The 121896-nt window shown below is 38.5% G+C and overlaps 4 protein-coding genes across 11 annotated transcripts; 3 read left to right on the forward strand and 1 right to left on the reverse strand.

Annotated features, from left to right (window-relative positions):
* Positions 1-4768: 4768 nt before the first annotated feature.
* LOC122838998 (E3 ubiquitin-protein ligase RNF126-like) lies at positions 4769-11248 on the forward strand. Of its 3 annotated transcripts, none has more exons than XM_044130096.1 (9): positions 4769-4886; positions 6963-7021; positions 7637-7697; positions 7978-8213; positions 8312-8374; positions 8457-8526; positions 8639-8732; positions 9120-9235; positions 9356-11248. In XM_044130096.1, the coding sequence occupies exons 1-9, from the start codon at positions 4812-4814 to the stop codon at positions 9542-9544; spliced, it is 963 nt and encodes a 320-aa protein (XP_043986031.1). In that variant the 5' UTR covers positions 4769-4811; the 3' UTR covers positions 9545-11248. The 3 variants fall into 3 exon arrangements, with proteins under 3 accessions (XP_043986031.1, XP_043986032.1, XP_043986033.1); XM_044130097.1 differs by having other exon boundaries at positions 8023-8213; XM_044130098.1 differs by lacking the exon at positions 4769-4886 and adding an exon at positions 4934-5856.
* Positions 11249-13802: 2554 nt separating this feature from the next.
* Positions 13803-23813, forward strand: bsg (basigin). 2 transcript variants are annotated; one of them, XM_044130099.1, is made up of 8 exons: positions 13803-14017; positions 18551-18716; positions 19318-19406; positions 19510-19646; positions 19748-20021; positions 22036-22060; positions 22142-22215; positions 22640-23813. In XM_044130099.1, exons 1-7 carry the CDS (start codon positions 13954-13956, stop codon positions 22200-22202), a joined length of 816 nt encoding a protein of 271 aa, XP_043986034.1. In that variant the 5' UTR covers positions 13803-13953; the 3' UTR covers positions 22203-22215; positions 22640-23813. The 2 variants fall into 2 exon arrangements, with proteins under 2 accessions (XP_043986034.1, XP_043986035.1); XM_044130100.1 differs by having other exon boundaries at positions 13817-14017; positions 22048-22060.
* A 4207-nt stretch (positions 23814-28020) lies between these two features.
* Positions 28021-73542, forward strand: hcn2b (hyperpolarization activated cyclic nucleotide-gated potassium channel 2b). The gene is made up of 8 exons (XM_044130101.1): positions 28021-28874; positions 31586-32009; positions 37577-37738; positions 45528-45746; positions 57385-57531; positions 58672-58912; positions 63841-64005; positions 67653-73542. The coding sequence occupies exons 1-8, from the start codon at positions 28021-28023 to the stop codon at positions 68606-68608; spliced, it is 3168 nt and encodes a 1055-aa protein (XP_043986036.1). The 3' UTR covers positions 68609-73542.
* A 4707-nt stretch (positions 73543-78249) lies between these two features.
* On the reverse strand, positions 78250-121534 carry polrmt (polymerase (RNA) mitochondrial (DNA directed)). 5 transcript variants are annotated; one of them, XM_044130102.1, is made up of 21 exons: positions 121332-121534; positions 120475-120573; positions 119430-120247; positions 118463-118596; positions 114036-114222; positions 110116-110265; positions 108659-108826; positions 108213-108383; positions 106777-107016; positions 104530-105315; positions 103589-103711; positions 103100-103222; positions 101367-101546; positions 99477-99563; positions 97459-97572; positions 91287-91339; positions 85720-85818; positions 85380-85452; positions 83111-83202; positions 81621-81694; positions 78250-78936 (listed from the first exon to the last, which is right to left on the reverse strand). In XM_044130102.1, the coding sequence occupies exons 1-21, from the start codon at positions 121462-121464 to the stop codon at positions 78887-78889; spliced, it is 3954 nt and encodes a 1317-aa protein (XP_043986037.1). In that variant the 5' UTR covers positions 121465-121534; the 3' UTR covers positions 78250-78886. The 5 variants fall into 5 exon arrangements, 4 of the variants coding, with proteins under 4 accessions (XP_043986037.1, XP_043986038.1, XP_043986039.1 ...); XM_044130103.1 differs by lacking the exon at positions 120475-120573; XM_044130104.1 differs by lacking the exon at positions 97459-97572.
* Positions 121535-121896: the final 362 nt, after the last annotated feature.

The raw sequence follows: 121896 nt of genomic DNA on the forward strand, positions 1-121896 counted from the left end.
TCCTAAGAATCTTAAGCAAACTGGGTGAGTTGAACAAGTTTCTACTGAGAAACATGTTCTCAGTCGAAACATGTTTCAGTGTTTCAATATTAACATTGAAACATGTGAAGATGTTTCAACATGCTGCCCGTGCTACAATTATGCTGTCAGTGCATAGTTGTAGCACTGACAGCATAACAAACAGAGTCAATCATATGGTTTACTATAAGTCAATGAAACAAAGGGTCAGTGAAAGCAGATTAGGTCAAGCGCTGCAGAAACATCTGCAGTGAGTAACCACAAACGCTCCACCACAACAAAGGATACTCAACCCAAGTATATAATTGTACACTGATGTTCCTCCAGCAACATCTATATTTTGTTAGGTGCTCTGTGATGTAATCCAAAACATTCAGAGACCAGTGCCATGCCGTTGAATTTAGATCTGGGGAAACAAGTAGAGTAGAAAAACATCTTGCAGGGGAGGATACCTGCTGGGATTCCGGTATGAGGATATACATCTCCATAGATGTGAATAGTTTATTTTCTTAAAAACAGCTTTGACCTTCACCGTGTTGATCTTTCCATGCTTTCTTGCTGTTTGAGCTGGGATCTTACTCATGTGTGTGAATGCGTGTGTGCGTGATGCACAGGTCTTGTGACACATGGCTTCAGACAGAAAGTGTCTGAAGGGAGAGAGAGTCTTCCATGGGTTGGACTCAAAACAAGTGACGCAAGACTGAAGAGGCCCAGGAAGTTCCAGGAGGCGGCTGTTATTGATTGTGCATGTCTGTGTGTGAGTGGGTGTCTGTGGGTGTTTGTGTAAGTGTAAGTCGGGGCCCACAGGGGACAGCATGGGGCAACACAGGCTGGAGTGTCTGGGAAAAGTCTGCAGTGACAAAAGCAGCAGTGTCGCTTGCAGCATATCTGTCTGCGACACTTTACTCCCCTCGGAGTGTAGCAGAATGTGATCTATGACAACTAGGTTGCAAACATTTTTTACTATTTTTTCTTTTTTTGCATAAATCTAAGGGAGTGGGAACACAGTTTCGGAACTCGTTTGTAAAATGTTTGTTACTTACATCCAGAATCCAGTTTAAAAGTCTCTCAAACTGCAGACAGATCAAATTATTTGCTGCTTCTCATATCTTCTCTCCCGGACCAACAGCCAATCTCTCCCCAGACTGCATTGCTACAATGAGCATTCGACAGGAGTGGCTGTGACGCACTGGCCGCAGGGAAACAAAAGCTTACAGACACAGCAGACTTCAGGGCTATCAGCCGCGCTCTAATCTCGGCCCCCTGGGACAGACGCAGCCTTGTTGCTCTCACATGGCCAAATCAGACACAACACCGGGACAGAGCACATTAAAGCCCTAACTAGGTTACGCCGTGAGTTCTGTCGCACAGACATTATTGTATTCTATCAGAAGGATATTATGTGCTCCAAGATAGCAATCCAACAGATGATTATCCTCCAGACAATATTTTGCTTCCATGAGGACAGATTTTGCTTTATTTTGTTTATTTTGTTTTTCTTAAAAATGGCAATCCACTCATACCAGACTATTTCTCAATGGAAAGTGTGTTTATTTAATGGACCCAATGTCTCTGCACTCGAAAACATGATTGGACTTCAGGTCAAATTTGTACAGTTTGAATCTTTAGAGGAGAAAGTTATATTAAACAGAGATGTTGAAAGCTAGACTTTGTAAAGCCTTCTCATCAGGTCACGTCAAAAATTTCCCCAGCAATAGATGTTGAAACTATGGCTTAGTTTGATTGTTTAATCAATTCTAGTAACTTTTCAGACACATTTGAAGAGGCTTGCATTTTTGAATGGTTTCTCAATAACCAAATGGAAAGTTGAGTGGAAGAAAAAAAGTGCCATTACTATTTTTCAGGACATGGCACTGACATTTTTATGTGGACAGCACTTTACCTTTTAACATTTAAATCAAATTTGCAAGTTGTTTAGACAGTGGGTAAAGTTTGAAATTTTATTTCAGTATGAATGCGACTGCATTGGATGTTTACACAAGCAAACAATATCATGAAGATAGGGGACAGCAAGGGACAGGTAAGAGAGTGCGCTGCTGGCCATTTTAAAGCAAGATTATGTTAAAAAAAAAAAAAACATTCCAAGCTTCAAACATGTCATCATCAAAGCAAGCTCAACTTATCAACCAAAACTACAAAGAGCCTCGCACAACAATCCTTCTAAGGCAATCCTTAGCCTGAGCAAAAAGATGATCATTCATAGAAGCTACCAAGACATCTTTGTGACCAGACCTGCCAAGATCCGTGGCTCAGGTGTGAGAATATGTTGGCAGGACAAGTATAGGTTATTTATATGCCCTCCACAAATCTAGCCTTCTGGAAGAGCCGCCAGAAGAAAGTGATAAAAGACAGTCATAAGAAATCATATTTGTACTTTTCCACTTGCATGCAGAGAACAAAACAAACCTGTGAAATAAGATGGTGGACAGCAATTCTAAACCTTCATCAAGCTCTACAATGGAATTGTTTAAAAAAGTGACTTTTATGGATTAGAATGGTCAAGTCAAAGTACACATGGATCCAACCAAGGAGGATCTGTGTCAAGATGTGAAAAGTGATGTTCCCAAAATCTCACTGCATTTGCAGAGAAGAAGGGGAAACATTTCAGTCTCTGGATGTGCAAAAAATATGTCCAAGAAGCTAACAAATGTGATTTCATATTCTTATTTCATCACCTTCCTAAAATAATGGCCTGTCATTTTTTTTTTTGCCAAAATTTATTTATTTTTTCTCCAAAATCACTTTTGGCAAAAATGACTTAGGTCATTATTTTAGGAGGCTGACACTTTGTAAAATGGGTTTGGCAAAACCACGTAATTTCCTTCATTTTCACAGTTTTGAACTAATTTGTGTTGGTCTGTCATATAAAAATTGCAATAAACAGATTGAAGTGCATTATTAAAACATGCCAAAAATGTTATGGATAGTTTTTCAAGACACTGTGTATATCAACTTTATGGCTCCAGTTTTTCAAACAAAATTCTGTGGAATGTGAACATGTACAAAATTTCCATTTTTGTACATGTTCCGAAAGAAATATTAATAAATCTTGTTATAATAATAATGTAAAAGTTACAATAGAAATTTGCTCTATGTGTCATGCTACACATTTTTTACGTTTTAAAGAGACTGAGGTCTGGGTTAATGGCCAAACAAAAGGTAGGTACATAATGTGGAGAGAAAATGCATTAAATTAGCAAAAAATATAGGTGAATATATGCACAAACTGTGACAGCGTTAATAAAAAAAACTATTAAAAAATAAAAGGTGCATCATGGAGAAATGACCTGTGGACAGAGGAATCAGGCTGAGAGGCTCTTGAGACTTGAATGGCTGGAAAGAGGACTGATGACAATTCCAATGTTCTTTCAAGCTGTTCTGCCAAAAACTCACTAGATTTGTGAGACATGTTTCTGGATGTCAGCCCACAGTTATAGAATAGTTTAATTTTAAGATATATTGGTGACAGCTTTCATTTACAAAAGTTAAAAATAACTCCAAACCCCAAACTGAAATAAAACTGAATAACTTCATCATGCACGTCTTATGTAACCAAGTGATCTTTGAACTCTTCATTGCTATCTCCCTGCCATCAGACAGATGCCAAAAAGAACCTGGCTCCCTCAGAAACGGTGAAGGATATAACCCGTGTGCAAAGCTTCTTGTTTGCTATTGGCTCAGGTTTGACTCTTGATAAAAATTAATTTGAATACCTCCTGTCAAATACTCAAGCACAACATACAAATCCATTTCTGACTAGGTGTATTGTTCCAAAACAGATGCTGCACAACTTTCAAAAGATTGATGGATGCTCTTTGGGCTCTGGGAGAGGTGGACAGGAATCCAATGGAAAAGTATCTTGTCAAAATAAATCTTGTGTGGTGCCAAATTGCATAAGCACACCTATGGGCTTCAAGCGAGACTATGCAGCAGAGAGAACCTGCAGGAAGAAAACCTAAAATCACTAATAGCACACTGTGGTGATGATGCATGTTTGTTGAGGGGCTACTACATTTACCACTCCTAATTTCTGTGAGACACATGTCTTTATTATTGTGATTTGTTGAAAAACTGACACGGTATTTTGATTGGGATTTCCTATCGTTCCACCCATGAAACAAGTTAAAAGAAACATTATAGAGATGTAGTGTATCTTCAGAAACTGGCTATCAAAACAACCTTGCAACCCCACATCGAATGCACAACACCACCACCATGTGGTCACACTGAGCATGCACACTGTGTAGTTTGCTGCATTAAACTATTATGTTTTTTGTTTTTTTTTATATGGCAAACGTGAAATTAATTTTAGTTAGAGTTACAGTGGAGTAGTCTAGCTCAACTACGACTGTTTGCGCAAGTGTTTGCACAACACGGCAAAGGTCCATGTCTAAATTCTATCGAAAATTTGCTGAAAGACTTCAAAATCCTTTTTAAAAGACAACATCAATACATTCTTACGAAGTTTCAGCGATTGTAGAGGGGCATGGGAGGACATTTTCAGTGTATAAACGTGCAAACTCCGTTTTTCAGATTGGCGTTAGTATGATTTCTAAAAATTACGGTGAAATGTATTTTTATTTTTTTTTTTGCCTTTTATAAAAAGAAATAAAAAAAACCATAGGTAGAAATCACTGACGGTCTAAAAAATATGTTTAGCAGCTTCGTATACATTCACACATTTTAGCTAGGTCGTCTTTTCCACGGGTTAGCATTGTCCTTCATGTCACTCCGTAGTTCTTCCTTTTTTTCTAACTGTGTAGAAACTAAAGATGGCTGAAGCTCCTCCATGCACAAGCCGGTTCTTCTGTCACAGATGCTCACTGGAGATTAGTCCTCGGCTTCCCGTGAGTATTGGTAATAAACAAAGACATTGAAGACGAAAACTCTGTCAAGGAAAACATCACGGGGTTGTTTTTGCTTTCATACACTTCGGTGTAGCGACATGTCAGTCGTTAGCATGCTAACACTGCTAACAGCCTCTTGAGATGTTCCGCTTATCATTCACTTCAACCTACTTAGCTGATTATCTTTGTTATAATCAAAACATAAACTGCGTACTTGCTATTCTCGCTTATATGCTACTCGTGTTACACAACTTGCAACAGAGTTTAATTAATTTCTTATGCATCCAAATGGCTGTGTTGAGGCTAACTGCTAGCTGTTTTGATCAGTGGTGTTATATTTAACGTCCAGAAAGGAACTGCGCGGATTCTTTGATTAAAACATATATGTATGTTTTGTATTTAGGCACAGCTCACATTTGTTTCATATATTTTTAACGCATCGTATGATTTATTTATCCGGTTTAAAAATTTAGTTTGGTTAGCCGCTCAGGTAAACAGCAGAGTTGTGCTTGCTTTTCTCTGGCAGTCTAGAATGATCTGTCACTCTGTAGCCATGCTCTTTAAAACATTAGCCGTCGATCTCCGCAGCCACTGCTAATACAACTACGCAACACACACGGCAGATAAGACGTTAAGATGATTTTGCTTTTACTGTAAATAAGGCCATAAAATGCAATCCCCTAACTTTACCAGTGGCATAAAAATGTGACAGGAGCATAAGTGTACTTATAATATGTGGTTAGACCTTATTTAAACGTCTGCTTAACGTCTGTAAAACTGGAGGAGGGTTACTATGGAGCTAACAGCAGAAGGAACGGTTAGCTGCTGGATTTTCTATTTTAACCATGTAACCATAAACCTGATCTAGTATTTCATTGATTTCAATGCTACGATTTTGCTAATTACAACCTAACTACACCAGAATTGTAATGTCCCTCCTTACCGATGTATAAGATAAACACCGACGTAGGTGTGTTTGTATATTTTTGTGGTATGTCAAAACAATGATGTTTAAATTATATCAACTTAAAAACTAAAAATTAGAGCAAACACTGATGTAATTGGATTGTAATCTGTGGAAAGTTGTGACTGAAATATCACTAAAGAGTAGCTCAGAAATAAACAAATAATAATAATAATTTTGTTCAAATTATTTGTAGATATTTCCATGTCTAGTAAGGAACCTATAATTACATTTTCATAGTTAGGACTAGGATGGGAAATGATTGTACTGTGTGTTGTTATTGTGAATAGCTTTTTAATCTTTGTAATACTTAGAATGTATTATAACAATGATAAACCTAACAGTATAATGTTTGCAAAGTTCAAAAATCAAAATCTAGTGTTGAGATTGTGATTTTCATTTAATTTCTCCACTGTTTCTTGTATGAGGGCAACAATAAATATCAGTATCTCTAAACTTATATTTACACTCGCTGATAGGACATGCACATTATAATGTTTTAAGCGTTTTTTTATTTTCTGTTGCATTGATCAACAGGTTGCTTTAACTTTTGTGTTATCTCTTTTAAGGTTAAAATGAGTGCAGTTCAGAGCTAGATGAAGTTCCATGTCAAATGTCATCTTGATCTAAAGCTATGGTTGGCCCTGTTTATACACAAAAAGTTGACAGGAAATTTTAAAATATCACATGATAATTATGTGTAATTGGAAGATTAATATCTGAACACCAACTACAAATTCTTAAAAAGGCAAACATTTAACAAAAACTTAAATAAATAGGCAATCCTAAGTGTGGTGGGGGCAAAAGTAAAGCCTTGTGGCCCGCCAGGCTTATAATACACACTGGGTGAAACCCTGGGCTGGGAAATAAAATGCACTCTGTGCTCTTATGCAAAAATTTGTAAACATGAAATTGTGAGAGAATCGTTTTGAGGGTTTTTTTGCTTCAGAGATTTCATGTTGGTAATTTAAAGTTTGACATTCAGCATTACACTGCATTGCAACCACACAATTTATTACAGCTGTTCATAAAATTATAGTACACAGTGACAGGTCTGATGCTGAACTTTTTTTTTTTTTTTTTTTTTTTATCTATCCTTTTTTTCTTCACAGGAATATATGTGTCCACAATGTGAGTCTGGATTTATTGAGGAGCTGCTGGAAGAGAGAAGGTGCATGTGAAGTAGTAACTAAGCACAATGTACCAGATATCCTGAATTGTTTAAATGAATAGGTGTGATTAGACCACTGTTTGTTGCTAGACATATTCATCCATATATCTTTGTCCTTACCAAAAAGAAGCTTCATTTACCTTGGTGACAAACAATTACTGACATTAGAATGTGAAGCCACCTCTGAAATCCATCATGTAGTTGATTTTAATCAGATTTTCAGGACATAGCTTTTAAATACTTAGATTCAGGTAAGTTCACAACATTTAGGTTTTATGTTGTGCATAACAGAGTCCCTAACGTTTGTTTGGGTGAGTCTTCCAGATAGAAAATTGACTGTGGGTGTTAAATATCAACTGGTCTTGATATTTTTGCTTTAATATTATATTTTACCTAGTATTATTATCATGTTACTGGAATGGGCAAATATTTGGGGAGACATGCTCTATTATTTACATCCAAATCAGAACTGGAAGGAGTGATAAAATGGGCAAGAAGTGACAGCAAAACCTGCAAATGTAGATATTTTAAATCATTCTGGTTTGAAAAAGTGGAAAAACAATGTTCCTATTAGGCTCCCTTGTAACTTTGTCAAAAATCTGCTTCCCTGTCTAGTGCTGACAATGGGTCCATGTCCACCATGTCCAGCGGACCCCAGAACCAACAACCATTGGAGGTTTTTAACCTAATCTTTACTCAGATTGTTGTCGTTAACAAGGAGCTGCCTGTGCCTTTTGACTCCTGTGACTCTGTTATGCACACTGTTGTGTAACAGAGTCAGCAGTTCTTAAATCTGCTTTAGCTGACATTTTTGTTGAACCTATAGTTGACACGATAGGACTTGTCATAGCTTTCAGTTCTGCTTTTGCACATTATTTTTGTCTTTTGTGAAGTTTACCTTATAAATAAGGCATTAATTTGTTCATTTCTTTTATTATGCTGTTTTTTTTCCCCAGAATCTTGACCAGCATTTATCTATGTTCCCCTCCGGCTTTGGTCAGTTTTCCGTTAGCGTCTTTGATGACACCTTTGACCTTGGGCCTGGACTAAGGACAGAGGACAATCGGGATGCTGAAAACCAGTCAGAAAGGGACATGTCATCTCGGCAGCGATATAGTGCCAGGCAGAGTAGAAGTCGTCATGGTTCAAGACGGCAAGCAGGAAGGCACGACGGAGCTCCTACTTTAGAAGGGTGAGACATTTAGATATTTCTGCTTTCCTAATAGCACCACCCTATTTTTCTAAATGTTCTTTTTCTCTCATTCTTTGACGTTTGTTTTTTTTTCATAGTATCATCCAACAACTTGTGAATGGAATAATTGGACCTCCTGCAAATATTGGTGTTGGGGCCTGGTGAGTCTGTGGCACTGACATTTGACAAGCAAAAAAATAAACTTGCAGCAGTTTCTTTACTTCAGTATCTCTTATTTTAAAGGGGGGTTCTCCACTCCAATCCAATGGACTATGCTTGGGGTGCTAATGGACTTGATGCTATCATAACACAGGTAAAAAATAAAAATGAATAAGTAAACCAAAAATAAAATGTAAGTTATGTTTTTTGCAAGACTGAAGTATAAATCAGATAATTCAATCATGAATGTTTTCTTTGTTGTTTAGTTATTAAACCAGTTTGAGAACTCGGGTCCACCGCCTGCTGACAGTGACAAAATAAAAAGTCTTCCTACAGTGGAAATTACCGATGAGCATGTTGGTAAGTAAAAAGGACTAAAAGCAACAAACTTTTAGCAGCAAAAACCCTAGACATTCAGATCACTGCATTATCTTTGCACAGTGGGTAAACGAATTTCCTGGACTCTTTTGTCCACACAATTACCTTGACAAGATGGTGTAAACATGCCAGCATGAGGCTAGCGCTTTGAGAAAGTTTCCCATTTGCAACAGGAGCAAGATTTTGAGGGTTTTTTTTCCAAGAGTGTAGCTGTCTGTTTGTGGCACTGACATTTTATCAATAATGAATATGGTAATTGCCCAACAGAGCATCCAGAAGTTCACAATACTGTCTTTCTGTGGGCAAATCTGGTAAAGGGCCATGTTCACATACTCTGTGTACCTGACGTTTTCACACACTTCTTTTCAGCTTCAGGACTGGAATGTCCAGTGTGTAAAGAAGATTACAGTGTTGGAGAAAACGTGCGACAGCTCCCGTGCAATCACATGTTTCACAATGATTGCATAGTCCCCTGGCTGGAACAGGTATTTCACTTATCCTACCCCATTTTCCCTTCTGTTTACTGTAAGCATTCACCGGTTGGTGTTTGAAACAGGGTCATGAAGGGTAAACATCCATAACCCCGCTGTGTTTGTTTTCTGCAGCACGACACTTGTCCAGTATGCAGGACGAGCTTGACTGGACTGAACACGGCAACAAACCCTCCAGAACTCTCAGAGATGAACTTTACATCCTCCCCTTCCTCCTCATCCTCATCCTCCTCCTCCTCCACCTCTTCTTCCCCTCCGTCCTCGGATTCCACCAGCAACGAGAGCTCCGCTGATAACTCGTAGGCAGGGTATTTGTGTCCGTCACTTCATGAGCCGGTTTCTGCTCCTCGGCTGAGCAGTGACCTCCTGTCCCTCCCTGCTGAAGGGCAGAGGCCTGAGTGCATATCACCAGGATCACTCAGGCCTGTTTCAGGGGTAAGTGATACATGTGTTTATGTATTTCTGCCCGCTGTGTCCCCTCCCTGCCCCCCCACCACCGCCACCTTCATCAGGAATGTGAACAATGGAAGGGCAGACGCCTCCGGTGCAGCTTGTGACTGGGAGGAAGTGGAAAAGCGTGAAAACGTCAAGAGATTCGTGGAGTTCAAAGCACCTCTTAAAAGAGGAGAATCCAAAGGTAGAAGACCAGGAGAGCCAAGACGATTACCAGTGTTTTTGTAAACCTCCAGCCTTGGTTGATGTAATATGACCCACTTTTGCGATAGGCAAAACGTATGGGATTCCTTTTTGTAATAAGTCGCGTACAAATCTTTGAGTGTGCAGCTTCAGTGTGCATTCAAATGTATTTATGGTGTGAATGAATATTACACTTCAATATATTTCCAATTAAAATTTACAATAGTTTGTAGGATTGTTTATTTTGAACGAGTGATCTTATCTGATGAATTGCAGTGATTGTTTGAATAAAACTAGTCTTTTTTTTTTTTTTATGTCCAGTACGTGCTAACCTAAGTATTTTTAAAATTGAGATTTCTTTTAATCTCAGTTGCTGCAGTTTTTGGTGACAAAATCTAAGCATTATACAAAAAAAAAAAAAAAAAAACAATAACAAAAAACAGTTTGAGATGTAAACGTGCACGCTCGATGTATAGAGGTTTTTAATGCTAACACAGGGGCCCACTTTGCACATGCCCAATTTGCCTTTTTTTTTCGTTTTTTTTTTTGCAAAAGCACATATGCAGTGAGGCAGTTAAAAAAATCTTTTCCTCATCTGCCTTTTGTCCTCACTTCGTTTCCATGTAGCGTCAAACTAAAGCTGCTGTAGGTATTTTTGCTGCGTTCATGTTGTCTTGGAAGTCGAAACAACTCTGATTGAGAGGGTGCCTGTTGCAAGTCAGAAAACACTGGGATTTGCTAATAGCTTTTGTGCTAACATTCTTTTAGTAATACACACCTGTTATACATTTCTCATGATATTCAAACTCAAAAGGAACTTAGATTCTTTAGAGCACTAAAGGGAATACAAGCCATGGGAATTGTTTAGTAATGTCATTATCTTCCATCTGCATCTGCCCATGCAGGACACTGAATCGAGAGCTGCTCTACGAGCTCCTTCTTTATCAGCTGGAATACTGAGGGGATAATTTGCGAATTTGAATTGGCAAATTGTTTTGCTGACTGAGAACTCTAAAAATCTGACTTCAGAGAACAAAGAAGCACTACTTAAAAAGAGTAAAATGTATGTTAGAGAACAGAAACTAGAGCTGAATCTTTAGCCCCAGCTCTGCTCTTGCAGATTTATGGATCTTTGGAGTAGTATGTCAGCATAGCAAAATGTCAACATTTTGCTACTTGCTGGCAAACATAGGTCTTAAACATTTTTTTTTTTTATTAGAATATGAAGATTCAGAGATAAAGTATCAGTTAAAATAGCTGGGGTGTAAAAATCTCATTAGGATTTGTGGGAATCATGTCTAATTCTTGCAAAGTATTTTTTTTTTAAATAAAGTTATTTACTAATGTCTTCAGTTGAAAAAATTTCAATCGCAAACACGACTATGTAAGGAAAGAAAATGAACACTATGGATTTTAATACATGTATGCATATGTTGAAACCAAGTCAAGCATGCTTAATTGCTATATTCTAAAATAACAAGCAGCAGTACTAGAAGAACACTGATGTTGACAGATTTACAGTTTTCTTTGAGGTTTAATTTGGTCCAATTTTAGTCATTTTTTTTCCCCCTCTTAATATCTTTAACACATAAAATAGGGAAAAGTTTGGGTTTTAAGTTCTTTCACTAAAGCTAGTGATTTAAAGCCAGCAGAAACTAAGAAACCACAAGGATGTCGATATTTGCTCATCAAAGCAGAGCCCCCCTCTAAGCCTCATCTAGTTTTACTTTTGATTACCGGTAATCTCAAAGTGCATAATTGTGCAATCTATTTTTCGATGCATCTCTGAACAGTTCATGCAAATAAATGTAAGCCTCTCATAAACTGATGTGTTTTAACTGCTGTTTGATTGGATTTGATTAGACTGATTTGTGGCATTGTGAGTAGAAACCTTCTGTTTATTTAGCATTTCTAAGGTTTGTAAGATGTGGGATGGATGGAATTTAATAAAAAAACAAAAAAAGGATACTGTGATGATTTTTAAAAATATATTTAAACATGCTGAGGTCTTTGGTTTGCATTCTTAATTTATCTGTTCCTTTCATTGTTCTGTGCATTCTCCGAACAATTGAGGAAAAATAACCCCCATTAGCAAAGCTTTTGAATCTATTTTCAATGCATAATAAGGCTTTGACACAATTTTGTACTTTCAAAGTGATGACTGGTCCGGTGGGATGCAAACTGCAAACAAACTCTGTATGAAATCCTTTACTTCTGCACTTGCCTGATAAATATCATCAATAAGCAAACTACATTCTGCTTCCTTTTATTGTTTAGCTGTACGTGTGCATTTCCTCTACTTTGTACCCCCCGTTCTCCTCGGGGACGTTAGGTTCTAAGGCTTTAATCGGAAGGGTTTGTTTTGGTGGACAGAACACTTGTGCATACTCACAAATGAGCACATTTGAATTATAGCTTTGAGATTGATTTTACAATGTGAAAATTAATCTGTGTTCAACTTCTCATTATTGTGGATGCGAAGTGTTTGTGCCAGAGATTGCACCCTGTGGAGGCTAATTCAATGTACAATTACATCAGGTTCAGTGCTGCAAGTCAGACTCTACCAACTGTATTATTGTATTGGGTTTGTTGAAGCTTGCAGATTCTTTTTATATAAGCGAAGGTTGTTGGAATTCAGTTTTTTTGCAGAAAATTGGGAATTCTGTGACAGCACCTATTTGGCAGTCTTAAATAAAACTATGTCTAAATTAATTTATTTTTAACTAATCACTTTAAATATGTCATGAGATTTTCTTCCTGAAAGTTGAAATTGCATTTAAAGTGCCTGCTCTTAATTATTTACCGCCGTGGTAAAGATGTTTAAAACCCTTTACATTTATCTTATTGCGATAGCAAAAAGATGCCCTGAAGATGTTGGAAAAATCCAAAACAAAATGTTGACATAAATGTTTTTTTTACAAATTCACTTAGTGGTGCAGTTGTTGATATGTAACGACTCCTTTAGGCATCTGATGGATTTTCTTACCTTGGATATTTGGGAAACGTTTTAGTAATTCGTTTGTTTCGGTTTCTTGTTGTGTATACAGCTAAATTGAATGAGGACCCATATTTATCTTTCTCCTCAGTAAAGTGAATGTTAAGAGGTAGGGATGGGTCACAAAAGATTGCCATGACAGAATTGCATCAATGAAGTTTCTATAGCACCCATTAGACACCATTTACATACCTACCTATTGTGATTCTAGAGAAAAGTACTATGGATGATATATCGATCTGTCAAAATTTATTTATGAAGCACTTTTCAAAAGGCCAGGTTTAGCACAAGCTTTTTAAAGAGGTTAAAAACAAAATGCAAAACTAATAACACCCATTTGAAATGATTAACAAGTAACAGATAAAAACAATTGTATCCTAAATTATGAATTAGGAAAGGGAGATGAGTCAATTACTGGGGAATGAGTAAATGTAGAAATTCAATCATGTACAAAGGTTGTGCAATAAGAAATGGTCAAACTTATTTGAACTGGCTTTCTCAAGATAAATGTCTTGAGAAAGCCCATGGCACTCCTTGAAATTGGAAATTAAAATCCTGTTGATGAGAAACATGGCTGCTTCTATAAAACCATCTTTTAAAAGGGACACAGTTATCATTAAGCGTGGCAATTGATTCAATTTTGAGTTGTACGCCCACATTTTTGGCCTGCAACTAATTTTTAGTGCTGTTTGTAAATGCCAGAATTACAAAAAATAAAAATCAGGCATATTTTCTTTATAATTATATTACAAAGGAAATATAAGTCGCCCTAGCAAATTTGTTGACTTATGTCCATTTAGTATATCTCTAAAATGGTGTCGATTATAAGTCAGGCCTTTAGTTACAGTAAATGGTTAAAAATAATGGAACACGTTTCCATCGCCACGCCCATTTGTTTTACGTCATGCGTACGTGCTGATAAGGGCGTGTGCGTAGAGGACGACCAAGTACATCAGTTCATTGTCGGCATTGAAGATTCGGCTTCGGGACCAAGGAGGCTCGCGGGAAAAAGTAGACTTTTCCCCGCAAACAACCTCGCATCGTGTTTATTCGTTGTGAAAATCGTTAATATTCATCAGCTATGAAGTTGTTGTGGGCTCTCGCTGCTCTACTTTTATGCTGTTGGCGAGGCGACGCGTCCACAGGTAAGAATTGTGTCAGCCATGTTGTTCCAGTGTAGACTTTGCCCTGACTACGAACATTTTGTTTTGCTCGCTATACTCAAACGGTTTTCATAGTAAAACGTACTATGGCTATTACAAAACAAAACTAACAAACAACACAAAAGGACTATTAGAACGTTTGAAATCTTCTTTGGTTTGGGAGGTTTGAACGGGTGTGTCTTGTTGATGTACCGTTGAAACGTTTAGCTAATTTGCGGTAGAGAAGGCTAAAGAGCGTTTTATGTAAACCGTCTCAATGACGCAGCGTGATGCTTGAAAATCTGCGTTTTGTCGCTTTAAAGACACGTCTTAAACTAACAAACGTATGAATAATCAAGGAAGCAGATGTTTTTTAAAAGGGGGAAATTAACAGCGTCCTCCCAGTAACGTGCGCCCTTTGAGCTGTGCTAAAATTAACCTCAGATTGCGTAACGTTTCAGATGATTACTTGCGTTACTAACCAGATTATCTGTCCTTTTTTTAATTTAATGGATTGCATTGGGCTCCATCTTGTGTGTTAAAAGATCATGGTCCTTAACGAGTCTATCGCTGTAAGCTTTACGGTGCGACTCGATTCTTTGACACGAAGCTGACTTAGGTTTACAATCAGTACAGGAAAAAAAATATATACAAAATGACACAAACATGTGCTATAGATTATTAGTTACTGATGTAATTAGATTCGCAGTTTATCTCTCTAAACGTCACTTTGACTTCCATGATAACGTTGAATCCAAAAAGACACTTTAATTGCCCTAAATAGCTCCCCGAAACTGCTAAAAGCAGTAGCATTTTCTTGCATTCAAAATAGTTAGAACTTTTTCTTCAAGGTAATCATTGAAAAGGCTTGATTATGCTGCGGTAATCATTTTGACACAGTAATAGTTGACTTTGTCTTGGGGCAGCACTGATTGACTTTCAGTTACTTAATCAAAATAATCTTTAATCTTTTGTGTCATATTGGTTGGGAATTCTTCAAAATTCATTTACATAATCTTTGAGCTTCTAAAAGATTTTACATTTTTCAGTGTCTATGTCAGCACATACTGCTGGCTACCCTTTAAAAAAAAAACTTGCTTTAAAAGGGTTTAACTTTGCATCAGTCCTTGTAACAAGAGGGCTACAGATTTTAGTTTTTAAGTGTTTTCTATGGATTTAAAAAGGTGAAAAATACATTTGGCTGTTTAAAAAAAAGTGTACATATATGTTTTAGTCCATTGTTTTATTTATATATATTATTTGCCCCTCTTAAAAAGTAATCTTTTAAAATAACTTGTGTATTTCAGACTTTAGCGTAACCTTTTTAAGGTACATTGTCTTTGCTGCCCTCATTCAAATGTCAAATACTAATTTTGGAAATCTGAACTTTCAAAAGAACTTCAAGCACTAAATCCTTAATCTAATGTTACAATACATATGGTTAAAATAGAAAATTACATGCAAACAAACTTTACTGTAGACTTCTGCTTAATTTGAACAGCCATGCTGCACAAGCTCTGAAGGTGACCTTTGGTAATGGTGGAAAGTTGCAAGATATGCACAGCGCCTAAAGCTTTTTGTTGACAACCAGAGATCCCTCTTGTGACCTGCTGACATTTTGTCAAAGGTTATGAAGTCTGCTTCAGTCCAATGTTTGTACACAGTGCTTTAATATTAATAGATAGTGTGGTTCGTCAATAGCATATTCTATTTGGGAATATGCTTTTTGTTCTGCTTGTGTGTTGAGCAACCATACAGCTCCGCTCTGTAAGGGTACATGGAGGTCAGCAATACTTGTGGAAAGGACAGGAATCCTAAATCTCTCCAGCAGGCCTTTATTACTTTGGAGCCCTAATTGTCATACTTGCTTGACTACCTGGCATAATCCTTGTGAGTAATTAAAACCTGATTTACTGGACATCACACAATGGCCAAAAATATTTTCTTGCTTCTCCAACCGTTTGTTCGGATGAGCAATTTGAATGTGCAGTAAATAAAATAAAATAGATATGAAGATCTATGCACGATTCTTCAAAACGTTTGCTAATGCAGTAAATCTGGTTTGTGATATTTGCCATTCCTTTGTTCTGTAATGATGTGTGCAAAGCCTCCATTAAATCAATGGCATGATGGCCTAAAAATATCTAGTGTTAACCTAGATTGACAGTTACTGTTGTTGAGCAAACCTGGCACGGCAATCAACAAACGCTATTGGCTCTAAATGTCTTTCGTACATTTTCACTTTTTTTTTTATTAATTTTTTTTTAATGTTGATTTCATCTGCATTTTCCACCCTCATCTGCTTTTCGATTTGTTTTCTCACATTATACATTGTGTTTTAGTGCAAATGCTTTTTTTTTTTTGGTGTCTTTGGATGACCAAGGTTATTTTGGTGAGCAAGCCTATTTGGTATAACATTTGTTTCATAGTTCTGTTTTAATAAGAAATATCCATGTGATCTAATACTACTAAAGAGAAAAGCCCTCAAATCAGTTTTTTTTTTTCCCCCATCTGGCTCTTAATAATTAAGAGGATTAAAAATTTACCAGTAACAGATTAAGTTTCAATCCTGCTACTTGTCCAGTGTAAGATAATTTAGTGAAGTTAGCGCTTTTTGAAAAATTTCTTAAATCTTAAACTAAATTCTTTTCCCTGTAAAAGCTGTGCTGTAAATTCCAACTTAACTTGTCATCAACACTGAGATGGGTTTTACTACCAAATATATTGACCTATGAGCTGACTTTAAACCAAAATGCCTTGTTCCTTTTAAAAAAAAAATTACCTGGATGTGAGCAAGTATTTTTGTATAAAAGAGCCTAAAAGGCAGTTGGCTTTGTGTCTGGTTAAGGCAAGTTTATCTACATAGCGCAATTCATACTCGAGTGCATTATTTGACATCAACATTAAAATACATTGAAGTACGAGTTGTAAACCATTAGAGCTCATCTGTAATATTCAATCTTCTTATACCACAAGGTTTTTAGCCAAAATGTTACTGCCAATTGAGCTTTGGTCATCTACGGCTGCCTTTTATGTTGCATTTATTTTAATTGATTGGTGTTCTACGTGTGATCAAAAATATTCCTAAGAATGGGCTGTAAATGTTATGGGCTTGCTGTCATATTTTCATTTCCCTGGTTTTTATTAACTTTTTGTCTCTTTTCTGTATGCTTTTTGTTCCCTCCATCTTTATCAATCATCCATTCATCTTCTTTGCTTCTAACACACTTATTACATTTCTTGCAATTCGCTGGGCTGGCTGCTAATTGCACTCAGCGGGCTTTATAAAATCGCCCCTCTCTCAGATCAAACTAATCAACGACAGTGCGGAGCTGCACTGCGAGGTAGTAGGGAACCCCATTCCTGAGGTGCAGTGGTGGTTTGTAGAAGGCGAGGAGTCCAATGAGACGCTCACCCAGCTGTTCGATGGGGCACGAAATGAGCGCGTCAGAATAAATGCCACATACATAGCTCACGCCGCCAGCACCATTCACCTCCTCAGCCTCACTCTTGACGACACGGGCACATACGAGTGCCGCGCTTCCAACGACCCCGACCGCAATGATCTGAAGAAGACGCCCAAAATCAAGTGGATCCGCTCGCAGGCAAACATTATTGCGATTGAAAGTGAGTGGAAGAGGAGGGAAAGAAATGAGGAGACGCTCATCGAAGTAGCTGTTAGCTCCTCATTAGTGAAATCCTGGGCGTCTACTTCCTGTCCTGTTTTCCTGGTTCAGTATCCTCTCAGTCCTGCTCCATCTAGTACATGCTCTCCCTTTCTCTCCTAAGAAACTCCAAGGTTGCCCTGTAGTTGACTGAACCTGGTTTCAGAGCATAGCCCAACTGCTCCTTTAATCCTGTATCACCTGATTGCAAAGTATGAATTTAATCTGATACCCCTTTCACCCCCTCCTCTTTCAAGACTTGGTCAAGTGCAATTATAATCTTGCTCATAATACTGGTCATAAGGCTTGAAATTTGCAAATGGCCTCAATAGGACAATGACTGTGGTTAACTGGGATAACATGGTTTAGAAAAAGAATGGAAAAAAAAAATCTTTACTCCATTTCTAAAGGGTGTCAGATTACTTCATTAGTTCTGCTTCTCTGTAGATTTGGCATTATCCTTAAATGATACTAACATTGTAAATGCCTCTTAATGCTTGTAGACATTCTTGTTGCTTATAGCCCACTGTACTATAAGCACATAAGATGGCAACGAGTTATTAAACAGGCTCTCAGCCATTGGGCAGTGTTCTGCCTTGAGGCCCAGTATTATGTCTTGCAATTGAAACAAAGTGATACAAGTATTATATGAATAACCACACATTTGGCAGTGAAACTTATTCTCCCAAATGTTGCTTCTTCTGCATGTATTTACCAAAAACCTTTCTCCCCTTGTGACCTTTTTGTAGTTTCACTAAATGAAATGAAATATTTCTTGGTGGTTGATGCTTTAACCTCCTAATAGTGGTTTTTATATTTGTTAGGAAATAAGCTGAAGGATTTGTCTTATTCCCTTCTCTTTACCTTGCAGGCCCACAAATCAATGTTGAACCTTCTGAGGTCAGCAACCGAACGTCTGCCATTCTCACCTGCAACTTAACGGATCCCACCCTTCCCAGTAAGGGTTCCTACTGGACACACAATGATAAAGTCATTGAAAAGTCAAAGTCCTCTTCTTCTAACTTTGCTTCATACAAGTAAGTAACTCTTCCTAAGATTACAGAAGTAGATGTGTCCAACTGTAGTTTTTGATTGACAGTGAAACATTTTACAATACATTTCACTGTCAATTACTTTTGCTTGTTTGTTTTTTTTTTTCCACCTCCCTCCCTCTGAAGGGCCTCCTGTATTAGCGGCAGTGTTATGGGTTTCAGTCAGCCGTTCACGTCTCTTGATTAGTGGGGAGGTGGACCGTGCAGACATGCAGCTTTGCTGGCGCTCTTGGCAGCAGGGATGAGAGCCACTAGCACTGTACTCTCTTGCTCTGACCTTAATTCTCCTTTTTAGAGGGAAGTCAGGACAGTAGCGCCAAACAAAGCGGAACTTTGATTAACTGGAAATTTGAAATATTTAAGCAGACAAGCGGCTTCAGATTCTCACCCAGTTATTGAGCATAAACTGCACTCTGTGTGTTTTTTTTTTTTTTTTTTTTTTTTTCTACTTGGCTGAGTGGAAAAGCTAATCATCATGAAAGTAGCCACAGCTTTAGTCAGTTTTTGCTTTGATTCCCAGTGCTGGAAAAGAAAATGCATATGCATTTCCATGTTTAACAATCAGTTGGTGTATTTGGTCTCTTAGTTTGGAGAAGATCACCTATCAGCAGTCTGGACGCTATGAATGTGTGTTTGAGACTGACCCACAAGTGAAGCAGGTCATTGAGGTGAAAAGTAAGTGAAAGTAAATTCATCAGAATTGGTTCAAATGTTGCTAAGTTGATCTACATAATCAGGGGTTGACTATATTTAATATGCTTTTGTTTTTTTTAAACAGCACCTCCTCATGTTGGAGCCTATAAGCACTCGGAGCATGGTAATGAGAATGACAAAAGTGTGCTCACTTGTGTTGCTCATGGTTACCCTCTTCCCACTGATTGGATGTGGTATAAAGAGGAGGGCAACGAACTAAAGGTGGGAATACGGTGTTTTTAAAGACTCGATGTAGAAAGAAAATTATTCCTTTAGATTAAGATGGTCTTGACAAACATTTGTTCTCTCAATATGGTCAACAGGCTATTGTTAATGGCACTCAGAGATATGAGATCAAGAGCACCCCTAACAAGACCATGCTGACCATTGAAGACCTGAACATCGAGACCGACGGTGGATACTACTTTTGCTCTGGAGACAATAATTATGGCCAAAACAAGGACAAGATCTATCTCCGTGTCCGGAGTCGCCTGGCTGCCCTCTGGCCCTTCCTTGGCATTGTGGCCGAGGTCATCATCCTCGTGACGGTCATCTTCATCTATGAAAAGAGGAGAAAGCCCGATGATGTCACTGATGGTATGTACTCGACTTTTTCTACAAGCTCCCAGAAATTGAAATTAAAATGTCTGAAATCCAACTTGCAAGGAACAGAAGTATGAGGCTCCGAGTCTGCTATGGTTTTACTGCAAAGCGTTAAAATACTTTTTGTTGTTTTTTTATTTTTTCCCCACAAGAATTTTTCTTTTTTTATGAATGCATTTTGTTCTCAAACAAGTTCAAATAGAACCACTTTCAATGTTTTATATTTTCTAACAATTTAGAAGAGAGATGGTTTATGATTTTTCCCAGTTAAATAGCCCTTCAAGTTATGTCTAGTAATTTCTCACTCATTTTTAAAATTTTTGTTTGTTTTTTTTAATAATGACACTAAACGTGTATCCCATCCTTTAGGTTTATGCAAAGATGTTCTACTGATTTTTATTTTTATTTTGACAGTCTACTTTTTAAGAAATATTCATTTGTTACTTGTAGGTATAGTTATACCTTAACTTAAAACTACTCTGTGTTTAAATCATCTTGCCTTTCCATATTAATTGAGCACTAGGAATATCTGGGGTTAACTTTATGTATATAAAAAAAAAAAAAAAAAGTTTATATGCCAATTTCAGATGTTTTGTGTAGCTAACACGGTAGTAGGATTTCTCAGTTTTAAATATTATTAAACCTATAAGTTACTGTCTCTTGTGATTCTCTGGGCTTTCCCAGTCCGTACAGATGGTTTAGATGGTGTTAAGTTCAACATTCAAGACAAATTTTCAGTAAGAGGGAAGAAGAACATGCTTTTTAATTTGTGACAATGCTGTCTTTAGTTTTGTCATTATTTACCATTTTAATATAGCTCAGGAATTGGCTTCTACTGCTGTGTAAACAATCTGTTATAGAACCTTCTTTTATTTTCATTTTTTTTTTTTTTTTTTTTTTTTACATTTTTGACTTCTCTGTTCGCTGCTGATTTTGCATTTTGGTAAGTGAACAAAAACTGCATGTCAGACTGAAGTGGTTGAGCTGAGATGGCCGCGTGGGGGACAAAAAAAATAAAAAATCTATGGGAGTCTGAGTGAACTGCTTTCATAGTAACCACTTCTAAGAGGAATGTGCTCAAGGATTTGGTCACTCTTTCACTGGCGCTGAATGTTGTACAGAGCAAGCTTCAAATATTCACTCTCACTTTTTTTGGTTTTGCCTAAACTCTATTGTTTTGGGGGTTTTTGAGCCAATGAAAGAGTCAGATGAGACCGTTGAAGTAGTGTATTGGTTTGATATGACGCCGTGTTGGTTTAAAAGTAAAGGAACCAGCGACTTGTTTGCATGTGTTCTGCATCTTGTACTTAATGCATGTCGACTGCGAGGCAACTCTTGTAAGAACCGGTCTATGCCGTTCGTCTCATTCACCGCTCGGCCACAGAGGAACCTTACTCTCTTTATTTAATTTAATATATTTTTTTTTTTTTTTTATCTTGTCAATACACGGTGTTGCTCAGGTGTGAAACCTCACTATACATTGCCGGGATGTGTGTCAAGCTGTTTCAGCTGAAGAATAAAACTGTTGCAGTGTGTTATCTCTTGCTTGTATTGCATGAGCGTCTGTGATGTTTAGGGTTGCATTGGGACGGTGCATTACAAGATGAGTGCCAAATGATATGTTTAAATGTTATTGGAGATTGGCCGAAGCAACAGAATTGTCAAAATTACATTTGATAAATAATGTTTTGTTTGTTTTTTTGTTTTTTCTTCTCCAACACAAATTATTCTAGTTGAACTGGTTAATTGATCTCCATTGTATGATTATAGTTGCATCATCCATTGTCAGAAATGCTCCAGATGGACATGTCTATTCATGTGTAATTGAATCCGGTCATGCCATTGCAGTCATGTTGGAGGTTGTCATTAATACCATTTGCTACAGTCATTGGTTAAAATGGTGTAGACATGTCTCACACTATCCAGCTGTAAGCTGCCATTAACTTTTTTTTCTTTCTTCTTCTTCTTCCCTTCTCTCTCCTCAATGACTAACACGTTGCTTGTTCAGACGATGACTCAGGAGCTGCTCCTCTGTAAGTACAGTCACAGGTTGCTGTATTTTTGTTGCTTCAGCCTTTTTTCTAGAAGAGAGCTCATGCTTGTCTGTCTTCCAGGAAGAGCAATTCTTCTGCAAACCACAAGGAGAAGAATGTGAGGCAAAGAAACGCAAATTAAGAAAATGAAGGAGGTATGTGGAATTATGTTTTAAGACACTTAATCTGCAGAGTTTTGTTTTGTTTTTGTTTTTTTTTTTAAATGGGGAAATATACACCATCTTGCTAAAGCACTAATACATAGCTGTGAAATAGAAGTGCATGTGTTAAGTGTTTCACCAGGTCCTACCAGGACTTTGCTATTTACAATGCACTAATCATGGTGCCTTATTAAGTTGCACAGAATTTTATTTTGGGGTATCAGAGTCACTGTTGGCCTGCTTCATGGTTATGTGCTGTTTTCTGTTGAGTTAATTTGCATTAACTCGATGGAAGGTTGCAGTGCTGACATCAGAAGTCGTACAAAAGTTTACTAGGTTTGCAAAAGCATTAAGTGGAAATTTCAATAAAATGTTTATTTATTTATTTATTTATTTTTTTGTCCCCTCTTATTTCTAGATGGATGTCAAGTTGGCACTCCAGGATTCAACTGTTGTGTGGCACATTATATTGTGCAATACAATTTTTAAAGTACCTTTTTGTGCTTGAGTGTTAATGTTTTAGAAGAATAATTTTCAGGTTTTTTTTTTTGTTTTTTTTTTTTGTTTTTTTTTTTCTTTCCTTTTTTATGCTTAATTTTTAACATTGTGCAGCCAGGATGTAGTGTGAAACAGCCCTTTCTGCTTGAGGCCATATGACAAATATTGCATGAGTTTTAAAGCTGTTCTAGCCAAGCGTGTGGTGTAAAGAATTACATGAGAATGCATAGTTTTGTGATCTTCAAGTTTTTTTTTTGTTTTTTTTTTATGCTCAAGCTTCCTGCATGGGCCTATCATAAAGCCACATTTCATTCTCTGATTTGGAACACTCGCTTGTGAAGAAGCACAATGTTTCTCTTGTACTTTTGATCCAGATCCTTGCCATCCATGGTTTAAAACATACAAGTTTACTGGAATTCATGTTTGATTTGTTGCAACCCTTCTAACGTTGCTTTGCAAAGTTTATTACTTTGCCTTAAACTTCTTTTCATGTGGGTTTTATTTATTTTATTTTTTTTTCTTCCCTTCATTCTTTTAAAACCTGAAAACATTGGGTTAGATTTGAGGCTTTAAATTTATCATTCAATGTGTGACATTTTTTTTTTTTATTTGTATGTTTTTTTTAAAAAAAAAAAAAGAACAGCATTTAGTAATGTTGTTTTGTTTTTCCCTCAGATTAAAATTGGGGCACATGTTGTTGCTCAGTTAACCACCCCAGTATAAGAGGATTATTTTGGACCAAGTGCAAAATATTTTAAGTGTTGCACCAGTGCAAGGCAACATCAGTAATGTGCACGCATTTTTCTTTTTTAAAAAAAAAAAAAAAGAAGAAATACTACTGAATTTCTTTTCCTCTTTGCTTCTTGTGATCTGAAACAGTTATCTGATTGTTGAATGGTTTTCTGTCCTCTTCACTGTGTAGATAATTCAGAAGCCATATATTCCATTTAACCTGAACAACGTGGTGATTGAATGTTACACTAGAGTTTCAAGATTTAGCCAGAATTGTGTATAGTGCTGTACCTTCCATCAACATGGAATACCATCCTTTGTACAACTTGCACAAACTGAAATAAAGATATTGAAATTTAAAACTGTCTGTTACTCTGAAAGGTTTAATTGAGCTCCTATTATAAGCCGCTTCCTTTAGATCTGTCGTTGCTATTTTAGTTCAAAAGGTATATTTTTGACATCTCACAATTTGCCATTACTGGTAAATTTTAAAGTGCTGCTTTTATGTTAATGCTGGACAGTAAGTTGTCGATTTCTGCACTGTTGACTGGCGCTTCCCTCAAGACTTGCCACAAGCATGCGCATTTTACACATTCCAGTCTTTACTGAATGGTCAGCTGCTGTCATGACGACCGAGGCTCAGAAGACCAGCTCTGTCCACACCTCTAGACGGACTGGATAAGATTCATGGGAAGCCTGGAGCCGCTCTGCCTTCTGAGAGGGGCTAAAGCAAAGGTAGGTCGAAGGGAGACTCTGTGTTGGCAGACAAAGGTCAAGCTTGATTGAGTCAGTGGCATGGAGACTAAATTATGATGTGAATCAAAATGCAAAGTTGACCAATTCTGATGAAATTGAAGAGTTGTCCAATCCACTTGTAAAGTAAGCCCTTGGGGGGGGAAAAAAAGTGTGATGTGCATGTTAAAATGATTGCATGGCTAAAATGATTAACTCTGAGGGAGGGGTATAAACATTTTTCCAGGCCTGTAGAGCCATTTGATGGCAATCAAATAATTGTTGCCTACCGTCTACCAAATGCTGCATATATTTAAAAAAATTAGAGACTAGGTGCTCTATATATTTTGGGATCTTTGGAGCTTCCACCTGATCAGACCTGCCTATTTTGAGTTCCTTTCAGAATGAGGATCTTTCGTGGCCTTAAATCCAAATAAACTTGGGGTGTGGCCCAAGTTTTACAATCTCGCGTACCTGTCTGTTTGCACCTGAAAAGGGTGCAAACAGACGCATTAATGTTCAACAGTCCATCTTTGGTCCTGAGTCAGACCCAGAAGTGGACCCTCCCACACAATTTAAGAACACAGCCAGTGATTTCTGAATATTAAGTCAAGAATAAAACACTTGCTATTTCCAGATGCCATTGTACAGCTTGTGCTGCACGTAGTTATGTGAATCAAAACATAGTTATGTATTGGCTCATATCTGTGCCAATACATAACTATGTATATTGATATTGGCATCAATATACACTATTGATGCCAAGGTGTATATATGATCAATACTTGCATGATGAGATCAGTACTTCTGTTTGCAGTTTCTCTACATAATGTCTACTTGAATTTCATGCCAGCAAGTATGCAGGAAAACATTCAATATCAGAAGCTTACATTTTGAATTTGAGAGCAGGATTTTCTACATTTGGTAAAGTTTGCACTGAACTTCTGCTTTCTTTCAAATACAGTTTAGTTCCCCCACAAGCACAGCTTCACAAACATTGTGCAAATGGCTCAGCTCTCTCACTGAGCAATCTGTGATCAGAGGTGCAGTTGTAGCATACCAACTAAACTGTCCATTCAGACACCTGAAAAGATAACTCAAAATTATATACTTCTGTAAAGATGCATATACCTCAAACCTGACATATTGACATGGCTGAGTATAATGGCATGTTTGTGTTAACTATTAAAGGGGAAATTGTATTCCTATATAGGCCACCTGCAGATTATAATTACAGATTCAGTCATCTTAATAAATTATCCAGATATTAGCAAATACCTGGTGGAACCGCAAGTCTCTTGGGCTCATCATACAAAGTACTCAGAACGTCTGTAAACGGCATAATGAGAAGCATTGTTGTGATGATGTGCAGAAGGTGGAGTCTCACTAAGAGCAGGAGCTTCTTAAAGACACAGGCCAGTTTCAAAGAGTCAAAATAAAAAGTCAATTTTAAGTTACGCTTGATATGCAATTCATTTTTATAACTGAAGGTAGCACACTGCCTCAGACCAGAAAATACATAATGCTGCCCCTTTAATAATCAGGAGGTTTTTGAAATGTCTGCTTTTATAGATACTGAAAAACATTATTGATAGCAAAAATACAACTTTTTGCTTTTTTTAAGCGCTTGAACTGTTAGAGGTGGGAGACATCTAAGTGGAAGTACAAAAATTTGCAAAAAGTGAACTTTGCAAAATAGGTCCCCATTAAGAAGCTCTTAGTCTTTTCTACAGTCATCCTCCTGTACGTCATCCCAACAATGCTCCTTCGTTATTCTGCTTAGAGTTTTTCCGGAGCATTGAACTGAGAAGTACTTTGCATGATGAGCTCAACAGCTTCACAGCTGACTATTCATTGTGAGCTTGAACTCTATTAACCACCGTAGCTTACGAGAAGTCTCACGTCTGTTTTGCAAACAGACCTCTGAAGTCTCTTGTGCATCAACACAGCAGTTGTCTCTCTCATGTCCACCTTGATTTAGCCCTAATTCATCAAAGGTAGGTTGTTGAATGAATGGCAGCCAAGAAAGCATGGCAGGAACCTTCTTTGATCTCATGCACCTTGTCGTGCTTCAGGGAGCTCTTTGTTTGGCTGCTGTCTGTGGTGGGACATTTTAGAGGTAAATTTCAAATCTGATGAAATACATAAAGATCTGTTGTTTGAGAAGAAGACAGAAGAAATTTATGCTGCTGAATGTTTTTTATTTTCAATGGAGCTTTACAGTAATAGTTCTCGGGACGCTCTTGTCGGCATAACCCCCAGCTTCTGGTGGCGTTCACTTTCAGAAATTAAATATTAAAATCAACCTTTGGATTTCTGCATTCTCGTCTTGGCATTTGCTGCGCATCAGCACCTCCTTTTTTAAGGACCTTGCCCGTTGGATGCTGACCACCCGAAGGTCTCCATCTCACTGTACAGACAAAAACATTAATTGTTGCACATTGCTGAATCCATTTTATTATACAGGTTCTTTCTTGACTTCCTTATGCTCCTTGAAGCAGCTAAATGTCTGATAATCTGTAGGTTTGATCTTTTTTTTCTTTTCACTTTTCTTTTTTGTCAAAGTAATTTATCAAAGTCTCCTTATATATGTTGGCCATATAGATGTATGGAAGCTTGTGTCGCTCTTATTAGAATTATTTTACCAATTTTACTTTCTCTTTCAAAAAGAGTAGAAATACAATCTAAATAAAATGCCAAAACATGATAAAGATTAACTAATAAAATAGACTTTGATCTTCACGACTTTCACTAATCACCATTTATGCAAATGCGTTTCCTATCACACTACTGTTGCTATTGGATCTCTGTATTTTCTTGTTGGTAAAATAATTTTAAATTGTTTCCAACCCAGTGGAGATGGTTTTTCCTGTAGTTTATATCTATTGACGTTCAGCTAATGTTGTTTTTGTTCAACATTAATGTTTCTCCCAGGTTTTGTCACGCGCAGACTTTAACATTGAAGGGGTTAAATATTCAAATACGTCACAAATATCAGTTTTGTAAGAAATAGATTTAAGCTTTATGGATAGCATGGATAGCTGAAAATTGGGGGTAAAAATATGTTTATGCATAAAATTTCTAAGGTAATGTTTAAAATAGCTTTTTACTGTCCAAGAAAGAAAGGCAGTGAAGTTTCGCCCCACCTGAAATTCACTGGGGTTTCAATTGTGCAATTTCCAGGTTTAACCACACGGTGGAGCCATTGAACCGCTGCAGCATCTCTGCTTGGCGAAGTCTTTGGTCAGCCTGGAAACCGCAACAGGCAGACGTGGTTGTTGCTCTCCTTCTGGTTAACTGTGTAGTTTAGACAGCCTGGATGAGAATGACTGGCATTGTTATCTGTGGTTACATGATCTATTGATCGAATGTCGTAGTTTCTCAAATTAACAGTAAAATAAGCAGAACTTTGTTTTTGAGCCCATTTTTTGTCACCTTTATCCTGCTTTACCAAAACTAACATAGAAGATAACTTGGCATTTAATCATGCTAAGTTACTACTGATTTTTCTTTATTATTTTTGGAGTTGCTCTCTCTTCTTTCGGTGTGATGGCGCCTGTGTGTGATTAGTTTTTTTTTTTTTTGTTTTTTTTGTTTTTTTTTTGTAGTAGCAGAAGCTACCTGCGTGTGTTTGCTTCCCAAGGCTGACCGTCATGTCATCATCTTTCGGTCTTTATTGCAGCCATACAATAAAACAGCTGACAGTGTGCAGCCATAGTAACGCCACGCCGCTCCTCTCCCTGAAGTGATGTGAATGGAAAGTGGAGAGCTGCTGCTCCTCCTCCTCCTCCTCTCTCCAGGTTCAAGGTATAAAGGGAGTCTCCTCCTGCCGGTGTGATGGACGAGGAGGAGCCCAGATTCCAGCAGCCTCTGGCGCCTCCGGTATCTGCCAGATTGAGCGGATGCGCGGATGATGGGAGCGGCTGGGGGACCGAGATGAAGAGATTCACGCTTGGAGGCGGGGCTGCGCGCAAAAGCTCCAGCAACTACAACGAGCTGTGGCTCCTGCAGGACGAGGACTCCTTTAAGGAACCTCTGGGCACCGCTGACAGCGCCGACTCTGCTTTGTTATGCCCCGGGGAGGCTGCTGGTGGCCGGGGCGGCTCAGCGTCAGAGCACCACAGAGGGGACACAGTTTCGGAGGCAAGCGTGAGAGGAGTGGGGCCCGTCGGAATGATATGCAACAAGAACGGAGACTGTAGAAGGGACCCGACCAGTTCAGGGAGCCTGTCTTCTCTCATCTCCAGACAAGAGAAGCAGGCGGATGGAGCCGTAGGGAGTGAGGACGGAAAGGGGCAGGCCGGGGGGATGGACGCCTCTGTCACTTCCGCGGGGTCTTTAATTCAGGGGCCCGTCGGGACTGAGGTCAAGACCAGCGCAGCGACGGAGAAGAAGGACTCCAGAGTTTCCTTCTCCAACGCCCCTACTAGTAAAGGTCAGATGCCGCCGGGCGTTCAGCCAAGAAACTCTGTCACTTTCACTAAAGCGGAGGACAGTTCTCAGATAGTTCCGGACGATGGGGACTCAAGGGGGAACCAGACGTACATGCAGCGGCAGTTCAGCTCCATGCTCCAGCCTGGAGTTAACAAATTCTCCCTGCGCATGTTCGGGAGCCAGAAGGCGGTGGAGAAGGAGCAGGAGCGCGTAAAGTCTGCGGGGAACTGGATTATCCACCCTTACAGCGACTTCAGGTACGAGACGGTCTGCAAGGGGTTCACGAATAGTTCATGCTGTTAAAGTTTTGTGTGAATGGAAGTAAAAGAAAAGAAAAAACAAAATAACAGTACCCTCAAAAATAAATATTTATCATTAAGCATACTTAAATCAAATCAAATCAAATCAAACTTTATTTGTATAGCACATTTCAGCAGCAAGGCATTTCAAAGTGCTTTACATCAAATCAAACACAAAAATACAATGCAACATAGAATCAACAATAAACACAATATCAAGTCAGATTCCGTCAATAAATTTGCAATTGATTACGTTTCGAATACAACTCTAAACAAGTGGGTTTTTAGTTGAGATTTAAAGGAAGCCAGTGTTTCAGCTGTTTCAACTTAGTTCTTTTTATCTTTCTCATTTTAATGAGAACCTAATCTTGAGATTTATTGAGGCCGCTGGTCAATGTTTTTCATTGTCCATTTGATAAAAGGCTGCGTTCACAGCAGTACTTTTTAATCGTCTGGGCTCAGGCAAGACATGTCAGTTTTGCACAAGTTTCTTCGGAATGTGCGGAAAAAGTAGATTTCAGCACCATGGATAGTTCAAGCTATCGTCCATTTCCTTTTTCTAAACGCCCTTTTCTCATACAGGAATGCATCAATAAACTAGAATACCACTAAAAAGTTCATTTATTTCAGTAATTCAGAAAAAAAACCTGCACACAGGGATGTCCCAAGATATTATTTGTATTTATTTAATTGTTAGAACGTAGGCATAGTTCTTGGCATTGATTAAGTGATTTTTGCTTAATATAAAGAAGTTTTGTTATAGTCCGGTTATGTGTCACCATCAGGGTGGAGAATAAAGACTTCTCACTTGTCCAGGAAACAGTCATTGACAGCTTTAGCCATAAAAGCTACCTCCTAATTAAGCTAACTGCTAACAGGTAGGTAGCTTAAATACTAAGCTATCTGTTAGCTTAGTAACAGGTATTTACCATGTTGAAGACGACATAAGCAAGCACAATACAGTAATACAAAAAGAGCCACAGTTGAGTATTGAGTTGATAGTTTAATTGACATACTCTTCAGTAGGCCTGTGTTAAAAAATAATTTTATGCAACATTAAAATGCTCTGCGATCTGAAATATTGAGTTTTCACCAGCAATAAGCTATAGCTATCCATCGAAACTGATAGAAATACATGCGTAAAGGTTGTCACTCTGCATGTAAGGAAACCACAAAATAAATAAGTTCCACTTTTTGAATTTATCTAGTAAAATAAAACTAACTTTTCAATGAGTTCTGATTCAAAAGTTGGTGGTGAAAGTGCTGAAAAATGAACAAAGTGAGAAAATTAAAGTAATCTCTACCAGTTTATATCTCTGTTGTAAATGTCAGCACTTTTTTTTCCTAGGTATGTCCCTATCAAGGGTGATGTGCATCATGCTGTTCCAGTAAAAGTTATGAATGCAGCTGGAGCCTGAACAGCATCTTTGCAGGCGTGTGATATCTGCAGCTAATAGCAGCTCTGTGTTGAGACAGTTCAGATTAATTCTTAATTCTTTTTGACTGCCATGATAAACATGTGTAAATATCCTTGAAAAAAAACACTGAAGCTTTTAGAAATGGCGGACTTGTCATTTGAATACCTTCCGAACATATAAGAAAGTCCACTTTATGAGTTTTTTTTGTTTGTTTTGTTTTACAAAATCTCTGTCACTGCATGTTTTATATCATTTATTTATCCATTATTTTACCAGGAAGTTCCATGAGATATCCCCAGTATTTTTGGGGATACCTGGCCAAGTGGCACAGCAGTGTGTATTATACAAAACTTTATCTGCAGCTGTAACTATATTAACACTGAATGAGATTTTCAAAGAAAAAGTCCCCGTTTTCCGATGAGTTCATGATGCAATCCCCAGCATTCGCTGGGACTTTGAGAAATAATCCTAAGATTATCCATAGTTCTATCTGATGGAAGCACACTATGCCAGTTACAGTCCCAGAGGTTTTTTGGCAACTTCCAATTATTTATCGCAATGCCTTGACAGAAAAAGCTTTTCAATTTCATGTTTCTCAAAAAAGGTCTGCCGTGTTACATCTACCAGTTTTTATGGCCATTTTGTGTTCCCAAGATGCCACTTTTTTGCAGCAGTAACAATGAACTTTGAAGGTTTCTTTCACTTCCGTTACCTTCCTGCTCACTGTTCACTATTGTTTTTGCTCCCAACTACCCTTATTTCTCACACCTGATGTAATGGCAAAGTAACAAGACTTTTTTTAAAAAAGCTGAGTTAATCGGAATCAATATCACCAACTTAAATTGTCATATAAATTTTATCTCTTCCCTTTTTAAGGGATCTTGCAGAAACAGGCCTCTGTGTCTCATGCTGTAATAAGTCAAGTGTCTTATTGGAGCAAAAAAAAAAACAAAAAAACCTCCTCAAACATATTCTTCAGTTGCATATATTTTATTGGGAGGCCAAACAAAGACAGTTATTTCTAAATATTGATTTTATTTTCCCCACAGAATAAATATACTGAAATCAAAGAAACATCTAACAGATGTTTAAGCTACTGCAATTAAGGATGAATATATTAGAAGGATTTTTACCACTAATTCTGGTAGCTGCTCTAGATGGCCCCAATCAGAGCAAACACAGAAATACATTTTTATAACGTATCCTGTTGAAAGCTTCAGCAAATCTTTGCTTTAATCATCTTCTGCTCAGGTTCTATTGGGACTTTACCATGCTGATGTTCATGGTCGGCAACCTGATCATCATCCCGGTTGGCATCACCTTCTTCAAAGACGAGACAACAACGCCCTGGATCATCTTCAACGTGGTCTCGGACACCTTCTTCCTCATGGACCTGGTGCTCAACTTCAGGACGGGCATCGTGTTCGAAGACAACACCGAGATCATCCTGGATCCCAAGAAGATCAAGAAGACGTACCTGAAGAGCTGGTTTATCGTGGACTTTGTTTCCTCCATACCCGTGGATTATATCTTCCTCATTGTGGAGAAGGGCATCGACTCGGAGGTGTACAAAACGGCCCGGGCGTTGCGCATCGTTCGGTTCACGAAGATCCTCAGCCTGCTGCGCCTCCTCAGGCTGTCCAGACTCATCCGTTACATCCACCAGTGGGAGGAGGTACGCTAATATTCATGTTTTGTCCTTAACTACAGGAAAAGGAAGATAGTTTGGTACTAATCACCAGTGAGGAAACAGTCACTGATGAAAGCATCGAGGTTTTGTTTCACTTTTGTATCTAACTGCAGCAGCACGCAGATTTCAGCTAGAAAAGTGCTTTATTTGTTTAAGTGTTATAATTAAAATGATAAAGCAAGTATAGTTTTTCAGTTGTAGGAGTAAACAACTTTGAAATTGAAACTTTTTTCCCCAAAAAACACTGGGAATAAGCAAACAAGTTCTGATTTCAGAAATATATCAAAATTCAACAAATTTTTTCTTGTAAGCTTTTTAACAAATGAATAGTTCAATTAAATAACTCACAGGAACAAAAGGTTTTCACACCAAAATCCAAACAGAACGAGTGACTTGACTTCTGCTTTTTTGATCCCACGTGCCGCTTGTGCAGACAACGTCAAAATGTGCAGGATGTAGCAAAGTTTTCACATAATCAGACATTTTTCAACCCCCATTCCTCCACCACCTACGCTTTACAGTACAGGTGCTCATCGCTCTTACATCGGAAGCCGCGAGAAATGTTCAGTTTAATCAACATAATCATAATAAAGAGGTATCGGCCTCTCCCAACATCGAATGCATTCTGACCGTGCTTTAGCTAATGATGAAAAATTGGATTTCTCTGTAGTAGCTCATGCGATTATAAACACGTAATTGTGTTTTGCATATCTCAACCGTGCATCCGTTCATAATGGCTCTCCAACAGGTGGATAAATGAGGTTTTACAATGCGGTATCGCAATAAACCCGGTGGCTGGATTATAGGTCACTGTAACCCAGTTTACTGATGCAGTTAATTAAAGCGTAGTGTGTGCTTGTCGGTAAGAAAGTGAAAAGGCTGTGTCATGGGAATGTGAACAAACATTTCAGTGAAATTAACTGCATTTTTTTTTTCTCTCTTAAGACAGATTTTATCTTTACAGTTTTATGAGACAGGACAGACAAACAGGGCACGAAGAGGAGCTGAAAGACTAACTGAACGACTAACTAAACAAGCAAGCAAGCAGCCTAGATGCATCTAATAATGCCCAGAATTATTCGTTCCCCTGTATTAGCTTGGTTTAAAACAGATTTTACCAACATGTTGGGTCTGAGTGGAAGTGATGTTAATGTTTTGAAATGGCCTAAAGTTCAATCCTATTGGAATGTGTGAAAAGAGCTAAAGATTAGCATGATGGCTAAAGAATAGAACAATGATTTATCACCAAGGAAACATGCAAAAAGCTGGTTACTGTTTGTAAGAAAGGGTTAGATTTTTCCATTTAAATGTATATATAATATTAGTCAGTCACTTACTCTTTACAGCATTAAATGGGGCTCTGGTAAAAGGTAAAGAAGATCAGTGTTATTTTTGACTAGGACGTGTCTATTAAGTCCTACATTAAACAGGTTTCCAGGACTTTCATGTTTCATCTCAGGAATATTGCCAAAATTAGAACTATTGTTATTTTAAGGGTAAGCTCTTAAAATAACAATCAGAAAATCCAAAAAGTATTAGTGAACATCCTCCAGCTGACCCAAAACCTTGCAGCAAGAGTTCTGCTGAAAATAAATAAATAATAAAAAAAATCATACCATACTGCTTCTCTTCATTTGTTCCCTGTTAAATCAAGTTGCTTAAGTTTCTCTTCAGTTCTTTCATTTGTTCTTATTTATTAAACACTTAGCATATTTCTATTTCTTGTGAAACTTGTCCTTAGTAATCAGTTAAGTTGGATAAGGGGAGGACAAATAGAAATGAGTCAGGCCTGTAATCAAAGTTCAAGCAGATTAACAGCATCTAACACAAGACCTACAAGATCCATTAACCTTCAGTTGCCCCGTCTATGCTAACATTTTTTTTTGAGACGTTATTTTATTTCGATTTAACACTGGTTTAACCTTTGAGATTTTTACATTCAGCTTAAAAATGACCAAGAAAAAAAAGAAAAGAAAAGAAAAATGAATAAGACATCTGAAAAGTCACAGGAAATCTTAAAATAATACGAGAAAGCAAAAATAAAAACAACTTACGGATGACTCATCATTTTGCAGAGAAAATAAGCTTCATGCATTATCATCCGTAATATGCCCCATCCTGGCTGCACAAACAACAGTTACTGCCTGGTTTACCGGCCACATGTGCTTTTATTAAGTCACAAACAGACCAGCCTGACAAACCAAACATCTACCATCCGACGTGTGTGTGTGCTCTCGCTCTGAAGAAGCCGCTGCTCCTCTGGTTAGAGAGTGGTAATTTAAGTTCAGTGAGAGGCACAATTACCGATTCAAACGCACCAGCAAAAAATAATGGCTCTGGCCTGAACTGCTTAGTTCAGCCGAGCTCTGCTCTGCTCAGCTCCATCCAGACTTGGACCCACCCCCAGTGCTCAGCTTACTTCTCTGCAGGTGGGTTCTCTAGAAGATCACCTGGGCGTTGTAATGATTTTAATAACCTTTTCCAGGTGAGGACTCAAACAGATGGCTTTTTTTTTTTTTACATGGTCAGAAATTTGAACCAGCACTAAGGAAGTCATGACCATCATGAGCATCAAGGAAGTAAATTGCGTAGGGGGTAATTTCCTGACGCAGGAACCACATGATGTCATTAACCTGTTTTGCTTTCAGGTTAATGACAGTCTGAGTCTACGGCCAGCATTCACACAGCATGAAGGAATGGATTATTTTTTATAGACCTCCTTCCAGTTGTGGTCATGGAGAAGTGCTATGACCCAGATTGTGGTGTGACAGTGACACATACCCAGGCGCTGTTATGATGTCAGGAGGAGTATTAGTCCTGGAGACTCATTAATCACAATGTGAATGGCACCTAATCAAAGGTTGAGCTCCACATCTGGTCCATCTTGCTTTTCCTTAACCAACCCAAGTCATCAAGTCATTGCGCATTTTTCCATCACAGATGCTAAACAACAAAACAAAAGGGAGAAAAAGCACCGGCTGTGGTGGTTTGGTGGTGAATCATGCAGTATTTGTTCATTGGAGATCTTTGCAGAATCTAACAGCGTTTCTTTTTTAAATCATTTATTCTGCTGAGTGTCATAAAAGTTAAAAGTGCCATATTGATCCCTACAAACAAAGTCTTCACAAGAAATAGCCTCAGTATTTGCCAATTTTAGTTTTTCTGATTAAAATTGGAATTAGCTAACATTAGGGATGTTAGCTAATCCCTAACATGTAAATTAGGCCCAGTGGCACTTTAAGAATTATCTTAAAGTTAATGGCTAAGATATAGGAAGTGTCCAGTTTGCTTTTGAACATCTTAAAAAAATCCTTCTGGGGCTGACAGTTTAGGTTGTTAGCTGAACCCAAACACGCATCAAAAACTGGTCTCAGTTTTGATAAAGTAGGCTTGCATAAAATTTCTGGTATGTCCTAAATTGAACTCTACTGAAATTTTATGAACTATGTTTAAAAGTTGCCTCTCTTTCAGCAAACCAACCAGCTGTAAATCAACTTAACCATTTCTACGTATTTATGAATAAGGAAACCAGAATTATTCCTGTTGGCTGTTGATGGAGACACAAAGCATGTGGTTTTAGTGCAGGTTCCTGAGGGCCATTTATTAAAAAACCAGCGGATTTTATGTATATATATGAGCCTGTGAGTATAATTTCCAGCCTTTGTGGATAGGAGTAAATTCACAATAAAATCTAACTTGTGCACTTATTTTTAGTTGTTACAGAGAATGTGTTTTACATTATTGTTCCTTCCTGGAAAAAAAAATAAAAAATGACTCCAGTGCATCATTAGCAGCTAAGATCATTCCCAAGATAGGTCTGTGTAAACCTCTGACCATCACATCATGCACATCGTGAGTGGAGTATAATATGATTTTCGGTTTTAATGTTCCAGCGACTTCCCACTTGCTGTCGGCAGGGTTTCTGATGTGTCTGGAGGAATCACAGAATATCCCAACCTCGCTGCTCCCAAGCTGTAAAATTCTTGACAGTGCCTGATCCTTTACATGTCCAGACACTTTCGGCCTAGTTCACGTGTATCGTGCAAAAAAAATTAGCACGCTCTGGAATAAGAAGCCATCAGCTGGGCTCTCAGCCACACATAAATATATAAACTTATAAAGCAGACATGCACTGTCTGGCCTACTTCGCCTGCCTGTTGGACACTTCTCCTGTCCCTTTTGAGGAAATACACTTTTACTTATGATTTAGTGAAGCCTCCAGTTGACCCAGTTAAATAAGGATTTCACACCATGTAATATTACCCCCCACCACACCTCTCCTTGCACACACACACGCACACACACAGTGGCAACCCAACCTGGCTGACTGCCAAGGAGACTGCAGTGATTAGTGTTTACCAGGCTGAGACCAGACTCTTACCTTAAGCAGAGAAACAACACCAGCAAATCGCCCAGATGTTCATTTTATCAGAATTTCTTATTTCAGCGTTCATAACATTTCACCTGCGACTTTACTCTAAACCTGTCGTATTAGACCTTTGAATGTACTGAAGCTACTCTCCCTACTCGCAGATGAGTGTGCCATGTTAAAAGTGACATGTAGAAAAAAGTACTAGATACAAATTTGTTTGTTTAAAGCACATTTTTATAAGCCTGGATCTAATTTCCTGCACCAATCCTGATTGATTTTTAGAAGGTGTGAATGTCTGGTAATGTGTAAAATCAACTCGGAATTGATGCAACTGTATTGGAGCCCAATATTTTTATCTGGTTTCCGACAAATAATTGTTTGCTTTTATTTTTCTCTGTTATTACACATCTTTGAATGGATAGTCCTCCACTGATGAGGGATGGATGGATGGATGGATGGAAGGAAGAAAGTAAAAAATGGGAGAAAGAGTGAAAGAAAGAATAAATACAGATATTTCATCTTGTTTATTCAGACATGTTTATTCAGACAAGATACCTCAATCAAACTTTTCCAGACATTGTTGGTACTCTGTTAGAAAGTCCACTGTTATTTATAATTGTACCTTTGGTTGACTAAATCTACAAACAAGACAGAATTAATAGATTTTGCATCTTATTTTTGTATCAGTAGCCCATATTAGTTGAACTCCGGTGGTCTAAGTCATCAGCTACAGATTTTTGAATGTGATTTGTTTGACATGAAGAGTATTGAAAACTTTTCTGAGTCAAAGACAATAATGATAATGTACCTCACCTTATATTTCATTTGTCCCCCCTCACCCCCACAAAAAAAAAAAAAAATCCACCTTATGGCTTCGTAATAAGCTGCTGTCGTGAAAAGCTTTCCGGTTAATGAAGACCTAGTCTGTAGAGTAGATTGGTCAAAAAAAAAAAAAGCCACATCTTCCAAAACAAAGCTTGAAAATCTGTTGCCGATGAATGTGTTACACCCTTCTGGATGGGCAGTGAAAACAGATCTGACTGTGTTTGCCATTCGCCGAGCTGTGACTGTGCTTGTTTAAACAATGATTGTTAATTCAAATCACACGTATAGCGCCGCTTTATCCCTCCCAACTCTCCGGTTGTGTAACCTCTCTTCCCATCTCTGCTCCTACTGACAGATCTTCCACATGACCTATGACCTGGCCAGTGCTGTGATGAGAATATTCAACCTGATCGGGATGATGCTGCTGCTGTGCCACTGGGACGGCTGTCTGCAGTTTCTCGTTCCCATGCTGCAGGACTTCCCGTCTGACTGCTGGGTGTCACTTAACAAGATGGTGGTGAGCAGTGCGCCTTGTTTCTATGGTGCTTCTTAATGAGCTCGTGCCGGAAATTGCAGACGACAAACGTTGGGCAACAAATCAGCGACAATCAAAACATGGAAGACATTCTCCTCCTGGAACAAAGTGGAGAGTTAAAGGCAGTCAAATTAGGGAAATGAGCTTCACCCAAAGAGGAGCTTTCGCACACATGTGTGTGCAGGACGGCTCTCGCTGAAAACGTGGAGAAAAGGAGATGCTGAGGAAGAGCTTTTCGTGAAACTGTCTGTTTGGCCATGTCCCCACAAGGCTTTTCTTCAGAAGTATTACACAGAGATAGATAGATAAACCTTTTAGTTACTTGAAAAGCTATTAGCTAAAGCTGTAACTGATGAAAAACCTTATTAAAAACATTAATGTGAGAGTTAGTGGCACTAATTGATCTCTTAAACAGGCATTTTCTCAGTTAACATTTCTGCTTTGCAGAAATTAACTATGATGCAGAATTAACTGAAGCTTAACTAATGTAGTTAAGCTTCAGTTAACCAGTAGAATGTCACCATAGACTCCCAACATGTCCTACTTCACCTTACAAGCCACTGGACACATAAAAACACACAAATTGCAAAGGTTGACACAAATGCAAATGAGAGTGCAAAAACTACAAAGCCTCCGGAGTTTGTTTTTTGACTTTAACATTTGTGACTTAAACAGAACTCAATCAGATTTGACATCCTGCCTTGGAGGTAACAGATTGGAAGCTGACGTCAGCTGGAGGCCACGTCAGCCGGCCAGCTTCACATCGGGACGTGTGAACCGCACACACCTGCAAGGCGTGCCGATGGGTTTGAAGCATTAAGAGTTTATTATGGAACAAAAAAGCTACGCGGGCAGAAAATAGAAATCATTATACCTTTAGAGCCGAGAGAGTACAAACCGAATATTTCTTGGTAAAATCCAGTCCACCTCCCTAATTAATAACTGGATTCAATTGTTTCATTATCACCATGAATACTGGCAATGCCAGCATTATGCTGTGGGAATTATTTTTTTTGTTTCTACAAGGGACAGGGAATCGGTCAGGAGTGATGACTTGACACAGGGAAAACCTTGGAAAAACTTTAGTTAAGATAATATTAACGACAGAGAGCTGGAAATAAATTATCAATAGAGAAATCTCAGGGCTTTAATTGGGAATGGTTACTTTGAGCATCATCTAGAATACAATAATGGCTCTTCTCTGTTCATTTCTGCAACTAGAATCCTCCTATAATTGAAGTGAATCAGACAGGATAATCCCTCCTCTGTAGCGTTTGTCAAATCCAGGCTCTTTTCACAGCTGCCTGACTGTTATACCAACAGCCTATTTGCTAAGGCACAGCCTCTTTATTTTGGCACACCGAATCAACACAATTAGGTTGCTTAATCCTGACATAAAAATGCTTAAATGGATAGATGTGTTGCCACAGTTTGTGCAAAAGAAAATGAGAGACTTCTTGTGACGAACCACATGTCTGCACCCTCGCTGACCTTGAAGAATATCATCATTGTATTTCTGTCGACCCATCTGTTTTTTTCTCTCCTCCATATGTGTGGCAAAACAGAGTACATCGCTTCCAACTCTGTACAATACCTTTGTCAGATTATAGACTTTGGCTCTTGGTTTGTCTGGAAAACCGAATTTAGAATAGATTCCATGCCACTTTCTTTGACCCTGTGTTGTCCTTTCACAAGCCTCGTGCTTTAGAATCTGACGATGTTGTCTCTGTTCATGTGGCTGTGTTCGTATTTGATTTCGATTGGTATTCAACTCCACTTTCAGTATTATGTTTTGCTGATGTGGCGGTTTCCCAGGATCAGAGAAGGGTCAGCTTCCACGTGGCTGGGTGACATTTGCGTGCCAAATGTCACTAAATGGTGCAAACACTTTATCTGCAACAGCGCATATACAGTACCGACCACACCTTCTAATTGAGTGCAATTAGAAGGTGTGTCCAAACTTTTGGTCTGTACTGTAGATCCTTACAAAAATACTTATAACCATTGAAATTTTTTTCTACATTTTATGATTTCAAACATCAAGGTTTGTATTGGGATTTTATGTAACAGACCCACAGAATTCAGTGTAGGAAAAAAAATCGCCAACGGTTTTCTACCTCTTTTTCCTGTCTCCCTGTGGTCCTCATGGTTCAACTCAAGCCGATCGTCTGTCTGCGTCTGCTGGACATTTGCTGGACTTAAACCTGTGTCTCCTGTGTTAAGCTCTCTCCGCAGTGCCATGGTGGCTTGCTTGGCATGTCTTTTCTGCTACGTGCAATGTGTGTAAAGTGTGAACATCGGCCTCTTCACACTTTAGGAAGCAACTGTTGACTTGTAAACAGTATATGAACATGCAGGATTCAACAGCTCAGTCATCACCACAAAGCAGATCTCCATGGTCTGTTACGTAAGTGACTCTGTATTATGTGCATGATGACAGGTGGGATTTTTTCCCCCTCCCAACATTACCTCAGGCTTATTGGCTGCTCAGTCAGTGACATTAGAATAAAGCTGCTGTCTCCCTCCTCCCCCTATCTGTACGCTCCACTTAGAATTCAACTTATTTCACTGCGTTGGAAGAAAAGTTGTTCTAACAGCTAATTTGTTTATGCATTAATGTTTTATTCAGTCACCCAGAGATGCACTTTAAAAACACTGTCAGGCTTTCAAAGTTAGCAAGAATGTCCTCGTTTCATCCAGTTACTGAGGTGATCTGACGGCCTGGGAGGCCTGTCAGGGTTTGTGTGAACAAGTAGAAAGTGTAAGATCCGTTTGTGAAGGTGTTGCTGTGCAGATGACCACCGTAGTTATCTGGCAAGGATCCACCAGATAACAATGACACTCTAGTAAATGTGTTTAGATAAGTCATGAATTATATAAATGATAATTAATTAGGAGCTTATCTGCTGTTCTGTAGGGACTGATTGAGACTGTATCTATTTATTTATTTATCACTAAGGACACCACTCCAAGTTTGTTGTGCTCTAGAAACTGAAATGCCTGTTGTTGCCTATAGAAACTAAATTTTATGTTCAGGCTGTGACATGTCCTTTAAGATATTCTGAATCTACAGAGAACACAGGAGAAGGCAATGATCTGTTCAGCAGAACTGACGATTCAATGAAACGTTTTTCCATCTGGTCAACATCCTGCATGCCACATGGTATAACAGATTATGTTTGACTGCAATGGTAAAAAAAGAAAAAAGGTTATTATTTTTTCGGATCAGATACTTTATTGTCCCACTGTGAAATTTGTCTCTCAGTTTATCGACCTTTTAATCTCTGGAGAGACTTTCCATAGTTGAAAATGAAAGGTCTTCTTCATTCTTGGCACAACCAGATTTGAAAAGACGCTTTGAGCTTATACCATATGGTTGCAGCTTACGTCATCAAAAAAACAAACAAAAAAAATGGACATGGTTGCACTTCCGCTATTTATTTTCCACTTCTGTGTTTGGTATTTAACCCTTTATAAGGCAGAAGTTACGGCCAATAGAACCTGAGGACCCATATTAACCAGTTTACTTTATAGAAAAACGTCTCTTTGTGCAAGATTAAATCTTTGAAGCAGTTTTTTTTTATTTATTTATCTGGACTACAAATAGTCCTACTTGCATGAGTGGAACTACATTTTGCTGAAAGTTCACAAAATGACAGCTGTGATGTGCCCTGTTGGGTTATTTCCCGGTCTTGAACCCTTTAGGGCTTAAACAGATGTGAAGCTATAAAATGCAGCAATATAAAAAGTCTGTTTTTTAACTGTGATCAAACCTCACCAAGCACAATAAATGTGAGTAGGTATATCAGATCATTTCAATTTAGGCTGTTACCATTTTGGTGTCTATACAATAAGAATTTAATGCTTCACAACATTTAGAATCTTTTAGGTTGAATTTTTTTGTTGTTGTTTGTTTGTATTACTTGTTACACGTATTACCACATTTCCAACAGAAAATACTTTTCTCACGGTTTGTTAAAGAACATTAGTGAACAATCAGTATTATGAGGAACCAGGAAAACAGCAGAAAGGCAGACAATGGTGACGTTATAATCACGGTTAAGTTGTAAAACAATATGCATCTCACATAACACTGGATTTCAAGCCTCCTGCTCTAAATGCATCATTCAGACATCATTAAATGCGTCCTGAGTGGATCCTTGATTAAAAGAACTATTCTGCTGCCATATTGTTTACTGCATGTAGGCATGTTGCACCCTGGCGACATGTTGATACTGAAATCTGATTGGACAGCACACCAATAATCCACATGCCCTTCAACCGCTTATACAAAGTAATGACACAAGTTAGAACAGGTGTATGCAGTGGATTTCAGCTTTCATATTCACAAAATTGGTAATGAAAATTATGTATACCATTCCTTCCACGCCACAATTAAGCACAACATTGTGTTGGTTTATTTACAAAATATGCATGCATATACAAAATGTATTAAAAGTCAAGGCTTATAAATACTTTTAAAATGCACTATATTACAATATCATTGTGTTTTTCTCATTAATTTAATATTTGGGTTTGACACTGAAAGTGACACCAAGTTATTACTGTGATGCTTAAATCAAAGTCTTTTTTTTTGTTTTGTGCAACCTTGTTAATTTCCAACACACTCCAGCCGACAGCAAGCTATCCAAAGATGCTGTTCCCATTTAGTTCTGAATAATAAACTCAAACATGGACCAAGTGGCTCTAAATTATGAATCTAAACAAGTTATTTTTATGGATGTTTGCATATTAAAATGCTAAATGTGTGTCCTTTGAAGTAAAACAAACTCCCCGTGTCGGTTTTAGGGTGAAAAACTGCCCACCCTAACTCGGAGCAAGCACACAGTCGCCTACCGACATAAGCAGATGGATCCAGAGAGTCGGAGAGCTGCCACCCAGACGAGTGTGCTGGCGTGCACGTACAGTCACTACCCGACTGCACCATGCATTATCCATGTCCCAAAGTCCCTTTGTGTTCCTCCCTAAATGTATTATGTACAATTAGCTATCATCTGTGCAGCTCAGTGAAGACTGATAGCAAATAAAATGGAACACAAGAACTAATTTCATTTGTTTTTTTCTGCCTCCTCACTCCCCCTCCACCCCCCCGCCTTCACACAAGGTAGAATCTCTGCAGAATTAGTTTATTGTGTTACTCTGAAGATTGTAATTTCCTACAGTAAGAGACAGCTGTGCAATCTGTCGGTTTTAATCAGCTGTTAACTCAAACCTAGACACTAAGGGACTCTTCAGCTGTTTTTTTTCTGCTAGGAGAGTTTCTCCTGTATAGAGTTTTATAATCAAACTGTTACAGGTAAATGAAGACTTCAGTAAAATCTACATATGCATATTTGTTGTGCTGCTGAGAATTAATAAGGTACTGCTTTCCAGAAGGCAAATCATCAGACATCAATTAAATTGTTCACAATTGCGACTCTAGTGCCTGGCAGTGAAAAAAATTTCAAACGATCTAATCCTTGCTGTGTTTTCAACGAGGTAACCTTGGAAGTAAGGCCACATCGGAGTGCATTTTTGTGTTCATGTGTTCATTAACTGCATTAATTTATAGGAGAAAAAGTTTTTAAAAAAATCCCTGCTGGGGTGTAAAGATTTACGGTAGTCGTTCACCATCCTCCCCAATTAGCAGTACTGCTTCCAAAAATGTGCAAAAGTGTATTTATTATCACAGCAGCATAATCACACAGTGGAACATTTAATTGTAATCTTTCACTCTGCAATGGTGAGCTTTGTGGATATTTTTGCCTCCCTAGTAAGCTCTATGCAAAAATAAACTCAGTTCCTCCTCTAGATGTTTTAAGCTTCTTTGACTTTAGGCATACCAAATTTAGCCCAGAAGTTATTTTCAAGGAGCTATTTTCCCAGTGTTGAAGATCATTTACTTTGTTTACAGGTTCTCAGCCTTTCCAATTTTGAACAATAACTCAGAAAAATGGGCCTCAGTGTCATTCAGGTTGCATTTAGCAAGTATTTAATAAGCAATTGTTTTTTTTTTTAATTTATTTATTTATTTGTTTTTTTTTAGAAAAGTGAAGTAGCTCATAATTGTAAATTGGAAGCACATTTTGTGGCTCTGAAATTTTTTTTCAACCAAATCTCTGAAAAGTTGTGCAATTTTATTCAGTTCCAGGGCCAATACCTTGTAGAACTCTACTCTGGACGTATCTCTCTACCAGCTTTGTATCCATTTTACAACATTTATTTTTTTTTCGGCGTCTCGACTTTGTCTGAGCCAGGTGTAACAAATGAATAAACTTTGCTTTACATTATTCCACTGTAACTCTGGCTGTGTGTCTAAGATTGCTCTGGAACCTGATCCTCGGCCTCCAACTCTGACAAACTTTTAATTACTTTCAAAACAACAACACAAGAAAATTCCTACAAGTTGATGCTGCCTCCAACATGGGTCACTTTGAAGATGGTGTTTTAAAGTGTTGGATTTTATCCACATATGGCATTCCTGCTACTTTGTGTTGGTTTGCCACTTTAAGTTTGTGGTTGACACGAGACACGGTATGAAAAAGCTCCAAGAGGAGAAGAATGTTTTGCTAAAAGTTGCATCATTCTGCAACACTCTCTTTCACTTATGTTGCGTGTCATGTTTGGTAAACTTAAATCAGATCCCAGTGGAACATAAACGTTCATTAAATTATTGTGCACTTATTTGTGCCTGAAATTTTGCTCTTAAATCCAGTGCTGGACAGTAAAATCACAAAGTCAGAAACAGAGACAAACAGATTTGGCCGATTGAATCAGGAAGCAAATTTCTATGACTTCTCTATGTGTGAAAGGTTCCCAATCCTGACATTTATCCACCTGCAGTGTTACAGCATGCTGATAGCAGTTTTACATTTTTTCCCAACCTGTGTTAATCTAAGTGAGCCTCAGTCTGGTGCAGGGTGCCCAAATGTGTTTTATTATGCTTTTAATTCTAACTTTCTATTTTCCAATAACAGGATGAGCCCCTCTCTGGCTCAGCTTCAAGGCACAAAACATACCACTGTATTTTTTTGTTTTGTTTTACAGAAATCTAAATTGCTTCTTTTATTTCCTCACTTCATCCGAGCTCACTTTACTAAATGGTAATTTTCAACCATTTGCACTTCTGCAAACATATTTTCCCCCTCCCTCTTCAAAACCGAGCCTATTTGAATTTCAAATTCAATGCAAATTAGGCTGGAGAAACACAAATCAGATAAGAATCTACCCGATCAGATAGTGGCTTCAGGGCTTGTGAGTTTTTGAGGAAGCACCCTTCATGCACATAGGTAACCTTCAGGCGGTTTGCCCACAGCAGCTGTTTAAGGAGGGAAAGTGGGGTGCCAGTGAAGGGCTGTCTAATGAGTCCAACATGAGAGAATTAGGGCCAGCTGAGTGTCTGAGCACCAATCAAAGGAGAAACGGAGAAGGCAGCGCAGACTCCTCATTAACAACTCTCTTTTTACGTCCTCTTTCTCGGCTGGGACGAGGCAATTCTGCTTAGTGACGATGATTAGACCCTCTACGGAACCAGAACCACTCGGCAGACACAGAGCTGCAGACTTCGCCAGGAATTTCTCACCCATAAAACCTCTCATTTCCTAATACAGCCTCTTTCAACCACTTCAGTCACACTTGTACATGCTGCTGCTGCTGCTGCTTCCTCGCTAGAGAATTAAAAGTATGATGCTTCACCAGGTTGGCTCTCTTGACATAAAACCAAAAAAACGCACCTACTTACCTCTAACCAGCTTCTTCCGCTCTCCAACAGAACGACTCATGGAGCGAGCTCTACTCCTTCGCCCTCTTCAAGGCCATGAGCCACATGCTGTGCATTGGATACGGCAGGCAAGCCCCAGAGAGCATGTCGGACATCTGGCTGACCATGCTCAGTATGATCGTGGGAGCGACCTGCTATGCCATGTTTATTGGCCATGCAACCGCCCTCATCCAGTCTCTAGATTCATCGAGGCGGCAGTACCAGGAAAAGGTAGGGATGCTGTTGCACATCAGTTAACTAGCATCTCAAACAACCCATGTGTTTGTGTTTAGGTTAACACTTAGGAGCAAAGATTCAGCACAGAGCCTCACTATTTGAAAGTGAAAGAGATATTACTATATATATATATTAAAAAAAACACCAGCTCTTGCCTAGGTTGCTTTGATATTGGTAAGTAAAGCAGATGTAACTTTGTCGTCTAGTTTCCCATTTGTCTGTCAAATCAAGAAAGCAGGAAGCCAACTATATCAGGGTATTCTGGGTAAACATAGCTTTTCTACTAAAGACTAAAGAGAAATTCTACAACCAGTAAAATCTGACAACACTCCAATTTTTATTTTTTTTTTTACATTTACCAAAGAAGGGGGTTGTGCTCGTGTCTTCTTCGGAGGTTTTTGTGTTGCTTCCTTCTGTAGTTCTTGGTCTCATCTCACCACGAGCACTGAAGTAGGCAGGTATTTCAAAGAGTCTGACACAGTGCACCGTGATAGAAAATGTTGCAATTTTGTTCCCCAATCGAACCGAGTCTATCGAACTATCAAAGGTGAAAACTCCCTTTGTGTATCATGGCATTATCGCTGCCTGTTGTTCTCTGACTGATCAATAACAACTAAAACATTCTTAATATCAGGGTCTGTTAATTTTTTCCCCTTCTGCATTTCACATATATGTACCATTTGTCGTCTCTAGCTGTCTTTGACATTGTATATCAACTCGGTGGAACATTTTGTTCCTGCTTGGACAATTTAAAGCAATTTTTCTGTTTTCTCATAGTTTTCTGTAAGAAATGTGACTAAATAACTCCATCAAGGAAGGTCTTTTGGCTTGGTCAGACATCATGATCTGTCTTATAAGAGCATTTTGACCCAAACAGGGATTAGTGTGAACAAAAAATTGAAAAAGGGACTCGTATACCAAGAAATTAAGAATGTTATTCTCCAGCCATTTGCTGTTGGGATTGTTTTTTCAAATTATTCATTCACTCATGGTGAACATATTTCTCAAAACCGGCCAATGTCGGAGCTAATATTGTTTTCTTTGTGAGAAATAAAAACAACTTTTTACTGCAGTCTGTGTGTAAATGACTTAGGTTGCAGATCAGGCTGAAAGCCCCCAGTACTGCCCCCGTTTGCCTCTATAAAAACATTACTTTCTGTTTATTTGCCCAACAGTCTAAATAAAGTTATGGCATTTGATATGAATAGAAAGAATCGTTTATATGATACCAATGGACTTAGATGGAAACAGCATCTGCTCTATTAGTCCAATATTCATGGCTGTATCGTGCTGGACCGGCGCACATCTGGGCTCTTTGTACAACAGAAGATCAAAGCTTTTGCCGTGCTTTTGCTTTATAACCCCGCTGTGTCTGGGGTGTCCTGTGACTTGTTAGCTCCCTCAGATCCTGGGTGATGCGGACATCGTTCAGTCCGTCCCTCCTGCACGTCACTGTAGGGTCCCAAGTAAACACATCAGAACAACAGGTCCTTTCCTCTGAACCCTAAAAAACTCAATTATATCTTTTCTCTCTGAATTGCAATCATGTTGTAGATTTATTCTCCTCATTTTGTTGTTCTTGAATGATGGTGCATCATGTTCAAGATGGTTTGCGGCGATCCCGTTTTGCTTTTTAAGGTTATGATATCACCCCGCATCCGCAGCAGCGTTTAAATACAGTGCTGACTCTAGTGGCTGGACCGGCTTTCAAAATGAAACAGATAACCAATGCTTACATTATATAACATTTACAAGCATAATATAGTTGTGATCCGAGTTCTTACAATACTCACCATAAGGAGGGATGGCATGAAATTTATGCTCATCAACTCTTAAAATCAAGAATCATATATTTATTCAAATATTTATATACAGCTCCAGTTTTTTCTGGTTAAATTGCTGAAGTCAGCTGTGTAAAACTGGCTCTTTTTGTAGCTATGAATGTTACAATTCTGGACGAACGTTTGAAGTCCTGGCAAAAAATAAACGACACAGTTGATCTTAATTAGCTGTTTTCCTGGCGTGGATCCATCTTTTAAACACAACTCACCATATTTCAACAGGACTGAGGCCAAGGCTTTTCCGAAAGGTTAATGTTAGCCTGATTTTCAGTTTCAAAGGTATTTTTGATGTTTATTTTTCCGACTGCGTCCAAGTTACAATTATCTACTTACTGATTTGAAGTGAAGTCTAATACTGTGAATGTAGCCATCCACTGTCATCATTCCATCAACAGCACCTCCACCAAATAATCCCGCAGCATGCCACTTCCACCACCGTGCTTGACAGCTGATACAGTGTAGCCTCATCTTTAAAAATGTCTTCCCAAGTCTTGTTTTGAGATAATAAACCTCAACATACCTCACTCTTTTTTTCTTCTGACCACTCCAGAAGTAACTTGTCTTTTTCACTCGCAATTCCTGAATACCGTACCTTGTTTCCTTTCATCTGTGGCAGGAATAGGGAAGGGGTAGGGGACGTTAATAAATTTTATACAGTCTAAGAGGACATAAAAAAAAATAAAAAAATCAACTGGTTTTGGAATGAAAAATAGACAAACTAAGCACTTCTCCAACCCTCTTCCTACTTTAACCCTGTTGAAAATGTAAGGACTACGTATGATTAAAAGCTGAGTAAACATGGGAATCAACCTATTTAACAGATCCTGTTCATGTATAAGAGAGGTGAAATACCATTTTATGTCAAATAAATTTCAACTGATTCACTGAATTCTTCTCCATGTTTCTACATTAAGAATAATAATTAAAAAAAATGAATAAGAGAACCGTTCCCAGGATGAGTGTATGTAAACTTCTGAGCAGAACTCTAGATGACGCAGGTCAAAAGCAAAGCACATTTATAAAAACTTAATTAACAATTATCACTAATTGTCCCCAATCCTCCTTTCAGTCTGAGTCAAAGACAAACATTAAATTCCCACAGTCCAATTCACAGAAAAGCATAAAATAAAATCATTAAAAAAAAAGATGCCACCTGCAAACCTGGAGGCAGTTTTTGGTTTGTTTACCGCCAGCTTCTCGACTGCGACATTCAGGAAAGAAATACGAGCCACAGATTCATCATGACTTCTCGAAACAGTCTCAGTCCCTGCTTTTTACCTTACTATGCTTGATTGCGCAATTTTTTAACCACATTTTTCTCTCCAGTCTAACTTTCCCTTTCATCTTGCCCTTTGTTTTTACATCTTACCCACTTGTAATATAGGATTGTATATATTACATATTTATTAGAACTAATTAGCTCTATAAACTTTGTGTGGTCAAGGGTTATTTTAAAAGTTCCTCACTTTATTTTTCATATTCTCTTTGTACATCGCACACAGTATTTCTAAACGGCAGATTTGTTTTAGATTTAGCATCACAGTACCGAAAACTGCTCTTGATGAATGCTTACTGTTTCTTTAATTTTATAGCTTTTCTGTCACTATGCCAGTTAATCCATTTTTGAAACCTATCCTTGGCTTTATTGTGTGAGCGAGGACAAAAAAAAAAAAAAAAAAACAATCTTACTGTACAATAGCAGTATAATTGCTTTCCACTTGAACACTTTGACATTAGGGCTGAGAGCCTAATAGGAGGTCCTCCTGCTGTAGGCAGAGTTCTGTGTTTAATAAAGACTCAAGAGAAAATGGAAAGGAAAGGCGAGAGAGCTGCTGACTCCGAGCTGGTGTCTGTTTTCTGTCAGTTTCTCGAGGCTCTCCTCTGTCAGCGCTGTGACATACACAGCCGTCGGTTCCTGCCGTCCATCCTGTTTCCTGTTCTCTTGTGATGGGCCGCAGAAAAATAATGAACAGAGATGCAACACCCTGCAAGGATGAACCGGCACAAGTCATCTCGAACCCAATGATCCCCGATGCCCCACGGCTGCTTTCGTCCGTCGTTAACCGACGAGGAACAGCACGCCGAACGGATCTGGATTGGAACCGTTTCCTTTCTGTTTCCTTTGTGGGGAAACAGATTAACTATATAATGTAGTGTAAATGCTAGTGCGGCCGTGTGTTGACCCAACATACAGTAAACAGTCGGCATTGTGAGCCATGTTAAGACAGAAATGTAATAGCTGTGATAGTTACCATCATCTCGGGCTCAGAGCCTCCGGATGAAAGAATGAGAGAATTTCTGAGGTTTCCTGCAGAGCTGCTTTAGACAAACAAGCTCATAAGTTTCCTGCTTTTTCAGAGTCAGACGCCCGATTTACATGCTTAGTTTGTGAACAGAAAGAGGAACAGTGACAGGGAGAGTATTACTAACAAGGTCGAAGATTTCCAACCAATATGTATTCATTTTTTTGTTCTTTGAAGACTTCCACAACTTTTTTTATCAGTAGCTGCCATATTGGATTCCTTGGGTTTCTGATGTGATGGAGACATTTCATTAGTTTTAAACTAAATGTCTTTATTTGTTTATTTATTTTATGAAACCTAGCTTTAATGCTTCTCTTCCTAACTTTTGTAACTGTTAAAACTATTAACAACTCATTTCAGTAACTTCCTCTGATTCCTTAAGATTTTGGTCTGAATCAAAAACTAATCTCTTAAGTTTATTACATAATTTAGAGCACTGGTTTTCTGTCACTCTTTTCACTTTTACTTTTTCCTTGATATTGAGGTTTAAGTTTTGGGTTCTGTGCTCGGTTTAGGTATGAGCTAGTTTCCATAACCATATTATCAAAGTTTTCAATTATTTAGTTTTTGCTCAAATTTTGTTTAACAGAAAAGATAGCCCTATTAAATAACCACTAAATATCAGGTCTAGTAGTAAAAATGACTCTTAACTTTTCATAATTTATCTTATGGCCTTTGTTCACTGCCTTTCCTTCAGTGATGGTTTCCCAGCTGGATTTCACCCATGAAGCACTAATTAGTTCATTTTGCTGCATATGATGTGAACTGAAAGCACAACTCCAGATGGTCAGGATCTTCCTTGAGTTCTGTAAATATGTTATTTTGTGAATTTGATTATTATTATTATTATTTTTTTTTTTTTTTTGTCTCAGAGCTTTACCTTTTAACAATTTTCACAATAAAACCTTGACTGGGAAAATTATTTATAAAAATTCTACTTAATAACAGGTTCTGTTGATTCTTGTCCGCTGTCTTATATAAAGACCTTTTTGGATTTGTATATTGTCCTGGTGTTTTTTGTTGAGCTGACAATATGGGATTGATTATTTCTTTTTTTATAATTTTTTTTTTTTTTGACAAAGTAAAGATTTATTTTTGTTCAGTGACAATTATGGGACACATGCTGCAAGGGTTGTTATAAAGTTTGCAGCTAATAGTACTTTTTTTTTACCCCCTTGTATTTGTTTATGTTAAAGTAACATTCTGAAGTAGTGCTACAGGAAGAATGGTGCTACAATTAGCACACCTTATTGTGCCTCTGTCATCCCCTCCTTCTTGTACTGGAGACCAGTTTCCTCTCTGATAAATTTCTGCACAACCCTTGTTCCATCTCCAAGCCACCAGCCCTTTCCCATTTCATCTGTCACTTTGCCCTTTGCGCTGTTGGGCAGTACACCAGCTGCCAGGGACACCACATGTGTACATGGGGCATTAGCCATTACATAACTGCACTCCTGCTTCCACTCCTCCATCACACTCTCTCCCCTTCATAGTTGAGAGACGGGAGACTCGGGTCCCCCGGGGCCTTCCTTGATGAAGATGAACACTGTTTCACTTTTCCTGGACGCTTAAAATTTTAATTTAGAAATGGTATCTTTCTTTTTTCCAGAAGGCCAAAACCTCAAAGGGACCTGGGTTAGGTTTTATTGATTGCTTTGTCATCTCCCCTTTTGATCAAAGGTTCACTGATTTTAGCTTGCAACTGAACTCTTCACTGAAAACAGCTCCAAAACAATTATTTGGAAGTCGTTCAAATGTTTACTTTCCGCTGAGTTTAAGTGAAGGATGTTCTAAATAGTCAATAAGAGTACAATTTTAAAAACTGAATCGCATAACATTTACAAAAATAGCATTTTCTTGTGACAGAAGCAGTGATTTTGAAAAATAAGTTCTACTTCAGTTCAGAAAAAAAAATGTTTTTACTATTTTTAGTCTTCACCAATCCCAACTTATACTTAAGCAAAATGTATTATTGTCTCAAGAACCTTAAAATTAATTTGTGCAAAACTATTTTAAAATATGTCAGAATTGTATTGGAGAAATAAAAATAAGATCACTTTATATATGAAGGTTTTAAAACTGTGACTTACCTTGACACTAATAATCGGCTAATAACGCTTGGGTTGTGCTTAAGGGAGGAGAGGAGGCGTCAGACTCATCAGGACGGTCAAAAACTCACAACCACACTGGTACTGGGAATTCCACAGTGTTGTCCTTTAATAAACACAACAACCTTACAAAGCCCGGTTGAATGGCTGCTATATTATCAAACATGAAAATGAGCAGAGTCCAAACGACCCGTAACGTTACTAAAAAGTTAGGGAGCTGACGTGTCCATCTCAGTCCATGTGTCCATCTGTAGCACGTTTCTCCCACGCTCTCTACAGAGAAGCAGTGGCGCATACTTGTGACATCATTAGTGATACTAGTGTATTAATGAGGCACTACACAATTACGGCTGTTACACTCCGTCTAGAAAAACGCACTTAAAGCAAATGTTTCTCTCTTGCAGCATTTATTACACCATACTCTGTATAAAATCTCCAAATCTTTCTGACAGTTACACCTTTTTATCACGTATTTGATCATGTTTTCTTCCCAGAGTTATTTTCATGGGAAAACAATTCCCACGGGATCACACTTCTACCGTCATGCTTCGGTAGGGGTAGTATTTTTCCAATCACATAAACCTCAACCCCATAAAGTCTGTTACTAAATCATCATAATATTACCTTGAAAACATAATATGAATAGGAATTTCCTGTCAAAGCTGAAGAAGAGAAAACTGGTGCATGCTTTCGTTTTCAATAGGTTGGCTTAATGTAACTGTGTCTTCGCTGGCCTCAGTAAAAAATAAATCAGGCAGTTGCAGCTCGTCCAGGGAAGTGGATCCTCCCACAGCAGTGTTTGTGTAGATTTCTTTGAAAGAAACTCTGTTTTGTGTGCATTTATCAATATGGTTCATCCTAAATTATTCAGTCAGACAATTCAGTTAAAATTCCAGGAAATTTTCTCACAAACAAACATATATATATATATATATATATATATATCACATCCTGAGTCATGATGCTCAGAAGCATGGACCATTAATAAAATTCCCAATTCAATTTATACTTCTCCCCTCTGTCGCAGCTCACACTGACAGCCATGCATCATACTTACAATCCACCGACTCAGGGGTGTATGTCCCATAAAAAACCCTCTTTGCTGCATCTGCCTCCTGCTAAGCCCACAGGCTGAGAGGATCTGATTTAATTTCCCAAATATATTAAATTGTTTGGTTTCATACAGCGACTGCGGAAAGCTTCGAGTTCACTTCATGTTCATTTTGGGCCTCAAAGTTATATTTCATAAGACGTAAACTGTGTTGATCATAATAATCTCCTGGATGATTTGAACTCTGGCATTTACTATATTTATAAAAATGCTTAAAATGTGAGGTCATATGAGTCTCAGCCTCATCCCCTTTGCTTTGAGTGACATGGTCACTAATCTGAGCCTCACGCTGAGAAACCCAGCGGATTGCCTCTTCTCCACCAGCCACTGAGATGTCAGTCCAGTTTAATTGAGACTGTCACACTCTGAATCCTGTGGCCGGAAACACTTAATAGAAGTCTTCCAGCTTATCCCCATTTTTAGCTAAATGAGGTGGATGCTCTGCAAACTTGGCCACATCATTATTGTTACTGACACATATCAAGTAGGCGGACTTTGTTCAATAACTGGACTTTTAAGGTCCTTGTAAATTCAGTGTCCCCAAACATAGCAGACTGACAGAGGTGCAGCTAAACAAGATCCAGCTCTCAGTGTAGCAAAATGTCAGGTGTGCTTTCAAATGTGACACAGTTGAGTTTATCAAATGTACCAGCAAAGCCAAATAAATGAAGCCCATTTGAAAATCATAATAAACGGAAAATCTGCAAAGCTTTTAAAAGTTCATGGCAGACCCAGTTACATTTTCAGCATGTGGTTAAAAAAAGTCTTTGAAGTAAAAGGAAAATTATAGGAAATATTTTTTAAGCGGTTCAAAACACTTCATTAACTTTATTTTTACATCTGCACTTTGAATGTGCAAGTCATTTTTGTGCACGATAAGTAAAACTCAAATTATGATCAAATCTTGCAGTTAATGCATGTGAAAAATGGCGGTTATGAAAACTTCCTTCTGCCTTGTCTACAGTTTTTGCCTGAAAATACTGTAAATGATATAAATAATTCAAACCCATATCTAATCAGGTATGTTTTGGACATTTTGGGTAACAAGAGTAATTAAAGTATTTAATTGCCCTTGCAAAATAATTGCATTGTCTAAAGTTACATGGCTTTAGCTATTGGTGGATAAAATGTAATATTATCCATTATCCAAGGCTTCAGAGTTAAATATATGTGACCCAGAACTAGATACTCAAATCAAATTTGATTTTTTTTTTTTAACTTCAGACTCTATATGAAGTAAAAAAAAAAAAAAGCCACTGAATGATCAACCAAATTTTGCACAAGTTGTGTAATAGAAATATTAACATATATTTCTATTAAACAAGATATTTCACATTTTTCTGTTACACAAGACATCTTTTGTATGTCTCCTCTGTCAAACATAAAGAGACAACAATTAGAGTAACAGACCAAAATTTGGCAAAGTAAATCATACTTTATTCTATATATAAAATATATATATTTTATATATATTGTGTATATATATATATACAATATATATACAATTATATATATATAATTCCAGAGAAATTATATATATATATACATATATATATATATATATATATATATATATATATATATATATATATATATATATATATATATATATATATATATATATATATATATATATATATATATATATATATATATATATATATATATATATATATATATATATATATATATTCTTTTCATTTTTAAATTGCAAAAAATATTCCATGGTAAGTGGAGCTGGTCCTACAGAGAAAGAAAATCAATGTCTTTCTGAGTCGGTGCTATAATAAGGATATTGTGATTTGAACACAGGCATCAAGTCTCCATTTGATTCTCTAAATCGTATGTCACCTTGTAGTGTGGATAAATTAAATTTTCTAGACAGGGAAGGTTCAAGACTGAGTGCATGTGTTGATGACTGTTGCATTTAAGGGGAAAGGACCCCACCACCACCTCATACACAAACACACACTCACACACTGAGACTGCTGTAATTCTCCTCTGTTTTTATAATGTTATCTTTACTAAAAATAAAAAAAAATAAAAATTAAAAAAGCTAAGATTTAAAAAAAAAAAAATCTTGTTTTTTTTTTGGCAAATCTGGTGGACTCATATTGCTTCACACACCAGACACACAGAGAGAGATCAACTTTATGTAACATTTGAAACAACTCACACTTTAGGGTCATATGAATCTGTTGTACAGATTGTCATCTCATTTCAGCTAATAGTTTCTTTAATATTCTCGAAGAGAGTTTCTGGCAAGAGGAATGTACTGTAAATCTTGACTTTTGCTTCTGTGTGTGAGCCATTTTTTTATATTCAGCTAGTGAGTTTTGTGTAGAGCACTGTAAAAAAAAAAAAAGTCTCTAACTTATGGTAAAATACCTGCAGCAGATTTTTACCATATAAATGTGGATTTTACTGTATTTATATGGTAACATTTCTGCTGATATTCTACCATAAATTAGAGATGTTTATTTTTTTCTTTACAGTGCAGCACAGCTGAACAATATGTTCCAGCTAGCTTCAGTTGTTGCTGTTGTATATCATGCAGGCACATTTCATAAACACACATTTTTGTGATATGTCAACCACCATAATCTTTCATGCTTTCTTGCATTTACTAGAAGGTGGAACACATAAAACCACAAGGACAATACACACACACACACCCACACACACACACCTGCTATAAATAAAGCACATCTTGGAGCCATTTGTGTGCCAAGAACAAGCAGGAATGGCACAATTCCTCCCCCCAAATGACACCAAGCAGTTTTCCCCTGATGTAGGAAGCCTCAGAGTAGATTAAGCAGCACGCCGTTTCCAGAAAGTATTCAGCCTTGAAATGTGATATGGTCAGTTAGGAGAGCTAGACATTAAGGTACCGTTTGATGCGGATGAGAGTAACTGTGGTCAGTGTGTGATCCATTGGGTTTAATTTGACCCTCCACTGAGATTTGTTCACTGGAGGGTCCTGGAGCCAGCTGCTGAGTTCAAGTGAAATTAATACTTTTGCAAGACTGCATATATATATATATATATATATATATATATATATATATATATATATATATATATATATATATATATATATATATATATATATATATATATATATATATATATATATATATATAGCAGCCATTGGGCGAGGGCGGGGGCCACCCTTGTGACACACACAGGAAAAACAACCTTATCAAATAACGATTTAAATAAATCCCATCATAGATTGTTTGCATGTATGAAAAGAAGGATTGTCATTATATTCTTATGTGCATTTGTTCTGTAAAAAAGAAGAAGAACTCGTGCATCTCACTGCCATCCAGAGAAATTGTGAGGTTGTCTGTGATTACCATGTACAGTCACAGCTCACAGTTGATTGCTCTAAACACAAGCAAGCAGAATAAATTCTCACGGGCCTCACATCGCTGTCGTGATTCCTTAACACTTTTATTATAGCTTCTCTCCATAACACATCTGGGTCATGCAGTCCTCATGTGAGCAGGGAATTGTACTCATTAATAAGGGAAAAGTATTTACAGTTTTTTTTTTTTTTTTTTTTTTAAGGGGAGAAGAATCTATTTCATGATCTACTCAATTTTCAGTAAATGTCTGTGACATACTTTTGGTAAAATGCCCCAAACTGATCATACGGTGATGATGGTTCAATCCATTGGAATCAGAAAATAAAACATAACATTAGGACATTTCTATTTTGTGCTCAAAACATTATGTCATTTCTGATGCTGACATTGGTAAACACAGAGCAAGAGCTGATGAGTGTAGATGTATAATGTTGTGTTTCAGCGCAGGCTGCAAGGTTTGAAGCTGAAGTTGTGAAGAGATAATTGCATAAAGGCTAATTAGCTAATTAACCAACTCGACCATGAATGGCCAAGGTTTATTTACTTATTTATTTTCATGCATTTGTTTACATCATTCATTTTCAGCTTAAAGTGATCATATTAACATAAACAAAAGTACTGTATTAAAATAAGTAGTTTGGAAAAAAAAAATACTCCTTTTTATTTAGTTTAATTGGTTGGTAGTCAACAGAACCCATATTTATTCTTCCAAACACCACAAACAATAATAAGTAATCTTTAAGCAAATGAAGGTAATGAGTCCTCAGACTTATTGAGGCAAGATGTCCGTAATGCCAGATAAACCTCTCAAACTGTTGTGTCTCTAATTCCTGTTCACATTGATCCAACCATCTGCTTTTCCTCTTTTCAATCTCCCCCGACTCTCACCATCTTCTAGTACAAGCAAGTGGAGCAGTACATGTCATTCCACAAACTGCCGGCTGACTTCCGACAGAAAATCCATGATTACTACGAGCACAGATACCAAGGGAAGATGTTCGATGAGGAGAGCATCCTGGAGGAGCTAAATGAGCCTCTGAGAGAAGTATGAGAACACTCTACAATTATTACACACCTTCCTCCTTTCTGATCACTGGACTACTGGGATTGTTTTATTTGTAGCCTTCTGTCACATGTGAATGAATTTCCACAGTTACTAATCTTTAAATGAATACCTGTCAGTAACTTAATCATGCATACATATTTCTCTGGATAGGTTGATGGCTGTTTAGATGTCTGTTCCCAGATATCCCCAAAAAAATTAAAAAGTTCCTCAGCCACAAGACCAGAATAGCTCAAACAAACAAACTTCAAATTGCTATTAATGAAAGATAATAAGCTGAATATTGTCGTAGAAGGTAATGAAACCAAAAGTGTTTGGATTTCAGCTGCTATTTGGCTGCAGTTTCCAGGCATTTAATCAAATCAAAATCAGATTAACTTTTTTCACCCCAGGAGAAGTTTGTATAACTTGCCTCACACTGGCATAATGTTTAGCATGAAATATTTAAGGTTTACAGAAGGAGTTGGAAAAATGCCCGACGTCAACCCTAGTCAACCAGAAATGGCCTAATTATGATTCCTGGTATAAACTTTGATAAATGTGGACCTAATACAGGTTGTTTTTAGCTGGGAAACAATCTCTCTCTTTTTTTTTTTTTTTTTTTTTTCAAAACCTCATTCAAAGATCAAGTTGATCTGAAACAAAATAAAAATGCAGAATAGGACGTGATTTCTTTCATTTCAAAATAAAAGCTTGTAAGCAGCTTCTGGGTCTTTTAAGCCAGCTTCTGGGTCTGGTAAGCAGTGCACAGCAACAGGTAGAGCACCATGCAGCTAAAGAAAGCTGCTCACTTCTCTGGCATCTTCATTAAAAAGACTCTAAGCCAAGATATATTTTTTCTGTTTGTGTAATTCTGCAAATATTCCTCTTTTTGTGTATACTAAGGCATGCAGAAGGCATGTGTGACTTGAATTTTCATTTTAAAAAATATGTTGCGGTTTTTTTCTGCTTAGCTGAAATGAATGTTGGAGGCAGCTGAAATGTACCAGGTAGATCTAGTTTGGATCAATTGTGGTTTAACGTATTAGAGAATTAATTGTTATTCCATAAAGGCACCGTTTAAGTTTCATTGCATTTTTACACATGCCTTGTGGTCTCCGTTTCTCCGTCTTCACCTTTTAGGAAATTGTCAACTTCAATTGCCGTAAGCTGGTGGCCTCCATGCCGCTGTTTGCCAACGCCGACCCGAACTTTGTGACAGCCATGCTGACCAAGCTGAGGTTTGAAGTCTTCCAGCCAGGAGACTACATCATCAGAGAAGGCACCATTGGCAAGAAGATGTACTTCATTCAGCACGGGGTGGTGAGCGTCCTGACCAAAGGAAGCATCGGCATGAAGCTCATGGACGGCTCCTACTTTGGCGGTACGTCACTTTATTGCATCGTTATTGCTGTGACATGCTTTCTGAATTCACTGCATGCAAAATTGATACTTCCATACTTTGTTAGGAAACAAAACAATACCCTGTAATTTTGAAATGCTGATACATTAGCCTTCTCCAGCTGATTTCTCACTAAATAATTTTTCCCTAACATTACCCAACATGCACATGCTCTAAACCGATAGTCACATGTCCTTCTTTTAACACCCTGTAGTTAAACTCTGTGTGCTGAATTGTTAACATTGTGTCCTTACTGCTGCAGATCAGAGGTCACTGATGTGAAAGATGCCCTTAGCACTGTTGCATTAACCCAAGTGCACAGCATGCTCTTGTGCACGCATATCTAATTAATAATAACTAATTAGCTTAGAGGAACTGTGTCTATGGAGCCATGAATAATGTCTGATTAAAGGAGTTTAAGTTGTGCCAGTCAACAAAGAAGATGTCACAGTTATCCTTGGATTGGAGGGACAGCAGGATCACCATGTACTATGTAGGGTAAAATCACTAAATCACTTTGTGGAAGTGTGCAGAAATGGTTTAATAGTTTAATAAATTAGTTTAATGCTACAATGTAACCTCTATTACCAGTAGATACCAGTAGATTATGGAAAGTAGGTGGGAGAATTAGATTCCCACCTAGTCAGAGTTAAATTCAGTCAAATCTCCAGATTTAGATTTAAGTAATTTTATAAGCTTACTAAGAAGTTTCTTATGACAAAATATTACTTACTAATATTGATGTTTTAGAGTTGCCGCCTTTTAATCCAAGTCTTTTGCCAAGTACTGAATTTTTTGCAGAAACACCTTAGCAAAATGACTGAAGCTCAACCAGATTGGATGTAGAGTATCTGTACAGCTCCATCTTTAAATCTTAGCAGATTCTAGATTTTGACTTTGACTTGGGCATAGTGCACAGTGGAGCAGTAGGTAGCACTGCTGCCTTGCAGCAAGAAGGTCATGGGTTCGATTCCCGGCCTGGGGTCTTTCTGGCATGCATGGGTTCTCTCCAGGTACTCTGGCTTCCTCCCAAAGTCCAAAAACATGACTGTCAGGTTAATTGGTCTCTCTAAATTTTCCCTAGGTGTGAGTGTGTATGCGTGGTTGTTTGTCCTGTCTGTCTCTGTGTTGCCCTGCGACAGACAGGCCACTTGTCTTGGTCATCCTAACAATAAGATTGGATCAAGGAAGTTTCTCTGTTCTGGACAGAACGAGCCACAACAAACAATACCTTCGTATTAACAACTCTTCAAACTCTATACATACCAAAAAGCAATAGAAAATTTGTGCAGGTGAAGTTGTATTAGTTTGTACCACCCATCCCACCATCACCCTTTGTTTCTAATGCCTCCCTGTTCAACGGCCCATATGGGCCATATCAAAATCTGCAACCACTAATTGGACATCTCCCTATGCTACAAATAACTTCACCTATAAACCCTTTACACCAAAAGGTCAGAGAACACCTGCTGCAATTGTTCTGCAAAATATCAGAACTACCCATTAACTCTGGGTTCAAGTATTTTTAATAGAACCTTTGCTTTCTTAGTTCCTAGTATGCTATATATTATGTTTACCTGTGATGACTACATAAAGATAATGCATTGGGGTTAGGCTTTAATGTATATATATATATATATATATATATATATATATATATATATATATGCTTTGGTCTTGCACAAGAAAACAAAACAAAACATAGAGCCTCTGGTAAAGGTAATGGGTCCAAGATGTGCTCATGAAAATTCATGTTCCTGCTAACGTCCACTCTGAATTTCCAGTATCATCTTTAAGGATGGCACCATGAACTACAACTGGACACCTGGTGGCATGAACAATTTATTCAGCCCTCGTGGTTTCATTAGCGTTATTATGCTTTCAATGCCCAGCCCACTGGCCACTAATGATGCTGGTAATATGCAAATGTGTGCGTTATGAGAAACCACAAAGATCCCAGGTGAGGGTTTATAAAATGATGTCTTGGCCAGTTTGCGAACAGTGGCTCGCACAGAAAGTGGAGCGCCAAAATATTCTCACTATTGTGTCCCTGAAATCTTCAAAAGGTTCTTATTAGCGCATGTCATGCAAAATATAGTAAATGCGGTAAATCAGCAAACTAAATGAAAATATGCTGAGATTCATCTGTAGCTATTGGGCTACAATATAACCTGAGTAACATGCAAAGTGATCGTTCTGCATCTTTATTGAGTAAATTGTACACATTTATTCCCACTAAATATGGCTCAATTTAAATCACATGTTTAGAACATTGTTACTCTGCATTTTGGAGGTGGTTTGCCTAGCTCAATCTTCAGACATTCAGTTTGGTTTGCTATGGTGAGATTGAAAAAGCTCTCTGTGGCCCTTGGGCAGCAGATTTCAGCAGCTTGTGAGAGTGGGATAGATTTTAAAGAGCTCTCAAGAGAGTATTTGGGAAAAAAAATGTTCCACAAATGGATGGCATTCAAATCAATTGCCAACACACCTGGATGTGGCCGTCCAAGCAAGTTCAGAGGCAGGTAGATTGTCACAGGAAGCGTATCACTAAAGTAATTTCAACCAAAGCTCTAGCACATTATCAAGTAAGGGGCAGGGTGCCCTATTTTTTCTCATTTGACAAACTTGTATAAGTCCATTTTGTTTCACATCAAAACACTGTTAAATTTTGGTATTTAAGTGCAGAAAATTCACTTTTGTTTCAAAAGACAAAAAAGGAGATTAGGTACCTGACCATTTCTTAAAAATACAAAATATTTAAATAAGGTGTCCTGTTTTTTTTTGTTTTGTTTGTTTTAATGATAGTAAATGAGAACCGACACTTGTGTAAACTCTATCACATAATAAAAAGTGTATTTATTTGCATTAAAAATGTAATTTGTGTGAAAATTCACTCTTTTAAGACAATCTAAGATGAACCATTTTTGATTGCAATGTTAAATTAACTTTTTTATCATTTTATCAGTTGAATGAAATGAGCCATAACGATTGTGTTTTTAATTACAGGTGCTTTCTGTGGATAGAAAAATTCGAAACTATTTTGAATAGTTAACTGAGCTTTCTGTACTGATTGATAACTAAGATAAGTTGGAATTTATGTATGACTGCACTGAAATCATTTCTTGTAAAGTGTCTCGAGGCGATATTCGTGGTGGATTGGTACTATATAAACAAACTGAATTAAATTTATTTTTTTACATTTCGCATAACAACCTAAGATTAAATGACTGTGAACTTACTAATTGTTGTCAGGTTGAATTGGGCTGATATTTTTTCCAAGGTTATCAGTCCAGTTTTTTCTGGTAGATCAAAAGGTTTGAGCTCCTTGAAGCAAAGGACTGAACGCTTATAGCAAGCAAATGTTCTCAAATTTTAATTTAACTTTGATTTAACCAACCAAACACATGAGCTAACTGTGGGAATAAAAATAGCAATAGGTATTTTGTTCCATATAACACAGTAGGAGTGTAACAGGTAAACCTTTTATGGATGCAAACTCGACTTAAAACCAACCTGTTTATGATTGTATTTAATAGGTAATCAATTACAAATTTATTGATGGAACTTGACTTGATGTCGTGTTTTTATTGTTGATTCTATGTTGCATTGTGTTCCTGTGTTTGATTTGATGTAAAGCACTTTGAAATGCCTTGCTGCTGAAATGTGCTATGCAAATAAAATTTAATTGATGGATTGATTGATCTGACTCATTTTCTCCCATCAGAGAAATGCGTCACCTTGTGTGCAATGATTTGTAAAGTTTGATCAGTTGGTCGGTCTGCAGAGAATTTATCTTATTTATTCAGCAATAAGTGGATCTAAAATGTAGTTCTCTGAGCAGAAGATGGAAGAATTACGCACAAATAAATAATATTAGATTATTATATTAGTGTTTGAAAGCTGTGGGTTTGATTCCAGCTTGCTCCTGAGTCCTGCCACATGTCAACGTGTCCCACTAGGCAAAGTACTGAACCTCAAGTTTCCTAATGGCCTGTGTATTGGTTCATAAATATGCAGGCATGTTTGTAAGTGTGATTAATTTAGTTAAAAGCTGGATCAGTGAGAGACATTTTTAAACGTGGCCGACATTTGTCAGTCAACCTCTCAGCGTCTCAGAGCGGCGGCCATGTTGGTATGAATTTGGTGCTGTTTTTTTTCAAACATAGTTATTGATAAATGTTTTACTAAAACACTTTACTGTAATATGACACTTTCTCAAACTCCTCATCTGTTGAGAGACAACATACGTTTTCCAAAAGAACAAACAAACCTCTAAGAGACAGATTGCTGTTTGAATAATCTTCCGATTGCTAATGGTGAGTAGGGTTGTGTTTATAAAATGATGTCAAAAAACCTCAGGCACTCACTGTTAATTTTAGTGCAGAACCTTTATTTAGTTTCTTAATGGAGTATTCTTCTGATTTGTTATTCTCTCCCTTTTCCACTGAGAGTCAGAGGAGGTCGACCTTTAAAGGCGAGGGAAAAGGAGGGCATGTGGTTGTCAAGACAACAGTCAGCCCCAGCCCTCAAAAAAAGTAGAGCTACGGGTAAAAAAAAAAAAAAAATACTGAAGGAAAGGAGGAGGAACAAGTGAAGTAATGAAGCTTAGCTGCACATGTCTAAATATAGTGCATCCTTAACACAGCTGTCAGTGCAGTGCAAACACACGTTTTTGTTAGTTGGTCAAACTAATTATGCACAATTCCTGCAACGGAAAATCACTGCAATTTGGATCACATATTTGCTCACTCCCTTCATTCTTCTTCAGCAGGGAAAAAAAGGTTAGGATTTGTTTCAATGTGGTGCTTCACTTTCGGAGCCCTTCTCACTTCCTGACGGCCTAAAATCTGTCAGTCTGCAATTTTCTGGTTTCTAGTCATGCCTTTATATTCCCTTTTTCTCCCCTCCAGAGATCTGTCTGCTGACCCGAGGCAGGAGGACAGCCAGTGTTCGAGCTGACACCTACTGCCGCCTGTACTCTCTCTCGGTGGACAATTTCAATGAAGTGCTGGAAGAGTATCCCATGATGAGGAGGGCCTTTGAGACAGTTGCCATCGACCGACTGGACAGGATAGGTAAGACCATCATGGTGATGGACGAACAGAAGCAGTGAAAGACTTTAGCATTCATTTTTGTCAGCAGTAATTACAATGCGTAAGGTTGTTTAGTAAAGAAGTGTGAGTTCAAGGCTTTAAAACTATTTTTAAAAAAATGATTATGTACCTCATAGTGACAATGCTAAAACGTATGTAAGGAAAAAACAACTCTACAATAGTCTAATGGGAAAATAAAAGCGAGTAGCAGTTTTTCTGTCTCTTCCTTTGACAAGAAATATTTTACTTTGGAAGCAATTTTAAAATTATACCAGGCTGATTTGGTGAGTTTACATTAATATTTAGATCTGGGTCCTTAACACCAGCTATTTTTCATTCATAAAATGCAGTGATGGAAAAAAAGGTACTTTTTTTATTTATGAGATGTCTTATCTCATAAATAAAAAAGATATTTATGAGATGTCTGTTTCAAAACAACTGTGACAGCGTTGCGAGAAGTGACACTTAAACATTCTTTGTTTATGTTGTCATGTCTCTTTCAGGGAACATTGCCCTCAAAAGTTAAAACACACACACGCCCACACACACATGCACTCTCTGTTGTTATTTTTCCTCTCAAAGTGAACAACGTCTGCTCACTGCCTTCTGGAGGTCAGCTGTGCTGCTGTTTGTTGCATGACCACATTTGACATGTGTACCAAAAGCTCCGCAGCCACCACCTGTCAGGTGTTGCCATAGCAGCCAAATTTTGTGCATGAGTACCCCATCAGTTTGACAGCTCACTTATTTGGGGAAAGACTTTTTCAAGGCATAACCAGCAGCCAAACAGCTCTTCTAGGCTCCACACATGCATTTTGCGAGTTAGTCAGTAGTCACACATGCATTTCTTTTTCTGTTTCATCAACAGTATCTTTAAATAAAGACAAATTAAGGGTTTGTCTAAAGGGGTGACTGTCTGATATATTGGTGATGCAATATGTGTCCTTCTATTTTAACGGTTACCAGATGTGTACCAGAAACGCTCACTCATAAGCTGCAGGCTGAGCCAAAGAAACTATTTTACAGTGGAGGAAAACGTGAGGAGAAAGTGTTGTTGTGAAAGCAGTGATTCAAAGAATGCGTTTTACTGTAGGTTTCCATTAAATTCTAGAAATGAGGCAGCTTTGTCGAACCAACTCATTCAAAAGAGTCATAATCCTGGTTTTAATCAATTGTGGCATGAAAGAGTGCTTTATTTATAGAGCACTTTTCACAGTCACACTCACAAAGCACTGTGTATCTAACTATTTCATCAGTCCTCACCAGAGGGCCTTTGCAGGCAAAGGACTACATTTTCTTTTTAATTTTAGTTTTCTAGGGTGTATGAAAAGACATACTATCACAATAGCCTGGAGAAAAGTTCATCACACCTTTGCACATCAACCTTGCATTTCAATGGCATATAGTGATACACAAGTAATACTTCAGCATAACCTCTTCATCTTTTACTATAGCTCACATAATTTGACCTCCAGCTGCCAGAAACCTTTTAAAATATATATAAAAAATGTGGCATGAGTGTTGTTACTCAGATGCAACATATATATTTCACATATGATTTGCATATTTTACTCAAGTTCAACAGAATTGTCACAGTGATGGCCTAATGATGAGCTTACACAATTAAACAGGGATATTACCACAAAAGTACCTCACTATGTCCTCATGCAGTAGCACCTGAACATTTACATGACGGTATGGTGTAAGATTAAAAACGTATTAGTCTGACAGCAGGATTCCCACTGTAGCCAATTTTCTATAGGAGACAGTAAGTCTAGCTGATGTATGTTCTTATAGTACCAAAAATATGACAAATTTTAAATCACTGGGATGCAGCTAAGAAGGCTAACAAGTCAAAATGTACAAATTCCACCTTTTGTCCCAGCCATTCATCCCTCCCTGCTTCTTCCCACATTTTACAAGAAAGAAACGGATGAGGAAAAGACGGGGATGGGAATTGTTAGATGGATTAGTGTGGTGTCTGCAGTTATGCAAGCACTGTACAGTCCTGCTGTGGTAAAGAGAGAGCTAAGCCAAAAGGTGAAGCACTCAATTCACAGGCCAATCTACATCCCCACCTTCATCTATGGTCACAAGTTCTGGGTAGTGACGGAAAGAGCGAGACCGTGGATACAAGCGGTGTACTCCGCATGGTGTCCAGGCTCTCCCTTAAAGACAGGGTGGGGACCTTGGATATTCGAAGGGGACTCAGGGTAGAGTCACCAAGAAGAGCCAGTAGAGGCAGCTCAGGTATCTGGTCAGAATGCATCCTGGACGCCCCCCTGGTGAGGGGCTCCAGCCACCTCCCACCAGAAGGACATCCACAGGAAGACCTAGGGTACTCTGGAGGGACTATGTTTCTCGACTGACCTGGGAAGGCCTTTGGGTTTTCCTGGAGGAGCTGCCCCAAATTACTGGGAACAGTGAAGTTTGGACTTCCCTGCTTGGGCTGCTGCCCCTCGGACCCAATCCTGGATTAAGTGAAACATAATAAATGGATGCATAGAAAATCTTCTTTTCATCTGAGCCTGATTCTCCTTCATAAGCAGCCAGCATTTAGTTTGGCTGCTTTGTTTCACCATGTTTCCTCAGTTCTAAAAGCATCATTTTCACTAAGCACCTGTTCCACAAATGTCAGTAGAAAATACTAGTTACCCCCACTCTTTGTTGACTTTGTAATTAGTAGGTAAATGGTACAATTTCCATATAAAAAAGCATTAACAGTAACCATTTTAGTTCAAAATATAATCTGCAGACAAGTTAACAATTTACCAATGACTATTTTTTTTATGTAATTTATTGTAATTTCTGAATAGGATCTCTAGATACCATTCTTATTAATTTGTGACCCCAAGCTTTGCATGCCTAGGTTGCTTCAAGATAAACGACTTCTTGCTGTCTTTTGTTTTGAGTTTTCTCCACCTCCTTTATGAATACTTCCTGCTTTGTTTATTTATTACTGCTTCAGAGGACATTTTTAACATCCCCCTGTTGGCAATGCTACTGTACCTATCTGTTACAGAGCATCACATGTCTTGAATTTTATAGTGATGTTATAAATATCTGCTGTTAGGCCATCTACTATAACAGTTGCCAAAGGTTGACTTCAGGAATGAAATCTGCTGTACATCTGCCTCAAAATTCATGCCTTTGCACACAACTGTACTTTGTATGACTAACTTTGTATCTGTTGCCCTGTGCATAGTTATCTTAGTCCTTTAAATGTGTTAGTTAGCATTAACTAACACCCAGGTTGTTAATACTAACTGGGTGCAACGCTGTACATCTACCTCAGGAATCTAGGAGCTGATCAACACCATGTCCAAAGGGTTGCACTTAGTTTCCATTTCAGTCGGCCCCAGTTTGCATAGAAATGTGAAAACAGGCTTTAGATATGAAGGTTTCAAGGTTAAATTCACATACCTTCACATCCTGGCCCTATAAAAATACTTTTAGAATGACAACTACTGGAAAGCTCTTTGTATCATGGACTTTACTTTGGTGTTGCACCTTTATGACACTCCTACAATGTATTTCCATGCTACAATGATGTAGGTTAATGTTTTCTTCTGTTGCAACACAGAATAAATTTAAACTACACATACAAATTCTGTGTTCATGTCTTGTAGGCAAGAAGAACTCAATCCTGATGCACAAAGTTCAGCATGATCTCAACTCTGGTGTTTTCAACAACCATGAGAATGAGATGATTCAGGAGATTGTCAAATATGATCGGGAGATGGTTCAGCAAGTGGATGTACCACGGCCACGGGCAATGTCCATGACCCCTCCGCTCCCCGGCGGGATCTTTTCTCCTCCTGGTTCCTCCACTCAGCCTCGAGACTCGGCAATCGCCACCCTGCAGCAAGCTGTGGCGATGAATTTTTGTAACCCCATGCAAGGAAACTCAGTGGGAACAGGGCCCATGCAGTCTCCTAGGATGGTGAGGAGATTCCAGGTGATGCAGAGTGTATCCAGCCCGGTCTCTGCTTCTCCACTCCAGTCGCAACTCCTTGCCACCGGTGCCTTTGCTCCAGTCTTGGCCAGTCCCCCTGTTCAGAGTCCACTGGCTGCTGGAGGACGATCATTCCAGTATGGATCCAGTGCGCTGACTGGTCCGATATCAGGCTCCCAGCTATCTCTAGTTCAGCAGCACATATCCAGTCCTGCACACCGGCCCAGCATGCATAAGAGCACCCATTCTTTGCACCTGGGCAGCCTGAGCCAAGATGTCAGGGCCCTGTCAGCATCTCAGCCCTCACTGCCTCATGAGGGAGTGCAACCAGCTGTCCCCAGTCCACCCCAGTCAATACAAGTTTCTTCCACTTCTATTGGACCCCCTCAGACGCCAATGGGCCCCTCGAGCATTCGAAGTGCAGTACCTCATAGGGTGGTACTCCCCCACCAAATGTCAGTGGGGGCCTTCCCTGTAGCATCTTTGCCTGGTTCTGTGCATGGTTTTGCAGCAGGGCTGGCAGTGGGAACAAGTCAGGGGGACACGCTACCACCTAAAAAGAACTCAATAACGAGCCTTCCAGAGACAGACCACATGAAGGTGAGATCTAGGCTGTCCTCAAACTTGTGATCTTAATCAAACTGTTCTGGGGGGAGTGACTGAACGAGGAACACAATCAAAGGAACATGTTCCTCTTCTTTTTCCAAGTTTGACTATCTGAATGTATGAATGTTGAGCGAGCAGGCAGCATCCAAAATATATGAGTCTAATGACATTTGAGTCTACAACACTGAGATGTTTCTACTCACAGCTGTAGTTGCACAGATAAGTAAAAGTAAAGTAGCATATTTCACAACATAGCTAACAATATATTCTTCAGTGTCCTCCCATTCTCCTCATACAATATAAACCTGAGGTCAGATGGTTTAAAACTGTTATTCAGGGAACTGCTTTAGATATCTGACGTTGGAACTTAATTTGTGATTATTTACTGTAACTACATAATGTGCCAGAGCTCCTTTTAAACTGTTAAACGTTTTTTGCTTCATTGTCCCTTTCAAGATATCTTATTGACTTATTGGGAAGCAAAAATAGCAAAAAAGGAGACAGTTTTTGACTACCTTACGACAATGATAAAAGCCATATTTCAGATAAAATATTATGATTGGACTGCTGACAGTATTAAGAAAATTAGAATTTCACCGGCATTTGTACTAGGAGTGAAAATATAATACACAAACCCCCCAAGATTCTTAAAAGGATAGTTTGGTTTTCAGTAGATGGCTATCAGAGAAAATTTAGATTGAAGAAGTAACCATACGCAGGAAGAACTGTTCCTTAGGCTCCATTCACACCAGAATGAGACTGGCTTATGGCCTCCAGACCCTCCATGACTGTTAGAAGGTTGCTGAGTTGGGTAAAATCTCAATTTCATTAGGCAGTGATAATCCTGGTGTGCTTTTAGTACTCATCAATAATTCTCGTCAAATATGATTTTTGCTTTCTTGCAAACCTACAGCCACAAGTGTCACATCTTCTCTATGGAGTTTCTTATCAGTCTATAAAATCAGTGCATAAATATTGGACACCATCAGTTTCAATCTTACTATGGTTTTCTGAATCTTTTGTATTGCTGGCATCGCGAGTAATAATACTAACTGGGTGCAACGCTGTACATACTGGTAAGTCTCTTTAATGTTATGGTGTGGGCTTAGTCTGGAGTGATATGATGTCATCATATCAATTATCACATAATTGATATGATGACAGTGGGAACAGGGCCCATGCATAATTGTTCTGTATAATTGTTTTGATAAGGTAAAGACTACTCTTAAACTCTTCATGTAACCCCACTATGAAAGAACCAAACTACTCGGTTAAGATCACGGGGGATGTTATAATCCATGCTGAAACTACAGTGGTGGGATGAATGTGTTTTTTTTTTTTTTTTTTATCTAAATAATTGATTTGTGCTCTAGTTATCCCCATGTTTGTTTACTTTATAGTTCATAAATCTGAAGAGGGTGAGTTTTCAACCCTACATCACTATGCACCTTTCTGTTTTGTTTTTAAAGAAACATTTAATAACAACACCTTTTACACCACATGGAAATTCCTCCTAGCAGCCAAAAATGTTACAGTAAATTCTGCAAAGCTCAATAACTGGCTGATCTTTTTAAGCCCTCAATATATATATATATATATATATATATATATATATATATATATATATATATAACTGTAACTTACTAACTAGCTATAGTGAGAAAAAGGTTATTGACAACAAAGAAACATGCTTATATGTGCTGGATGTAGCCAAAAAGTTAAAGAAACAAAGTTTGCTTTGGGCCTCTGCACCGACTAATCAGACTCAAATGCATCCCAGGAAGCAGTTCTTATTGCCCAGACTTGAACTGTGATTCACTGCCAGTTACAAACTAGAAACTTATTACAAGTTCAATTGTAAACTCGGGCCCCTATCATTGCAATGTAAATTCATTCTTTTCTAATGCTGAGTTTTCACTTGCCTTTAGTGGCCGTTTAGGCGATGCATTGCTATGCCAAAGTCAATTCTGACAAATAATGAACCTCCTGTTACCGCCACAATTTAGATAAACAGCCAAGGACAGCGCCGATCCTTCGCAGGACGTAGATTGCAGTGTGCCTCTGTCATTGATGCCTCGGTAAGAAATCATCGAATGCCACTGATTTGTGTCCAAAAGCATTAGGAAGAAGACCCTTTTCTCCTGGACCTGACATTCTATTCACCTCAGCTCACGATTGGCTGAATCATTACAGGGTAATGAGAGTGGAAAATGGAATCCCTCAGGCCTGTTTGGGTCCGTTATTATCATCCTTCAGCTGGATTTCATTATACTGTGCCAATAATGAGTTCTTCTCCTATGATCATTTTGCATTTGCTTCCTGTTTAGTCTGCGTTCTTGCACAGTCATCCACCTTGGGAGTTTCAAATTGGGCAAAAAAAAGTAGATGGTTTTAAAGTTTGTTTGTTTTTAAAAGATCTATTGTGTTTTCTTTGTCTTGTGATTTTAATTATGCCCACAGGAATCATTTTTGGTACTCCAAAGTAATTAATACAGGCTTGTTATGAGAATTGTGCTTATTTTATACATGGTCCTGGGATAGAATGTGCAGTTAGTGACCAAATTAGTTTTGGACCCATAACCGAGAAAAGAGCAATGGTGCAGGGAAAAAAAAAATAATAAAAAAATAAAAATAAATAAAACAGGACTTACCATATAACAATACTAGTTAATGTATACATTCACTGAGCACGTTTTGGGGCACATTTGTTAGGAATTAGGAATCTAGTTGACTTGAACACGACATGAGTACAAACCAATAACCTGCAAAGGGGAGGGAAGACGGTTTAAATAATTTTGGATTTACCATAGCTGTTGGTGCCAGATGGGCCAGACACTGATGATCTACAGGGACTTTCACTCACAACTATCTTTGGGATTTCCAGTGCATAGTCTAGTTGTGTAGAAGAAACTCAACTTTTAAGGTAGTAACTGGTGCGTATGTTTTCTTGGCACATTTTGGACAACTTGGTGCCAATGGAGCATTGTAGAACACCACAATCTCCCTGAGTCGTGTCACTAACTTCTTTCCCTTATGGTCGCAGTGTAGCCATCTTCTGTACCATGTCAAAAAGCTCAATCTCAAACTCATTTCTTAGACACTGTTCGCTGTGGTGAACACATTTGAGATATGGTGGATTGGGACATTTTAACAAAGGATGTTCAGCCAGCAAATCTGCAGTAACTTTTGATATGTCATTCCAAAATGTACCAAAACCTTGGAGAGATATTCCTTACAACTGGTTGAAACTATGCTACTAAATAATTAAGACAGATCCGAAGGCAAAACAGGGATGGAACTAGAACTAGCCTGGTGTACCTAGTAAAGTGGCCAGTGAATGTAAATTCAGAGAACCATCACAGAGCTCCAGATATTGTATGTATTTTTTGACCAATGAAAACACAATAATTTTCATGAAACCCATCAGTTTAGAATTAAACCAAAGCTACAAATGATGCAGCTTTTGTGCACAAAACTCGCCTGACACAGATCAGATATCAGAACATTAAATGAATCCAGTCAGTTCCTCTGAATGTGACATTTGTGACAACAAGCAATAACAGAAGACTGAGTGGTAACCTTATGCAGATGATACTCAATTATACTCTTGATTTGTCTGTGGAGATGTAACATTTTAAACCTTACACTGGTTTTTGAAACTTTACTGAACATTTTGTGTTCGTTGTTTCTTTTTGTAAGCAGATAGCTCAGTTTAAATCACCATCCTTACTATGAATAACTTGACTAACATGGTTATTTCTATGTGTAAACATAGCTTGCATCATGTAAACGAGACTATTTATTTATGTAACCTGGTTCACTATTACTGTAGACCTATTAAAAAAGGACATGTTGAAATAATTATTGTTTTACTCTGACAGAAAGCATATTATGATCTGGACTGAACTGACCAATCTTAAAAATTAAAGGAAAAGGAAATGAGTTGACATGACAAAAGATGTATGGCTTTGTTTTCTATACTTGTTTGCATTCTCACCAGGAGTTTGTGTAAAAGTTATTTATCTGTCTGGTTACCGTACCTCAGTTCAGTTTAGGAACTTGGTTGGCACACTGACTCGGATTTCCCCCAAAATTTCGGAAATGTTTTGTTCAGTTTCCTTTTTCTCTTTTGGCAACTTTGCAGACATATTTAGTGTTATATAAATGTTACAGAAACCCAGCTGTTCGACCCACAAGGCATCAGTAAAGATAACATCTGTGTTATGCACACTTTCACACATGGCTGCTGTAGCATTTTGACATCTGCATTTGCAAAGCTGTGGACTTTGTTGCATGATTCTGAGTATTTTTATTTATTTTTTAAATTCTAAATTCCCATTTTCGCCTTTAAAATATTAATATAAACTTTTTCATCTATTTTGATTTTTTCATGATCAGTGGACACTGAATTACTCATATTGACCAATAACGTCTGCAATTTTGTACTTATTCAAAATCAAACTTTACGTACCTATATCTCCTCTGTGACATCCCTGCTTTCTTTATGCATTTGCAGGGCAGAGTTGTAACTCTCCTCAAATGAAATTGCAATACATCTCAGCAAAATATTGATCCATCTATTATAAATCCAATAATAAAACCAATCTATATTGCATTGTTACATACAAACAAAAGCCTTGGTGAAATAAATCATTCGCAGGGAACATTTTTGACTTTAACCCCAGCTTTTCTTTTTTTCCATATTTTGTTAAAATGTGCAAACCAATGAGTTACATTTGAATATTTTACTTTCCTTTTCAGTTATTACTTTTTGACTATCATGTATTAAATAAAAGCACTGAAGCTTAATTTGGCTTTTCTAATGGAAGCAAAATTTCCAGTGAGAGCATTTCATGGTGAATGCCTCTGCTGTGTGACAGTCATGATGTTATTGCTTTACTTTCACAGCCAGAATTTAATATCTGCTTCTTCAATCTTTGAAATCAGCACTTCGTCGTGTTAGAATAGCATCTGTTATGGTGAAATACAGCCTTTATTACATTTTAAGTTTTAAATGTCATGCAAAAAAGAATAATGATATGTTTGTCCATCCATTTAGGCCATTTTTACATCATCAGTCTTGGCCCCATCCTGCTACTTGGAAATATCAATAATTTACGAGGAACCTATTCTGCCTTCCTGACAGCGACGGTTGTATCGACTACACTCTCTTCTGCCTCTCTGGTTACACATTAGTCTTAATATGCAACTATGCTTGAATCTATGTTTGGGCATAGCAGGTTAAGCGGAGTCATCGCAAAAACAACGAAATGCACGGGGACGTTAAAGGGATGTTCAATATTTTGGTGGATGGTATGCAGTTCAGAGATTTTTAGGAGTAGATAAATTCTCTCTGAATCCTCTTCCTGTGGAAGAATAATGCAATGAATGCGTTCAACACCTGCAGGTATTTGTAAGGTATCAGAATCAGCATTACTCTCCACTTTTGTGCACACTATCAAGGTCTCGCCTTTTATTTGTTTAGTCGATAATGTGAGAAAAGGGTAACGTGGTGTCGGTTTAAGTCACTGAAGCGTCCCTCTACCAGCTGTGAGTTGGATGGTTGTTAATCAAGGCATCACTACCTGTCAGTCAGAATAAAGGTCAGAGCAGCTCACACTGATGTGCACACGCACACACCTGCCAACACTGCATCACCTGTCTCTGTTTCCCCACTGCGCTGCCTCCTGCTTCCTCTCCCCTGCCGTCGGAGAGCTCTGGCCCAGTTCTCCCCCCTTCAGGTCTGTCTGTACACTCTGCTCCCCCCACCCCTGCAAGTGCTGCTGAGTGCAGGGCTCTCTCGACACCACCGGGGCAGCAGATAGGCCGGGAGAGCCCAGGAGCCTGGCAGGAGAATCAAAGTCCCCTCGGTGAGAGTGAGTGGTGCAGCTATCGTAGAGTGGCTTCCATCTCTGGCATGTCTGTCAGATAGCAGCTAACACTTGCATAGTGTTCTCTTTCTGATGGTGCTGCCGCTGGAATAAAGAGCTTCCCGAAAGCCCCGCACACGGTGCTTTCTGCTGCGAGACAATGCCTCTGCAGTGGAGGCAGGCAGCGCTGAGTGAGTGACACAAGAAGCCTTCGCAAAGAGTGCTGGTAAAAAGTATTTGGCCTCTTAAGGGTGAGTTGCTGTCGCGCTTTCGAAAGTTTGTGTTGAGCGCGCGTGAGCCAGCAAGAGGCGTGGTGTTTCTAGTTGACGCGAACTTTGGTGCAGTGTTCTCTTAAAATGAGCCTCCATAGAGGGATCATATGAAGTCTGAGTGAAAGGTAGAGTCGCACAATCTTAGCTGAATTATAAAGAATCGGATTCGCACAATTAGGCGCCGTGACCGCGCGAGGCCAACGCGTTTGGCGCGCGCCCCCTCGCGCCTGCCTCTATGCGTCCACTATAAAACCTGATTAGGGATTTGTTCTGTTGTTGTTTCTATCACACATATGCTTCTATACGACACAGACAACTTGGGTGAATATGAAATACTGTTTTGAAATGATCACTTCATATATTGAGGGGAAAGCCTGTCCCAACAAACCAGGCCCATTGTGGAAAAAAAGATATAAATATTTTCTCCTAAATCTAAACTGGATGTGCATGGCATCGGTAAATGCCATCGAGCATTAATTTGAAATAACTACGAATGACTTTTAGATCACAGTTAAGCAATTTTGACCAAATTTTTTTGCAGAATCGTTTTAAGTCAGTCACATTAAAGGGCTTCCATGCCTGAACGACCTTTTTAAGGTCATGCCACATGAGCTAAGGCACTTCAAAATCCTCATTTAGATTTTTCTGAGTTATTCAGATGTGGACTTGCTGGTGTGGTTTTGAGCACAGTATTGCTGCAAAACCCAAGTGTTCTTGAGAATGCGGCCATGAAGTGACTGCAAGTGAGTCAACGTCAGAATTTTCTCGCAAAGAGGAGAATTTGTCGTTCCATCAGGTCGTCTCGGTCCAGTAAAGCACGTCAGACCATCACGCCATCTTTCCTGACAGTCAGTATGTTGGTGTGTTTGTCACCAAATGTGACCAGCATCACACCTTCCAAAAAGGGTTCTCTTTTATCTCATCTGTCCACAGAATATTTTACCTAAAGTCTTGAGAGTCATGAAGATTTTTATTTTTTTCAGAGGTTGAGATGGATGATGGGACTTCGGGTAAAGGTGTTTTTCCTTTACTTTGTTTTTGTGATTTGTAGTTATTTCACTCATTTCTTTTTGTGGTCGTATTTGACTGGAGATTGTTGCAGCATGCTTTTAGTGCGAGACAGCGAAAAACCATCATCAGGTTCTTACTTCATCACCAACGCAGACTCTCACTCTCCTGACCAATTGTGAGTCCTAAACTTGACTCACATCCAGCTTCATGCCAGCAGAAAGTCAAGCACTCAAGCATAGTAACTTCAAACAGACACAAAACAGCCTGGCAGCTCTCTTCCTATAGAAAGACAAGCTACAGGCAAAAAAAAAAAAAAAAGCATCCACTATTTTGAAGAGTGTAGGAGCACCAGAAATAAGTTGTTACATGGTATCTGAGTCAAACAATGGTATAAAATAACCATTCAATCTTAAGTAATTAAAATAGCTTCCTTTTTTTTCTTTTTAAAGTACAAAAAAAATAAATAAAAATAATAATAATCTGACATCTTTGAGGTCTATCTCCATAACTGGAGATATTTTTTTATACAATTACCTAAAGACAAACCAACATACTGGCCAGAAAGTCCAGCATTTACAGTATAAATAGCAAAACAAGGCACATTTATTCTTAATAGTTTTGCTATGTGTATTGATAGTAGTTATACATGTCTAAATGTGGAATTAATTTGTCACCAAATAAGAGTATTCAAATTAAAGGATGGAATTTGTGTTAGATTTCCAGAATAAAATTGCCACTACACTAAAACAAAAGTAAAGTATGCATTGAATAAGTTATTGATGGAGCTGTTGTGTGCAAGCATCGTAATGCTTTCAGTTTGTTATTAGAAGCCCTAAACTGTAAATCAGTTATAATTGAAACGAAAAGCTCACATTTGAGTCATAGAAATTGACATATTTTTTCTAAATACCGTTACGCGAGGAAAGATCATTAGGCCGCATTCTCCTGAAGTCTCATGACCCGTCAAGCTGAACCGTAGCTGCACTTTGCTCCAGAGATTCCCTCAGCCGACCAGCTGCAGGCTGAACCAAACGCCATCGACTCCCAACAAAAACCAGACGTGCTGCTTTCACACCTGAGCTCTTCTTTCACACCAACCTGCTCCTGGTTCGGCTATTTTAAGTACCGCAGCAGGTTGTTCCGCTGATCGACAGTCCCCAGTCAACTTTCCGTCACGTGTGTGAGCCACAATAAGACCCCCGGCATCTCTGCCTCTGTCCAGGAGCGAGGTTAGAGTGTTGAGGTCATGTCGCGGCGTGAGATGTGATGCATGTTGAGCGCGTGTGGCACAAGAGAGAGGTCACACCTTGAAAGCTAGCTGAGAAAAGAGGCGTGCATAGCAGAAGGAGACCTTGGTTTATTAGAGCATAAAAATAATTTGTTCATTAAGGCAAAAAAGAAGTAAAAAAAAAACTAAAAAAACAGAGGATACAAAAGCATTGATTCTCCTTTTAAGATATATCGAGGTAACTGCAGTCTTTTTTGTGAGGTTATTGTTTATGCAATTAAAATCTAAACTTTTCAGATTAATACTGTGACATGACATGTAAATTAATGCAGTACGTTGTAACAGTATTCCCTCATTTTGAACTTTTCCCCACTTCGTCACGCTACAACAAAATTGTAATTAACTCTTAGTGGTGCTACTACCACCACGTTTGCCTAAAGTGATGGTGATTGTTTTCTGCCACACAGCATGTTGCAACTCGTTGCGTATGATTATATTGGCGTTTACTGGGGTCGGCCGAATCAAAATGAAATGCACACTTTTCTAGATTTTTATTTATAAATACTTTGGAACCTGTGTGGTAGCCTTTTTAAAGATTGGCGATCGCCGCTACTTTTATTTCCAGTCTTATTTATTCCAGAGGAACCAAAAATGGTACAGTGCTTGAAGTTACTAAGACCTGTCAAACACCAGCATCAGCCAAAAGAAAAGGCAGCTCAGGGCATATATCACTGTTGTCTCAACCCATCAGGTGAGGTGACAGATAATTTGTACCAGAATAAAAAAAATTTAAAAAACTAATCAAAGTCAAATATCCCAAGTGCATCATAAAATATGAAGAGCCTCTCTGCAAGCATGCCGCCATGCAAATTTGACAACCCCCCCCACCAAAAAAAACAAAAACCCTACACAGTGGTGTAATCAACACACTCCAAGATCATTTCCATTTCATTACATTGTCACAGAAACCGTCTTTCTCTGGTGGCGCGGCTGCCTTCGCCTTTGAACGCCGGCAGCACCTTTTGTCTGAAAGTGTTGCAACGTTTGCAGTAATAATCAGATAAGCACTCTTGCTATTTTTACATCCAGATATGGTTCTGGCCCAGAGAAATAACATCCGATATATGATTAGTGATGCCTTGGAAGCCTTTGTGGCACATCAAAAAGGGGAGGCCTTCATCTCTCACAGTGACATTTAAATATATCACTAAATATCTCTCATTCATCCTGCTTAAGGACAGTGTAAACATCAGCCTTCTTTTGAGTTGAATAAATGACAGGAGATCTTAGAAAACATTTATTTAAAAGCTCATTTCTTCAGGGTAAAAACCCAGAACACTTTAACCATTAAAAAAAGATCTTCATTTTTTTCTGCTGGTTAGAGCTCACTGGTGGCCTTTACAGCATCTCGCACACATACAAACTCTTAGACCACTAATCAGCTCCCATTGCAGTCAGTGAGAACGTTTCTTGTCGGTGTGATTGAGCAACAGAAGTGTTTCTGACTTGCGCACGAAAAGACACAGCTCACATTCGATTCAAGTTTTGCAAATAAACACAAATATGTACCTAAATATACATCTGACAAACGAGGTATTTTCCTTTCGTTGCTTAACGGACACTACCGATGCCGACCCCCTCATTTTTTTTCACCTTGACGAGCATCCCGCCCACCTTCTCCAGCGGTCTGAAAGCCAGTTAATCAGATGAGTTCACTGTGTGTGTGTGCGTGTGTGTGTCTGTGATCGGCTCCAGTGGCAGTTTGTGGGCCAGGAAGGCAGGCAGGGCGCGGCTAGATCAATGTCCTCATGTCTGCGAGAGAGACACAGCCTGTTGAGACTCCCGGGCCAGCAGCAGCCTCCCTGCTGCACTCTGTCAATTCCACTCATCTCTTTAAGCCTGCTTCGCCCTCGCGGGCCTCTCAGCTGAAGAAGTAAGTGGACTCTTTCACCCGCTGCAGATCAAAGTCACCTGGAGAGACAAGAGGCCGAGTCAGAGCAGGTTCGAGTCGGCGGGCGGATGTTGCAGACCATAAATTATGTGCGCAGTGCCATATTTCTCCCTACTAACAAATAATCGCTCAGGTTACGACTAGAAACCTGACGGCATGAATATCGTCGTGTTTTACTGTGAATTTGTCCCGTGACTCATTCGGACATGGAAAGTGTCTAAAAGTCAAGGAACGCACCAGTACGTTTCTGTCTACAGAACCAATCATAAATTTGGATCTTGGCTACGTTCTAAAGCGGTCTAAAATAAAAACAAAATATGTTCCAATTTTCTTGTTGAATCCGTAAAATGTACCAAAGGTCAGACAACAAAAAACTAAGTATTGTTCTATCAAAGGGACGCCCACTGAGCTAGTAGCTTAAGATAATCACCTGAAGGAAGACGCTCAGATCGCAGGCCTTATAACTCTTGATTTATCTTCAACATTGCTTATAATTCAACACACACCCTGCCCATCAAGGGACAGGGTGTGTGCAGTCCATTCAGTCCATTCCATAAGGAATAGACTGAAAATCTGTGCAAAAGAATCCAAGGTCAAAGAAAACACTTGATCAAGTTCACTTAAAGAACCTGCCAAGCTCTTCAGAACCAACATTTATCAAACTAACAGCTGGCTTAAAGCACTTTGAAAAAAAAGTGTTTGTTGTTAAATATTGCAATTATACTAACCCATATTTCAACATCATTTCTTTTCCATCATTTTACTGAACTTTAGCCAATAAAATATACATCAGTTGCAGGAATCAAAGGCGGTTAGAATCCATTCAACTCTCCAAACAGATTATCAGACAGTAAAGTTTGAAATGCAAGGAACTAAAAATACAATTGGCAATTAAATACCGAATCCCTGCATTGTGTATATTGCTATGCTGTGGAGCCTTTAGTAATGATATTAAATAATATGACCAACCATCAATCCGTTATTTACACGACGCAACATGACTGACACCGATTAGAGAAACAAAACATCTGTCAAAAACGTTGTGGCTGTTTTGTCACATGTGAAACAATTTTAACTAAAACATTAGTTTCAGGTCTAAGTGAAAAGCTGAACTTTTCCTATGAACGCTGATAAAGCATCCAAATGCTAATTTTAGCTCCACATGAGCGCCTGTCCCGCTCTGTGTGCTTTGCCTGGTTTGCTCTCTTGACAGCGGTGTTCACCACCGGAGGCCGCAGCGTGAATTATTGAGGAACGAACATTAAAAAGTGAAGACTGAAATGACTAAACACAATAATGACATGGGTGCTTTAAAGCATAAACTCACCTATGACCTGTGTGTGCTGCTGCAGCCGAGGTACGCTGTATTGATATTCTATAAACCAGAAAACCGCTTCTGTTTAGTAACACGAGGCTGCCGCATAATTTACCTTCCCAACAGGGAAATCCAAACAACGGTCGACCACACGAAGTGTTTTTGTAATTGCTTTCGATCTTATGTTGCGCCATCGTTGAGGACTCGCCATCACCGTATAATGGCCGGCGATTAAATCAAACAACACTGTTGTGTTTAGACTGAGAGGAGAAAGTTTAAAGCAAACTGAGTTAATTATGAAAAAAACATATTAGGTCATCAGCCTCCCGCTAATGGTATTCACAAAAAAACCAAAAACTTTTTTCTTTTTTTTTTCCATCACATTACTACAACAAGCGTTAATGTATCGTATTAGTTATTCGGGAAATATGCTGATAAAAGGCAACAATTAAACAAAAGACAAAGGGACCTCGACTCTAAACACTTTACAAATAAAAATCTGAAAAGTGTTATGGTGGTGGCAGCATAATGCTGTGGGATGCATTCTTCAGCAGAGACAGTTAAGTTGGTTTGGTAGAGATTCAGGGGAAAATAGGTCCTTCTATATTTATGCTCCACTTTGTGTTGGTGGATCACATAAAATCCCAATAAAATTCATATTAGTTTGCGGTTGCAACGTGACAAAACACGGGGAAGCTGAAAGGATTTAAATAGTTTTTCAGGAACGGTCAATCCACCCACCAATTCGATCTTCTAGATTCCTCACAGAAACCGAGTTGCTCCTTCGTTCTAACAAATTCAGATGCCTAAATATGATAATAAATTTCAGTCTGTATTCATTGACTCTGTTGTGGAAGAGACACACGCGCGCGGTGAGGTAAACACCTGACCCGTCTCGGCAACATAAGCTGATTATGCAAGAGAGGGACACAATTAACAATAATCGATTTATACAACCTCGCTGTCAGTGCCAAGCAAACAGTGAAGGTACAGATGGAGACAGAGAGCTGGGGGGTTGTGTAACAGGAAAAGCCTGAATCCACCTCAATGACAGGAAGGTGATGCCCTAGACAAAACCCAGTGGCATCAAAGGAGAAAAAAAAAATATGGATGTGTCTGCCCTCAAACCAAATTAGGCTGTGTTTGCAATAAAGAGGAAGAAAAATCTCATTGAGAACAATGATAAGAAAAAACTGCTTAGAGAAATCGCTCCAGATTGAATTGCAGTTCAACTCACAAACATCTGCAGGGGATAAATATGCAGCCATTTTTTTTTACCATATAAGTAAGAGAAAAAAAAAGAGTAAAAGATAGGATCCTGTTTGTTTCGGATCCGCTTTAAAAGACAACCTGATCCTTTGAGGAGCCAGTTGTTTCTCCGACACTGACCTGTCTGGGGCACTTTGGCCAGCAGCAACATCAACCTCCTGTACTCCTGGTACTTCTTGTTCTTGGCTTCACTCCTGTCAGGAAAGAAGGAGGAGAAGAAGACGACGACGAAGAGAAAAAATTAGACTTGAAAACAAACAGACAAATGGGTTTGTGTATTAAAGGAAGTTTGAGACCCATTTCAGATGTTATCAGTGCTGCTGTTTGATAGTGAGAAACTCCACGTCTGGGTGAAACATTTACAGCTGCCAGCAAAATACAAGCCGTATGCATTTTCTATTAAAAACAAAACATTATTTTTCTAAAGTTATACTGCTTACATACTGCTACAACCTTTAAGCGTACAAGTGCATCTCTGTAACTTGCAGTACCATCAAAAAGCAGATTTATTTAAATAATTCCATTCAAAAAGGGAAACGTGTAGTAAATTTAAGGTAGCGAAAAAACTCCCAGACTCCAGCTGCAGCCCACACCTTTCCATTCACCAACAAATCTCCTAAATGGGCTTTGCTTCACAATCCTCTGTAATTTCCTGTATTGATTTTTCTTGCAACAGTTTTTCCTTCCACTCAACCATCTATTAATAAGCCAGCTTCTACAGGAATGACATTTCATGTCTCATGCTCCTTGTGAAGGTTGTCAGACCATAAAATAAAATTTCTTCGTTAAAACATTTTCTGAGGTCTTATGTGACTTTCAAAAATCAGAAATTGGGTTTTTTATTAGCTGTAAGTCTTAAACATCAAAATGAACAGAAATGAAGACTGAAAATATGCTAGTTCCACTTTCTAAACTGAATAACAAGAGAAAAAAAAGAAATATTTTTTGATTCTATTGAGATCTCTAAAACACTCTAATGTAATGTCAAAAAGAATGCTGGAAGGATTTTGTCTTCTGCTAAAGGTGTACAAAAAACCCAAAAAACCAGATGCATTCATCTGGTGTCTGAAAAACATCAATTTTATGTTGAGAAAGACACAGAAGCTTTGTGTCCCTTTCCTCTGACGTCTTTCAAAATCTGTCCTTGTAGTTTGGAAACATTGGTCCTGACAGAGTTTAAAAGAAGGTGAGATTTGTTGTTGCTGATGTGGAGAAGGGCCCAATTTCCCCAAAGAGAGAAAACACAGACAGTCGATGACTGTAACCCGGCCCGAGGCCAGTAAGGCTGGCAACAAGAGTGGAAATCATTTTGGATCCAATGTCACAGACGACTGGAGGGAAAAAATAAAACTCGCTCTCGCCGCCTTACATGTTCTGTTTTGTTTGCGGTTCGCGACAGCCAATCATGAAAGAATAAAAAGATCAATGGCATTGATGGTCTCTTGTGTGGGAACAATCCAGAATAGGAGGAAACGACAGAAAAACCTGTAAATATATTTTGGTTTTCTGCCTGAATGTTATTTCCCTATGCCAATCCATGGCCACATTGATCCCCAGGAGACTCGCATCCCCTAAGCTTAGAAATCAAATGCGCTCCTGTGCAAACTTACTGGATTGTGGAGCAGTATTTGAGCAGCAGGAAGGAGGACAGCTCTTGCAGAATCGGCTGGCTGTGCAGGGCGACAAACTGCTCCCGGCAGATCTGACAGGAAGGAAAGGGAGAGTGGGGGAGCGAAGCGAGGAGATGTTAGTTTCATCTAAGGACTTCATCGGAAAGAAACACAGAGCAGCTGAGCAGATAACAGGTGGGCAGAGGTGAGACAGAGCAGAGTGGAAGTGACAACAGAAAAAGTACTTCTCTGTCAACAAAAATAACATACTTTTACTCTGTGCTGTCTCCATGATCTATTCCTTAAATGTTTTTTTTTTGTTTGTTTGTTTCAGTTTTTGTACTGCAGACACTACATGGTCACGCCTGGAACAAAAATACAGCATTTTTAGCAGGGTGCTGACGGATTCTATGTTTTGAAATTTAACACTTTCCCAAAAGTTTTAAATCTTGAGAGAAACAGTCACTGGGAGAGACGGGGTGCAACCTGGACAGGTCAACAAAGAAGCAGAGAAACACACAATATACACGCCCACACACACACACACACACACACACACACACAGAGACACATAATGACAATTTAGAGACACCAATTAACCTAACAGTCATGTGGGAGGAAGCCGGACAAGGAGGACATGCAGACACCATGCAGAAAGACCCAGGCTGGGATTTGAACCCACGACCTTCGAGCTGCTAGGAAACAGTTACCACCAATCATGCAGGCCTTTAATGATAACAAAATCTAAAATGCATCTGAATTTGTCAAAATCACCTGGATCATGGATAAAACTATGGACAGAACATCAAACACTCTGTCTGACGTGTGAAACTTTTGTTCCAAGTTCATGAAATCAACATTTATACACAGAATAAAGACTTGAATTGACAGTTAAGAAATATTTAGTTCATATTTATTAAAAGGAGTGAAATAGCCCTTTACTCAAGCTTCAAATGAGATGCTATCTTAGTTTAAAAATATACATATATAATAAAGTGCATTTAAAGGGACATTGACAATCTGTGCAGCAGAGAGGAGGAGGTGTAAACATTCCCATTACTGTGGATGTCTCAGATCCCTATCAGCCCCCCAACCTGCAATTCCAATTTAATCCCTGTTTATATCCAGACTACCCCCAAAGAAAAACAGACATTTGAGAAACTCTCATTGTACCTGAATGATTCATAAGTCAGAATCTCTGCACTCAGGTCAGATTAATAAGCAAACAGCAATATGAGGCCAAGAAAAACATTTACGTCACTCCTCAAAGAATAAAAACACAGCACGAGTCGTCTCCTAACCATGCAAAGCCGCCCGCCACCCAATTAAAATCCACAGCTGTGCCCACATCTCTGGAGCCATCAGGGAGGTCTCAGGAAAAAAAAAAAAGATTCTATGCATTACTTGCATGATTTATGCAGCAAAAGTCAATTTCCTCATGAATTCTGAATTTTTTCCCGATTGGTCGATCTATCATGCAGTAAATCCCGCTCTTGATTACATCCCTGGGCAGGCTGCTCACAGCCCCAAAGTGAGTAAAAGAGGATGGAGAACAGACTGGTTATCATTTAAACAATTGCTTTAGATGATGAAGACATTTGGTGCCAGTCTGCTCTCCGGCTGCGTTCAATTACCTGTGTAACGAGGAAGGCATTCGCCCCTCCAATCAAAACATGGAGAACAAATGCAGTGAGAGGAATGCCTTTAACTCCTCAGAGATCAGGGGAAAAAAAAAAAAAAAGACATTAAACTGCGACTTTGCTCTGAAGGCGTCGCTACAGACAATTGGGGCTTTGTGATAATTTGATCCGTTTTATTCCGCACCGTGTCTCAGTCCGGATCTATTTTCGACATGCAGAGGCAGGCAGGTGTTTATTCAGCTCGACAGGCTCGGTTTGCTCCCTGCAGCCTGAAAATGGATGAGCCGGCGACAACTGGAAGTTTGTATCAGTGGCATCACTTAGCTGAAGTGTCTACAATAGCAAAAGTGCCAGTCGCGGATATGGCACAAATTGATCCGATTGCCTGCAACCTCAGTGTCTTGGTGCTTTAAAAAAACATTTTGAAAAAAGCTCTCATCTTTCCTCTAACATCAAAGACAAAGCTCTGACTGTTGAGTCACTTTTCGCCATCTTCAGCTCCAATAAAGCCCCCGAAAAACATTCGCAAATAAATCATCAACACTGACGAATCGAGATCGGACAGGAGGGGGAGCAGCTGTGAACGGATGAAGAGGTTGCGGAAACAGGAGGCGACTGTGACGTAATACCTTGTTCATGGTGTCCACGGTGAGGGCGTGGGTCCAGAAACAGTCGTGAACCGAGACGAATGTCAGGCCGGCACTGAGAGACGACGAGAGCAGAGGCAGTGAGGAGTTAGAAAACGTCTAAAAACCAGCCAGGCTTTGGAAGGAAAGCCGTAAACGTCAAAACAAAAGCCAACATTTGTTTTACAGTTGCGACCAGAAAGATCTCATCTCTCACAAATCTCTAACGTTAACAAGGCCTGTTTTATGTGCAGCAAAGCTGCGTATGTGAAAAATGAATTCTGTGAGTAATGCCAGGACCAGATCTTTGCTTTTCCATGTTATGTTGGGAACAAAAAAATACCTGTAGCAGTGGAGTGAAGTCAGCATCATGTGTGTGGAGTCCAGAGAGTGGATGAAGTTGGGCGGGAATGCATTCTTCTGTTTTACCGTGTCGGGCCTCCTGAAAAGCCACAGACAACCAAGAGAACATGAAAAACTACGTTGCAGTTCAAATCCTGCAGTTCTCACGACGCCTAAGGATATCTGAGCTTCGTATTCATAAACATATGTCAGCAATTCCTTTTTTTTTGTCGTTGTTTTGTTTTACGAGGTCATTCAAGAACAGCGCTCAGTCTTACCCCATAACATTTTACAAGGCTGAGGCATACAGGGAGAGCATTCCTCATTCTCAGTTTCAGTCTAGTTTGACAAACTCCACATGCCTACTTTTAATATGTTTATATTTTTAAGCAGAACCAAAGTCAAATTGCTTGTTTGTGCGCACGAAGTTAGCGAACGAAGCCGATTCCGGTGTTTACAATTATGATGACAGGACAGAAAAGGCTTTTTCTCAGGAATCACCCCTAAACAACGTGCAATGTTATCGTTTCCATGGTGACCACACTATTTGCTACACTTCTTACGGTCACACGAGCTTTTTTCGTCCCGGTCACGCCGGGAGGTGGAAAGATAAATGATTCCACCCATCATTTCCCCCCATGATGTTCTATTCACGGCCCGGGCAAACAAAACGTCGTAGGCTGATGACAGAAATAAGAAGAAAAGCATAAAGGCGAAAAATGATTTGGTTGCAATTATTTTATTGGGGATTTTGGTACAAATAATTGGGATTTTGTGAGAAGATATTTTTCTTAACACAGAATTTTTTAAAAAAGTAAATGTGATTAAATGAATGGCTGCACCTTTTCAATGTGAAAGTATGTAATCGTATTAAAAGATGGATATTTTATGGATTTTTCCTTTTTTCCTTATTAGTATTTCATCCACAGTTAGAAAGACATTAGAAAATAAAAGGTGGGTTTAAGAGTGTCTTTGGTTTGGTGACGCATTAAAAGTCAGGACTCATTTCTATCACCAATAACGTATAAAACGTCTCCCCATCTGTTGTTACCAACTTGGTATTTCGATTAGCTTCCTTATTCAAAGAGCTAAACCCTTCTCTTCAAATCCAGCTCTCTAGCAATGGAGAACACATTTACCTCCAAAATGTGTTAGCAATCTAAACCAACACCCTCTGCTACATCCCTTGTGTCTCAGCAAATAGTGATTCAGTCTTTGCCTGTCTCTCTTTTTTACCATACCGTTTCTCCCCTTGACATTTTCTGATGGAGTCCTACTCGCTTCAGTGTGCAGCGTCTGCTACAGTGTATGGTGCTTGTTTCAGGTCAGACCGAATGTCTCTCTGGTTCCTCCGTTTGTTTTGTTTGAGTGTGCGTCCACCTTTGGAGACGTCTCTCACTGCTTTTATAGTAAGGACACCTTCACGGGCAAATATTTACTGATATTTACTGTAAAATGTGCCCTCTGTTATTTTTGAAAAAAAAAAAAAAACTTTTCTGAAGACTTTATTGAAAAGTTTTTAAATCCTGTCCTCCAAGAGACGAGTTCAGGTCCTCTTGCAAATCTGAACTCATCTACTTCATTTGAGTAGATTCTAGTGTTCTCACGTTGTTTTGTTTTTTTAATTTATTTATTTCTTCTAAATAAAAAATGTCATATCGCTGCTTCTGGTGATGAAACCGGCAGTAAAAACAGCAACGTGTCAATCTTTTCCTTCCTGTATTCCCATTAGCCGAGCCTGAGCCATTCAAATCCTCTGGGCTGCCACAGACCAGAACATTCCTCTAATGGAAATGCAAAGAGGGCAGAGAGAGCCAAAACCCAAAGCTGAAACACAAACACACAGGCAGAAACACACCACGGCAGTCTGTCACTCTCGTTTTTCGTCTGAGCAGGTTTTTTTTTTTTTTTGTTTTTTTTTCTGGCCTGGAAATGTTAGCCTTCTGTCAGAGTGCTTTTAGTCCCGCTGTTCAGGGATCGAGTTGTGCGAAAAAACAAGACACCTGGATATTCATTTAGGAGCACGCTCTGCTGTGAAAACATGAGAAGCTTTGTCTTGTTTTTTTCCTGATCCTTGGTTTGAGACACACACACAGTGCAAAGACACAAGCGTAATCATGGACGGTTAAGAGATTCCCACTGCTTGATGGCCTTATCAGTGTCGGCGTATATTAACACAAATATGTGGAACAAAAATGCATCAAATGAGAAGCTAATTTTATTTCTACTGGGGCTAAAATAATGTAAAACTCCATTATTCCATTTACAATAATGTGATGCCAAACTATACAGCATTTTAGCCTAAGCTAATTTGTGATCAAAGCCCCGAGTTGGGCTTACGAATACATACAAACAACATGGTGTAGAGGTTTAAACTTTAGACTTAAAGCCATGAATGATTGTCAAATCAAGCTTTTATCAAAGTTTTGATCTTTATCTATTACAGGATTTTCTCTTCCAAACATGCTGCACCAAAGATCCAACAGTAGAAATACCCAATAACACTTTGCTTCGCTGTTAACTGTAAATAAACAACACAATGCATTTACTTCAGGCAAAATTTACCGCATGTTGCTCCGTCAGTACTTAATCTGATGTTGTGCACACAGCAGGGACAAATGTGTGATATTATATTGTATTGTTCTCATCTTTTACCTTTTAAATGTATGCAATTTTCCCATTGTTACTGAATGTACCATCAGCAAAAGTCATTACAAGAAGAAGAAAACCAATGAAAAGAGTCTTTATGTACGTCGGTTATGGAAAGTCGAATGAAATTGACTCATGAAGCAAAGAATTTATGAGGCTAATATTTTCCAGAGAAATTACAACAGCCACACGCTGCATTCAAAAGTCTCCTACATGACAGGACTGCTTTCTACCATCTATTATAATAACTGCCAACGAGTTGAACCAACAGATTAATAACTTTTAATTTTGCTGATAAAACACTCCTTATGGCAGACAATTTTCCATTTCAAAATATTTTTTGCCAACTTAATTTTCTTGATATTTCCATCAATTTGTGGGACATCATGGGAATTTAAGTACAGACATTCCACAAGTCGCACCTCCCGCCCCACAAACCATAAAACAGGCCTGAAGGTTGCTCCTGACTCAGTGTTTGTGCTGTTGTTTTGAAATCTTGCCAAGCCAAGTTCGAATCTGGATCGTCTTGATGATACCTTCATTTCACTAAGTGGCCACAAAAATGAAATTTCAATGCATTGTTTGGCATTTAAGGGAAACCCAATTCAAGAGCCAAGCTTGATCCAGGTTTAAACCCAGAAGTACAAGGAAAAACTGCAGCTGCACAAGAACAATCATGAGGCAAATATGAATAAAATTTAAAACTCACATTTTTATTTCTAAATGCATGGAAGAGGTACATTCATAAGACTTTGGTTTCCAAACTGCAGACATGGAAATTGATAAAAATCAATCCCCAGACTTTTCAATAATACATAGGAACCCTGCACACCATGCAGTCTTAACTCGGCAGCTAAATAGATAACTTGATACGCTGAGCTTTAGTAAGCTCTCATAATATTAGGGTGGTTTGTAAAGACCAGAAGGTACGTTTTTAATGCGAGACCAAAGCAAGTTGTAATGACGTTGTCAAGTTCCACTCAGACAGAGATGGTTTTGCTGACAGCAGACCTTCAATTTTAGTTAAAAAAGGCAGAGTTGTCTCCTTCCTCTCAACTCTTGACTCCCACCGCCCTCCTGCTTTCCCTCCACTCTGCCTGTTGTTTCATATTCACAAAGCAGGATCTGCAGAGTGGTGGATGTCAGACTGAAGAGGACAGCTGTCAGTCTTTCTGGGCCATGTCTCCATTGCTCTGCCTCTGTCATTACTTCATTTACCATTCCTGTCTCTCAGTCTGTCTCTCTTTGTTGTGTTTTGCTCCTCTCACCTCTTATGACTCCAGCTTGTTTCAAACTTTCCCCTCAGCGCTTAAGACGTTTAATGCTCATCAAAGAGGAAGTAGACTTTATTTTGAAGCTTCGCCTTTAAAATTTATCTGAATCAATGCGGTTTAATTCATATAATTGTTTTGTTTAACTGAGCGGCTGGTAGCTTTAGCAGCTTTTAGCCAACAAAGATTGGAAGTTTAACAGAGCAGGCGACACATTAACATTCCCTTGTGATTACTAGAACAGGTTTCTTTTAACATTAACATGAATTAATTTGTGTTGCCACTACAGATCTTTTGCTTTTAACCCAATTATTTACTAAAACTGTGCGTAGCAATCAATAATGCAAAATGCAAATGCTTGTACCATGTCAATGCTATCTGGAAGACAAGTTGGAGATTATATAGCCTGGTTTATTTTTTTCAGGTCACTGGAGTCTTTTTTTCCCCCCCGAGACAAGTTTATTCTGATTTGTACATAAAGTGAGGCTCTTTTTTCCACAAAAAAAGTAATATTGATCCCAACATAACATAAGTGTGCTACTGGTTGGGGTTAGTCCACCAAGAAAACCATTATGGGCGTCAAGTTTGAAACTGCAAAGTGTGGTTTAATTTTTTTTTCTGTCTAAGACAACAATGCGTTACCAATCATAAAAAACTGTCAGCTCATCCAGCAGATTGCACAAGAACCCAGAACAGCAAGAAAAACACTGCAGGCCTCACTTGCCTCAGTTAATGTGGGTCTTCACAATTTAAGAATAAGAGCAGGACACAGCAGAAATAAACATCTTGATGATGATGATCCCCAAGACTTACTCTGTAGACTGTTGAGACTAAAATCAACCTTTTTGGAAGGTGGACAATTCTGTTGTGAATGGTGCAAAACATCATCATAACAATCAAACATGGTGGTGATCTGAGGTTGATTTAATTCTTTCAGCGCTGGAGAACTGAACTGACTGAACCATGACTTCTACAGCACAATGATCCAAATTATACTGTTAAGTTAATGTCTGAATAATAAAACGTAATTTACTATTTTGGAGTGGTCAAGTCAAAAACTGGGCATACATCTGATTCAAATGCTGTCATGCCATCTTTTTGCTTACACCCCCTAACTGCCTGTAAGGTATAATAAACACTTGATAGGAGTTATTGTTGGCAAGGGTAGTTTAATGTTTAGGGGGCAATTACATTTTCTACATGGTTCTCTATTGGTTTGGATAGTCTTTCCCTTGAAATATTCCGTCTCTATTTACGCATTTTTGTCCGAAAAACTTGTTAGATGACCAGAAACATGTCAGGGTCCCCAAAAGATAAAAAATAAAATAAATAAATATATGGAATCTGTGAGAGCCAAAACCTTTTCCATGGGACAGAATCCAAAGTGTGTCCTGGAACCTGGAAGCTTATTCAAGCTGCATTTTGAAAACTTGTAGCGACAAATTCTACCTGAAATCAGAAATGAATGCGGTAAACACCGTGTCTTTCTCTGCTCCTGTTCCAGGTCACTACGATCAAACTTACTGGTGGCCTTTTAGTGACAAATCTCACAAAGTGCTACAAGAGAGGAACATGGTCTCACTGTATCTGCTGGGTCAGTGTTTATATAAGATCAGACAAACTGCAATAAATCTACAGAGGGACTTACTCTTTAATGTCGTGGCTGATTTGGAGGTTTATATGTTGCATGGTACTCTTCAGCTGGAAAACAAAAACAATGAAATTAATTTAGTGGAACAGTTGGGTAACATGGCCAAAGACGTAATAAGTAAAAGATAGGATAAATAAGGTCAAAATGCATTTATAACTACAATAGAAGCTCATAGCAGCAAAGCCAAAAAAAACAAACAAAAAAAACCAAACAGATTTTAAACATCCCAAACAAAACATAAAAAGTGAAAAAAGATACAATTTTGCTTTCACTGCCATATGCAATTTTTGTAGAGCTCAAAATGTGATAAATAAATGTTTCTTAACTAAAGTACCATTTGATATTTTGTAAGAATAAAACATGAACATGTGCTGCATTGGCAGCACTTCGTTCAGGACATCATGGCGAAAATAAATTCCTGCTGCCGTAAAGACAGCCCAGTCAGTGAACTTAATTTTTTTTAAACCTATTTTTCTGGAGGAATACAAGCTGCCCAATAATTTTGCACACATTGATGCTTGTTGTTCTCCACAGGCCTAAATCTAATAAGTATTCCACTTTATACAGCTTGAGTTAGAGATTTTATAGTATACAATATAATGATGATATGGTCAAAACCCTCTCATACCACTCCTGATAATAGCGCAAAAAGTGGTGTTTTCTACTCTAGGCAATACGTTAGCACATTTATTGGCAATGCAGTTCCATATTAGCGTAGCACTCCTGAGAGAAGAAGTACGGGAAGAAGCGAAGCGAGCGCTATTATCCACTTGATCCCTGTAACAAACCATCAGTAGAAGAGAGAGAAAAATTGACCAGAGCAGGCCATTTGCTAGTACATGCAGACCTAGCTGGCTTCAAATAAACAAGATTTAAATTCTGCTGTTCGTCTTCATTATACCGCGTTTCCTTTCTTCATTTCCAAACGACAGAGAGCTCCCCTCGTAGCTGTACCAAGAATTAGTTTAGCCTAAACTCGGCAACGCTGCAGGATTGGTGATGAGAGGCGACTCCCAACCCATAGATAAAACTGGCGGCAGATAGCAAACCTCCTGTCAATATATGCCAGTGTTTCTCAATTCCGGTCCACAGGCCCCCCCTGCCCTGCATGTTTTAGGTGTTTCCCTTCTGCCACACACCTGGATTGAATATGTGGGTGATTAACAGGCTTCTGCAGCACTTGATGGTCATGCAATCATTTGAATCAGCTGCTCTGGAATAGAGGCACATCTAAAACATGCAGAGCAGGGGGGCCTGAGGATTGAGAAACACTGATATACGCTCATGCTATTATTGTGTTTACCCTGCGCCGAGCCAACGGTAATGGATCCCAGTGTTTCCCTCTCCATTAGCCCGCCTGGACACATTTTAGTGATTTCACTGACGGAATGGAGCTTCAGCACTGAAAGGTCCAATTAAACTATATTCAGGGTGCCGCAAACACAGTTATCTGCACTGTAAACAATCAAAGTGCTTTAAGACATTCGTAGCAGGCTTCAGAGCTAAATTAGCCACAGTAAATTGAAAGAACAGAAAATGTGTTTGTTTGTTTGTTTGTTCCCAGTGATTAATGAGGACTAATTTGCATCCATTTCCTTGATTTTGAGGTCAAGTACAAGTAGCTGCATCACAGACAGCCAAGTGATGATAATTAATCCATATTAAGCAGCATGCTGGATCCCCGGTAAGTTACTGCGTTGGGTTCCTCTGTTTGTGTGGCTGAGGGGAAATTGATTGATAAACTCAAATTATTTACTAAGTGGCTACAAATCTTGACTGTTGTGGAGGAGAGACATTTTTTTTGGAATTCTGTAATGCAGTATTGGAAAAAACTACTGTCATTATGACTTAACGAAAAGAAAAAAGTAATTTAAATACATAACTCAGTCGTGACCCAGATTGCTTGCTTGTTGGATAAATCTTCTTTCCACTTTCACATTTATTCTGGATCTAAAACGACGTCCCAGTAAAAAAGAGACCAAACATTTTCCTGTTGTCTTCTGTGGTGTAAAGCTTTTTAAATGCATTCCTGTCACCTGAAGAGGACATTTAAGGGGAGAACTAAACCCTCCGTCAGAAGTACACTCAGTGATCCTAAACATTTATTGTAGCCAAGTAAGCGTTGCAGAAAAGGGTTGAAACTGCAGGATCAATACCTCTGGTTATAATAACATCTGATGAGGCTTCTGGTCACCCTCACACAAGCTTTGTTTGAGGAATTATTTCTAGATGAGTTTGTATGAGGCGTGAGAATTAACCATGAATGAGAACCGTGCTGTTTTTGGACTTTTCACATTCAATCACAGTTTCAAGGCCCATAATGGAAATTTTTAACAGAGAATCGTACAATAAGTAACATTTAGGCATAAGCTACAAATGACAGAAAAGACTTTTCTACATATGTGTTTGTTGCTTTTGGGCTCCTTTTGTTTTTACAGAGCCTAGAAAAAAAACCCCAACTAAGCTATAAAGTATTTCTAAGGGATAGACCAAAGGAAAGAACTGGGGTATAACTCTTACCACATTTGTAGATGTAAAGATTGATAATTGTACTCATTATTCATTATGAAATTAATTCCAATGTTTATCCCAGTTGGGCTGAATGGAGACTGGATTTATGTCCAGATTTTGAACTGGTTGTCCTTCAGAACTGGAGAGCTCCTTCAGTAGCAGACTGAAGGTTGTTGACAAAGTAGGGATGTATACACAATTATTTCATGACATATAGTCCAACATTAGAGATGGTTATAATATAGTACAAATTTTTTTTAGACAAATACACATGAGCAGACTATACTATATAATAAGCCATGCAGCTGAAAGTGTGTGCAGAGAGCATTAAAAAGGGAGAGCTAAAAATACAACATTGTCACTAGTGATGCTTGTCTAACACTAAATTACATTTTTCTTTTCATTATTTTTCATTTTTTCTCTGCTGTCATATACACTCTTGTCCAGATTATCCATTTCCTCTGACACCAGAAACCACTGAAACAGAGGTACAGGGTTTACTGCTAACAACCTTCTTTATCTTTTTTTCTTTTTCTAAGAAAGAAAAGACCACCTGAATACATTAAAGAGGGAAAGATGAACATAGAAGAAGAGAGGTGGGAGCAGCTGCACGAATGAAAGAACATTGAGCCTAGCTTTAGGGGGTCATAACGCTTCTCGCTTTGGTGGTTCTAGTCAATTGGTTAAAGGTGGCTGTGTGTTGATTGACAGATTCACACAATCAGAGAAAGCATTAAGAACAGAAGCAAAGGAAGAAGGATAAATCCCATCACTTAGTGACATGGCTGCCATGGATGTAGATGGACTGACGGTGAGACAATCTGCCTATTTCCCCTTAACATCCAATCTCCGGATGGACTTATGCGATAGGTTTAAGGAGAAGCTTTGACTTTAAACATGGAACAGGTTAAAAAAAAAAAAAAAAAAAAAAGTGATTCGTTATTATCTGCCATACTGTAAATAAAATCCCTACCTTGTATTATAATGTATGAACAGAGCGTATGATCTGTGTAGGGAGTAGATTGAATCCATGCCGCTAAGACGGATGGAGACCTTGGATTGCCCTACGGTCGGATACGGGTTTCCAAAGTCAAAATCACGGATAAGCTCCGGACGGCTCAGATGCTCACAAGGTAAACGGGAAAAAGAGAATTATTTCCACTCATCAGAGGAAGGTGAGCATCACACATCAATTATATATTACAGCAATATTTTTCTATTCTCAATCATCGTTGTTTCACCTAGCCGCACCTCCGCTGGCCTATAGCTGTTCGTATCCTCACTAAACGCAACTTTTCTAGGGCGTTACCATTACAACGCAAACCGCATATTTAGTACGGCCCAAAATGCCACAAGATTTTGAAAAAGTCAGAAAAAAACCAAGTAGGGCAACTGAATGGAATCACATTGACATTTACAGATACATTTCATGAATTTCAATGGAAAGCCACACGAAGGAAAAGCGCCATAAGGATGGAAGAAGAAGCATTCCCATAGTCAAGAGGCTAAATCCAAACGGTCCTCTCTACAATCTAAAATGTTCTTGTAGCATAATAAAATTTGAAAAGGTCTAAGGGATTTGAATACTTTTGTTAAGGAACTGTAAGCGATAGCAGCTTTTACATTTCTGTCAAATTTCCGCGACCTCAGTGGGCTTTTAACACCGATCAGGCGAATTATTTATTGACAGCACATTAGTTTCAGAGTGTTACAGGCCACAAGCAGCTATAGTTTTCCACTAGAGAGGCCCGATCAGTGAAACCCAGAGGAGACTAATTCTTCTCACACAGAGGACATTAGATCACGAGTTTTTAGTCACACTATAAACCCACAAATCCGGTCAAATCCAGCCAATCCATCTGACGATTCCCTCGAGTTAGCATCCGCTGAGAAAGATTATACTACAGCTACCCTGGGTGGAGGGGACAGTATATATATAAATAAAAAAAACATGAGCCAAAGTGACCTCTGATTGGATTAGTGTCCTCTAGTCTAGTAAGGGGCCCTCTCCAAAGTCTGTTCATGGCCTTTTTCATCTTTTTCTAATTTTCCTACATTTCCCCTCAGATGTACACAACCAATTCTCCTGCGACAAAACACCCGCTACTTTCACCTTATTATCTGTTTTATGCATTTTTTTTTTTCCACAAAGCATTATTCTCCACCCTAGCCTTCTATCTACAGTGTAATTACTGATAACCCACAGGAACGCAGCGGCCCAGGATTTTAGATGCGGTGAGGAGACAGAGAGATTAAATTTAATCCAGCTATACTTTGCAAAGGTGACCTTTCTACAAGATGGTCTCATTTTTGTTGCCCAGTGATGCGACTGGATTAGAGAATTACTGAAGCAGATCAAGAAAATTATCAGTAAAATCTCATTTAACCTATTTGTTTGTTTACTATTTCGCTTATTTTTAGGCCTTGAAGGGAAAAGGAGCTCAGCTAAGCATCTTTCTTGTCCATTTGTAAATCAAAAGAAGGAGGTCAGATCAGGGAAAGAAATTCACTACCAAGAGTGAGAGAGAGAAGGTCTCAGGGGACTTACCATCTGTCACTCCAAGTCATTTGCACCTGCTACCGTGTTGGCATTTCCTGTCTAGGACAACCTTATGCTTGAAGTCAGACTAAAAGAGCAGTTTGTATGCTGAGCAAGCCCATGAGTTACTTATCTGATCGGCAACATGTCCGCCTCCGCCCTTCACGTCATTAACAATTAAGAAGTTAAGAGGTTACCGTTTTTCCCTCTTCATACAGACAGGAACACTTCCCAGTTTGTATAACACACACGGAGCTGTGTTATCTGCAGACACGCTGGCACACAGTCATCATGTTATATCTCCAAGATGTGTTACTGTCAGGATCTCCATAGCGACAAACAAAACAGGCTATGTTGCTGAGGTCTATTAAAGTTGCACCACTTAAAATAATCGCAATACACCATCGGTGGCGCACTCCGGCAGCAAACCCAGAGAGATTCGGAAAGCCCAAGACGAACACGGCATCTATAAAAACACCGCTTAAAATGACGGATGAGACACGGATGCGATGGGAAGATTAAAACTGGTATTGATTGCATCGCATTTTGTGAGTCTTATTTCCTCTGGAAAGAAAGCTGCAAAGGATATAAAATAAACAATTGTATTTCTTTTGCTTGATTTAGTTTTGGTTATGGTGTACAGCACTTTGGTCACCTGTGCTGCTTTTGAAGTACTTCATAATAAAGCTGGAATGGAATGGACAAAGCAAAAAGATTTTGCTCTGACAAGAAAGTCAGTACGAATATAGACTTTCAATGAAGGTTTAGCTGAACAGGTTGAAAGTGTAGAAATACTTTTACAAGAAGCAGCACCTTCTAAGCTGACTGACTACTTTCAAATATCTATTAAATCAGGGGTGGGCACTCCTGGTCCTCCAGGGCCAGTCTCCTGCAACTTTTAGATGCATCTCTACTTCAACACACCTGAGTCAAATAATGAGGTCATTGTCAGGACTCTGGAGAACATGACTGCACTTGGGAGGTGATTCAGCTGTTGGATTCAGGTGTGTTGGACCAGGGAGACATCTAGGAGTTGCAGGACACCAGCCACCAGGAGTGCCCACCCCTGTGTTAAATCAATTCTCTGCAGTGGAAAGTCAGTCCTATGGTGAGACTTACCACTAAACTGCGTGTGCGATGATAAGGCTGAATGATCGGTAAACCCAGGGGCGTCACCCACTCCACAGTGTGGCCACACTTGGAGATCAGCCTGGCACTTTCTGTCAGCCAGTCCTGCAACAGAAGGACACCAGCAGTGTTAAAAACAACAACAAAAACTAAAATAGAGGACACATACTGATGAGTAAACTCAGAGGACTGTCAGTACCCGGGATCCGCTAAATATTTGCTATGCGCATATGGTCGTATCCATGCTTGCATGTGCGTGTTTGTGTATGTAGACGTGTTCAAATCACTGAGTTCACTGAGATAAAGCTTTCATGGTCTGCTGGATCAAAATTTAATAAATCAGACCCATAAATAGATCCTCTGGTACATTTTCAACCACAGAACACAGAAACTTCAGCCAGCTACTGCGTCAAGAAACGATCTTTGGATTTCAGCCCTAAATCTGCTGTTCTGCTTTAAAGAGAGGCCAACAACTGTGGCGGCGTTGTTGTGGAACAGGTCAAAAGCGGTTGCTCGCTATAAAACCCACAGCAATCCTGCCTGCATAAGTGTCTGAAACCATTTTCCAAAAAAGGAAGCTTTACTGCCTCACCACACAGATGCACACAAACAGAAAGATTCGTGCTACAACCAAGAAGTAGAACTTACACTTGAAGCAACTCACGTGTTGCTGCAAAAGAAAGTATTTGAAGCAAAAACACTAAAGTAAAAGAATGGACATCTGTCAGTAAATTTATGGAGGCTCAAGGATAATAATGTGAGGACTGGACACATGGTCAAAGTACAGTTTAAAGCAGAATCAAACTCATTTTCATTTTGGCCCATATAAAGATCACAAATGTCCTCTTCCTAACTTTCATGTGAGTGATATTAAACTCATAAATCTTGTACAGTATGTGACAAAGGACATACTGTTGGTTGGCAACAAAAATGTTGGGAGTTTTTTTTTTTTTCTAGGTTTGATGCCTTCAATGAAAATACACATGGGGAAAAAAAACAACACATTTCAGTATTTGACCCTCACACCACTGATTACAGCCAAATGAAACACAGACAATTTGATTGGCAAACCAACTAAATCCAAAACATGAAATTGTTATTTTCACTCACCATCTTCATTTTAATGAAACATTACCTAAATCAATTGACTTTTTGAATATAAAAGGTACCAACGCTAGGATTTAAATTAAGGATGAATTTTCAAATTAATGTTGAGTCAGTTTGTTGTCATAGTTTTGAACATATTTCACAATGAAAATTGACATATTAAAAGGCAAATGTAATATCTGACAAGGCCTAAATAAGGCAATTGACATGTAGCCACCGACTCCCAACTGAGAGGTAACAATGTTTGCAGTATTTATAGCAGTTTGCAATATAAGTGCTGATTAAGTCCTTCAAACTGCATAAATTTAAGATGAATGCATATTTTGTGTAACTTTTCAGCTAAATTGAAGCTCTTTATTGAATAAAGCAGTTTTACTATTTTTGAGTGATCCTAAAATGATGAAGTAACTAACACTTTAGGAAAAAACGCCTCATAATACAGCTAGGTACTTTTTGCAGTTTATGTAAATCAATCATCTCAAGAATTAATTAAGCAATGCGTAAGAACAAAGTTGAAAAACAAAGGTTTTAAACCAGGTCAATCAACAGTGGACCCTGATTGTAACGTCTCCCCTAGCAGCACATTATGCGTCGACATTATGTCTTCTCAAGAAGACCCCCATTTACAAAATCCTCATGTCAATCTCATTGAGCAGCCGGAGGATGTGCTACATCTAGCCTCATCCACACGGGATTTTAACTTGTAGCCCTCAGGACCTTCGAGAGCCGCTGCAACTTTGTGACTTAGAAAGGTGGACGGTGGATTTATTGGGAACCGTTTCTCTCTTGTCTCTTTCAGTGAGGTAAAACTGGAGGAACAGACGGAGGCACAATGTCTAACAACTGTTAGACTATTAGAGTAAAATACCAGTAAAATGTTTGCATGGTTGAAACTGGCTCACCTGAATCTCTCTGGTTCCCGTAAACATCTCCTTTAGGCCACTGAACACCAGGCGCACAAGGTAATGTGACGCATCCCATACGTGCTCCTGAAACGCAAAGAAATAATATCCTCTTATTCACGCTATATCTAAATAATTAATGAAATTAAAATTATTTTCTTCTTTGGCTCTTAGTTACTGTTATTGTTGAACTTAATGTAGCAAATCCAAAGTGTAATGGAAATAAGGGCTATAAATTGCAGGGCATTGGACTGCATTTATCCTCATATTACAGGAACATGATCTCCACAGTAGGTGCTGCTCAAAGCACATCCCCACCGTAATCAGTCATAATTATAGGCCCACCCAATTCTCTGTTAGAACCAATACAGGATATTAAATAGAAGTCATTTAGAATACTGCTGTGAGGCTCATCTACTGAGAGGCGTTCTGCTGATGCTTTCTATGTGAAATGTGTCATTTCCTTCAAGTATTTTTAAGATTAAGATAACTGTAAGACAGATAATAAGCATACAATGTTCAACAGACAACCGTTCCCCTACCCAGGTAGCAATTATTCACATTAAATCCTTATATGACCAAAGAATAGTGGTGCTGAACTAAAAACAGACTTTAATGTAAATATATAGACACAACATCAAGCAGAAGAATTGTTGGATGAAAATCTTAAACAGCCGAAGCGCATACATGTTGAAAACAACACGTCCGACTCATTTTGGCAAGATTTGATTTGTTCATTTCTGGCCTCAAAACTACTCTGGATCAGTAAACAACTGGCGCAGGATGCTTGCACACAGCAGACATTCACTGCACTGTTCAGATTACGACGGGAGAGTCAATCTGTACAACCAGGTATATACTTTTTCCATGTCAGAACGGATGGACAGACTCTTATTTCATACATTTCCATATTTTCCAGACTATACAGAAACATCAGAAATTCAAAGCAATTATCAATATATATATATATATATATATATATATATATATATATATATATATATATATATATATATATACACAAATATTACTAATTATAGGACATGATTAAAACAAGATCATTTGCTTGTTTTCCTTGTTTAATTTGTTGAACATAAACCATATATAGGAGCATTAATCTCAATTGGAAAATGTGCTTTATAACAGATTCTAACAGATTTCCATCTGGAGTTCCTGACATACAAAAACATGTTACACAAAGAACTAGACAGAGCCGCTCGCATTCAATAGAGATATCGTACACATAATAGCGTGACATTAAAAAAATGCTAAAGATATTGTGCAGCATCAAAGTAAACGTCAGACTTTTGGTCCATGCATCCAAGTCTTTTATATGTTCCTCGGTTATAATTAGGGCAGGTGCTTCAACTATTTAATTTAGATTAATTAAGTAATTGCAGAAAAACTAATTACAAAACGCAAGCAAACACTTCTAATCTCCTTGTGCAACTTAAGCATACATGCCGTTTGAACTGGTGTTTAAATTAGTGAATATTTGTTGTCCTTGTTAAAATATTTGACTTTTTTTCTCCAACATAAATACATGAGTTTAAGATATGAAGCATAAAGCTGCTTGTTTCTCAGTGAATATGAATGTGTGTTTGAATGATCTATAGCAAATTACAAACTTTGATTGTTGTGTTAAATACAATTCAGTTAATTCATTTCAAAGCATCAAAGTAATTAAATTGAGTCCCACAGCTAATTGTATGGCAGGTCAGATCACAATGACAAAAATGATTCAAGCTGCAATAATACTCCCTGTGTAAGTAAAAAAAATCAGGGAGGAAGAAGTAAGAGACCCTGATCATCATCACATCACACTGATTAAAGGCTAAAAATATGAGAGAACAGGGTGTTCACTCATCACCAGCTCAACCACTGCTGTACCTTGGGAAACTCATCAATCTCCTTTAGCCTCTTCTCTATCTGCAGGCGCCCTCCGTAACGAGTGACTCCGTACACCACAGTCATCACCGTCTGTTTGACCACCTTCCTGCTGATGAAGCCCTCCAGAACCTGGGCGATCTTCAGGCCTTTTGCAGCATCCCGAGTTCGCAGCTCTTCGACCTGAAACACATTTTTTGGAGATAGAAAAATGTCTTCTATGTCAGTCAAGCTATTAAAGGGAGTTTCAGAATATAGTGCATTGCTAAAGCATTGATGACGCTGAAATATTTTAACCTTTTGTCTTACTACAAACTCAAGTTTCAATGGAGTTAATTGGGATTTTACAAGGGACATAGTGGAAGCATTAGATGCATCTTAATCCCCTGATAATCCACATGTTTCCACATCTACATTGCAAGAGAACACCAGGTAATGATATTTAAAGAGATCACACTAAAATCCTGCTCAATGTCTCACGTTTTGTTTATGTTTGGGATCTAGTCAACTCTTAAATATTTCATATATTCAAAATATTTCACAAACACATCTTACCATCTGAGATGCATAGCACTGAAAAATTGATGAACGGATTTAGAACCCCATGCATAAAACTGCCACATCATAAGTCCACAAAGTAGTACTGTAGCAGATCCTTCCTGTCAGCAGAACTATAACTAACTCTGCTGCAAACTCAAGACGTTCTTATATTCCTGTCGTTGCTTTTTTTGCACATCCTTGTTGTTTTTTTTCCCCACTTCTTGTATGTAGTATGTTCTTTTTCAATGCATAAATATGTAAGAATTTTCTTCAAATTATCTAACTCAGTTTCACATTTTTTTTAAATCTAGGTATGCTTAGTAATAATTGTACAGTATATTTCTCCTGTGTTGTAAATTTGTCCTCACTGTACAATTTCTAATTATTATTTTTATATACTTTTTAAATTTGTATGAATATGCATGCTTCTACTTACCTTTAACTTGTACATCTGAATTTCCCCACGTTAAAGAATATTTCTATTCTATTCCATTCTAGAAACTGAGGGCATTTGAGGCATGCAGCTCTCACTTTATGTCTCAAATTACATGGCTATTACCAGAGAGAGACACAAACATGCCCTTGTGAATAAGAAAGATTTATTTTTATTCCGGTGTGGTCGTTTATTGTTTCAACACTTGATGTCATAAACAGTATAATATAATAATAACTGCAAAGCCCAGATGAAGACAAAGCCAACCAAAAACATAGTTCTGCAGCAATCTGAAATTTATAGCGTTTAGTCTGAAGTTACAGTCACTGCCTTTAGAGAAGCAGAGGCTTGTCCTTGGTTCAGTTCAAATCCTGTTGTTCTGAAATGCCAGAAAGTCACAACTGGGACCAATTTAAGTGTTTCTGCAACCTGGGTGCTTTCATGCATACACACACACACACACACGCATAAACTTTAAAAGAATAACAAAGTGTCTTCTCTCTCCCTCGACTTTGATGCAGAGCAAGAGAAACTAAGCACTTTTAAATGCAAGACATAAACTTAGAAACTTAAAAAAAAAACATTCTCCATGCTCAGCTTGTCACTCACTTTGGGACTTATTGAGACATCTGAATAATAATCACTGAGCAACTGCAGCATGCCTCATAAAATCCAGTCTCCTGTTGTGTAACGTCAAGTTTTTGCAGTGTAAAGGCTGGAACCACATGCTGGTAAATTGCACCAAAAGCCCACCGCTGCTCACCTGCTGTGCTACGCCGCTGTATACATCCTGGGGCACCTCGCAGGGCATGAGGTTGACGGAAGTCGCACCGATAACATCTCTGCCAAGAGCAGCATAGTGCTGGAGACCGTTGCAGGAGCCGTCCTGAAAGAGAAAAGGCTCGTTGATGAACAAGGCAGTGAAGGACTGAGTATTCATTCATTCACTCATTCAACTTGTACTTAACCCGGTGAAGTATTAAGAATGAGTTCTTATTTACAATAATGACCCGACAGGAAAGGGAAACATATAGTGAAGACGAATAGTTTTAAACAATTTCACAGTCAGCAGTCACATGCATTTTTAAACCTATTTATGCCTCAAGCAATAACCAACACGACCACACTAAGTAGAGCTGTCAAAATAAAATAATAGGAAGATTTGGTAAAGATAATATTTCCTCCTTTGAGACACCTGTTAGAATTTCTGCAAGTATTTTAAAAAGTTTTTTTTTTCTTTTTTTCTCAGTACCTGGTGAACAGGAAAGTGAGAGACAAACTTAGTTGGATCGGGTGATCTGACTGCGTTGGCTATCTCCATGCAGCAGGCCAGTGCCTGCCATGGCTCATCGGCCTCCATCCACCATTTTTTACCCTAAAAAGAGACAAAAAAAAAAAAAAGACACACACATATCAGATTTCTTAGATAAACATATGCAGAAAATATCAGTTACTGTTTGTTCTACAATTTGGGTATTTAGTCATTTTAAAGAAATTTCTACCAGCAGGGTTTCTGCATGTTTCACCAACTCATATTTAAGACCACTATGAATGAAATTTAAGACCTATATCTCTGAAGAAACGTATGAACTTTGTTCAGCCAAGTGGAAATAAATTTGCCAGTTGGGACCCATAATAGACCCCAAAGGTCAAGTTTTGGGTCTATCCCATAATAGTTACCCATGAAAGGTCTAAAAAAAAAAAAAAGAGCTAGTTAGCCAGCTTGCTGCTCCAACATAACCAGCAAGGGTTATGTTGGCAGTGAGTTAGCAGTAGCCTCAACCGTTTTGATTCAGAGAACTTAATGAAGATGTCTGAGTGTAACTCAGGCTTTTGTTTGACAGAAAAAAAATAGATAAAATATTTGAGACTAAATAGTTCTGTCAAGACAAAATGTAAGAAATATGATTAAGATATTAAAGGCTGACTTTTTTTTTTAAATTAATATAAAGCATTTTAAAGACTTAAATTCATTTAGAAAGTAAGTTGGCCTTTAATATGTTAATCCCAGCTCTTAAATGTCTTTGGATTACTGTTTAGTCTTGTGTATTATGTCTCTAATACTAAGACATTTTAAAGTCTTAATTTTAGATGCATTAAACTTTTTGAAGATGCACAGACAATCTCTACCACGCCAATTATAATTTAACCCACTTTCTGGTAATGGTGATCAAAAAATGAAGGTGAACTAACGTTCAGAGGGTCGTCTGCAGAGTCCAGGATGTCCTCCATGATGCTGTCGGCGTATTCCAGACGTCCATGCAGTGAGCTCCTCTTCTTCAACCCCGTCAAGTTGACCAGGTGAATCTTCAGCCAGTCCAAACCCTTGGGACCAAGAGGCTTCCCCTCAGCGAACATGAGCGTCGCCCGAGTCACATCACTTCCCAAGTGATTGAAATACGGAGGACATGGGTATGTGCGCCCCCTGAAGTCCATGTTGTGGGGAAACCAGAACAGCTTGTCCCGCATGTGGTGGGCAATGGAGAGTTTATAAAGAGCGTCCATTCGCAGGCTGTGCATCTCGCTACACTTCTTCTTAGCATTGATCACCTCTCGTTTCATGTGTGCCTTCTCGCTGGCTGTGTAAGTGAGGTCCTGAGAGTTGAAGTGGGGTATTTTAGGGGCTTCTGACAGAGGCGGAGGGACGTCCAGCTTATCGCTGCCCCGGTCGTTAAAGATCGAGATGATTATGTCCAGAATCGGTTTGTTGATCCTCCAGGCACAATTACTCAACTGGTTGAGCGAGTCAAAAACTGGGTGGAGATTTGGACACTTCTCCAGCAGTTCCTCGTGCTGCGTGGCCCCGTGCGTGGTGCGCATCAGCTTAGCCGGGGTGAGAAGGTAGGCGCCGAACTTCTCCGATGTCCACGGCACCGGAGGGCATAGCATCGGCATCACTGAGGAGTCAAAGGTCAGCGTGGTCTCCATGGCTTCCTGCTGCATCTGTGTCAAGATGGGGTGTGGCTTGATGAAGCCAACCTGACGGGAAAACCAGGTGAAATGCAAATTAAGTCTGAAGTGATATGTTTGGATCAGGAATATTTGAGTTATTCATAGAAAAAAAAAAATAAGCAAATAAAAAAAACATTTTAAAAAAGAGCTTGAGGCTTAATTGCTTCTCAAAAGTTTAGCAAATTGTTGTTGCCACCAATCAATTTATCTATTTTGAAATGATGTTACTCATATAAATATTCCCTTAAAGTTTAATGTAAAGTACCTGTCAGAAGTCATTGTTAGAGCAGATAGCACGAGTTGGTTTGCTATTATGCATATTGTGTCTAATTTTACTTAACATGCATGAAGCAGTGAATAAAAGGAGCTCCATTTGTTGACTGTAACCTGACAGAAACACCTCAGCTCCACTCCAATGAGTCAAACTTTCATGCTGTGCAGTAAAATCATTAGGATCCCCCCTGATGGGTTAATCACTATGGAGAAAAGGGTTTGAAACTACAAGAATAGAAAATTACACAAGAATTAAACTTGACTAGAGTATGTCTCACTGTCACACCGCATCAAGCTCAACAGCCCACACATCTGCCCGCTTCTCCGAGCGTGGTCACCTCAGCCTGCTGCAGGCTCCCACGGCAGTAAATCAGCGAGCCAATTAAGGGGACACAAAAAAAAAAAAAAAAAAAAGAAAAAAAAAGGGGATTAGGCTGGGCCCTATTCATCTTACTCAACTGCTACCACCACCATTCCCCACCAGGGGAAAGTGGTTTTTATAAATCACCCTCCTAGGAGCTTCATGCTGGATAGAAGGGCGCTCAAGTGTTCAAGGTAACAGGCTTTCTGAACAATCTTTGTGAACAAAAGTGAAGGTCAAGTCCTTAAAGGTTGTTCATTTTGTTTCTACTCCTTTTTTCTTTGTTAATGAAAAGGTCAGCTATAAAGCTAGTTCACCGATAACGTTCTCAGTTATTTAAGGTAATTGTGTATAAATTAGGGACATTATCCCTAATTTAGGACCCAAACTGACAAATTGGGAGGGCTAAAAATGGAAACGTTTTGTTCATTTGTTCCTTTATTTTTAATCTTTTGGAGAACATTTTCAAAAGCTTCTTTAATTTTTACTCTGAGCCACTAAAATGTAAGACAAAAAGAATCCCAGCAGATGCAAACATCTGCTCCTAAACAGTATTGATCTAGGGTCATATGGCTCTGTGCAGCATGGAAATGAGGGTGACGCAAACCCTTAAGAATTCACCTATACATTTTTAATCAATTTCCAACTAATGACGACTGGTATAAATCAAGAAAGTTGTCAGCACATAAATTCAAATGTTTGACACTACAAGACAGTTCTCTTTTTTTGTGAACAGAGCGGAGTCGATGCTTTGTGAAGCTTCCCCAAGTAAATTTCAAGTAAGGTACAATTTTGCCAACAGCTGCAGGGAATTCTACATCAGAGAGGATGCACATAAAAAAGTGGGTCTGTACCTGTCTGGTGCTGCGGAAGGTATACATGTGGTAGAGGATGGGGATGAGCTTTCTGTCATAGGCGGGGTTCAGGATGTCACTGTTAATTTTAAGATTCTTCACCATTATGTCCACAATGAAGGTTCCCAGCTCCAGCATTAGAATATATGGCCAACTTGTCTCTGCACCCTGGAGCATGGGTCCTGAACTCTGCTCCATCTCCAGTTTACACCACTGCTCCCTTGGAAGGACATTGCACACCTGAAGGAAAACACCAGAACCTTTGTGAAACTTTTATTTAAGTAATCTGCATAAAGATTGCTAGCTTCGTTACACATCTACTGGCCTCAAAATTGGTGCATGAAAAAGTAAACATGTGAAGCAAGCAACACTTTTAGAGGAGCTGCCCTAAAAAAAAAAAATTATAATTGGCGAATTTTTAAACAACAAAGTCTGCATATAAATGACCTCAAATGGAAAAACAAGTACCTTAACAAACTGTTATTTAAGCATCCGGCTTGTTATAATTGTGATCATTTTAGCAGCTTCCCAAGGGTGTATGAAGCCATCAAAATACGTAGGTAGGGACAAAGAGTGCAAACTCGCATTAAAGCAAGACAGTAGGTCAAATAAGCTTCAATATGTAACAGAACAATTGATATTTATGCGATATGCAGCGTCACTTCAAACTCACAACTGTGAAAGCTTTAGCTGAAAAGAGAGATTTGACAGAGAAGAAAATAAATCATGTCTACACTGTAAGAAGATCGTAACAAAAAATGATTTTTTTTAAAGTTAAGCCTTGTCCCAATGGACCATTAACAACAAACATTCAGCAGCAGCATGTTGGGTTCCTGGTTCAAATTTACTTTGAATTTACCATTCATATAAAGGAAAAGTCGACACATAATTTAATTAACCGAAAAACTTTGCCAACATAGGTTAGACAATTTTATTTATGCATTTAAAGCTAAGCCCTGTAAAGCACGGTGATATTCAACATTAGTGTCTAGTTTAAAAATATTGTTTTTGAAAACAGGAACTCCACCTACTTCTGTCATTTAAAGATAACAGGAAATATTATCTGTCACAGCTGGAAGTGAAAAGAAAATTCTGGAGACATTCACCAGGAGAAACTGGTTAGCACCATCTTCAATGGTTGCACATTCCTGGACAAAACCTGTCCATAATCCAGGATAGATCTTGAAGTACTACCATACTGGAATGTGTCTACCCTGTTAATCTCAAATAGAACTGGTTGCTGCAGTGGAAATTATATGGGTTAAAGGAAAATAACCAGTTTTCTCTGAAAGATTAACACAGTATAAAAATACATCTAATTGCTAATTTATATATCATTCACATGACAAACTAGTCTTCTCAGGATTTAAGATGTATTTGGGACAAATGAAAAAAAAAACAACTGTAATATAACATTATTGTTTCTTTTTTTTTACCTTGGTATCTTTGGCCAGCAGTTCTGTGTAGGCATCATAAATACTTCCCAGCTTCTCTACAACGCGATTCTGGTGCTTCTGTCTCACACAGTACTTGGTATAGATCCTGTTGCCCAGATCATGAGCTAAAATCTTCAGGGACTCCCCACTAGGAGGCATGTTAGAAACACTCTGCAGAAAAATACAGCACAGTTCAAAGGGTTAGAAATACCGAAACATGAGGGAGTATTTAAAACACACATAGTAATAAATATAAATTGGAAACTTTCATTATTATCTGGTGCAATACAATGACAAAAAGGCCTTTTTTCACATTAAGTTTATACTACAAAAATGACATATCTTTCTCTGCATGTATGACATCTATTTCAAACCCAGGGAAGTCTTTGTGACATTGTGGGCTTGAGACATTTTGTTATGCGGCAGCTACAACGAGCTTGTATTACCTGTATCATAATGTCAACGTACTCCTTATCCTCCAGCAGACAGAGATATGGATAAAGGTTAAGCTTGTAGTCCCTGGTGTTGGTTTTGGTCAGGATCATCTTGTTCTCCCTCAGTGCCTGGAGGAGAACCTTCTGCCACTGTACCCGCTGTTCTGCCAGCAGTTCCCTCTGAAAGATGACACAACTGGAAGTCATCCATTGCAGAGAGCAAAAAATAAAATGAACCTAACGCAAGAGACAAAAACACACACCAGGTATTCTCTACCGGAGTCACTGTGAAGGTGGGATTTTTTTGGGGGGTGGTTTGGCATAAAAATTGTAGTGATGAAAGCGGGAAAAACACAGTATGCATCTTTACAAAATATGGGGGGAAAAAAAAAGAAACTGGGATAGGCTTATTCCACACAGACTCATGAATAAACAGACAATGCAAAGGAGGATAGATTCATTTTCCTGGATATCTGACGCTGGAGAGAGGAGATATAATACAAACAAACATATTTGTATCCATTGGTTTGGAACAGACAGTAAAGCCTTCCATTTTATTTAGCTATGGTACAGTCAAGATATTGATTTTATTTAAGTAGCAGCTTTTATAAATCTTAGACTAATGCAGCTTAATATCTCATCTAAATGATGCAAAAAAAAAAAAAAAATGCTAAAACTATTTGATTTGGTCTTGAATACATCTAAGGATGAAAAATATATGAAAAGTGAGGGAAACCGATTGTACGGGAGTGGCAAACGGATGAATGCAAATGCAACATGATTAATTTATGGATGTGCTAATTAACCTGTAGCAACTTTTCTGTCAGATAAAATATCTAGTATGACTATTAACAGCCAGTCAACACAAAAAAATGAAATGATGTAATTTTCAATTTATATATACACAATATAGACAACTGTGCTAAACTATTAATACATTAGAATGATTTTACATTTTGTCAAAATTTTTTTCCACCAAACTGAATTTGTGTAAATTGCCTAAACAAAGTTATCTAAGCATTTTAATTGAGGGAATAAAAGTGTCCCACTTAAGCAGTTCTTTCTTGCACAGGATTAAGTGTCAGAAGTTTGAATGGAGCAGAAACACTGGTTCAGATTTTGGAGCGAGAGGTGACTGCACGTTCTCTCCAGAGGGCTCCGTTACAATGCAGAATTATTCAGCGCTGGCAGCCTGTAAATGCTGCCGCACCACCAGGGACTCTCTGCCTGCTCGCTTCCCACATAGCCCATCTGCAGAGTCAGGCAAGCCAGGCCTGGCTGCAAATGCCAGAGTTGAAGAAAAGGCTGAGCACAAGAATAGGACACGAGATACCAAAAGGCGTCAAGTCTGGATATAAATTATTACAAGGATGACCCAAGAAAACTTTAACCCTAGGAGTTTAAGCTGTCAGTACAACATATGGGGTTTTGTTATAGGTTGAAAACGTGCAGCTGGGGAGTATAGTTACCATTTTAACCATGTTCTCAGTGACGGGCTTCATCGCCTCAACAGAGTCGATGGTGATGGTGCAGGCCTGCTCCACACTGAGCTGACTTTGAAAACACTTCTGGAGCTCCTCCTGAGTGAAGTCAAGTTTGGGATAAGTGTGATGCTCCCTCTAAAACAGAAACAAAATCCAGACAGACAAACAAAATGATTAAAAAAAAAAGTTTTATTGGATATTACCAAGCCTAATTCCACAAAAACAGAATCTTGATGATTCTGAAGTAAAAGCTTCACTGCTAAATAACTGGAAAACACACTCCCAGATAACCTGTGCTTGTTTGTGAACCAACTGGTCCGTTCATGAGGCTCAGCTGAGTGTTACACAACAGAGTAGGGAAACCAGCATCTTGGATGAAATGCTTGTCAGCAGACGATTGGAGGCTACCTCATTTAAACTTAGGTGCATAAAAACTGAGCCTTTACAGCAGCTTCAGTACATATTACTTGAGTACATATTGCAGAATCAACATATCTGATGCACAGCTGCTGAGTCTCAGCTGTTCTCTGTGCAATGTTTCATGGTTGCTGAAAATAGGACTTTCCCAATCCATGCTTGTAAGATTAAAAGTTTAACAGTGGACACTTGACCTAGTGAAACGGAAGAGAGTCCCAAAAATGTTAAGCCCAGTCTCCTCCATAATGGTGAAATTGTGAATTCAGACCAGTAATTTTGGTAGTCATAATCAAAGCTTCCTCTATTTGTTGGTCATGGCTCTCAATGAGGTTCACTAGAGTTTTAAAGTCCAAAGTCTTCAGAAACCTATTCTGATCTTGGTTTCTCACTTGTTCTTGAAATTGAAAGAGTTCAGATGTGTTGATTTCTGAGGCCATCGTTGGTCAATGCTCTCTGATGCACACAAGGACAAAAAACTGGCTCATGTGGTCCAATATAATATATGAGCAACAGAAGCTCAAGAGGTTACTACTGGCTTTGAGAGAAAAGCTTCAGAATACATATTGCATTTACATCACAGCCTTGTCGGCCAAGCTGACCCTTTGCAAGAGCTGAATGGGACAACAATAGTCACAAAACCATCTACCATGGAGCAATTGTAGAACCATGGAGCGGCTGTGATGTGCTCACATGGATGTGTTCACATGCCTTGTGTACCTGGGGAACACAAGGCATCAAGAAAGAAAAGAAAGAAGACAGAAAGAAAGACAAGTGTATGGAAAGTAGAAATAAGACAAGTCTGTGGAGGCAATGTCCTGAGTATCATATATTACGAATTGTTCCAGACAACTATTTTAGTAAAACCATCGACCAACCAACCTTTGAGAGCCTTACTAAGCAGAAAAAATGGATATTTACGTAACAGAATTTGGCGTTTAACTGTAAAAGTAATTTTTCCTTATCCAGCAAAGCAGACTCAAGTTATTTAACCGAGTGAGATAAAGTTTGAATAGGGAAGTAAGCACTATTTAGTTCTTGCATGGTTAGTGTGATTAACAGCAATGAAGGCCAAAATAAATCAATGAGAAAAAACACATCAGTCTCTGTAGACACGTTGAAACTGGATCAAACTGCATTTTGTACGATCTACAGCTTCATCAAAATTCATTTTCACACCAACAGACAATGTTCTAATTAGACCGGGCTTCTGCTGCAAACAGCGAATCAAAACTCTCCAGAGGCCGTCCGGGCTGCTCCTCTCTTATCTAGTTATTTGGACAGCCTTTAAGCTCTTGCGGCCTGCCAAAAAGTCAGAGTCGTGGTTGGATCATTTACCTGCATGAAGGCTATCAAAGTCACCATTAAAGAAACAGGCACATTTAATATGTTCTCATATTTCAGAAGAAGGCAGGGTCTCGCATAAAAACCCAAAAATATTCATAACCTTAGTAGATTCAAGTTTAAAATAATGAGTTAATTTGACCATTAGGTTTCTTCTGACTGGTAGTAACATGAATATACTGCTCTCATTTGTTATCAGAAAAACATCATTGCTTGAATGAAAATATTTTTTTTAAATTCTGCTAAGTTTATGAATAAATAATTTTGGTTTAGCTATACATGTTTTTATGGTAATAGATTAAAAGATGTCTCTCTTTCAATTTTAACATTTTATAATTTTAGGACAAAAAAAAAATTTACCAGCTTCGGTGGTAAACTGTTCGCCAAGATTTTCATGTTGACAAAGATTTTCTTTGTTTGTTTTTTTGTCAAAGTATGATTGACAGCGCCAGACCTTCCTCATGCCTCTGACTGATTGTTTCTGACCAATCAGTGTATTCCTGCACAGACCATCAGGAAATAGTGAACGTTTCAATAAATATGTAAAAAAAGAGAAAACATACTGTATGTAAAATTTACATGCTACAGGTTTAAACCCCTTAAAAGTTTATTTGGAAAACTTGAAAAAGTAAACAATCTGTGAAATTAGTCTGAGCTTCTGTTTTAGTTTTAAATTTTGTTCAGTCATCTTAAATAGATTGAGCTAGTACAAATTTGCTTTAAAGTATAAGCCTCAAATCAAACCCAAACACAAATAGAAATGAATACGAGTGATGACACTGCGAACTTCATGATCTGAATCCGTTTTAAGACACAACTCCCTACAACAACAATGTAAGAGGTCATATAGAAGTGAATTACCATCCTGTTTTTGTTTATAGAGGTCAAGTGAGATTAGATTAGATGGCCTGTATTGATCCCAGGGGAAATTTAAGAAGCTAATAAATCACATACTGATGCAATATTTTGGCAATATTTTTCTTTTAATAAATAATGACTGGGTATAATATATGGGCTGCACAGTGGCACAGTTGGTAGAGCTGTTGCCTTGCAGCAAGAAGGTTCTGGGTTCGATTCCCGGCCAGGGGTCTTTCTGCATGGAGTTTGCATGTTCTCCCTGTGCATGCGTGGGTTCTCTCCGGGTTCTCCGGCTTCCTCCCACAGTCCAAAAACATGACTGTCAGGTTAATTGGCCTCTCTAAATTCTCCCTAGGTGTGAATGGTTGTTTGTCCTGTCTGTTTCTGTGTTGCCCTGCGACAGACTGGCGACCTGTCCAGGGTGACCCCGCCTCTCGCCCGGAACGTAGCTGGAGATAGACACCAGCAACCCTCCCAACCCCATTAGGGACAAGGGTGAACAGAAAATGGATGGATGGATGGGTATAATACATCATGTCTTGCTGTTTATTTGTGGTAGGATATACCAGCAGGAGCTTTAGCATCAGGTAAAGACAAGAGGAGTTTTATTAAACACATAAAAGAGGGCCTAATTTCTTTGTACCATCACTGCATGACCTCAGGATAAAAAAATAAAAAAAAAACATCACATGCTATTAGCAGCAATCTAATACAATCAAATGCCAAAAATATGACAGTCGGAAAACAAGTAAAGTAAAAATGGTACATGGACACAGGCTAAAAATACAACAATTGTTCAAAAAGCTGTTGATGAGTCATGTGACATGCCTAAGAAGAAAGGGAGGTGAGAATAATGTAGGAGAGGTGAGAGGAAAAGAGGCAACACAAGCAGAGAAGCCATTAGACAGCAGAGCTGGGTGACTATAAATAGGCCTGTGCTTTTCTGGTTGTTTAGCGGTGAAAATCAAATCTACCGTAGTCACACTGGAGTCTTCTGACAGCTTACCCCACTGTCTGCTGCTTCACCTGACAAAGCCTATTGGACAAACTGCCACAAAATAATATACATCCCAGTTAGCTACCTACATTTTAAAACGCTAGATGCACTGATTAACTTTAACGAAGGCATCAATGTTTGTTCTTTTTTTCCCCCATTTGGATGCTCATTGAACAGTCACTCAAATCAGCAAAGTTAAAAGTGAAATATCGGAGTTTGTGGAAAATGTGCCTGCAGACTAACGCCGCCTCTACTAGCGAACGATCAGCCCCTGAAACACCATCCGACTTACATTTGTGTAGAAGTCCTGTACAAGTGGTGATGAACACTGGCTTGCGTTCTGGGTGAGGCTGGGCTCGTAGTCTGGTTTTACAGTCTGTACTGCCTTCAGCAGCATGTCCCTTTCATCTTGTTGGAAAACACACTCCCTGAACAGATCATCCACAGACAGCCCATCCTTCTTCATTTGATTCAGACACCTGGACAACGAGACACAGCCAAAGGGTGGGAGGTTATTTTTTTCCTGCAATTTGTGATTCATAAACAGTCGTGTTTTTTTCTGTTTTTAGAGGTCGAACTGATTTTCAGTTTTATCAAAGGGCTTTAAATTGTAGCACAGGCAAACTTATATATGTAAAAACTCAAGAAATACAGTTAAATTAAACAACTGCTTCTAAATATAGTTGCGCAAAACAAATCATAAGTGGTAATAGTGCTGGTTATATATGGATTTTCCTTAGAATACAGACTGATGTTTTAGTTTTTGTATCCAATTCCTTTCTTGCAACAGCATTTCATGAAACAAAACATTTTTAATTGTACAGCAGACGTCACACACTTCTACTTTAGAGCATTTTCATCAGAATACAGCCCATTAAAACACGTGATGTAGATTTTCAGAAGTGTGCTACTTTATGGTCGTTACGTCAGATCACAATTTGAAAGTTCACGACATCTGACCTGCCTGTGGATGCTGGAATAATAATGACCTGCCAACTATCTGATTAATTCAGATTTAAAAAGGAACAAAAAAAAAAAAAAAAAAAAACAAGGCAAAGTGCTACAGAATATAAATTTGGGCATTTGCATTGACGATCCTTCTGTCAGGCTGATCAGTTTGATCCAGGCCCAGATGGCTCCTGACAACAACAGTGAAATTTATATTTGAATAGAATCACCAGGAGATTTCCCCGAGGGAGAAAAAGTCTTCATTACTGAATCCAGATTATACCGACGAGCAAACGCTTTGTTGAATATAGATGAAATGTTTAATACAATCTTCCCTATGAGTGCAGTGCCTTACAAAAGTATTTATACCACTAACTTCTCCACATTTTGTCACGTTACAACCACAAACTTCAAATGGGATTTTCTGTCTTAGACCCATACAAAGTAGAGAATACATCTAAAGCAAACAATGAAAACATATGGTTTTGAAAATATTCCTTTCTACACATTAAAGACTGAAAAGTCTGTTTGTACTGAAATAAAAGCATCCTCCAAAGCATGAACTGAAAACTGGACCTTACGGTGTGCTTTTTATGATTCTGTTCGTTCACCAATTTTCTTACAGAAGAGATGTATTGATACAACTCAGATAAAGTTACAGGCAGTTCTATTTACTAAATAGCTGACCTTTGAAGGTATCCATTTGTATTTTACCCTTAGATTTCATGTAAGAGTAGCAGAGTAAAGGGGAGGAATAAGAATACCTGCAAAACTCTATTTGGAAAACATTAAAAAAATCTTTATATTTCACTTCACAATCATGCACCATTCTGAGTTGCTATACAGCATAATATCCCAGAAAAACACATTGAACTCTATAGTTTGAATGAGAAACATTCATAGATCATCAATATTCTTGCAAGGCTCTGTAAATTAAATAGTTGTTCTTAAAAGATATATTGGTTTAGCTGCTCAAAAGATTTTGTTCTTTTAGAAAAAAATTGGTTTACTGCCCTGTAAGCATCTTTAATTTAAACATTTTACCCTGAACGCATCATATTCATCATGCTCACTCATTAGGCTTTCAACTGGCTGAATTTCACCCAACAGTCTAAAACTGAATATTTGAAAAACTTTCAGATGAGATACTTACGTAGATACCTTAGGTGTGTTTGCTTGCAGTGCCCCCTAGAGGCTACCAAAACAACAACACCACAAAGCCGAGAGAAAGGAGCGAGAAGAAACCCATTTATCACCAGTCACAGAGGACAGCAGAGCTCTGCTTCAGCCTGCACACACCTTTTACTCCAGACAATTATAAATAACAGTGAGCTAATTAACATCAGGAGAAAACCCTGGCTCAGCAGCTTCCACCTATTAAAAACTAATCAGAAGAGAGCTGGGATCTGTTTGTCACAGGCAAAAACAAAAGCACTCCACAGCTCGAGATAGCCGTACAGCGATGCAAAGGGGGTCACGGTATTTTCCCTCCCGCCTTGGAGACACTCGTGTTGAAACGTGCAATTTTGGTCTGAGCAAATGAGAAAGCCTCGAACAAAGGCAGGATTAGTCTGGGAGCTGGCAGTGTGGTCCAGAGGAACAAAGAGGGCAGAGAGGTTGACAGATAGAGCATAATCAGCCTGGTGACTGCTCTGCTGCACCCTGGGGAACGCAGAGCTCTGGAGGACACGGCACTTTCAAAAGGAAATCTTAAAGGGATGAGTGCGTGTGTCTCTGTGAGAGAGTCGCAAACTATAAAAGGGTACATTCAGGGCAAGGATGTGGTAGAAGTGACTTAATAGGAGAGAAGAATTTGAGTGTGAGTGGGGGACATTGATGGCAAAAAAAAATAATAACAATTGACTAGACTCAGGATGATAATGAGGAAGTTAAAATAAAGGAAAGACTGGGGAAAGAATGCAACGCTGCAGAACCACAATGTCATGTTTGGATCAGCTTACACTGATCGATGGACCAACCCAATCTCACTGCCAAGCTTATCGGCCTGCCACATGGCCTGCTATTGGACCGCACAGCATAGGGCGATGTTCCCAGTGTGTGTGTTCATAGGTTCCTACGTGTGCAGTTACTGAGACAGGAAACATATGAGTATGCGAATAGGACACAGTTTTACATTACCAATGCAACTGCATCAGTGCATGGGACCCCAAATGGAACAAAATGTCCCATAAATCCGTCATTGATCGGGTTTTATATGTTAAAGATTGTTAAGCTGGGTAAAAAGGGAAAGCAGGTTTTATGTTTTATTGAAATGAGGCTTGATAAAGGGGAACAGACTCCTACTTTGTCTAATTAATCACATTTCAAGAGTTAAACAAGAAATTCTCTAAAAGAATACATGTGGCCCATACTAATCTACACCACGGTCAGTTTCCCTTTATAATTCACAGAGAAAAAAAGATGACAGATGCAATATTTACTGCTACTACCAATTTCTGCTTTTTTTATGGCGGTCAGCATCTTTAATAGAGGTAGCCATTTCTGACTCAATCGAAAATATGGAAATTATAATATTATATCTTTCAATAAGCAGATTTTTGCTGAACTTCAAATAAAGTGCATAAAAATTACTTATGTGTTCATGGACTGAAATGCTTGGAGTTACAGATGTGATCCATCTTATGAACAGGCAAAGAAAACTTACTGAAATAATGTATTGGTTTCAATTGCTAATTTTAGTTAGCAAGCTGTGAACAACTAGAGATAAACCAATCAGGCTCTGATTTGCCAACAACAACATCTAATTTTCTTTTGGAAATTTGGAAGACCTGTCCAGGATTTCCTGCATCTCTCCTCAGTCCTTTGTACCACTTTCTAAGTGATTTCCATTTCCATAAAACCTGATCTTTGTTCAAATCACAGAGAGATGACGCCCTCTGAATCCCTATCAGGCATGTTGAAATTGTCTATGAGGAAAAAAACTCCAATGCTGTCTCATACCGATGACCCACTTTGTATGTCTTTTGTGTTCCGTTTGTTTACCTCATTTTGTTTGTGTTGTTATTTCTGTGCAGACATAATAAATAACCAGAGTCTAAGTAGTAATATGCATCGAGATAAATTAAAGAGGAAATCCACTACACCCCGCAGCTACAATAACTCCAGACTGATCTTATGTGCAGCATAAAATACAAATAAAATCTAATACTGGGCAGCTTACTGGCTGATAAATGGCAGCTGATGCAAAATGCAAAAAGAGCAATTTTGCTGCATGGACTTTTCTCTCTTGAAGCCACGAGCCATGTCTCGCATATATCACTAAAGCCAAAGTAAAAAAAAAAAATAAAAAAAAGCTCAACGCATAAGAATTAATAGTAGATTGTAGTAGACAGTCTGGCAGATATTTGTATCACTTGCTTTTCTAGATTTGCAACAAAACAAGATTAAAATAAGAAATAGATAGTACATGTGCGCTTTTTCAAAAGATAATATTAAACAGATGCAATTTAATTAAATTAGTCAGCATTTAAGGTAATGAAGCTGGTGAGTGTACCAAACAGCAACTGTATCTTCCCAAAAAAAAAAAAAAAAAAACACACAAACAGCCACAGTATGACCCCTGGTGGCAAAACGCTGGTATTGTTACTATTCTTCTTTGAAACATTGAACAGCCTAGACATATTTTTCTAACCCAGTTAATGTCAACATTTCTAAATAAATATATTAAAAAAAAACACAAAATACTTTAATAATGAACCAATTTCTTCATAATCTTGGTTTGCATAGTGATGTGCACATTCGCAAACGTACCTCGAAATTACTTTTGGGGGGCAGTTTGGATTTCGGCCCATACACTCCAGTGCAGCCGAGTAGGAGCCCACGTTTGGCTTCAGACCAGCTTCTTCCATCAGAATAAAGATACGACCAATCTGACTCAATGTGCCCTGAAGAGAAGAGAACCACAATTATGTGTTTGAGAAAAAGGATTTTCTCACTTTATGCTTGATAACACAAAGAAAGAAAGGAAATTAAACCTAAAAAAAAAATAACACAGTATAAACATTTTTCTTAATTCTGAAAGCCATACATAAAAGTGTAAAAACACAGTTGGCTGAAACCTTAATATAAATACAAGAAAGATGCTAATCTCCTTGTGACTTTATGAGAACTATAATACGCTTTCAAAGATGTTAATTCCCCCATGAATAATTTTTTTCATTTTTCACAACCACCAGCTGTAGTGTAATTTATCAGACCATTTATTTATTAGACCAACACATATTACTGAATCACTGTAAAGTCTAATGAAAATGGTCAAATACTTTTGAAATTTTGTCCAAGTAAAAATCTAGAAATGTGACATAGGTTTGGATCCATCATCCTGTAGTCGTAAATAAACTCCAGTGTAACCAATAATTTTAAATGTAGAGATTTAACTAGTGAGATTTAATGAACAGTCAGCAACACATCAAGGATGCAAAAACGATGCAACCTTGTAACCTTAAAGAAGGGTCAGGCTACAAAACAGCATGGACTTTGAAAATCTCTCAGAAAACTGTTCAACCTATAATTTGGAAATGGAAAAAGTATATGAATATAAACAGGATATGGTCAAGAAAAGTGGCGAAACCAGTCATCTTTTTCCTTCCACTTAACATCTACACTCTAGTCTGTGCAAGTTTCATTATATAAAATCCAAATAAAACCTGCAGAACTTTGCTGTTGTCAAGGAAACTGCAGCATATTAACCCTCTAAAATGGGACGTGGGACACTTACCTTTTTGGCCCACACCCTCATCATAATGTTGTAAACATCTGTGGTAAGAAGTTTACGTCGACTCATAACTCTGTGCTGACTGACCAGGAAACTTTGCGAGCGCTCAATGTCCCCAATAAACACGCACGCCTCCAGGTAGGAGCGGATGCTGAGCTGGATGTCCCGACATGAACTTCCTGTGCTGCTCTCCTGGAATCTCTCTGTCATACTCAAATGTATGCGTTGCTGTACTTGATCATTAAGTCTTTTTTCAAGCTCCGCAATCTCAGTCAGCTCTCCGTCCTTTGTTGTTTTTGTTGCATCCTTGTCAGAAACTTTACTTTTTGAGTCTCTCCGCTTCTGTTTAGATGTTTTAAGTGCCTCGGCTGCTTTTGATGAGGTGGCGGCTGTTACTGCGGCTGCTGAAGAAACCGAGGAGCGGATTTCGTCTGACAGCTTTGTGCCACCTCTCCTCTTCTTTGCGGGAGAAGACATAGTTTTATGTGTTGCACTCGTGGGCATTAAGCTACTTTTGCTAGCCGGTAGCTTTTCTTTAGCGTTTCTCTGTACTTTCTGCTGGAGGATTTGCTGTTTCTTAAGTTTATTTATGTTCTCCTCAGATAATTTTTTCATCCAGCGGCTCGGCTGAGACTTGGAGGCCCCTTTTGTAACCACCTTCCCAGATTTAGGAATGTCGCTTTTGTCTTTAGAGGATCCTTTGACAGTCCTTCCAGATGAAACGCCTCCCCCAAAAGAAGGAGATTTAAGAAACTGGACTTTTGCATGTTGGACATCTAAAACGACGTCAGATTGGAGTTGCTGGATCCTGGCTTTAAGGACTAAGAATAGGAAAGGGAACAGAAATATCACATTATAATGAAATAATGCAAAACACAAGGCAACTTCAGAAGGAAACTTAAAATATGGTTTGCTACTTGTCTGGTAAAACATGTATCAAAATTGAAGCTTGCCTTGCAACATGCATTGTGTGTAAGTCCTCTAAGAACCGATTCTCCAATTTTTGTGTGTGAATTAAAAATGATAACTGCAATCTATGTCAACGTACCGTCTAACAACTGAGACTGTTCATGCACACGTTTTTTTGCATCCTCTGATTTCAGGATTACAGACGAAATATTTCTTTTTTGCAGACAGAAAGGTGTCTCTGGAAAAAAACAAAAAAACAGTCTAGTTCATTTGTCTGACATAAATTCCAATTCTCATAAACTAACATTTAGTCTATCACTCTTGATCTCAAGAAGGTATTCGAAAAACATGCATTTGTGAATTTTCTTTCTCAATCTTCTCGCTATTTTCCATTTTCATAATGTCACTTAAGTTTCTCATTGAGCTTTTTATCTAGTCAGTAATATGCATATGAAATATGAAAGCATAGGGACAATTCAACTGAAAGAGCACTCTTGATACTGTATCGGTGCACAACTTTGAGGTTGCAATACTGCATAACTGTTATACTGACACTGAAACTCTAAGATTACATGTATGTTATAAAATATAAATTCAAAATATCCCGCAGAGACATATAAAAGGGAAAACCTCGTGCTGTAAACATGTCCTTCAGTCTCTGGCTCAAGGACGAAGAGACAAGAAATTTTAAACCATCAAGATACAGCAGTAGTAGTCATCCTCGAGAACAATAGTTGGTGATGAACTTTGTGTATTCGTTTGAAAACGTGATTTTATCACTTTGTTTGCCTACATTAAGGTAAGAACGTGGACCAACGACGAAGCTAACAAAGCTACTCAATGAAGGATGAATAATTGAAGTTTTGAGCAAAACCAGAGAATTAGTGGAATGAAAGGCAGAAAGTATTTTAAGAGTAAGACGCGAAGACATAAGCAAACTTCTCATGGAGGATAAACTGATATTAGTCAGGAACAGAGTTCCCTTCTGCGACTTACCTGATATCCGTCTGACTGCGGTGCTTCTCACCGAGACACACAGCTGGCAGCGCTCCGCAAAACACCTGCGAACGTCCGCTAAACTGCGCCGACCGAGGCATTTGGAGAGAGAGCAAGCTCGGAGAAGAGACATGTTGGCATGTAACAGCCGCGTTACTCCATGAGCACTACGCTGCCATATTGGAATAGACGTAGCTAATCGGCAGCCGAGATATTGTCCCCTCCGTCAGGCCTGATGAGAGGAGTTCAGATATCATCGAACAGCGACTCGAGTAATATGGATGTAGATATGCTAAAACATACCTCCATAGAGGAATCGGCGATATTTTTCTTTGCAAAGGTTCTATTTATGAATTAACAAGACAGCAGATTGCTTAAAACAGTGGCGCCACTTTTTAAGGACATAAGATAATTAGCAGCTAGATTTCTAACAGAGGCAATCATCATCATCATCATGTACGGTAATCAAAAACAAATACAACATAACAAATACAAGTTATTATTATTATTATTATTATTATTATTATTATTATTATTATTATTATTATTATTATTATTATTATTA

Source organism: Gambusia affinis, linkage group LG10 (assembly GCF_019740435.1).
Source record: "Gambusia affinis linkage group LG10, SWU_Gaff_1.0, whole genome shotgun sequence".
Lineage (NCBI taxonomy): Eukaryota > Metazoa > Chordata > Actinopteri > Cyprinodontiformes > Poeciliidae > Gambusia > Gambusia affinis.

Bases quoted from the DNA above. Each gene is read 5' to 3' on its own strand.
- LOC122838998 (XM_044130096.1), top strand. From the start codon at position 4,812: ATGGCTGAAGCTCCTCCATGCACAAGCCGGTTCTTCTGTCACAGATGC. The intron at 8,214-8,311 runs GTGAGACATTTA...TTTTTTTCATAG, and splicing joins GGAGCTCCTACTTTAGAAGG to TATCATCCAACAACTTGTGA. The intron at 8,527-8,638 runs GTAAAAAATAAA...TTTGTTGTTTAG, and splicing joins TTGATGCTATCATAACACAG to TTATTAAACCAGTTTGAGAA.
- polrmt (XM_044130102.1), bottom strand. From the start codon at position 121,464: ATGTCTCTTCTCCGAGCTTGCTCTCTCTCCAAATGCCTCGGTCGGCGC. The intron at 114,223-118,462 runs GTACGTTTGCGA...CTCGTTGTCCAG, and splicing joins CCCCCAAAAGTAATTTCGAG to GTGTCTGAATCAAATGAAGA. The intron at 85,453-85,719 runs GTATTTTTTTGT...GTCGTCTCTCAG, and splicing joins ACTTCACTCCACTGCTACAG to TGCCGGCCTGACATTCGTCT.
- hcn2b (XM_044130101.1), top strand. From the start codon at position 28,021: ATGGACGAGGAGGAGCCCAGATTCCAGCAGCCTCTGGCGCCTCCGGTA. The intron at 57,532-58,671 runs GTATGAGAACAC...TTCACCTTTTAG, and splicing joins TAAATGAGCCTCTGAGAGAA to GAAATTGTCAACTTCAATTG. The intron at 58,913-63,840 runs GTACGTCACTTT...TCTCCCCTCCAG, and splicing joins GGACGGCTCCTACTTTGGCG to AGATCTGTCTGCTGACCCGA.
- bsg (XM_044130099.1), top strand. From the start codon at position 13,954: ATGAAGTTGTTGTGGGCTCTCGCTGCTCTACTTTTATGCTGTTGGCGA. The intron at 14,018-18,550 runs GTAAGAATTGTG...TTTACCTTGCAG, and splicing joins GCGAGGCGACGCGTCCACAG to GCCCACAAATCAATGTTGAA. The intron at 19,647-19,747 runs GTGGGAATACGG...TATGGTCAACAG, and splicing joins AGGAGGGCAACGAACTAAAG to GCTATTGTTAATGGCACTCA.